Source organism: Dipodomys spectabilis, unplaced genomic scaffold (genome assembly GCF_019054845.1).
Source record: "Dipodomys spectabilis isolate Male_0828 unplaced genomic scaffold, ASM1905484v1 ptg000116l, whole genome shotgun sequence".
Classification (NCBI taxonomy): domain Eukaryota; kingdom Metazoa; phylum Chordata; class Mammalia; order Rodentia; family Heteromyidae; genus Dipodomys; species Dipodomys spectabilis.
In genome coordinates this window covers 2,615,785-2,759,963 of record NW_024870793.1, presented here as the reverse complement: position 1 = coordinate 2,759,963, position 144,179 = coordinate 2,615,785, and the positions used below count along the sequence as shown (strand labels likewise).

The following is a 144,179-nucleotide window of genomic DNA, read 5'->3' as shown; positions in this document are numbered from 1 at the left end:
TCTGCGAACATATAAAAACTAGAACAAGAAAACAAATATAGTCTTAGAGTGAGCCAGCCTTGCAATCATTTTCTTCATTGTTTTGAAATTACAAAACATTGATACTCCTTTGCATTGGAAATCATTTAAAAACATTTATCACTTATTATAATTCAAGTAACAAGCAAGAGTAATTTTATATAATCATTAAAATATCATTTTATTACTATTGTAAAATAGAATTAAAGACCAGTCCCAATATTTTACCTACCCATCATTATTCTTAATTCTTAATCATTACCTAAATATCTTAATCTAAATAGTCATGTCTTTAGCATAGACATAAATATTGTATACATTTTAACTTAACATTTTCCAAGGGCATGTATTCATGTTTCTAAGAAATGTTCACAGCAGTTAAAAGATGCTTTTGTAAAATTAATGTGATACATTTTCTTGTTGTGGTTATTGTTTGCAAGGCCTGGGCATTGTCCCTAAGCCTTTTTATGCTCAAGGAAAGCATTCTACAACTTGAGGCACAGAACTAATTTCTGTTTTTAGTGGTTAATTGGAAATAAGAATCTAAAAATTAATTTTCTGTCTGGACTAATTTCGAATATAATTCTAAGATCTCAGCACAAGAATAGCTTGAATTAGGGGCTGGGAAGGTGGCTCAGTGGTAGAGCGCTTGCCTTGCATTCCTGAGGCCCTGGGTTCGATTCCTCAGCACCACATAAGCAAAAAGAAAAAAGCCGGAAGTGGTGCTGTGGCTCAAGTGGTAGAGTGCTGGCCTTGAGCTGAAGAGATGAGGGACAGCGCCCAGGCCCAGAGTTCAGGCCCCACGACCAGACCAAAAAAAAAAAGAATAGCTTGAATTATAAGCGTGAGTTACCGGCACTTGGTTTGATGAATTAAAAAATTTGATTATGTTTAATATTTTTTTCACTTAATGTATATCATTCTACACATAAATTTAGATATATGTATATATTTCTGACAAATAATCTCTAAAAATGTATCTTTCTACACATAACATATATATATATATATATATATATATATATATATACAGAGAGAGAGACAAAGAGAGAGACAGAGAGAGACAGAGAGAGAGAGAGAGAGAGGACAGACTCCCTCTAAAACTTTTATGCTACTATTTTGACCTTTTTCATTTCAAAGATATATAGTCTATTTTTCTAAAAGTTTCTTAGAATAAAATAACTAATATTTCAATAGAAATTAGAGTTTATTACTTTCAAGGAAATTTTAGATATGCATTTGATATAGTAGTAACATTTACAGTATATCACTTGAAAAATTTATGTTGAAACTCTTAAATATTTGTGTGTAGTGATGGGGAGAGAGGAAGTTAATTAATATTGTTTAGGAATTTGCAATGCTTCGAAAATCTATTCCATAATTTGTTATAAGTACATAGTCAAGCTATCTGATGTGGTTTAGTTTTTTGTTTCTTTATTTGTTCAAAATTTTAATATGGATGCATTCACTGTGGTGATATTAAACTTGTTAATGAAAAGACAAATAATAACAAAATCATAGACACAAAACAGACTTTCAATAATTAGCACTTCTGATGCTAATAATAATTTTGATGAAGATGATGATGATGACCACAGTGTATCATGATAACGACAATGTTTTGATTGAAAAGGAAGAAACTTTAGACATCTTTAAAGCTAGATTCCCACATTGAATTCATAGTAATAAATGACGTTGGATTACATACAATAAGAATAACAAGAGGAGAGATTCAATATCAGAAAATACAGTCACATAAACAGGTAGAGACAGTAAAATTCCTAATGTTATTCCTGCATACTCCTGTATACTCACTTTTCTTGGTAGTATTTTTTTTTTGTTTTTCTGGGTTTTTTTGGTCGGTTGTGGTGCTTGAACTCTAGGCCTAGGCGCTGTCCCTCAGCTTTTCAGCTTAAGGTGAGCGCTCTGCCAGTTGAACTACAGCGCCACTTCCGGTTTTCTGGTAGTTTATTGGAGATAGAAGTGTCACGGTCTTTCCTGCCCAGCTTGGCTTTGAATAGTGATCCTCAGATCTCAAGCTCCTGAGTAGCTAGGATTAAACGTGTGTGAAGAGCTAAAGTAACTCCATTTTAATATGAAGCCCCTTCAGCTGTCCTGCCCTCAGAGTAACCCCCAAAGAGAGCTGTGCTGCCAAAGAGAAAAAATAGTTCTCAGAAAAACCCCAGGTTGCCGCCAACCCTGCCCACCCTTAAGGAACAGAACAGTTGCCCAGGTGTTCCAGCAGAAAAAGGGAAGTGTGATCAGGGAGGACTTAAACCCCCTAACTTGTGAACTTACTTGTGTGGAAACCCCCTGAACTTGTGAACTTGGTTGTGTGGAAACCCCCTACACTTGTTTGTTTGATACTATAAAAGCTGTGCTAATTTTGAATTTTGAGCTTGGGGCCTCTTAGCATCACTGGTTATCAAGTGCGCAGAAGACCAAGCTCGAGCTTGCAATAAATGACTCGTTGATGTTTGCATTGATCATAGTCTCTGGTGGGGCATGCGAAATCTGGGCACTTCACTGTGAGCCAGCAGCGCCTGTCTTGGTGGTATTGTTTTTTAATAAATCAAATAATTTATTTCCACATTTTGATGGACTAAGATATAGTTTTCAACTTATGGTGATTAGTTCAAATAACATTCTCATATAGATACTATTCAAAAACCAATGATATGTTAAGACTATGATCTTCAATACAGCTGTGAACACATGACACAATTTACATAATAGCACTTACATGTTGTCTTAAAAGGACACAGGCCGTAGAGTCAGGAGGTAAAATTTATTTTTATTTCTGCATGAAACAATTTGTAACTTTATACCAACAAACTGAATTTGACTCTTTCCTTATTTGTAAGCTAAGGTGGAAAATGTAAGGACTCTTCACTTTTCCTTTTTCCTGGTCTACAAGTCAACAGTATTTCTGGTAAATTACATTCATTTACAGATGAGAAATGTAAGGCCAACAGTCAATGTAGTGAGTAAATAATGATACTAGAATTTGTGTCTGAGCTCTTCACTCTGTGTGCTTACAAGGAGAGTAATTTAGTGATAGAGAGGACCAATATGAAAAGACTATGGGGAAAAAGCATACTTTCGAAATGGTTGTTTTAGGACTAGGTGACCAGTGATGAGTATTTGAAATAGGCTAGTGTTAGGGGCATAAAAAGGAGTACATAGAAATCATATTAGTGACAGAAACTGAGAACATCTTGATCATTCATCTTATCTAGTGGGCGAGAGTAGAAGGATAAGAAGAAATCTGAAGTGCTTCCACTTCTCTGGCTGGCAACTGTGTTAGTGATATTCTTGTGATAACGACTACAGGTGAAAAAGATGGATTTAGAGGTAAAAATTCTCTGATAGTTCTAAAATTTATGTTAAAAAGATGCAAAGATATGTCTGTTTAGATATCATCAATATATCCACGACCATTAATGTGAAAAAGAATAATAAAATTGGGAGAATTATTGGAGGGAAGAGGAAAAGGAAAGTTCTGACACAAATGTGAGCAATGTGCGCACCAGTGTGGACAAGATTGGAAGAAAGGGATAAATAAGGGGAAAAAAAGTAATAAACACAGATTTACAGAAGTAAAGGAAGGAAAGTATTTTCAGGAAGATATTGTAGGAAATATATTATCTGGATTTGAAAACTAAAAGGACATAGACAAGCAAGTTGAATAAGAACAGTGTTTTGGTGAAAGTCATATTAGTAAAATTTTGAGATATGAATGTGAAGCCATAAAATTGTGGATTCATGAATTCAACAGATCCTGTTGATTTTAAATGTTGGGACAAAATGCTTTTATCCTAACCTTAGAACAATTATACAGATATAACTGTCATGAACTTTACTTAGAGGTATTCTGTGAATATTTTTGAAGATTTGTTTAGCCAAGAGACTATAGATTGAATTACAGCACAAACAAGCCTTATGTATCCTACAGTTCCGATGAGTGACCAATGAATCTATATCAGGTTGGGATTTTATTGAAATATCTTTAGATATGTTTGTATATTTTATCACCTACTCATTATAAATGTAGGATAAGTAACACTAGGTATTAGGTTGAACATAGAGCTTTTTGGATGTAACTGAAGACTCCTCAATTGATTCTTCTTTAGAATAGAAAATGCTTCAATAGGCATTGACACATCATAACTGCCACATATTCTTTTTAAGTGTAGTTCTTTTTAGGGATATCTCCATGCTGAAATAGCTCTATCAATCAACCTGCCACAAATTCTTATATGTAGGAAGTGCTCTAATAAACTTCAAGCTTTTATTGAATGGAAGAGTTCAGACATTACCCTCACCACCTGGATTAAATGCTTAAAAAGATAATATATTGTGTTTAATGCCTTTCTTTCATTTTCTCATACATATTGTGAAGTAGTGAAGCATTCTGATGTAACAATAATACAGTGGTGACTTGTATTAACACAACATCTAGTTTTCATTCAGATACTTAACTAATTAGCTCCAAATTTTGTGGATATTTATATTTCTCCTGGGAAAGCTAATGAGCTCCAAGGAAATGTCCCTAAGGACATTCTTTCAATTCTAATATCACTGTTTGTCTCAAAATGCTTTAAATTCTACACACTCTAATGTGGGCATAGGGTTAAATTGTGGAACTTTTCTCCTCAGAGAGTGAGTACTACCCTATTGCTTAACATGGACAATGTACCTTCATACATAGACTGGGCGTGTGCAAAGAAGAAGTGGAAGTTGAACACTTTTCTTAGCAGTATTTACAGATAAAATGGAAATAGAGCAACTATGAACTCAAAAGGAATGTGCAAAGAAGACAAAGGCCCAAAGTAGAATGTGCCAAGAATTGCTGAAGTATAATTTATTAATGATGACTTGAGTTTCTTACTATCTCTTTTCCCACCTATGTAATATTCTCAAGCTTTTTGGGGGAAATTTCACTTGACGACTTTCTAATATTAAAAATTATCACTTGATTCTTTTCTTACTCAGGAACTATTTTCTATTATTTTCTAACTTTTCTACACAATCTGAGAATTGTTTCCTATGTGTGTTTGAACATATAAGTGCCTATGTGTGTATGTGCATGTTTGTATGTATATATGTGTGCAAAAACCTCAAACTCTTATTCAGCAATCTTGCTCATAACTAGTATTCCATCACTTGAGTCATTTTTCCAATGCATTTTTTGGCTGGTTAATTATACATAGTGTCTCAAAGACTGTTCTGCCCAAGCTGGATGCAAACTGAACTTCCCAGACTCCTTTATATTCTTAGGTTATATTTCTCCAGGAGTATCAACTTTTGAACTGCAAACATTTTTGTGAGTGTAAAATCTAGCTGTAGCCCAGATTTTTAAATCGAGTTCATATAAAGATAGATGAACATACACATTATATATGCTGAGTGTACACTGTTAGAAATGTAATCCTAAGCAGGGTGCCAGTGGGTCATGCCTATTATCCTAGCTAATCAGGAGGCTGAGATCTGAAGATTGCAGTTCAAATCCAGCATGAGTAGGCAAGTTTCTGAGGCACTTATCTCTAATTCACCAGGAAAGTGGAAGTGGTACTGTGGCTCAAGAGGTAGACACAAGCTTTGAGCTGAAGAGTAGAGGGATAGTGCCCAGGCCGAGAGTTCAGGCCCCACTACCAACAAAAAGAAAAAGAAATGTGATCTTAGACACCAGTTCATTGCTATTATAATTCCTGCTCTCTCAACATGGCCTTTTTTCCAGTTAAATCCATGCTCTTATATCTGACTTGCTTGGAACCGGAATTATTCTTCCATTCTCCTTTTTACAAATTTGAATGATTAGCTACCATGATTTAGAGCTAGTAGAAGAAAGACAGTGGCCTCATCCTTCATGTTCCACTTAGGAGTAATGCTTTCTCTATATTACTCCCATAAGTCTACATACTGGCCTTGGCTTTATTGTTTCCAAGTTGTCTTATTTGCAGAGTCTTCTATAATGTATTGAACCATTATACTTAAACACAAAACTTCTATTTCTCTTATTCCTATTATTTCACCTTCTTTTAACTTATGTACACTTGGGTAATAATGTACAACACAAACACTGACAAAAAATGTTTCTGAAAACCTTTTTTCCCAGAGCACTTAGGAAATTTGAACTTAATATACTCCAGGATAATGTTTTTATCATGTTTTTTATTGTGAAAATGGTGGACAAAGGGGTTAGAGTTACAGAAGTAAGTTAATGAGTACATTATCTAACGAGCATTGTTACTTCCTCTTTTGTTTTTCCCCTGTCATCCCTTTTCTCCCCACCACCCCAATTCTCTCCTCCCATCCCCAAGATGTAAAGTTCGTTTTCAACATAGTGTCTTGTTCTTCTCATTTTAACAACGGGTCATAGTGTATACTTCTTTCAGCATTTTATTTCCCTTCTTCTCCCCACATTAGAAAAATGTGTATGCAAGATGCAGGTCACTGACATCAAATACAATGGAAAAAGATTATAGCATTGAGGAAGAAAATAGAAGAGAAACAAAAAAACACATAGTACATGTTAGATACATTAAAAACAATAGTAAGAAATTAAAAAACAAGATGTTTCCCTATTTGACGGTTCATTTCACTTAACATTGTCTTATATGGCCATATGTACATGGATAATGTTTTATAAGCCATGTAAATTCCATATTTTCTCGTTACGAAGTTGTCTCTGAAACACGTGCTACCTCATGTCCAAAGTTGTCTTTGGGCTATTTCAATGAAGCCAGAAAACACTCATTTTAAGGAACTTTTACTGGAAGTAGAAACTGAATCCAGGAAAGAAATTGACCACAAAGAAATGACAAAGTTCAAGTTAATTTGTGCTCTCGTTTTTACTGTACAAGAAAATAATCCAAGGCTTGAAGGAAACTCTGTCCCTGACTTTTTTTTAGTGTGCTCTTTACTCATAAAACTTTTCTGTAAACTTCTACTTGAGAATATTACAAAAGGAAAAAAAATATGCCATTTGAAGGTCAGCATAGAAAGAAAGAAATAACATTGTTTTACAGTGTTCTACTTCAAAGACACAAAGACATGGAGTTTTAAAATGTCTTATGCATGGATATTTAACTCCTGAGATGATTCTCTAGTTGCAAAAGTCTGGTGTCCATTCCTTTATTCTGGTCCTGAGTTCGACATAGCAATAAGGATTACAAAAAGCAGGATCCAGTAAGTATGATCAGCAAAAGGAGCCTCTTTTCAAACCAGTGTTTTAAAGATAGTCCGAAAGAAATATATGAGATTTTTTGTTTGCTTGTTTGTTTATTTAGTTTGTGCCGCTTCTGGGGCTTGAACTCAAAGTCTGGAACCTGTCCCTGAACAGGTGTCTTTCCTGCCCACATGCCCCCAAAGCTAGTACACTACTGCTTGAGCCAAAACTCCACTTCTGGATTTTTGGTGTTTAATTAGAGATAAGAATTTGACAGATGCTCCTGCCTGGGTTGGCTTTGAACTGAGATAGTAAGAAAGCTAAGTGACATCAACTGTATGGACTTCTCTTTTGAACCAAGACATATTAGGTGAAGTTTATTATAAAGGTAATATGTGAAAATTTTTAAAAGAAGAGAATATGTCCAGCAAAGAAGCCATAACATAAATAACTCAGCAAAAGTAGGTACACTGAATCATGTTGGAAATTTTTTTTCTGCTTGTGAAGATTACTATTGACTTCGTCATTCCTTTTGGGGAAAATTAAAGTCATATTTGTCCTTTTTCTGTTGGTATTGGGGCTTGAACTCTGATCTTGGGCACTGTCCCTCACCTCTTCAGATCAAGTTGAGTGCTCTCCCAGTTTAGTTACAGCATCACTTCCGGGTTTCAGGTGTCTAATTGAAGATAAATGTCTCATGGACTTTCCTGACCAGGCTAGGTTCGAAATACAATCGTCTGGTCTCAACCTCCTGAGTAGCTAAGATTACAGGTGGGAACCACCAGCACCTGGCTCATATTTGCATTTATGTGGACTTAATGACACTGTACACAAAATTTGAATCAAATTTGAATCAAATGATGACATTGCAGCTTTTCAGAAAATTTGAGGTAGCAATAAATATGTCATCCTTTTCCATGTTGTTTCATTAATGACTCATGTGCTATTGGACTCTTACTTTAGCATCCTCTGATGTCTGCGTAGGTGGATTTAGTATAAATAATTGTTAATAGAGAAATAGAGAAAAACTGAGATTTTTAGAAAACAAAGGATATCAGATATGAAATAACAACATAGAATGAGATACAACTTATCACACAGAGATTAAGATCTAACCTAAGTGACTTAGAATGCTAAAGGCAATGAGGAATAAGCCTAGTTGATAAATAGTTCTTCAATAATCAAATATGGTTACCTAGAAGAGTTTCTGGTATAATTTAGTAATTATTATTATTTATTTCTTCCTTCTGGATATATTCCTTCACTTCTATCACAACTATTAATTAGCTGGTGCCTTTTTGGTGCCACAACTGACCAAAAAGATTTCCAAATCTCACTTAGACTACTCTTCTCATTGTGATTGGCAGTGACCACTCAAAAGCCTGACATTTTTGAATTTCCAGGATTAATTTTCACCTGATATCTAAGCACATTCCTGACTTTAATTTACTAACAAAATGTTTTATTTTTCCTCAAAACAATCTTCTAATATAGGTAAAGTACATGAATTAAGAACTATTGTTAGGTCATAGTTGGAAGGAACAATTGTATATTCCAAGTGTAGGTTCTTTATTTCACATTTACTAGCTAAATGAATTTTTTGCCAGTCCTGGGGCTTGAACTCAGGGCCAGGGAATTCTTCCTGAGATTTTTTTTTTTTTTTTTTTGCTTAAGGCTAGCACTCTACCACTTGAGGCACAGCACAAATTCTTTTCCTGTTTATGTGGTACTGAGTAATTGAACCCAGGGTTTTATGCATGCTAAGCAATCACTGTACCATGAAGCCACATTCCCAGAACCCTAAATGACTTTCTTAAGATGGCATTAATTTTTCATTCCATTACTAGGTATTATAATTTAGGCTAGGTGGTAGAAATGGAAATGGAAAACAATACTAAGTCCTGTAAGGCTGACATTCCTATCACATCACTAAGGAAGTACAATGCTAAGTTCTGCAGGACTCATAGGGCTGTTGCATGTGACATTATTATGTAAAAAACCATGAACAGTCATCTCTGATGTCCATAACATTCTGCTTCCACTTTCAAGTTCAAGAGCCAAAAATCTAAGCCTTTTTATTGATTGGGTTGTTTCCTAGGAAGGAAGAAAGAGGATGTGGAAGGTGATGTTGGAAAAAAATTCATATTGGCTCCCAGTGCACATTTTTTGCATTTTTAAAAAGTGCTACTGATGAACTCCCACATCTGCTTGACTATGCTGCCTGTACAAGATGCGGATAAATGAAGACATTTATTCTGGTGGATAGTCACATATATTAGCAAAATCCAGTTCTGGAAAATTTACTAGTATAAAGTATTGTATATAAAATCATTTCATGTCCTAGTAGAACAAGATGTAATATTGAAATTATTTCTCCAGATTTCTTTGAGATTTTATGCTGTCTCAGTATTAAAATGTTCTCTAATTCCAGTAATATACAAGCATTAAAGACATGATTTGAAGATCTCAGTAGTTTTAGAAACAAAATACATGCAGAGACATGTGATGGCAAGTATGACTGATTGTATTATAGTTGTCTTCTTTTTCCTCTTCATCTCAAGTGTTGCATATATTGACATATTAGTCTGTCCTGCATCAGTTTCCTGTAGGTGAGATTTACCTCTACTCTGCAATGTCAAGATGGGTCATGTGACCTACTTCAGCTTACAAAAGTGAACCAGAAGTGGTCAAAGGCTATTTCTAGGGGAAGATGCTTATCCCATTGTCTGTGCAGTTCAAAGGGACATGATTAAGTAAGAACCATCAGAAAGATGTAAAGATGCTACATTAGAAGATAAAGGAAAAGACAACAATCTAGATTCTGAAGTTTCTGGAAAGCGGAACAGGAAGTAAATGCCTTTTCCACTAGAATCATCTGAAAAATATTTTAGCTCTGTAGGTGGCTCAATTTTAATCTACTGAGACTTCTTTTAAATTTCTGTCTTTTAGAACTGTAAAATGATAAATACAGATTATTCAAGCCAGTTAACTTGTAGAAATATTTTACATCAGATTTGTTTAATAAACTAACTCAGCTACAGCCATTTCCTGATGCAGCTACAAAAATACCACATGTCCTAGTTTCTGAGAATAAGAAAAATTTGCCACCAGCTTTGTACACATGGATGATGTGCATAATACTAAGGACCTTGCATTAATGAAGTCTTGAAATTCTGAATAATATTTAAATAAGAAGCTCCCTATCTCCATTTTCACATTTGGGGATCACTAAGTACCAAAGTTATGTAGAAGGTTAGGGTAAGAATGTAGAAATGAAATCTGTCTCCTAATATTATAAACATAGTTTATGTTATTTTGATTTACAGTTTCTAAGGTAATAAAAAAAAAGGTAAAACGGAAACAGTCACCCAATTTTCTATCGTTCCTAACTTTCCAACAGAAATTAGAGAATCCAGTAAAGATACAGCAATCCCAGGACAGTATAGGATGTTATAGGATCACTAGATGGTGAAAAAGAAGTTAACAAAAATGTGTCCCATGGAACAGTGGGAAACAAAATCTACATCTAAAGATTGTGATAGTGCTAGAAAATAGTTTCTACTATGCTAATTCTTTGATAATTGGACATAGAGAAATGACAAAGTTCAAGTTAATTTTTGCTCTCGTTTTTACTGTACATAAAAAGAATCTAAGGCTTGAAGGAAACTCTGTCCCTGAATTTTTCAAGTGTGTTCTTCAATTATATAAAACTTGTCTGTAAACTTCTAGTTGAGAGCATTACAAAAGGAAACAATATGCCATTTGAAGGCCAGCATAGATGAAAAGGAAATAACGTTGTTTTATTTTTTTCTTTTCTTTTTTATTTTTATTGTGAGAATACCGTATAGAGGATTTACAATTACATGAGCAAGATAGTGAGTATATTTCTTGTCAAGCATTGTTGCCTCCTCTTTGTTTCCCCTTCCCATCCCTTCCTATACTCCCTCCCCTCACCCCCACACCAAAGTCGTAAAGTTCGTTTTTCCACATAACGCCTTGTACATCTCATTGTTGCAATGGGTCCACCTGCATCCCTAGTTAAACGATTTATTTCTGCCCTTCCCCTCCACAAATTATACCAATATCAAATACAGTGAAAGAAGTGGTTATACTGTGGGGGAGGAACATACAAAGCAACAAAGAAATCATCTTAGAAATATGTTAGAAACAATTGCATGAAAGGAAAAAGAAAACATTTGAATACTTATCTTGGGGTTCATTCCCCTCACATCAAGAAAATGTGGTATATATACACAATGGAAGTCTATGCCTCCATCAGAAAGAATGGCATTTGTTAGGAAATGGAAAGTATTGGAAGAAATTATGTTAAGTGAAGTAAGCCAGGCCCAAAGAAACATAGGTCCCATGGTTTCCCATATTTGCAACAACTAGTATATGTCTGAGTCAAGCAGAAAAGGTCAGATAAGGTGATGTTAGGGGAATAACATTGTTTTAAAAGTGTTTTTCAGCAAAGAAACAAAGACATGGTGCTTTAAAAGTGCCTTATTCATAGATATTTCACTCCTGACATGATTCTTTTGTTGCAGGAGTCAGTTATCTATTCCTTTAATCTGCTCCTGAGTTCTCCATAGCTACAAGGATTGCAAAAAGCAAGATACAGTGAGTATGATCAGCAAAAGGAGCCTCTTTTAAAACCAGTGCTTTAAGGATGGTCCCAAAGAAATATATGTGGGTTTTTTATTGTTTGCTTTTTTGTTTGTTTAGTTTGTGCTGGTTCTGGTGCTTGATTTCAGAGGCTGGACCCTGTCCCTGAGCAGTCTTTCCTACCCACCTGCCCTCAAAGCTAGTACTCTACTGCTTTAGCCAAAACTCCACTTCTGTCTTTTTTGGTGTTTAATTACAGATAAGAGTTTGACAGACTCTCCTGTCTCTGTTGGCTTTGTGATATTTTTAAATCCAAGTTACATAAACTGTGTGGACTTCTCTTTTGAACCAAGAAAGTTTTGGTGAAGTTTATTATAAAGCTAATATTAGACAATTTTTAAAAGAAGAGAATATGTCCAGCAAAGAAGCCATAACTTAACTCAGCAAAAGGTGGACTGAACTATTTAGGGATTATTTTCTCTGCTTGTGAAGATTTCTATTGACTTTGTCATTCTTCCTAGGGAAAATTAAAGTCATATTTGTCCTTTTTCTGTTGGTATTGGGGCTTGAACTCTGATCCTGAGCACTGTCCCTCAGCTCTTCAGCTCATGTTGAGTGCTCTCCCAGTTTAGTTACAGCACCTCTTTCTGGGTTTCAGGAAAGTCTCATGGACTTTCCTGACCAGGCTAGGTTCGAAATACAATCGTCTTGTCTCAACCTCCTGAGTAGCTAATATTACATGGGTGAACCACCAACACCCGACTCATATTTGCATTTATGTGCACTTAATGACACTGTACACAAATAATGGAAATTTGAATCAAATGACATTGCAGCTTTTCAGAAAATTTGAGGTAGCACTATATATGTCTCTTTTTCTATGTTGTTACATTATGACTCATAAGCTATGGGACTCTTACATTAGCATCCTCTGCTGTCTCCATATGTGGACTTAGTATCAGAAATTGTTCATTGAGAAATAGAGAAAGTCTGAGATTTTTAGAAAAGGAGATTAGGTATGAAAGAGCAGCATAGAAGGATAAACAACTTACCACACAGAGATTAAGAACTGGCATATGTGATTAGATTGCAATGGCAATGAGAAATAATCCTAGTTAATAACTAGTTGTTCAATAACCAAAAATGGTTCTCTAGAACAGTTTGTGGTATAAGTTAATTATTATTATCATTTATTCCTTCCATCTAGAGTTATTCCTTCTCTTCTGTCAAAACGATTAATGAACCTCTGCCTTTTTGGTACCATTACTTACCAAAAAGATTTCCAAATCTCACTTATACTACCCTTCTCATTGTGATTAGCAGTGACCACTCAAAAGTCTGGCATCTTTGAATTTCCTGGATTAATCTTCACTTGATATCTAAGCTCATTCCTGGTATTAATTACAATGACCTATTAAAAAAACGTGTTTTGTTGTTGTTGTTGTTGTTGTTCAACACAGTATTTTAATATAGCTAAAGTCCATGCATGATATAAGGACTATTTTTAGGTATCAGTTGGAAGAAGCAATTATATGTTCCAATTATGGTTTTTTTTTATTTTGCATTTACTAGCTAAATGACTGTTTTGCCAGACCTGGGGTTTGAACTCAGGGCTAGGGAACTGTTCCTGAGCTCTTTTTATAATTTGATCAAAGCTAGCACATTATCACTTGAGACAAAGCACCCCTTCCAGTGTTTCTTTTTCTGGTTATGTGGTACTGAGGAATTGAACCCAGGTTCATGCATGCTAGGAAATAGCTGTTCCATGAAGCCACATCCCCAGAGTCCTAAATGACATTCTTTTTTAATATTAACAAGTTTTTTTGTGAAAATACATTACAGAGAGGTTACAATTACATGAGCAAGGTAGTGAATACATTTCCTATCAAGCATTGTTGCCTCCCCCTTTGTTTCTCCTTATCACCCCTGCCCACCAATCGCTCCCTGGCCCCCCACCCCCGCCAAAGTTGTAAAGTTCGTTTTTTGACATAACATCTTGTTGCAATGGGACTTTCTTAAGATGGCATTACTTTTTCATTCCGTTAATATGTATTATAATTTAGGACAAGTGGTATAAAAGGAATTGGAAAAGAATACTAAGTCCAGTAAGGCTGACATACCTACAGATTGTGAAATAGCTAGAAAATAGTATCCACTATGCTGTCTTCAATATTTTAGGTTTGATTACACAAAAACTTTCTTCTCTTAGGAAATGATCCTTTATTAATACTCAAGATTTGTAGCTTACAACCCAGAAACAAACAATGCTTCTAAATGTAAACAAGCATGATACTATTTGCAACCAAGCCTACTTCCATCACTATAGCATATAAATAAGAATGATCTTGGAGAATAGTTAAACAGTCTTGAACTTTTTCATACCTTTCCTCTTCTCCAAAACGAGAAGCCCTAGTCAAGATATGATGAACATTAATAAAGTATTTTTATATTTTTTCTTGTTCACACCAAAGCAAATATAATTTCCTCTTTGCAAGCCTGACTTTGAAAGAATCAGACCCTCAAAATTATTTTATAGATAAAACTTACTGCTTTGGCTTAGATGTTTTCCTGCCTTTTGTGGTTGCTTTCAATTATTTTGGCAAATACATAGAAAAACAAGTTAAATCCATTATGCTTATGTTGGATTGTTCAAAGTCAAGCTGTCTTCAAAGAAAGTTTTCTGTTTCCTTTTTCATGGACAATAAAAGTTTATTACTCTTTAAATGCAACAAAAACGTGATACTTAAATGTATATTCTCATTGAAATCGGTGAAAACAGGAGTATTTGTGATTGCTTTTTTAATTGTTTTCAAGTATTTTCATTGGCTATATTCATTATTACCTTTGTTCCTGTCTTCTAATCAAGAACACAGGATTACCCAAAAATCTTCCTAAGATATAACCTGTTTGACAGAAAAAAAATCGATGTATAATTAAAGATTTTCATCTCTTAAGAGACGGAAAAGCTCAGAAGACATTTTGCTGTTACTGACATGGTTAAGATGAATTGAATATTTTGGTTCTTAAAATAAGTGAAATACATGTAAAATGTTACAGTTGTTCCAAACAATGGTTTTGGCTTACACGTTTCTGCTCCAATGAGATGAAACCTCTGACAATGTTGGAGGGCATATCGATGTTAGGGTAGAAGGGTTAATGTTAGAAAGCCAAGATAGATTCCTAAAACAGAATTGCCTATCACGTATCAGTTAATTATAGTTAAGGTATATAAGTATATAAACATACAAATATGAATTGAGTGAGAAATGTGTGAGTTACAAAATTGATTCAATGACAACTAAATCCAGAACACACTTCTCTATATTTATATACACTAGTATATCTATTGAGGATTTAAAAAATTTAGAATATATATTTTAACATTTATGGCAAAATATGTGTTTATTTGTAACTGTTTATTTTTAACTTTTGTCAGTCATGGGGCTTGAAATCTGGGCCTGGACACTGTCCCTCAGCTTTTCATCTCAAGACTAGTGCTTTACCACTTGAGCCACTGCCAGTTTTCTTGTGGCTCATTGTAGATAAGAGTCTCACGGACTCTCCTGCCTAGGCTAGCTTTGAACCATGATTCTCAGCTCTCAGCTTCCTTAGTAGCTAAGGTTACAAGCATGAGCCACTGGCATTTAGCTACATAATTATTTTTACATATTTATGAAGTATTGAGTGCTAATCTCATTCATTTATATGTTGTGTAATGATCAAGCTACATCATATCCATTAATTTCTGCATGTAACATTTCTTTTTCATGAGAATGCTCAAAAACTTATCTTCTGGCTGTGAGAAAATATCTATCCTTAATGTAATCACTTTGCTTCTTGTGGTATACAATTAATATATTTACTTTGGTCATGTAAGTCTGCTAATTAAAGTTATATAAAACATGAATTGTAAAGAGAAAGAAATTCATGTTTCCATTACTTGTTTTAAGAAAATAGTTATGCCTTTTGTTTTCAATTGTATTTCTGTGGGAATGTGTAATAGTCATTGACTTAACTGTTAAAATTGATAACAGTTACATTATATCAAGTTGATACAAACTTGTATTTGAAAATTGCACACTTAACACAAATATACTTCCACTTTCCTCTACCACATAATTAAAATAACAGTAAAGCAAAGATTGGTGTTAGCCAGTCACGTGTACAATCTTAGAACTCAGGAAGCTGAGACCTGAATATTATAGTTCAACGTCAGTCCAAACAGACAAAAATGTGAAAACTTATCTCCAATTATCCAGCAAGAAGCAGCAGGTGAGGATGTGGCTCAAGGATAGAGTGTCATCAGGCATGAGCAAAAAATACAATGGAGATCATTAAACACAGAGTTCAAGCCTTAAAAATGAGATATACACACAAGACAACAGCAAAAATGTACTGTGAACATCAGTAATGAAGACAAAATATTAGAAAAGATCATGAGAAATGTGTAAATATCTGGAAGACAGAAATCATTTGACAGAATTCTGATTCATGAGAGGGAAAAGTCTCAATCTCTTTTGCACAATCACATTGTAGTCATTTGTGTTGAAACATGACTCTTGGGTAACATGTGAAAGAGTAGTCACAGTGCCTGTGACTATGCGCTGCCCCACTCAGAATCCAGTTTCTCTGTTTCTTGATAGCATTTAGTATGGTCATTATTGTATTACATGAAGTAATTCTCATACATGTTTTACGATGTCATTTTAGTTTTAATGTTCATTTATTTGATGACTGATGATGCTTTTCTTGTGCTAATTTTTCACAAGATGTATTTTGCTAGTTTCTAATTGATGTTCTTTTAAACATTAGGTTTTGAAAGTTCTATGTAGAATCTATATTTAAAGCATTCTTCAGGTATAGGATTTGCAAATATTTTATCCTGGACTATGGGTACCCTTCATCATCATTATCATCATCAACAGCAGCATCGTCATCATATTAGTATTACTATTATAACTTCTGTACCTGTACGTATGTTTCTGGGGCTTGAACTTAGGGTCCCTGGGATTTGTTGCAATTTGTTAACAATTTACCATTTGAGTCGTGCCACACTTCTGGCTTTTTGCTGATTAAAAAAATAAGATTCCCAGGGCTTTTATTTTGTGGGTTGCCTTCAAACAGCAATACTAAAATCACACATCCTCCCAAGTAGCTAGGATGAGATAAATGAGCCATCTGCTAACAACATCTATTCACTACTTGTATTTGAGCTTTCACAGACTAAATTGTTCTATACTTTTATTGAGTTCAACTATATCGTTTTCCTTTTGTATAATATTTTTTCATTTTATTTTATTTCATTTTTTTGTGAACATACTGTACAGAGGGCTTACAATTACAAGGGCAGAATAATGCGCATGTTTCTTATCAATCATTGAAGCCTCCTCCTTTGTGTACCTTTCACACCACTCCCAGCCTCCCACACCACCCCTCATCTAATCCTCCAATCCTCCACCTTCCCTCCCCACCCCCCACCAACGAGGTAAACCTCGTTTTCGACATGACAACTTGTACTTCTCATTGATGCAACAGGTCCACCTGTACCCTTCAACGACTTATTTTTCGCCATCTCCTCCACAAGTTATACTGACATCAAATATAGTGAAAGCATGGGTTATACTGTGGGGGAGGGACATACAAAGCAAAAAAGAGATAATCTTATAAATGCGTTAGAAACAAATGCATGAAATAAAAAAGCATTAAAATACATATCTAAGGGTTCATTTTACTAACATCGCATTATCTGACCGTTTCCGCTTGACTCATACATATACTAGATATTGCAAATAAGGGAAAACATGGGACCTATGTTTCTTTGGGGCTAGCTTACTTCATTTAATATAATTTTTTCCAAGTTTTTCCATTTCCTAACAAATGGGGCAGTGTCATTCTTTCTGATGGAGGCATAGAATTCCATTGTGTATATATACTACATTTTCTTGATCCATTCATCTACTGAGGGGCATCTGGGTTGGTTCCATATCTTAGCTATGGTAAATAATGCTGCAATAAACATAGTTGTGCTGGAGGCTTTAGTGTGGTCTTGTTTGTAAAGATTTGGGTAAAAACCCAAAAGTGGGACTGCTGGGTCATAGGGGAGCTCTATGTGAAATCTTTTAAGGAACCTCCATACTGCTTTCCAAAGTGGTTGAACAAGTTTACACTCCCACCAACAATGAAGAAAGGGTCACTTCTGTCCACATCCCCTCCAGCATCTGTTGTTGTTAGAGTTCTTGATTATAGCCATTCTAACTGGGGTGAGGTTTTATCACAATGTTGTTTTGACTTGGATTTGTTTTATGACTAGGGAGGTTGAGCATTTCTTCATGTGTCTATTGGCCATCCTTCTTTCTTCTTCAGAGAAGTTTCTCTTAAAGACGTTAGCCCAGTTATTTATTGGGCAGATGTTTCTTTGAGGATTTGATGTTGGGGGATTTAATTTTTTGAGTTCCAAGTATATTTTACATATGACACCCTTGTCTGTTGTATGGCTAGTGAAGATCTTCTCCCAGTCTGTGGGCTTTCTATTGATCTTGCTAGCTATGTCCTTTGCCATGCAGAAGCTCTGCCACTTCAGGCAATCCCATTTGTCCAACCTTTCTTTGATTTGTTGTGTTTCTGGGTCTCTATTCAGAAAATTTCGGCCTGAGCCAAGGAGACCTAGGGTTTCTGCTATTCCATCCTGTAATGTTTTCAGAGTGTCTGCTTTGACTTCGAGGTCTTTGATCCATTTGGAGTTGATTCTGGTGCAGGGTGATATATAAGGTTCTAGCTTTAGTTTTCAACAAGTAGTTAATCAATTTTGCTAGCACCATTTACTGAAGAGGCTGTCTTTCTTCCATTCTATTGTTTTAGCTCCCTTATGGAAGTTTAGATGGCTATAGATCTGTGGGTTCATTTCTGGATTTTCAATTCTATTCCATTGGTCCTGAGGTCTGTTCTTATGCCAATACCAAGCTGTTTTGATTACTATGGCTTTATAGTAGAGTGTGAAATTTGGTATTAATATTCCTCCAGCAGTGTTCTTTCCATTAAGAGCGTTTTTGCTATTCAGGGTCTTTTATTGTTCCATATGAATTTTTGGATTCCCTCTTCTATTTCCTTCAGGAATGAGGATGGAATTTTGATAGGTATCGCTTTGAATTTGTAGATAGCCTTGGGAAGTATTGCCATTTTCACGATGTTAATCTTTCCAATCCAGGAGCATGGGAGGTTTTGCCATTTTCTAAGTTCTGTTTTGATTTCCTTTTTTAAGATTTTAAAGTTTTCATCATAGAGGTCCTTCACTTCTTTTTTTAAGTTAATTCCTAGATATTTTATTTTTTGTGGGGCTATTACAAATGGAGTTGCTTTCCTGATTTCAGCCACACTTTTCTCATTGTTGGCATACAGAAAAGCCATTGATTTTGGGGTGTTAATTTTATACCCTGCTACTTTGCCAAAGTTTTGGATCAGCTTGAGTAATTTGGGACTGGAGTCTGTGGGATTCTTTAAATATAAGATCATATCATCTGCAAAGAGGGAGAGTTTTATTTCTTCTTTCCTTATTTGGATCCCCTTTATGTGTGCATCTTGTCTTATTGCTGTAGTTAGGCATTCTAATACTAGATTGAAGAGAAGTGGAGAGATTGGACATCCTTGATTTGTTCCTGAGTTAAGAGGAAATTGCTTTAGTTTATCAATATTAATTATAATGCTGGCTGTAGGTTTGTCATATACAGCCTTTATTATATTGAGGAATGTTCCATGGGTTCCTAATTTTTCCAAAACCTTCATCATAAAGGGCTGTTGGATCTTATCGAATGCTTTCTCTGCATCTATTGAGATAAAGATTTAGTTCTTATTCTTGCTCCTGTTGATGTGATGAATAATATTAATTTATTTGTGTATATTGAACCAGCTTTGCATCCCTGAAATGAATCCTGTTTGATCGTGGTGTATGATTTTTTGGATGAATTGTTGAAGTCGATTGGCCAAAATTTTGTTGAGAAGCTTTGCATCAATTTTCATCAAGAAATGGGTCTATAGTTCTCTTTCTTTGATGAGTCCCTGCATGGTTTTGGGATGAGGGTTATGCTGGCTTCATAGAATGTGCTCAGTAGTGAACTTTCTCATTCAATTTCATTGTAGAGTTGGAGGAGTATTGGTGTGAACTCTGCTTTGAAGGCCTTGTAAAATTCCGCTGTGAAACCATCTGGTCCTGGACTTTCCTTAGCTGGGAAGACTCTTATTGCTGTTTCTATTTCAATGCTTGATATTGGCCTGTTAAGGTGGTTTAACTCATCTTTGTTTAGTTTTGACATGTCAACATTTGCTAGGAAAAGGTCCATTTCTGTCAAGTTCTCAAACTTATTAGCATAAAGTTTTGAGAAGTATTCCCTTATAATGTTCTGAATCTTGGTTGTTTCCGTGGTGATGTTTCCATTCTCATCTCTCAGTTTATTTATTTGAGTGTGTTCTCTTCTTTTTCTGATAAGATTTGCTAAGGTTCTGTCAATTTTGTTAATTTTTTCGAGGAACCATCACTTTGTTTTGTTGATTCTTTCTATAGTTTTTTTTGGATTCTAATTCATTTAATTCTGATTTAATTTTAATTATTTCTTTCCGTCTACTGGATTGGAGTTTATCTTGCTGCACTTTTTCAAGGAGGTTTAGCTGTGTCATTAAATTGTTGGTTTCAGATCTCTCCAATTTGTTGATGTAGGAGCTCAGAGCCATAAACTTGCCTCTGAGTACTGCCTTTGCTGTTTCCCAGAGGAGCTGATAATTTTTGTGTTCATTTTTGTTGAATAGCATGAACATTTGAATTTCCTTTCTAATCTCATCCATGACCAACTCGTGATTCAGCAGTGTGTTGTTTAGACTCCATGTGATACCGGACTTTCTTTGGTGGCTTTTGGTGTTGAGTTCTAATTTTATTCCCTTGTGTTCAGAGAGAATGCAAGGTATAACTTCAATGTTTCTGAATTTATACAAGTTTGTTTTTTGGCCTAAAATCTGGTCTATTTTAGTAAATGTTCCATGTGCTGCTGAGAAAAACGTGTATTCCGATGCTGCTGGGTGAAATGTTTGGTAGATGTCTGTAAAATCTAGTTGATCTATGCAGCTGTTTAGATCTGCGGTTTCTCTGTTGAGTTTTTGCCAGGTTGTTCTATCTAGTGGGGAGAGTGGTGTGTCAAAATCCCCAACAATTAATGTCTTTGGATCTAAGTGGGATTTGAGGGAAACTAATGTTTTTTGGATAAATTTGGGTCCTCCATTGTTTGTCAAATAGATACTTAGAATTGTATTATCCTCCTGAAGGAGAGATCCCTTAATTAGTATGTAGCGACCTTCTTTATCTCTTCTCACAAAATTTAATTTGAAGTCTATTTTATCTGATATTAGGATTGCAACTCCCACCTGTTTATGGGGGCCGTTTGCTTGGTAGATTTTGCTCCAGCCTTTCATTTTGAAAATGTGTTTGTTTTTAGGGGCAAGATATGACTCCTGAAGGCAGCAGATAGAAGGGTCTTGTTTTTTAATCCAACTAGACAGTCTATGTCGCTTAATTGGAGAGTTAAGTCCGTTATTGTTAAGAGATATTACTGAGAGTTATTTGGGAGTTCTTGCCATTTTATCCACCTTCTTGGGGGCTGCGGTAATGGAGGTTCTTCCGATGGTTCTTGGATTCTCAGTTTGGGTGCTGTATCTTTGCATTTATTGTGGTCTTGTTGGTTTTCTCTATGTAGGACTTCTTTAAGAATCTTTTGTAGGGCTGGTTTGGTGGAGATGTATTGTTTCAATTATTCTTTGCTATGGATGGTTTTTATTTGTTTGTTTTTAGGGCAGGGCATACATCATTCCAGGCTCTTCTTGCTTTGATTGTCTCTGTTGAGAATTCTGATTTGATTCTAATTGGTTTCCCTTTATAGGTGATTAATCTTTTCTCCTTGACAGCTTTAAGGATCTTTTCCTTGGTCTGAGTTGATCCAGTTTGGATTATAACGTGCTGGTGGGATGTCTTATTCTGGTCTGGTCTATTTGGGGTTCTAAAAGCTTCTTGTATCTGAATGGGCCTATCTTTTTGCATGTTTGGGAAGTTCTCTGCTAGGATCCTGTTGAACAAATTTCCTAGAAGATTAACTTCTGTTTCTAGGTGCTTTTCTACACCCATTATCCTTAGATTAGGCCTTCTGATGGTGTCTTCCAAGTGTTGGATAGATCTATCATATTTCTTGGACTTGTCTTGGATGGTTGTATGTTCTTTCTCTATAATATCTAGGCTGTCTTCAATTCCTGAGATTCCATCTTCTGCATGGTATAACCTGCTGTCAAGACTTTCTACTTTGTTTTTTTTTATCTCTTTTCCTACTAATTGGTCAGCTTTGATGGCTTCAAATTCTTTGTTGAAGCTTTGTTTTAGATCTTTTAGGAACTTCTTTACTTCCTTAATTTGGTGTTCAGTGTTTATTCTCAAATCACTTAGTTGATTGGTTATGGTTTCTTTGGACTCCCATTCCTTCTGTTGGGTTCTTTCAGCATTCCCTTTGTGGTCTCCCTGACTTCCTTCAGCTCTTTTTTAATGGATTCCATGAATGCCTTTAGTGATCTTTGTGTATTCTCTTCATGCTCTCTCAATTCCTGTGTTACTCTTTGATTAGCTTCCTCCCGTTCATGGTATTCCTGTAGTTCTCTTTGAGTGTTCTCAGCCTGCTCATGCCATTCCTGCCTTTCTCTTTGAGTATTCTCAAGCTGCTCACGCAAATCCTGAATCAGTTTTTGAGTAGCTTCCTCACGCTTATGATATTCCTGTATTAACTTTTAGATTGCCTCCTCTCTCTCCCTATCACGCTCATACAGAGTCCTTTGTATGTTTTCCATCTTTTCATTTATCATGTTTGCCAGCAGTGTTTGTAGAGCTATTTGGAAACTCTCCTCTGCATTATTCATTATCTGTTCTGTCCCCTGATTATCAAGATTGGGAATTGAGATACCCGGGTTTGCCATTTTTCTAGTGTTTTTCCGGGTTACTCTGCCCATTTGACATGAAAATAGCACCAGTTTTGTGATAGAACACTATCTTAAGACAAGCATCAACCAAAGTCTGGATTTGCACAGTCTATAGTCTACAGATACAATCTAGTTCAACAGATACATCTATTCAACATCAAACAACTATATGTTAATGGGTACGAACCGCAAAGAAGAATTTGGAAAACCAGAAATTATTAGGGTTAGGGAGAGATGTGGGTAAAAAATAGGAATAGATTGGTGTGGGGAGGTACAGGGAGAGTTAACTAAGTCCTAATCTTAATGCATGAAATAGGTTGGGTAGGATGAAAATAGAGGGAGAGAAAAAATGAAGAAAGGGAAAGGGAAAAGAAAAGAGACCAGGAAAAATAGAAAAGTAAAAATTAATAATATTATATAGAATAAGAACAATCTATTTAGTGAAGAACGTCAATATACTGAGAGAAGGGGAGGGATATAAAGGAGATGTGAAAAATTTAAAAATAAAAATGCTTAAAATATTATATAGGTATAAAGAGGTATTACTGCTAGTAAGGAATTTAAGTCTCAGAGGTTTTGAATTGAGTAATATATTTGTGGATTAAGTGTGTACCCAATGGGGGATAGGGTCTAATAGTCAACTGCAGGTTTATCTGAGGATGTACATTACAAGAATTAAGTCACATAAAGAAGAACAAAAGAGAGGAAAAGCTGAAAAGGATAAGAAAGGAAGAAAAAAAGATCAGACGTTCAGTAGAGCTAAACAAAAAACAAAAAGATAATTAAAAAAGAAAAAAAAGAGAAAGAAAACAGAAAAAGAAAGAAAAATGCACACTCACATATCCCTAAAATAAAAATTATAAGAGGAAAAAAAAGTTACTGGAAAACAATTTTTTTCAAAACAGGCAAAAATTAAAGATTAAAAAAAGTTTTAGAAAAGAAAAAAATTTTTTTTATATAAGGTACCAAAAAAAAAGAAGAAGAAGAAGAAGAAAAAGAAAAAAGAAGTTCTTTGATTATTTTGGGAGGGGTGGGAAAAATCTTGTATCTCCCTTGTGTCCGTAACCAGTCTCTTGTTGGAGTCTCTGGTCTGCTTGTGGTCCTGTGGCTTGGTTGGTTTCTTAAGACAGTTTGTTTGAACAGGCAGAAAAATGCTCTGCTTTACCCAGGATTTTGCGATCCTCCTCCCAGGCTAGTTCAATGGGAGGCAGATCTGCTTTGAGTATCACCAAAGAGGGGGATGCAGTGATGAGGCTAGATTCTGGGTAGAGTTGAGGCCTTTCAATAAACAGTAGGTTTCCCGGAGGCTAGTTTGTGAAAAACGCACAGAGCCCAGCCTGGAGCCATTCTCAGAGTTTTCGTTTACTGAATTTCAATTGATTGTCAAGGCTGCTAGAGGGAGGGGCAGCCTCTGGCTCTGCTTACCCAGTGAAGAAAGCCACTCCTAAGGCTGGTGCCTGAGCTGGGTGACTTTTCCCTGGGTGGATCTGAGTCTGGCAGTTCACGCCGCCATTAAGTTCTTGTGACCTTCTAAATGACTCTAGTTTTATTCCAAGGCCTGAGTTGGAGCTAGCAGCTCCGCCGAGCTTTGTCGGTATCCAAGATGGAGATCTCCATTACTGGGGGGGAGGGGTGGCCTTTCCTCCTCTGCTCCCTGAGAAGGAGTGAGGACCTCAGGCTTCTACTCACGCCGAGTCTTGGTTCCTGGGTCGTCTCTGGTCTGCGAATTGCAGGAAGAAGATGTCAGCTCCTTGTCGGTTCTTGCTGGTGTTGAGTAGAATCTGCTCGCCTGCTGCGTCTGGCTCCTTCATCCCGGATTCTCTGTGGCTCAGGTATGGCTGCGGCCACCACCGCCACAGCCACCGCATCGGCCGCCGCTGCTACAAGAGCTCAGATGTGTCTCCTTGCCTGGATTTTCCCTCTCTGGCCTGACTCTCTGTCCTGTGATGGCAATCTTGGTGTGATTCTCTGGCTTAGGACTGTTCACTGGACTCTAAAACTGCTTTCTATGTGATAGCTTGTTTAGATTCCAGCTTCTCCTCCGCCATCTTCCCGGAACTCCTTAATATTATTTCTAAGTGTTTCATTTTCCTTAAGAATGGTGCAATATTATTCTTTCTGATGGATGAACAGAATTCTATTATGTATGTCTATATATATTTGTATATATATGTATATATGTATACATACATATATACATACATACATATGTACATACATTATATACATACATATATACTTGTAAATTGGGATCAATAAAATTTTATGTATATATAATTTGTATATACATATAAAATTCTTGATCTCTTTTTACAATGATAGGCATCTGTGCTGATTCTGTATTTTGGTTACAGAAAACAATATAATAATGAACATGATTGGGCTAGTAGCTTCAGTGTGTCCTTGTTTCTGCTCTATTGGATAAATGCCCATAAGTGGAATTGCTGGATCATAGGTAGTTCACAATTCAGTTCTGTGAGCAATTTCCATGGTGTTTTCCAAAGTGGTTGAACAAGATTATATTCCCACCAACAGTGCAATACAGTTTCCTTTGGGTCACATCCCTATCAGTATCTGTGATTCATTGTTTTTTCATTATATTGCAACAGGGGTGAGATGAATCTCACTGTTGTTTGGATTTGCATTTCTTTAATGGAGAGAGTTTTGTCTATTTCTCATTCTTACTTATTCTTCTAAGAGGTTAAGCCTTTATCCCATATATTAATTGGGTTCTTGTTTATTTGAGGGTTTATTTTGTTGGATTTAACTTTTTGATCTCTAAATATGGGTTAGTTATGAAAACTCTTTTCTGATCCTTAGGTAGAAAAATCTTCTTCCATTCTGTTCTGTTCTATATATCCTGCTAACTTTTTCCTTTGCTATGAAGAAACTCTTCAGTATGATACAATTCCATTGATCAAGAAAGAATGATATTAGACCACTCATAAGGAAATGGAAAGGCTTGGAACCAACTTATATTAAGTGTAGAAAGACAAACTCAAAGAAATATAAGTTGCCTGATTTCCCTAATTTGTTGTATTAGAATGTACCTCTAATTCTACAAGTAAACACACTTGGATAGTAAAAGAGAAAACATTACACATTGACATGATAAATTATATGGGATTCTAAACATTTATACAGTGAGATCAAAGGAGGATGCCCTTTGGAGAGGATCACAAAGGCTCAATGGCTGTATGAATATTATCATATAAAATGATCTCCAAGAAATGATAATGAGAGTTTTTCTATTATTTTGCTTTTTCCTTCTGTGTTCTGATGCTGGTTTTTTTTTTTTTATTAATTTGTGCACTTTGGTCTTATGTGCAAGTCTGGAAAGGGCAAAGGGGAACACAGAAATGTTGGGACAAAGGGTTAACAAAAGCAGCACTGCTACTCAATAGATTCTACATTGTAAATGAACTATATAACTTATAGGAGAGATAGGTTAAAGGGAAAAACTTGGAGAACATGAGGGAACAGGTGGCACTGTTCAAAAAGAATTGTGCTCATTATCTGCCTTATGTAATTGTAACCCTTTTGTACATCATCTTTAAAAAATAAAAATGGACCTCATAATCGTGCGAGAGTAGCTAAAATAATATTAGATAAAATAGGCTTTAAATTGAAAGTGGCGTGAAAGTAAAAAGAGACAAAGAAGGGCATGAAATATTGATAAAGAAATCTCTCCATCAGAGGGATATAACAATTCTAAATATCAATGCCTTGAATCCTAGAGCTCCCAAATTCATCAGACAAACATTACTTACCCTACAAATTGGTATACATACAAATACATTATTGGATACATGGACATATCATTCTTACCTCTGGACAGAACATCCAGGTAAAAACATAGAAAAAAAACTTCAAAGCTAAATAACTGCATTGACAATCTATGCCTAACAGGTATCTACAGAATATTTCACTAGACAATGTCACAATATATATTCCTCTCAGCTGCCCATGGAATGTTCTCCAAAGTAGATGACATCTTAGATCACAAGGAAAATCTGTCAAAATTGAAAAATAAAAATGAAATTACTCCTGTATCTTGTAAGACCACGATGGGATGAAATTAGATCTCGACATCAAAAGACATCACAGAAAATTCTGAAACTCACAGACTGAATAACACATTGCTAAATAATCAGTGAGTCACTGTAGAGATATGGAGGGAAATTCCAACATATATGAAATTCAGTGGAAGTGAACACACAAAATACTACCACATCTGGGACACAACAGCACAGGCAATACACAGAGGAAAATTTATATCTTTGAGTATGTACAACAACAAATTAGAACAATCTTGAATCAGCACTAATGATGCATCATTACGTCCTTGAAAAACAGGATCAAGCCAAACCAAAAACCGGTAGACAGAAATAATACAAATTAGATTAAAGAAATAAATGAATCAGAGTCTGAAAAGCCCATACAGATAATCATAATTGACTTTTATCTACTAGTAGCTCACAAATTTGTCCAATGAATGTCAACATAGCTGTTTTCAGAGAGAGACTCAACCAACTTCTATGATTCTAAGAAACAACATTTTGTTTGCCTTTTTAAAATAAATTTATTCTGTTGTTCTTATTAAGTTGATTTTTGGCTGGATTACAATTACATGAGTCAGGTAATGAGTACATTTCCTTTGTGAAATGTCTTCAGTTCCCTCACTTGTTCCCAGTCCCACCCTCCTGTCCCCACCCATGTGTTAAATCGTTCACTTTCATGAATGTTCAATGAAATCCACTGCTGCAATTTTTTACTCTTTTCCCTAAAACTCTGTACCCACCCTTCACCTTCTTCAAGACAACAATGAATTTACCAGGCATAAGGTAAAAAAGACTGAATCAGCACAAACTATAAACAACAACAAACACAAAACAAAAAAGGAGTTTTCTGTTTCCATATCTCATGGCTTATTTGGTTATGTAAATCTCGTTATATAAATATAATTGTTTTTATCATAAAGCCAATACAAGGATTAAGGTGTGATAATATAATTTTGCTTTCCATTTAATAATGCTTTTTATTTTAATATGAAAGTTATAAGTAACACAATTCAAGTCCTAGTGAAATTTGAAGGCTCAGACTTAAAGTTAAATTTACAGAATGTCTCATAGTTCCATTTTGGCAACCAAATTGAAAAACAAGCATGTTTTATCCTAAAGAATATTATTTCATGTGTAAAAAAAGTAAAATAAATATAATATTAATTTAGTGGAAATAACGAATAAAAAACTTATGCAATACATCAATTCCATAGATGATGAGATCTGTAGATAAAATTAATAAAACTTGTTTTGAGTAGATTACTTAAGACATGAAGCAAGTGATAATTTTCTTTTTTAGGTGAAATTGATATAGAAATCAAAGCCCAAAGATTCCAGAGTTCTGTGTGCTTGATACGTGTCAATTTACACATGTGCTTCACTCATCTCAACATTATTTGAATATAACTGAGAACTGGACTAGAATAAAAAAATCATGCAAATGTTTAGCTGTATTTTGTGACTAAATATTTCTCTTTCATATTTTTTATTTTATTTGAAAAATCTGGTAAATTTAAGTCACATCAACAATAATGTGAAATAAACAGTCCCTAGTGCCTTAAAAGACAACCAAAAAGAAAAAAATTAAACAACAAAGAAAAATGTTGAACCTCATTTTGCACATGGTCTTTGTATATTGTGGTGCTTTGCAGTTGTGGATTATGTGACTATCCCATGAATCTGGGCTCTAATCACTAGGGCTACTGGAAGAAAATTTCAAAATCTAGATCAGCTAACAGAGCTGTACAGTTGTTCGTAGGTTTCACTATAGTCGCAACTGGACATCAACTGTACAAAGGAAATAATTCTACTGCTTTGCAGGCAAGAATGTGATGAAAAGCGTACTTTTATCTTCTTAGATGAAATAAGAAGACCACACTTTAAAAGCTGACTGAAAGATCAGCCCTTTGAATAACAGTGCCATTTTTAAGGCCCTCTAGATAAATCAAGGCCTTCATTCCTCCACAACCATAAATGCCATTCACAAATCATTGCCAAGGGGAATTTCAAGTTCTATTTGATATTTCAAATGGCTTAGGAGTAACATAAACAATAATTCAAGTTGTTGAGAAAATTTGATTTAGAATCAGCAAACAAATCAGATTCAACTCCATAGTTTAGGAAAAATGAATTAAGAAATATGGCATGTTCTTTGTAATTTAATATTAGAATTTAGAGCAAAATGCCAGAAACAGATTCTTTAAGAAGGAAACAGAAGTCTTTGATAAGATATAGTAAAGCTTACCAAGGGACAAGTAATTTTATCTACCTTTTCTATTATATGATAGCATTTTTGTCTGCTAATCTCAGAGACTCAAGAAGATTTTTAATTATTATATGAAAATTGCATCATCATGATTGAATGAAATCAAGGAATAGATGGCTCAATAGCTGGTTGGTTCTGTTAAATATTCCCATTATTTTGAATGATGTGGTGTTTTCGTATGTGTGGAATTATGAATGTATTTTTTGACTGGGCAGGAATGTTTGATTATTAGATCATTGTCTGATACCCAATGTCAGGAACCTAACCTGAGTCAGAGTGGTAATCATGTGTGTGTGTGCCCGCCAGTCTGTATTTAGAAGGAAGTATCTTATTTCCCTCACGGTATATACTTAACTCTATTAGTTATACTACATTATTGACAGCAGATAAAGGTAAATACCATTTTGAAAGATATGTTCATGTTCCTATGATTGCATTAACAAGCTAAAAAGTTATGTTTGTCTTATGAGTTTTGTGGAAGGTCAGCTGAAAGTATAACCATTTGGAATCTTCATAAAGATATCATTGGCAATCATTTCAGTGTACACCAATTTTAGACAACACTTGCAAGGGTATGTAATCCTATATGTAAATGCAATATTTATTGATTTTCCAAAGCAACACTATTATAGAAATTTGTAGGAAAACAAGTTAAATTATGGAAACACAAAAGTCATGTGACTATTTATTGCATAGTTTTACATTTTAGTTTCATCAAGTAAAAATACCATTTATTTCTACTGTATAGGAAGGAAAAACCTAAATATTACAGTTTGTGGCATATTTCACATTGGGAAGCTTTGTCTATATCAATAAGTTTATTTCTGTTTTTTCTGCTTTCCTATTCATAATGCTTCTTCTCATAGTATTCTTCTAAGGACTTTTTCTTTCTCCCAGTTTGGGGCTTAAACATACCTCATGATCTCAGTTTGTTTGCTAACGATAGTCAGTCTACCATTTGAACCATGCCTCCAGCCCAGAAATTTTTGTAGTTAATTGGAGATAGAACCTCATGAACTTTCCTACCAGGTGGAAAACCATTATCCCCCAAGTCTCATCCTTCTTAATAACTAGGATTATAGAGATGAGTCTTGAAACCCAAGAATCAACGACTTTTCATGTCCTATGGATTCCACATGTTTACTAGTAATTGTAATCATAAATTACCACAAATTGGGTAGCATTAATACGGTAAATACATTGCCTCTGAGTTGGTGGAACTAGAACTCCAAGATCATTGTTGGCTTCTTCTGAGTCCTATTTCCTTGGCATATTCAAGGCCTTCTGCGTCTCTTGGAGGAGACTTCAACTTAAATGCTACCTTTGAGATTCTGTTTTCATATGCAGTCACTTTGTAAGACAATGAGTTTTTATCTTTAGTATGATTTCAGTGGGACAGTATCCAACACATAGCATATTACTTAATCGGTAGAAGAAAATTTCTAATAGAAAATTATTGGTTTGGGGCATGGAATTATGGTTATACTTAAAAAATAGCAAAAGAGGTAAAGGTTTTAATAGAGCTTGTAAAACGAGTATGAAGTCTTGACCTTAGACATGCGAAATTCTTATCCTGGCACATGCTTAAATTCCTAGCGGTACTGGAGGATTGAACCCAAAACCCTATACTTGTGAAATAGCATCTCTACTACTACAATATCTGCAGATTATAATTGGATTGGTTATTTTGAGGTAGTATCATTATGCCTGGGCCTTCTTGGACTGCGGTCCTCCTAACACAAGCATAAAACATTGCACCCAGCAAATGGTTAGAGTCTCTGAAACTTCTTTTTGTGTCTGGGCTTGCATGGAACTGGAATTCTCCAATTTTTGATACCCAAGTATATAAGATTACAGAGTTGAGTCACTTTATCTGGTAAAAGTGTACAATTTCAAAATATCTTGATATTGCCTATATTTGTGGGTAACATATATAGCTAACCTTAATTTTTCCCCTCTTTTGTTTAGTACACTGAGTTGAAAATATTGGCTTTCTTGATAAACATGGCTTTGTTTTGGATGGAATCCCATCACAATAAAAAAATCTCCCAAAAGTTTATGTCAAAAATCATGGAAAACAAGACTTCAGGTTGAAAAGAAAACTCTGTTCCTTAAGTATAAATGCAGTATGTTTATAGTGTTAGTCAATGCTTAATTATGAGGAGGAAGGCAGAAATGTGAAAGATGTCAAGTCTCTATAGAAATTCTGTAGTTGTCACTTTATGTTATCTTCCTTCCTTAAAGCTTGTTTTATTAAAACCCTCTTGGTGTATATTCGTTGGACTGATTGGTAATCTTTTCTAGAAAATGAAGCTGATTTTAGAAGGCTGATGGTGTGGTAAATAAAGGAATAATAAGAATGTGCACAGAGGGGGCTGTGGAGGTGGCTCAGTGGTAGAGCGCTTGCCTTGCATGCCTGAGGCCCTGGGTTTGATTCCTCAGCACCATATAAGCAAAAAAAAATGATGACAAAGAAAAAAGAATGTGCACAGATATTGTCACAGAATGACCCAACCAGGTTAACTACTCAGCAGCAAAACAAAGCAAAGTTTCAAGTCTGATGATCTACTTTGGAATATAGATAGATAGATACACATACATATACATATATACACATACATACATGAAAAATTAAATCTCCAGTAGAGTATAGAGAAACTTCGCATGACAAGTGTTAAACTATATCAAACTGGTTGCAGGAACGTTACAGTAAAATATCAATAGATTAGCAGTGATTTTGCATAGATTTTGTAAAGGATAAAAATTTTTCTTTCATTATATACTTTACAAATATTCTTAGTATGTTTTAAGTTTTTTGTGTATGTGTGTGAAAATACCATACAAATTGGTTACAATTACATTGGCAAGGTAATGAGTACATTTCTCATCAAGCATTGTTACCTCCTCCTTTGTTTCCCCTTACCATCCCTCCCATCTCCCCCTGTGGACCCTCCCCCCCACTCAGAGCCAAAGTTGTAAACTTCATTTTTCTACATAACATCTTATACATCTCATTGTTGCAATGAGTTCCAATGTATCCCTTTTTAAACAATTTGGTTTTTCCCTTCCCCTCCACAAATTATACCAACATCAAATACAGTGAAAACAGGGTTAAGTTTTTTTATATATATTATAGTAGGAGCATCTATACAATCTTGAAAGGTGGAATTACACAAAATATGCAACGTGGCTAGACACTGGTGGTTCAAGGATGTAATCTTAGCTAGTTAAAAAGCTGAGATCTGCAGATCCCAGTTCAAAGCCAGCTTGAGTTGGAAAGTTCATTAGATTCTTATCTCCAATTAACCACCAAGGCAAACGGAGTTCCAATTTAGATTGTATGTCGAGCACTGGCCTAGAACACAACCCAGACCCTGAGTTTAATCCCTGGGATCAACAGAAACTAAAACATAAATTAAAAAATGGAGTTAGATATTTTAGAATGAAGCACAATTTAATATACTCTACATTGTTAGGAAGACTAGACTTCTGTGTTAGCTTCATAACCTTCCATAGTAAGTGATACTGTCCATTTATTAAACAGAAAGGCTTACTAAGATTAACAAGTTTGAAGGTTTCAGTGTATGTTCAGTTGGTTTTATTGCTTTGGGGGCCTATGACAAGACATGGGGAGGATGTCAGAGAAAAGTTTGGACTTAATGATTAAAAGATAAAAGAAGAATGTAGATGAGTATCTATGGTCTCATAGGTTTCATGCGGAAGAACTTAATATCCATAAGAACTACTCAGGTACTCTCCACAGTCTGGTAGGAAATAGAAAGTCATTTTTCTTTAACACATAGGTCTTTCTGGGGCATTTTAAATTCAAATGGCAACATCTTCACCAATGATAATGACTTGTCCAGGGGTGGAAGCAACTGAATATTTCTATAAATTCTAATCAGTGCCCAGCAGACTAAATATTTTATGGAATTCCTATTAAAATAATTTTTTGCAAACTGACTGGGTCTTTATACTACATATGTGTAGATCTGTGTGTTTGTATGTGTGTATTTTGTGTTTGAATAAATTAATAAACAATGTAGCAGATAAAAATATTAGTATGTCCTTTCGTTTTTCTTCCCATACCATGAAAGTCTGCCACAATTCCCAATCAAATCCTATCCAACATTCAAACATTAATGCTATCCCAAAAGTTTTGCATGCCAACCCAAGTACGTCTACCTCATTTAAGATGGCCATGGCATTGGAAAATTTTAAGTCTTCAATTACGTTGTCACCAAGGAAACAACATACAATATTTCTTTTAAAAATTCCTAGATTTTTGAACACTTTAGCCAGAAAATTGAAAGAATATACTTTATTGGATTTAATTTAAATATTTAGTTACTTAAATGTATGTTCTATATCTACAACTTAGAGCCCTATTAAACTACATAATTGCAAAACTCATCTATTACCATCTTCCATGAAGACAGTCCTTGCTGAAAACAAATCAGATGTGGTAAACAAATTAATATGTACGCCATTGTCAAATGCTGCTGTTCTAAAGCATGGAAGTGACAGAGCAATTAATGCCTGTGAACAGCTAGTTCTTAGGAGTATGGAAAGTGATTACTTTGCGCCCTAAGTGGAAAAACCCACAGATGTTTCAGGTTGTGCTTCATTGTTGGCATTTGTGAGATATATTTTGGAAAGCACTATGAATGAAAGCATGCTATTTCATAAAACTTTTCTGAAGGAAAACTTATAGAAGCAAACCAAAGAATGGGATTTTTTTCCTTAACAAATGCTTTCTGGGTATATTGTGCTATACAATATAATGATGAAATGATCATTTCTTTGGAAAAGTAATGAAAAACACTGTCACCTGTTGAATTTCTTTTTAAAGTATCTTAAATGACAAGGATGAGGAAATTTAAATGGGTTCATATTATCCAGTATTACTTTAATCTTATATTAAATGTTAAAACAAACTGACAGAGTATTAGTCCATCAAGATTTACAGAGTAAGTTTCTGGCATATATTTTCTTTTGTTCCTCTTTTTTATTGGGGGGGGGGTGTTATAAATATATTTTTTCAAAAAGGCAACTTGGACTTGCCATTACCCACAAAATTCATGCTGTTATAGAATCAGAGTTTTTTTTTATTAATTTAAGACAATACTAGGTTCATTTTATGTCAACATAAAATATAAAAACCAATGACATTTTCACTGAACATCCACTAATAAAAAATCATGAATTAATAAAGTAAAACTCTATGTCAATTTTTTGTCAGTTGTGGGCCTTGAACTCTGGGCCTGGGCACTCTGCCTCACCTCTTCAGCTCACAGCTGCCACTGTACCACGTGAACACAGTGCAGTTTCTGGTTTTAGGTGGTGTGTTGGAGATAAGAGTCTCACAGACTTTTCTGCCCAGGCTGGCTTTGAAAAACTATCCTCAGATCTCAGACTCCAGAGTCCCGAGGATTACAGGAATGAGACAACAAAGCCCAGATCCAAGTCAATTTTTAAAAAGCAAGCTTTGAAATTTCTGGTTTTTCCAATAAACAATTTTATTTTTTCAGCATTACTTTATAAAACTATGAGTTATTTTTAGACGTAACTGGGATTTTTTAAACTATTCAAATATAATTTTTACTATTACTCAGTATCTCACAAAAATCCACTATCATTGACTTTGTACAAAGTCAATTATTACATACTATCTTACACACTATTATTATTACATTCAATATTGCATATAGTGTAAAGTGAAAATAGTTTGCACCATTTTATATAAATTACTAGGTATTATTTTAACTTTATAAACTCACATGTGTGGTTTTACACTAAGGCAAAGAAAGATTTTAGAGTTAAAATAAAATATGAATGTGTAGTGTTTCCCAATTGTGTCCCAATTAAAACAAAAATTCTGAGTTCCTACAGACAAAATTATTTTCCTTTCACTAAAGCCTTTGAAGTAATATCTTTGGAACTAGTGAGGAAAAGGAAGCAGAATTCAACTCACATCAATCAATGTCTCTGTTATTTTTCTACCCCCTTCACTAAGACCTGCCCGCTCCCACTTGTCAGTGTCTCTCTTAGAATTCTATTTGGGAAAGTTCTAAATCACGGATTTTTTTGTACTTCCTGTTATATGAAACAAAATATATACACAAAACTCTTGAAATAAAATGCACATATATGTTAAAGTCACCACAGCTAGAAAAACAACCAAGAAAGTGGAACTCCCCCAGGAACAAAAACATGTTGGGCCCAGTTTTTTTTAAGTACAAAACCTCAAATACATGTTAATTTGAGTAGAGCTATAATTATAACTGTGTCTCAGAAATAAGGTTGTGTTCATTTGTAATTAAATTCATCTGGATGAACCTAATATAGCAAATTCTTTGGATCAAATTGATTAAAACAAATGTAACTGTATATTAAGAAAGATCTGCACATGTTTAAAAGGAAAAATGCTATAGTAATAAATCACAAAAATCATGACATACTATAAAAATTCAGAAATGCAATGAATAAGTCCAATAGTAAATACCACTGATTTAACAAGAACAAAATATGCAAATAATAGAATCTGAGCAGTGTACATGAGTGTACATAATTTTAAACTACTCCAAATTACACTGTTTGTAGATTACTGAATGTGGGTTATCTAAAGGAAAACATCAGCACATTACATAAATGAAATTAAAAATCTCATGAAAAGAGAATAGTAGTTTCTGGAAAATACTATTTTAATAATTGGTGGTCAAAATGTTTCTAGTACTGACAAAATTGCATACCTATTTAGTTAGATCCGAAAAAGACCCAAGCTACTCGAGCTGATTTGAAACTTTGGCAAAGTATACAACTGTAGCATTATAATGCATGTTGATTCTGGCATGGAATTCATTTCCTCTTTGATCTAACAAAGGAATACATGAAAGAACATAGCTTCTCCAACTAAATTTCAAGACCTAACTAAGCATAAAATCAGAAAAGTCATCATGCAAGCCGTATTTCAACTGGGGTAAAAGAAAAATCAGTCATACTGATTCTGTATTTATTTTAATTTTTGATTTTTCATAAAGTATTTCCTTTAGCTTGCATTTTTCAAACATTGTGTTACATGATGTATATCTTGGTAACTAATTTTGGGTGCCTCCTTAAATTTTGTTCTGAGTATAATATCTCACTTCAGTTCCTAACCCATGAAATGATGTTGTTTACAAAACAAATGCTAATAACCACTGTTTATAATACGCAAAATCACATAACATGACACCAGTAAGTATAGGTTAACATTTTGATATCATGGTCTCATGACTTATGAGGCCTATCTGCATGAGTATAGTTGTACCTAAATTTAACCACTGTTAAAAAATGTTTATATATTTATCTGTCTCCAATCAGCAATTAAACCTGAGTATAAAGCCTAAGGAAAATGATAAGGTAAGAAATTAGCTATTCTGTATATAAAGTAAACAAAACGCAGCATAGAGTAACTCACTGGTTTAAAGTCAAGCTATTTCTCCAAAACATTCTAAGCATTTCCTTACAATGTGTATTATTCTCAAGAGGGGAATGGGGAATGTGAGGACTAACCAAGTACTTGTCTTCAAATATACATAATTTGGATTTAGCCCTTTATTTCACAATAATCATTTTTGATTAAAAAAAAACCTGTTTGAATAATTGATTTTCTGGTCAGGTATAATATATCCTAGTTGCGTAAGCCAAACTCCATTCAGAAAATGGTATATAGCAATTAAGTAAACAAAACATATTCAATAAATAGCAAAAATACATACCTATAGAGAATATTTTGAAGAATGCATTAGAAATATTCTAATATAATACTTAATTTGATTGAACAATTTCACATTGACAGTAATTAGCTAGAATACTTTAATGCTAATTGGACAAGATTGTCTTTCTAAATGAGCAAAGCCTATTTCTCCTTTTAGTTTGTCAGGGAAATAACTGACAAAAAAGGAAATTAACATATGAATCTATAACAACTGGAATGAATTTTTCTTCTTATTACCAAATATTAATTTCACAAAGTAATTTTATTGTTTTATACACATATGTCCACATAATGTTGCGTATTAAATTTTATTCTTTATATTAATTAATTATCCTATTTTTATAACTGAAATTTTATTATGTGATCATACTAACTTATGAAGTAATTGAACATATTTACTCCACACTATTTCTCTTCATCTCCTTATTCACTTTTTTCCAAACTCAATCAGTTCCATCTTTTATACGTGGGTTATTCATTTTATTTTCTGGATCTAGAGTCTATATGTGAGAAATCTAGTATTTGTTTACACAGTATGGCTTATTGCTTTAATATGAAGGTTTCCATTTCTATCTATTTTCCTGAAGATGAAGGTATTCCATTACAATGACTGGCTAAATAATATATCATTGTGTATATATGCATAAATATATATATATATATATATATATTACAATTTCTTTATTCAATCAATGATTAAGAAACATGTAGGTGAATTCTGTAATCATTTTTTTAATGGGAGAAAGAAGGATGGAAATAATGGTGTTTGGATTGAGAAACGTGATCTTTAGGTTGGCACTCTATGTGAAACATCCTCCCAGCTGCACTTTCATCAGTATTTCAATAATGCATTATATTAAAAAAATGATATTTAATTACATTTGTGAAGGTGTTCTTTTTCAGTAATTAAGTTATTTTTTATTACAGTGTTACATTTAGTATGTCATGTGAGTATGGGGATGTATGTGAACATGAATATGCATGCATGTTTGTAGGGAAGCTGAATGTATATGACATACAGAATTCAAATAAAAGTTTGAGACCTATAAGTTGCTAAATTGATGTATATGTCCAGTTTGTGGAGTGTGATTTCAAGATCACATTTTGGTAGGTTTCATACCAAATAAGTAGATGTTTCTAATCCAAAATCTTAAGGAATAAAACAACTGCTCTGTTCCATAATCATTCAGTCTTAGTACTGCAGACATTGTAATAAGTGGAAAAAATGATTGAAAGTATGATGGGTCAGTGGTAATCCTTTAGAAACTAAAATTTCCCCAAAATCTTCAGATGTATTCTTTGGATATAAATTACAAATATATTTATAAACATACAGATAAAATATGAACATGTTATATATATAAATATACGAATATACTATAAATAAATCATATATTTAGTTTAAATATGTATCATATATATTTATACATATTTAAATGTAATTCATCTCATCATATATATATATATATATATATATATATATATATATATATATATATATATATATATATATATATACTTTTCTTTCTTTTTTATTTGGTCAGTCATGGGGCTCAAGGCCAGCACTCGATCACTTCAGACTTAGTGCCACTTACGGATTTCTGATGGTTTATTGGAGATAAGAATCACATAGTCTTTCCTACTCGGGCTGGCAATGAACTGTGATCCTCAAAAATACCTTAAGTTCCTAGCAAGACAGCACTTTTTCGAGATGCTATATGTGCTGTGAGAGATTTGCAACCTAAGCAACTGTGGAAAATATTGTAACCAAAACATAACTGACATTTGCATGAACCCAGTCGTCTATGACGGAATTATCAAAGCCAATCTTGGAGATTCTTGTTAGGGACATGATGAAAAATTTTTAGTTTAACTTATCTGACCTTTTCTTCTTGACTCAGACATATACTAGATATTGCAAATAAGGGAAACCATGGGACCTATGTTTCTTTGGGTCTGGATTACTTCACTTAATATAATATTTACCAAGTCTTTCCATTTCCTAACAAATGGTTCTTATTTCCAATAAAGTAAATCAAGCAGAGAAATCAGGTTAAGAACTTAGAGAGCCTTTGAAAAACTCTTTTACCTTGAAAATTGTCCTGGGTATGAATTTTTGGAGAAATATCCCCATTCAAAATAGAAGGACACATTTTTTAATATTATGTTGGTACTGGGTTTTGAACTACTGGCCTTGAGCTCTATATGGGCATTAATTCTCAATGTTTGGACTATACCACCTGAGTCACACCTTCATTTCTTCCTTTTACTACAAGTGGAGAAAAGAATCTTTTAAATTTATTCGTTTGGAATAGCTTGGAATTGCAATTGTCAAATTTGAACCTACCTAGTAGCTAGGTGGAAGCCACTGGTGCTCTACTAAAACTCACTTCTTTTAAGAATAAATAATCACAAAAAGGAGAAAAAATATTTGTTCAATGATTTATGTGTTGTCTGATAAACCAAATCACTTGCTACTGGAAGATAGAAAGTGAGAAGTTAGAGATGATTACGAAGGACAGAGAAAAAAGGAATGAAGAAGGGAAGGGAGAGTAAATGAGGGGAAGAGAAGGGAGGATAGGAGAGGAGGAGAGAGCTGAGTAGAATTGCCTATAAGGTATTATTGGACAATCAGTGCCTTTGCATTTATATAGCCAAAGCTTTATATTTTTGGTAGTAGTAAGTTAAGATATAGAATACCAATTTACAGCTAAAAACCTGTTAGTGTGCTTCCCTCTGCACCAAGGGTGCCAGAGTGAGGTTACTGTTACAGAAAAGGAAAGAGTAATCAGTTCAAGTGATTCTGAGAAACAATAATTGACATGCCAGGAATGCTCCCTTGTATGGTGAAATCAAGCATTACTATTGTTCCCTGATCTAGTATTCCTCTCAACAAGAATAGCAAAACCAGAAGAGGAAGGAGATATCTGAGTAATAATCATCTTTCTGTTTACCCTCTTCCCTTGGCCTCTCAAACAATAAAGCCAAAGGAGACTTAACCTGAGCTAGTGGGGCAAATGGGAAAAAAATGTTCAGCCTAGCTTAATGAGAAAGTTTTAAAATAATTAGGGCAGCGTTTCAAATACTGAAATAAAACGTTTGTAATTATTAATAAAAAATAACTCTAAATTTATCGAAAAGTTAGAAGACTAAAGGGCTCACTCCATATTGGAATCTGCATAATTAAACTGACTCTTGCTACTATCAGAAAAAGAAGACCGCTCCTAAACTTCCAATATTAGGTAAATTACCTTCGATATTCACTTAAAATATGTGAAAATGATGCAGAAGACATTACTCATATAACTGTAACCCCTCTGTACACGATTTTTACTATATAATGTATAAAAATTCGGAAAGTGGAATGATTGACAATGATCCAGATGTATTGTACATTGAAATGCACATACACATTATTCAACACTGACAATATGAAGTGAAACCCCTTTGCATGACTGCTAAAGATTAAATTTTTTTGAAGTTTTAATATTAAATAACCAGAACATAAACCTTTAGAGATAAATAAGAGGATAGCGTTGACATATTGTTGAGTCTTGTGCTCCTTTCAATACACAAAAATTAATGTGTCAAGTATGCTGCAAATGTAAATTGTAATTTGCCAATTCTTTTTGCAAATTGCTCAAATTATAGAAAACCAAATTCTGCTATCCCTTCAGTCCCACCAAAAATTCTCAGTTGTTTCTAAATATCTTAATGTAATGCATTGGAACCAACACTAAATTCTTTTAAAATCCTCTCACTCGGACATAGGTATGGATAGATAATTGATGTGTGCAGAATCAGAAATATTCAGAAAGCTGTAAATGAATGCTTAGTAATTTTCTCTCTTCTGCGTCATAGAATACAGCCTGTCCTTGTTAGGAAAATTTAGGAGAATGGAAAAGGAATAGGACGGAATTCATCATCAAGAGAAGAGGACTGTTTATTGACAAAAGCAGGTTTGGAGGTTGTGTGAGGGAGCTGAAACAGGATCTGAGTTTTTATAGGAGGACTGAGCAAGGAGGTAGAGGTTAATGAAAACCCCCTAGGTCAAGGAAAGTGGAGACCTTTCAGTTTGGCCCATAGTGGGATGTTTACAACTGGATTATATGGATTGCCCTGCCTGCACATAAAAGGAGTTCACACATACCTGGGATTTTGCCTGTATTGTGTATGAGCCTGGGACAGCAGGGTGGGGGTCAATCCTTCATATTCCATCTTTAGATACATAAAATGATAGGGCCAAGTGGGGAGAAGCAAGTTCTTCATATAGGATCTTTGGATACATAAAAAGAATTGGGCTGAGAGAGGAGAATCATGCAGTTATGAAAACAAAGCAGATTCCATCATTTTGAACCCTGGAGTATAAAAGGTGGAGGGTCATCATGGTCTTTTCTGTCATAAGTGTGTCCAGGAGTCACTGGGGCTGGCGTCTTCAGGTCCAGGTCTGTGCTTGGTCCAGAGCAGTGTAAGCAAAGCCTCTGGCTGCCTGCAGTAATCGGATGTCCTTGACTTGGTCCCAGGTTTGAGTGAGGGCTGTTATCCTGTTAGAAACTTGAAAATACTGAGATCAGGCAAAAGGCTGACAAGGTGGCAGGACTAGTTGATATGAGTGACATCAGAAAACACAACCAGGGAATAAACCAGAAAAGTTCCATTTGGATCATGAGCCTAAAACCAGTCAGAAACTAGGGCTGGATTTGAGTAGTTAAGGGCCTGGTGAGAGACCTTGATCATTTCCTATAAATAGCAGGTAACAAAGGCAAGAATGTAAATTCCTGTGCATTTATGAGTTAGACAGATATGGACATTAGATGGACAAGATTCTCAACTTGTTTCTATTGACCTCCTGGATCTGGTTAATTTTGAAAGGGCAGGCACAAAGTGGCTGATGTAACATCTTTTCCTCTTATTCTTTTCCACCTTGTCCTGGGATCTAGGTACTTGTGGCTGAGATATGAGCTTTGAACTCAAGGCCTGAGCAATTTCCCTGAGCAATTCTGCTCGAGGCTAGCATTCTACCACTTTGAGTCACAGGGCCACATTAGCATTTGGCTGGTTAATTTTTGAGCCAGCATCTACCCTGGCTTTTTGATGGTTAGTTGGGAGATAGAGTCTCAGGGATTTGTCTCCCTGGGCTGGCTTTGAACTACAATCTTTGCCACAAAAACCCTTTATCATTTCCAATTAAAGCAACAAGGGGATCAGTGAGAACAAGTAGAGTTTATGTGCACCCTGCCAAGAATTGATCAACAAATACTTGCCAGAACTCTGCAATGACAAAATTCAATAGATGGGATGAGAGTTTGAGCATAGCTTGTATGCCTGGAAAACCTGATAACTAAATTGTATGAGAGGCTCTCCTGGCCTATACATGTTTCAATAGTATAACAACATAGCTGGCTTTTTCATATCAGGATGAGTATGGTTTGCAGAGAGTGTCCCATAAGAGTCTTAGTGTTTGTAAATCTAAATCAGTATTTTACCAAGAATCAGCTGTGTGTGATGAAGTCAGGCAGGAGTCCAGTGTACCATGGTGGAGGTAGGATGGTCCAGGCAGGATCTGGGCAAAACCACCTCCCTCAGATGAATTGTCAAAACTCCTGTTTAGTTACTTACAAAATTATACACATACGTTAAAGAAACGCCTTTAGATGGACATAGAGAATGACATGCTAGTTTTAATGTTAAATCACAGCCAAGAATTACCAACTTTATTCACTAGCTGTCTTTTAAGGCATACTCATACCATCTCCTATACTCGAAGTTTCTGGGGACATAAACAGATATGTGGAACAAACATTTTAAGATAATTCTTACCTCCTTACTGGTTTGTTTTTCATCACAGCTTGCTAGGAGCTGAGCTGGGTCTCATTCCTTTTACTACTACCCTTGAAAAAAGGTTTTCTTTTAACAAACAGCAAATTTGATAGGAAGTATCACTATCAAGACATAGAAGAAGATAACTTGCTACACAGTTTTTATAATGAGATTATGTTGAACATGTTTTCACACACACACTTTTAAACTAAAGTTTTAAGATGCACTTGGGTTTTTAAAAAATGAAAATCAGCCATACGTTTTTTTGGAATTCCAGTGACAAAGTGATATTTTTTTCCCAATATGATAAAACCACGTGGTCAATGTCAGAATAGTAGGCAATACCAAACAAAATGCAAGACAAATTTTGACAAACAGAATTTCAACCCTTAAACAAACATTGATAACAAGAGCAGAAATCCTTTAAATCAAATTTGGTGATGAGGTGGATTAGTATATGAATTAAATATTTTAACCCTTAGAAGAGTGAAGAGGAGAGGGGAGTAAAGTTAGTGGAATAATGGGGGTTGTAGAAAAACCCATCATGTGGTCTTAATATCCCCAGATAGAGTGTCTTGTACATCTCATTGCTACAATGGGTCAACCTGTATACTTTCCTTGTATCTTAAATGAAGAAATGCTGGCTTGATTTATGTTGATTCTACTTGTGTAGACACACCAAAAATCACTCGCCAAGTCCAAAAGCACACAAATGAAATGCATCTTTTGTCAGTTGGTATAATTGTATTCTACACATTTATTGACATGGTACCAATTATTCTCAAATTTTAATACATTACAAATACTTTTCTTATTTTCGTGGCCAGGAAATGCAAGACCTAGGTCAGCATTTTTCACTTTAGACTTATCACATGGGTTGGTTAAATGTTGACCTGAGCTCCAGTCTTCTGTGGATTCACTCATTCCTTAGGAATTGATGCTGGCTGTTGGAAAAGAGCTCAAGGAAAGATGCCGTGTAACTTTATTCATTACCAGGATATTCTCCTACTGTTTTGGTTGTTGAGAGTGTCTACAAGAGCAAGGATTCCGTGGGAAGGAAGGAGACACCATATAACCTATACTTACTGAGATTTCTCGGTGATTTACTATCACTTGTACTGCATTTGCAAGTCGAATCTGTCAAAACCTACCAGTTTTAAGAGATAAGAGAAGTGCTAAAAGTACTCTTAGAGACAAATATATCTTCAACATATTTGGTTCCAAGCATTCCGTCTAGGGCATATTCAACAAGTAGTGAAACTTGTGTTGGCTGTATCTATGCGTCTTTCTCCATGTGTGCATGTATACATGTGTATATGTATGTGTGTATTTGTATGTAGAGCAATATTCATGTGTACATATATAAGGGCATATACACACATATATGCATTTATAAATAAATATACATATATAAATATATGTATATATATTTATATATTTCAGGTGTTTAGTGATTTAATCTAGACTTCCCAGCACATTGTCATCCTCACAAAGTGTACATGATAAACTGCTATGAGGATCTTTGCTCATTTCCCCCACTTCCTTGTTTTTCATCCCTGTGAACAACTTCAGCCTACTTTCCATAGGATAGCTTTGTTTTTGTTACTTACTGATAATAAAAGAAAAGGGTTGCTTGTAAAAGGAAAAGATCTTTAGGACACAGGTTAAAAGTATCTTATCCATCCCAATGATTCCTATGAGGAAAATTTGTAATAGTACTAAAAGTCAACAGGAATTCCTAGATCTGTTGTTTTGCCATTTAGAATGGCAATGGATAATATCACGTCACTCTTATAACTCTTAAAGAATGCAAGGGTAACTGATGGTCCCTATCATGTTCCCAAAATCCCAGTGGGTCCTGAAGGATAATAGTAGCCCAGCAGAAATTCTAAGTAGCAGACATGGAGCATGAAAGAGAAAGAGAGGAAATAAGAGAGAATGAAAGAGAGAAATATCATAATACTGAAAGTGCATAACAGATAAACAAGAGCTGTATGAGAATATTCATACTGCTATCTTTAGACTCTACATGTACATTTGAAGGTATTTGATGTATGATAACCCATCAACACCACATTCCTCAGCACCACATAAGCAGAAGAAGATGGAAGTGGTGCTGTGTCTCAAGTGGTAGCAATAACCTTGAGATGAAGAGCTGAGGAGCAGTACACAGGACCCAGAGTTCAAGCCCCACAACCAACAGAAACTAAAACAAAAAACTAAACACAAAAACCGTCTCTCAATTTTGTGGCCTCAACTTTGTAAAACCACTGCTTCAGCCTGGGGCTAAGATTTATGTGTGGTCATTTATCAACACTCCTGATTCAAACTCTACTTGAGAAAATTTTAATCAATATTTTGTTCTTAATTTTGCTCTTTGTAAATTCACATGCACCTATAAAAAATGGTATGGCCAGGCGCTGGTGGCTCAAGACTGTAATCCTAGCTACTCAGGAGGCTGAGGTCTGAGGATCGTGGTTCAAAGCCAGCCTGGGCAGGAAAGACCGTGAGACTCCTATCTCCAATAAACCACCAGAAAACCGGAAGTGGCGCTGTAGCTCAAGTGGTAGAGCGCTCGCCTTGAGCTGAAGAGCTGAGGGACAGCGCCCAGGCCCAGAGTTCAACCTCCACGACCAACAAAAAATAAAAATAAAAAATAAAAAATAAAAAATGGTATAGCCATCCCAGTAACATTCTCAAAGTATCTCGTAATGATGACTTACAAAAAGTTATATTATATTACAACAAGGAAAACAATGCTACAAATAAAGAAAACCAATAATTAAATATTAATGATTAATAAAATAAAAACCAAATACCACTGTTTCCAATATTTGAAGTGTACTACATATTAGATTTTACTATTTTCTCATATTCCAGTACAATTAAAACTGGCTAAGTTTATGATGTTCAACAAGAGTTTTATAGGCTATGAGTAGTCTTTAAATTTACCCTCTAAGATTACTATTTATGTCTCATCGCATCATCTCTATATGGTTTATATAATCATTTTTGTTCCTGACTAACATATAAAGTAAGGAAGCCCTAAAATTTTAACAGAAACTGTGTAGTTAACAAAGTATTGTTTGTAAACATTTGGGTAAATGCCCAAAAGTGGGATTGCTGGGTCATAGGGGAGTTCTATGTGAAGTTTTTTTGAGGAACCTCCATATTGCTTTCCAAAGTGGTTGAACAAGTTTACATTTGCACCAACAATGAAGTAAGGTTCCCTTCTGTCCACATCCCCTCCAGCATCTGTTGTTGATTGAGTTCTTGATTTTTGCCATTCTAACTCGAGTGAGGTGGTATCTCAATGTTGTTTTGATTTGCATTTCTTTTATGGCTAGGGATGTTGAGCGTTTCTTCATGTGTCTATTGGCCATCCTTCTTTCTTCTACAGAGAAGTTTCTCTTTAAGTCTTTCGCCCACTTGTTTATTGGGCAGTTGTTTGAGGATTTGTTGTTGGGGGATTTAATTTTTTGAGTTCCAAGTATATTTTAGACATGACACCCTTGTCCACTGTATGGCTAGTAAAGATCTTCTCCCAATCCGTGGGCTTTCTATTGATCTTGCTAGCTATGTCCTTTGCCATGCAGAAGCTCTGCAATTTTATGCAATCCCATTTGTCCAAACTTTCTTTGATTTGTTGTGTTTCCGGATCTCTATTCAGAAAATTTCGGCCTGAGCCAAGGAGACCTAGGGTTTCAGCTATTCCATCCTGTAATGCTTTCAGAGTGTCTGCTTTGACTTCGAGGTCTTTGATCCATTTGGAGTTGATTCTGGTGCAGGGTGATATATAAGGATCTAGCATTAGTTTTCTACAAGTACTTAACCAATTTTGCCAGCACCATTTACTGAAGAGGCTGTCTTTCTTCCATTCTATTGTTTTAGCTCCCTTATCGAAGATTAGATGGCTATAGGTCTGCAGGTTCATTTCTGGGTTTTCAATTCTATTCCATTGGTCCTGAGGTCTGTTCTTATGCCAATACCAAGCTGTTTTGATTACCATGGCTTTATAGTAAAGTTTGAAATTTGGTATTGATATTCCTCCAGCAGTGTTCTTTATTCAAATATTTACAAACAAGATCTCACTAAAGCTACCAGCAAATCTATGTTTATTGCAGCATTATTTACCATAGCTAAGATATGGAACCAACCCAGATGCCCCTCAGTAGATGAATTGATCAAGAAAATGTGGTATATATACACAATGGAATTCTATGCCTCCATCAGAAAGAATGACATTGCCCCATTTGTTAGGAAATGGAAAGACTTGGAAAAAATTATATCAAGCGAAGTAAGCCAGGCCCAAAGAAACATAGGCCCCATGGTTTCCCTTATTTGCAATATCTAGTATATGTATGAGTCAAGCAGGAAAGGTCAGATAATGTGATGTTAGGAAAATGAACCCTTAGATATGTATTTTAATGTTTTTTTCTTTCATGCATGTGTTTCTAACGCATTTATAAGATTATTTCGTTGTTGCTTTGTATGACCCTCCCTCACAGTATAATCTCTGCTTTCACTTTATTTGATGTCAGTATAACTTGTGGAGGAGATGGGGAAAAACAAGTCGTTTTAGTATACAGGTGGACTTGTTGCAACAATGAGAAGTACAAGTTGTCATGTCGAAAACGATCTTTACAACGTAGGTGCGGGGGGGGCGGGGTACGGGGGGAGGGAGAAGGATTGGGACTGGGGGGGGAGGGGTAGGCTGGGAAGGGACGTGAAGGGTAAACAAAGGAGGAGGCTGCAATGCTTGGTAAGAAATGTACGCATTATCCTGCCCATGTAATTGTAACCCTTCTGTACAGTATGTTCACAAATAAAATAAAATAAATTAATTAATTAAAAAAAAACAAAGCTTTAACTCTTCACTGTTTCTTCATACAAAGACTTTGCAGCTTCTCATTAGTAAGGTTTCTATAAACTCTGAAATGTACATACTTAGTAGTATATGTATGCCACCATAAATCTTAAATACTTTATAGAAAAGTTATATGACCTACCAAACAATTTTAATTTTGGTATATAAGCAAATTCCCAAAATTAAACATATTTAAAACATTAAAACTTAAAAAAAAAAACTTAACACTTGCTGCAGTGTTCATTATGATAGGTGCCTTGTATGGAATAATTGAATTCCTCCTCCTACACATCTGTTGAACAACAAATATGTGGAATTATTTTGTTTTTGACATATCAATCTTGACTTTAGTCTTAAATGTGTGCTTATGTAAGAAATACATGGTTCTAAAATTTCACAACAATTCTTTTGAACTTATTTTTTGTTGAATTGTCTAGTTTAAGAAAATCAATTCCACTTTATATATAAAAAATATTCTGTGCTCAATTCAACAGCACATACATTAAAATTGGAACAATACAGAGAAGATTAGCATGGTCCCTGTGCAAGTATGACACACAAATTGGAGAAGCGCTCCACATTTTTACAATAACAGATGCTGGAGGGGATGTGGCCAGAAAGGAACCCTACTTCATTCTTGGTGGGAGTGTAAACTTGTTCAACCACTTGGAAAGCAGTATGGAGGTTCCTTAAAAGATTCCACGTAGAGCTCCCGTATGACCCAGCAATCCCACTTTTGGGCATTCACCTAAATAGTCAACAAAAAGACCATATTAAAATTATCAATACTATTGTGTTTATTGCAGCAGTATTTCCCATAGCTAAGATATGGAACCAACCCCAATGTCCCTCAGTAGATGACTGGATCAAGAAAACATTGTGAGTTTGTGTGTGTGTGTGTGTGTGTGTGTGTGTATGGGAATTCTATCATCCATCAGAAAGAATGACATCGCCTAATTTGTTACGGAATGGAAAGACTTGGAAAAATTATATTAACTAAAATAATCCAAGTCCAAAGAAACATCAGTCACGTGGTATCCCTTATTGGCAATAATTAATATATGTTGTGGATAAGCAGAAAAGGTCAAAACCTATGTGCATATGAATAGATAAGGTGATGTTAAGCTAAATGAACCCCAAGATAGGGACACAAGTGGGTTTTTTTTCTTGCTGTTGTTTCTAAAGTATTTATAATGTACGATGTGATTTTTTTTATATGGTCCTCCCACACAGAAATAAACAGTTTTTACAGTCAACCTTGAAAAGCCATTGATAAGCATTGATAGACCATTTCTGTAAGTGGTAGCAGAATATGATTAATGGCTTTGCAAGGATGCCAGATTGCCTCATTTTGAGACAATTAAAACAGGAATTTAGTCAGCTGTTTTTGTATCATTAGGACAAAAACCCATTGACGCTAGTCCAGGTGATCACTGAGGCCCAGAGAAGTTAATACATTGACTAGTAATCCTAGACCTCTAAAAACAAAACAAACAAGTAAAAAACTCCAGTAAGCAAGGCCGGTCAAGGCTCCTATCACAGCCTACATGAAGTCAGGCAAAAAACTGAAGCTGGGAATCATTTAGCTGATAACTAATACATTTTTTATGAGGCAGGCTGAAATTAAAGACTCCTGAGAGAAGGTAGGAAAGACTGATCAGAGGGACTAAAATTGGTCACACAAAGATTGGAAAATAGAATTCCTTATAAAACAAATAAATAATAGAAAGCCTGTGTATGTAAGAACAACAGAGAAGACCAATTCCAGAAATGCACATTTTCTTAGAGGTCAGCTTAATGAATTATCAATGGAAATTTTTGAAATCTTAAATATTTGACCCATGTGGAAGAAGGACAATTGCTCAAGAGAAAGAAAAAGTCATCACTCTGTTAGGAGGTCCAATATCACATTAAGAAGTAATCAAGCACATATTTGTAATAAAAAGAGAAAGCAATTATTCGAAATGAGGGTTTCATTTGTTTTGATGTAAATGTTTTTGATTTAGGTACTAGCGATTACCATACAATTGATCCAGTCCCACAGTTGTGTTGACATTAACTGCAGTATTTCCACATGAAGGAAAAGAGAAAATTTACAAATGTCAGATCAAATGAGTTGAGGATGAAGTGTTCTAATAGTAATATCTGAGGTTTAGACACAGGTGAAGAGGTGGATTTTCTTTTATAAAAATCCCCCATTTTTGCCTGGTGACTGTGGCTCACAGCTGTAATCCTAGCTACCCAGGAAGCTAAGATCTGAGGACTGCTGTTTACAGCCAACTTGGGCAGGAAAGTCCCTGAGACTCATCTCCATTTAACCACCAGAAAACCAGAAGTGGCGATGTGGTTCAAAAGGTAAAGCATTCACCTTGAGTTGAAGAGCTCAGGGACAGTGCCCATGCCCAGGCTCCAAGCCCCTCGAACAACAACAACACCACCAACAACAACAACAAAAAGTCTCCCTTTTCTTGGACTGCCTACAGCTTTTCCTAACATTCAACAAAGGAGACATTTTATCACCCACTACAAGTAAGTCCTTTTCTAGCTGTTGCAAATAGAAAGATTTTGTATCTTATGTGAAAAGGTTCATATTTGGGGAAACAAATACCAACAGTGGTAACTTTTTTCCAGTCCTTGAACTCTGGGCCTGGGCCCTGAACATACTTATACTGGTAGCTTTAATGTGAGCTTGTTTGTTATTTATTGGATTACTGCCCATGAGAGGAATTACTGTGTCATAGGGAGATTTGTTTAGTCTTTTGCAGAAAGTCTGTACTGCAATTCAGAATGGTTGAACAAATTTAATTTCCCACCAACAGTGTAATAAAGTTCCCATTTGGCTATATCCACGTTAGCATTTGCTACTGACAGTTTTCTTGATAATGGCAATTCAAACTGGAGGAAGAATCTCTCTCTTTTTTTAATTTTTATTTTTTTATTGTGAAAATACTGTACAGAGGGGTTACAATTACATGGGCAAGATAGTGAGTAAATTTGTTATCAAGCATTGTAGCCTCTTCCTTTGTTTACCCTTCCCATCCCTTCCATCCTTCTTCCCCCCTCACCTAATCCTCCCCCCCCCCCGACAAATTGTAAAGTTTGCTTTCGACATGACAACTTGTACTTCTCATTGTTGCAACAGGTCCACCTGTATCCTTAAACGACTTGTTTTTCCCCTTCACCTCCACAAATTATACCGAGATCAAATACAGTGAAAGAAGGGGTTATACTGTGGGGGAGGGACATACGAAACAACAAAGAAATAATCTTATAATTGCGTTAGAAACAAATGCAAGAAAGAAAAAAAAACATTTAAATACATATCTTAGGGTTCATTTTCCTAACATCACCTTATCTGACCTTTTCTGCTTGACTCATACATATACTAGATATTGCAAATAAGAGAAATCATGGGACCTATGTTTCTTTGGGCTTGGCTTACTTCACTTAATATAATTTTTTCCAAGTCTTTCCATTTCCTAACAAATGGGGCAATGTCATTCTTTCTGATGGAGGCATAGAATTCCATTGTGTATATATACCATATTTTCTTGATCCATTCATTTACTGAGGGGCATCTGGGTTGGTTCCAGATCTTAGCTATGGTAAATAATGCTGCAATAAACATAGTTGTGCTGGTAGCTTTAGTGTGGTCTTGTTTGTAAACATTTGGGTAAATGCCCAAAAGTGGGACTGCTGGGTAATAGGGGAGCTTTATGTGAATTCTTTTGAGGAACCTCCACACTGCTTTCCAAAGTGGTTGAACAAGTTTACACTCCCACCAACAATGAAGTAAGGTTCCCTTCTGTCCACATCCCCTCCAGCATCTGTTGTTATTAGAGTTCTAGATTTTTGCCATTCTAACTAGGGAGAGGTAGTATCTCAATGCTGTTTTGATTTGTATTTCTTTTATGGTTAGGGCAACGGACAAGGGTCTCATATCTAAAATATACTTGGAATTCAAAAAATTAAATCCCCCAACAACAAATCCTCAAAGAAACAACTGCTAATGACTTAAAGAGAAACTTCTCTGAAGAAGAAAGAAGGATGGCCAATAGACACATGAAGAAATGCTCAACCTCCCTAGCCATAGAAGAATCTCTCTTGTAGATTTGTAGGTACCTTCTAACTACCATGAATGAATGAATATATGAAACCTATATTGCTCTAGTCTGCATTCCTTTCTCTTAGTATAATTTTCCCAAGGCTTTGATGTTCCTTAAGACTGGTGAACAGTCATCCTTTCTGATGGGTGAATAGAATTCCAGTGTGTGTGTGTGTGTGTGTGTGTGTGTGTGTGTGTAAGATGACTATAGGCCTATGCGTTCATTTCTAAGCCTTCTCTTTCAACTGTGATTTTGTAATTCAATAATACATTTGGATTGCTTTCTCTATTGCATTGAATAATATTGTAGGGATGTTTATGGGTATTGCATTGCCAATTGTTTGGGGGCAGTATTGCAGTTTTCACAATGTTAATTCTTCCGACCAGGAGCATTGAAAGACTTTCCATTTCCTTGAATCTCCTTCAATTTCGCTTTTAGGCTTTTAAAGTTTTCACAATAGAAGTCTTTCACAATTTTGTTAAATTAATTAATTCCTAGTTTTATTGTTGTTTTGTTTTGCTTAGATTTGATTTGCTTTTGAGGCTAATACATATGAGGTTGTTTTTTTGATTTCAGCCTGGATCTTCCCATTGTTGGTAACACAGAAAAACTACTGATTCTTGTAGGTTTTATACCCTGCTACATTGCTGAAGATTAGCATCACTTTTACTAACTTTGGGGGGGGGGAAGCTATAGGGTCCTTTATATAAAGTATCATTTCATCTGTGAAAGGGGATAGTTTTATTTCTTTTATATTTGGATCCCTTTTATATTTTTCTCTTGCCTATTGTCCTTGCTAGAAAGTCCACTACTATATTGAAGAGTAGTAGAGAGTGTGGACATCCTTTTCTCATTCCTGATTTTAATGTCTTCATGCCTCCATCGTTAGGTACATGCTTATTTTCTCTTTGTCCTATACATACTCTGTATTATATTGAGGAAAGTTCCATGTGTTCCTGTCAATCATAGAGGGGTATTGGAGTTTGTTAAAATCTATTTCTACAACCATATAAACAATCATATGGTTCTTGTCTCTGCTTCTTCTGATGGTGTGTGCTATGTTTATTGACAATTATATTGAATCCAGCCATATCCTAGGATGAATACTATTTGATCACAGCATGTTTTTTTTTGTTAATTGTTGAAGTTGGTTGGTGAGAATTGTATTGAGAAGTTATGCATCAATGCTTATCAAAAGCTGGGTTCATAGTTCTCTTTCCTTGATGAGTCCCTAGCTGATTTGGGGAAGAGTCTAATTCTAGCTTCATAGATTGTGTTTGATAATTCCATTTCCCTTTCTATTCCATTGAAGTGTTAGAGCTGAGTATTGTAAGTTCTTTGCAGGCCTTAATTTCACAGTAAATCTATTGAGTCCTAGATTTTTCTGTTATGGGAAATTGTTTATTGACATTTCATTTTCATTACTTCTTATGTATCACTTCTTGGTTCAGTTCGATTATAGGAAAGCATCAATTACTCCAGGATTCTCCAGGTGATTGGTATATGGTTTTCAAAGTACTCTCATAACATTCACAATTTTGCTAATTTATGTTATGATGTCTCATTTTTTTCTCTAATTTTATCTATTTGGGTGAATTCTCTTAGGAGCTCTTAGGAGCTGTGCCTTATCTACTCTTAATATATTTACCTAGTTCTCATCTTATATAACCAGTTCCTGTTCTTCTTGATCTTCTCTCTGTAGGATATATTTGATTAACTTCTATCCTGCTGATGTGTTGGAGAGTTTGGCTTGGGACGATATTCACTGTTGATAGTTGTTTGCCTTTAATGTTTGTTATATATCATGCCAGGCTCTTCTTTTTATCATATCAACTAAGAAATCTGTGTTTATTCTGACTGTATATATTTTATAAATAATCAATCTTTTCTCTATGACAGCTTTACGAATCGTTTCCTTGATCATTAATGATCCTCTAATGGATTATGATGTGGTGGTGGGTTGTTCTCTTCTAAAATTCTGTTTGGTGTTCTAAAGCCTTCTCTTTTCTGAATGTGCCTATCTCTTTGGATGTTTGGAATGTTCTCTGCTAGAATTCTGTAATATGTTTCTCATCCATTTAGTTTCCTGCTCTTCTCCTTCTTGAGACCAATCTCCCCCAAATTTGATCTTCTAACTGAGTCATGAAGTTCTGGCAAGATCATTTCTTATTTCTTGGATTTGTTCTAAATGATTATTTCCTCTTTCCTATTGGACCTACTTGGTCTTTTACCCCTGAGATTGTCTTCTATGTCATCTATTTGCTGTGGAGATATTCTACTTTGTTTTTGATTTCCCTGTTTTATAATTGGTCATTTTTTAGGGCTTCTATCTCTTTATAAAGCTTTGTTTTAGGCCTTGTATGGACTTTCTTTACTTATTTTCTTTGGGTGAGGGGGTTGGTAGGGTTGTTTATTTAGCTGTATCTTCTCTCATATCTTTTTAACTAGGCATCCATTTTTTCCTTGGACTCCCTTGCCTTTTCAGAATTTATTTTTCTATTTGTAGTCTCCATGAGTTATTTTGCTAATCTTTGGTTGTTCGCATCTTGTTCAATAAATTTCCTTGTAGAGGTTTTGTATCTTTTCATTAATCATATTTTCAGCAGTAATTGTAATGTATTTTGAAAACTTTCTTCTAGGTCCCTAATTGTCTGTTCTAATGCCTGCTTATTTACTGTGTGAATTATACTACCTTGACATCACTTTTCTTGTATTTTTCTGATTTGCCGTGTTCACTTGGAGGATTTCTTTTGGGGGCTCTATAATCTTAATAGGTGACTCTTTATGTTCTTGGTTGATTTGCCATATGTTGTTTGGATCTTCTGTTGTGATTTGTTTTTGTGGAATTAGTTTTTTGTCTAGACCATTAAGTGTAGGAGTAGAAATCAATTGTGGTGAGATGTTGTGATGTTAATACTTGTGGTTCCAGTGACAGTTCGGGCTGCCCAATGGTATCTCTAATTGTCTCTGAGTATGGATGTGGCTGGCTCCGATGTACACTTCTGTTCCTGCTTTTTTTCCCATGTGGACCTTTTATTTCCACACTGCAGCTGTGCTTTTAAATATGTTGGCCAACACAGTCACAGCAGTCACGTGCCTGGCTGGGCACCTTTTCATATATTTCTCTTTTCTTGTGAAGACAGTATAAAATCTTCTTTTGAATTGTATATCTATATATAGTTATTACTGACTGGATGTGACTTTTTAGAAGTGGAGTACCTGCTAGGACTCTAATTCTCTGTTTCATTAGAGAGAGCTAGGGGAATTTTCTGTTGTTATTTTGCCATTGATTTTCCTATTCCTCAGATATATTTTATATATTGTTGATTTTTTTCACATAATTTAGGATTTGTGGTGGTTGTATCAGGTTATTTTTGTTTTTTGTTTGTGTTAGTTTGAAATAGTGATTTCAGGCTTGTATGAAGAGACATTAATAATATGAAATGTATGTTATTACATTGAAAGAAAGAGGAGACATTTTAACCTACTTGCTACAAGTAAATTAATATTAAGCAAAGTTAATTAAAATAATTACTTACTCTTCAGAAGATGAGCATAGTACTCTTGAATATCTTGGAGAAAAAGACTTTAGACTCATTACAACTGAAGACTTACATTGAAATTACTGGCTAAACTTTCTTCTTCAGAAAGGCAAAAGTTCCATTTCTTTCATATTAGTATTATAAAATCATAATATCTGCATGTTGAATTGTTTTCCTCTGCTATTTTCAATTCCATTCCTCATCCATCAGGTATCTAGTGCTTTGAATGACCAATTCCTTAAAGTACCTATTTTGCTTATATTGTGATGTAAATCTCAGTAATTTGTGAATTTATCCCTGATTCTCATCTGGAGCTACATTCATATGAAATTTATCCAGTTTCAACCAAGAAACATGACTATTTCAAAGTTTTCTGTTTTAATCAATAAACCCATTTTCTTTAGAAATATGTTCTCATCTTTTATATTGCTCCAGCATACATCATGTATTATTAGTACTTTTACTGAAATAAATATAAACTATGGAACATGAAGACAACCGCCTCCCCCTTATCACTTTAAAGTAAATCCTTGGGGACTATTTTATATATAAAAATAAAAAAGTGCAATGCACCTGTTTATACATTAATAATCTAATGGTTAAGTCAATTAGACACAAGAACTACCATACCACATCAAGTCTCAATTTACTTAAAGGCACCAAAACATTAGTGTTCATGAATATCAGTTTTAGAAAATGACTAGTCACAACGAAGTTTATATTATGTTTCAAATTTAAAAAATGAAAATTGAACCCAGATTTGTTGTCAATATCTTGTTTTCAGTAATACATTTATTCAGCAAACAGAGAAACCAAAAATAAGGGTACGTCACATAGACGAAAGATGTAGAAGCAGACTGTTTTTCCTTAAGATGATAAGATGCAAACTATGTGATTTATTCAAAGATACTATAAAAATTCATAAGAGGATTTGTGATCAGAAGTGATGGGTAAACAAATAGCTGGTAAACTGTATATGTAAATTGAGCTTTCAATATAGGATAAGTTTACACTAAGTGATCCAACAGACGATGATTTTATATCTCTAACAAACATCCAGTATTCTACATTTTCCCACTTACTCCTGTCCTCTTACCTCAGTTCCTGATCAATAGTATTCTACTTTCACGATGTCAATTCCTATTAATATAACAAAATGGTGTTTTTTTGTGTTTCTAGATCCAATAAATTTTAGTATGTCGAAATAATAGTATGAATTCATGGAGTTTGACTTGAATGTCAAGTTTGAGGATACTCTATTCAGGGTATTATTAATTGGCATGAAGGAGCCAGGTACATACTATGAATACATAAACACAGTATACTATGAGCAGGGGACTTGATTTCAGAGAAAGATGTAGGTCCAGGCAAGATCCTGAAAAAAAGAAAAACCAACGGAGCAAACATCAATCAACTATCATTACCAAGGAATTGAACTGATCTCTTATGTGTCTGGGTGGCAGCTGTGTGTGTGTGTGTGTGTGTCTGTGTGTCTGTGTCTGTGTCTCTGTGTCTGTATGTTTGTGTCTGTGTCTGTGTGAGTGTTTGTAAAGAGAGAGAATTTAAGTGTGACTTCCATATTTACAGCCCATAGAGCATTGCTTGTTAGGGAGAAGTTACTCATATCAGAGTTCTGATACTACTGTCATCATTTTTTACTGTGAAAAACACTTGCTTAATCCTACTTAAAAAGAGAAAAGTAAACTAACATCTTACATGATTGTTTTGACAATTAATTGGTTTATTGAAGGCCAAAGGGAGGAATTGGAGAGTAATATAATCTTTTTCCTCTCTCCTGAATATTACCCAGCAATAGCAGTGATTTCAGGAGTCTCCTGCTATGTACTCACAGCTGAATTACTAATATGCTTAATAATATGAAACATATGATAGAGAAATAGATCAGCCAGCAAACACAAAGAACTAGTGATGAGACAAAACTTTTGAGCAGGGTTGCCACATCTTTTAGGAATGTAATTCCTTCATATGAACTTCAAATTTTGTGGATTTCCCTGTGTGATTAAAAGTTTAGAAAGTGCTGTAAAAAGAGAACTCCTGTTAAGCCAAGTAGAAATTGCTCATGATCCCATCCTCTCGTTACAAATTTCCATTTCATAAAGACTCTCTTTTAGAGTGCTTTCATTTAATATACTTCAACACCTCACCCTTCCCAGTGGGAGATAGGAAGAAAGATAATTTTGTTTGAATATTATCTTATGTAAGTTAGTGTGCATGGGCATGATTTGTATCAAGTTAGTATTAAGTATAAATAGGAATCATGTCACAACAAAAATATAATTAAAATCACGTAACAAGATAAGAAGTCATAGCATTTTGTTCATGAAAACATACATTAGATTAGTTGCAGAATTTCTATTTTGAGATAAACTTTATATGAAAGCATAATGCACTTTAACTAAGGGTTGAAACATTTTATTAAAAAATATATTTCTTAGAGAAACTTTTGCTGCATAATTTTAAGAAGAAAATGGTCCCAAATTAATCATTTTTCTTAGTATGTTCCTGTTTCCATATGATTAAACTCCAAATTAGAAATCCAGATATATGATTTGATTTAATTTAACAACAAGTATTATTGAGTATAAGGACCCTCTACTCTCGATATACTTCACACTATGATCATTAAATATGGAGAGTTTGAAATAATTAGTCTCTGTGTGAACTATGTTAATATTATTTACAATATGAGTGAAATGTTTAAAAAGTAGTATTTATTTTAGTTTAATTGCTCTGAAGAGAAAATGAATGATATTATCAAAGGCTAAAAAGGATTAGATTTAATATTTAGAATTCAGGAAATGTTTTTGATTATACTGCTTACTGGAGCCTTCACAACAACCAGAGATAATTTATATTAATGAAACAAAAATCCCACAGGTTAGATATTTGTGAATAGAAAAACCATGTAATTCTGAATATGTAGATCTACATAACAAACATAGAAAATTTAGCGTATAAATACCTGAATATACTAATAGATCTAATTGCAGAGAAAGTACTTGTTCTGAAAGGAGATAAAATTGCATTTATTTTGAAAATGTAGACCTAAATATTCATTTGAATAAAAGATAATGTTTCAAACATCAGTCATTCAAGAAATAATATGTACAGATACTTGTTTTTCATGCCAATTATGATCTCTAAACTTAGTAAAAATATTAGATTTGTAAATCGAAAGCAGTGCTTTGTAGGGAAATAGACATTTAGTTTCTTAAAAGTCATGACTATTTTTTCACAAACAATTGCTAAGTAACTTATTTACATTTTTATCATGGAATCTTATTTGATATATTTTTATTGATTAAATTAAATAATTCGCCAATAATAAAATAAATTATGCATGAACATAGTTTATCTAACATAAGCATTTTATTCACAAGACATATTATGGCTCTCTTAAAGAACACTAGAAGGCAGTATATTATTTACTTATTAATTTTTAGTTATTTTGTTAATGGTTAGTAATTGTTAGAAGTGGCAGTTTCGTTATGCTCTTTCCAAAATATATTTAAAGCATTTGATTGTACTCCCTGTATTTCTTTTTCATTACTCCTTCCTCCAAAATCTTCTGTTTTTCACATCAAATTACATCTTTTTATATGCACATATAAGCTAATTTGGAAGATTTAAGGTGACCTGCAACTTAATTCAAGATGTACAGTGGATTAACGATGAATAAAAACTTCAATATTTTTGTTAATTTCTGAATTACTATATAATATATATATACATAAATATATATACATACATATATATATATATATATATACATATATATATATATATAATATAATTACTATTATGGTTAGGTTTAGGATCCCAGACAGAATTAGAATTAGGGTTAGAGAAAAGAAAATTTAGGTTCAACACAAGATGACCTATTGCAACAATGATACTCACAGCACACTATATTGAAAATGAAATTTACACCATGGGGAGGGTGGAGTTAGAGAGATGGGTGAGGGAAGGGATGGTGGGAGAATAACAAAGAACAGGGCAACAATGTTCAACAAGAAATGAACTCATTACCTTACACATGTAACTGTAATCTCTCTGTAAGCCTCTTTACAATAAAATAAAATTTTAAAAAATAATGTAAAACAACACTTGACAGGAAATAGAGAAACTCTTTAAAATTTTTAGTTTCAAAGTGCAAGTAAAATTTAGGCCTACATGCTTAGCAAGAGTTAGGATAAATGTGAAATAGTGGCTTGCTATTAACATTATAATTCAATTATCTGTAGGTTTAGGATTAGGCAAGGTGTTCCAGTTAGAGCTGGGAGTAGGATGAGAAAAATATGTAAGATACTGTGTAAAATTGCAACATATTTTAAGAAGAATGAATGTCATCAAGGTTAGAATGAATGAAAACCAATGTCTATGTTACTTTAAACATTCAGATATGATTTGGTTTTAATTGTGAGATGCTATTTTAGTTCTTGTTAGGATTAGGGAAGGATACACTTTAAGGTAAAATTTAGTTTTCCACTAAGAAGTAGAAGCAAAAAATTGACTAATTGAATAGAATCCAGACAATTTTCCTTACATTAACCATTTGGTGTTAATTCAGATTGTGATTAGGATTAGGTTTCTGGTTAAAGGGGGTTGACGAAAGAGTAAAGAAATTGGTTAAACTGGTGGCTTTTGTCTATTATCCTAGCTACTCAGGAAGCTGATTTCTGAGGATTGCAGTTCAAAGCCAGCCCAGGCAGGAAAGTCTGTGAGAATTTTATCTCCAATTAACCACCAGAAAAAATGAAAGTGGTGCTGAGGCTCATGTGGCAAATTGCACAACTCGAGCTAAAGAACTAAAGGATCATGCCCATGCCTACTTCTCAGGGATCCTGCCCAGACACAGAGACGAAATCCCACGACCATCAAAAAGAAAAAAAGGAATGGTTTAAATGTTAAGTAAATCTGAACTTATTTTAAGTTCTAGGAATTCAGGAAAAGCAGGGATAATGGAAGTACAGTGTATTTCATAATATCAAGATTTGAGATCAATCGGTATAATGATTCCTGTTATGGAACAAGATAGATTCAGAGTTAAGAGTGAGAAAATCTGTAGGGTTTAGGAAAACTTGCAATTTATTTGAAGAATTACAAGTGGAATTTCAGCTAGGATGACACAGCGAGCATTTTACATAAATTTTAGAATTGGGATACTATTAGTCTCAAGGTTATCATTAAGATTCTAGACATGGTTAGGGTTAGAGTGTAGGAGAAAAAAATGATGCTCAAATTGTAGGTAAATTTTAGAATAAGCATGGTAAGAATTAGAATGAATGTGAACTAGAGTATTGCTATTAATATTAGAATCGACTTGCAATTAGGTGTATAGTTATTCTCAATGTTCCAGTTAAGAAAGATAAAGTTTAGGGTTAGAAAATGACTAAGATATTGGGAAAAAAATTGAAGCTTATGTTTAGAAGGCTTATTTGAATGAAGTTAGGATGAGTGAAAACTAGTTTACTTGTGTTAATGTCAGTATTGACATATAATTTTACTAAAATTAGGGTCAGTATTTTGTTCTGATTATGATTAGTTTTATGAATAGGAAAGACTTTACTATAAAATTTAGTTTCCAAGCCCGGCACCCTTGGCTCTCGCCTGTAAGAGGCTGAGATCTGAGGATCAAAGTTCAAAGCCAGCCCTGGCAAGGAAAATCCGTGAGATTCTTATCTTCAATAAACCACTAGAAAACCGGAAGTGGTGCTGTGACTCAAGTGGTAGAGCGCTTGCCTTGAGCTGAAGAGCTGAAGGATAGCACCAAAGCCCAGAGTACAAGCTCCATGACCGACCAAAAAAAAGAAAATTCAGTTTTCACTAACAAGTAGAAGCAAAAATGTGGGACTGATTAGTAACTAGAGCATTATCATTATATTTATTTCTCAGTGATCGTTCTTGTAATGATTAATGAGAGTTTTCCAGCCAAGTTTAGGTTGAGAATTAGCATTAAATAATGGACAAGATGGTAAGTAAATCTGAAACTGTTTTAGGGAACAGAAGTTTTGGAAAAGGTAGAATCAATGGAAACTACAGTGTCTTTTCTGATAAGAAAATGTGAGGAAAAGTAATATAATGGATCATGTTAGGGAACAAGATCGCTTCAGCAGTAGAGTCAGGAAACTTTTGGGAATAAGGGCAAACTGAAACTCATTTCCAGAGGGCAAACTGGAGTATTCATTAGAATGAATAAAAACTAGAGTCTTTTTCTTAAACATTAGGGTGAAAGTTAGGTTGCAGTTCCAGCTGGGGTTAGTGTTAGTATTAGGGAAATGGAAAATTTAGGGTCCAACTGAAAGTAAATCTTCAAATAATACATCAAGTTAGAATTTGGATGAATGTGAAATAGGAAACTGCTAATAATGTTAGGATTAGGGTATGATTAGTGTGAGGTTATCCTGAATGTTCCAGTTAGGGTTCGGGTTAGAAAAATGGCAAGATATTGAGTAAAACTATGAATTACTTTAAGAAAGATGAGCTGAATCAAAGATAGGATGAATAAAAACTTACGTATTTGTGTGGCTTTTAGAATCCAAAAGCAATTGGTTCTAGAGTTAGGGTTACTTTTCTAATTTATGAACTAATGAAGTAAAAGCACAATTATTTCTTATAAACCAGGACAGTCACGATTTTGGGGAACAAACTCAAATTTCTACATGAAAATATGTCTTAAAATATTTTTCAACCAGGATTAAATAATAGTGAACAAGATGTCATTTGTTAAAATTAGGTAAGTTAATAATACAACTTTCAAAAATGTCCAAACACATAGGCTAAAAACTCAGACATGTTATTGGGAAAAGAGCTATTTTTACTTCCTCTAGCAGGGAAATTCTGTGTGTGTGTGTGTGTGTGTGTGTGTGTGTGTGTGTGTGTGTGTGTGTATGTGTGTGTGTGTGTGTGTGTGTGTGTGCACCTACCACAGGTCTTCAACTCAGGCCTGCGTCCTGTCATCAGCTTATTCTGTGCAAGGATGGCACTAAACCACGTAGCCACAGGTCTTCTTATGGCTTTTTAGTAGTTAATTTGAGATACATATCTTATGGATTTTCCTGTCTGGACTTAATCTTCTGATCCCCAGCAATCCTTGCGTTAGTGTTACTGTGGTGCTACCACAAAGTGACAGCTCACTAAACTGGGAGCAATATAGAAGTACTTGTGCAAGATACAAAGTAACCAGTTCATTAATTTGGTAGCAACAGAGGATCACATTAGATTGCCTTCAAACACATTGTTTCTGATGAGTTTATTTGAAGCCCAAAGCATAATTAAACCTATTAGCCTCACTGTATGAAGTAGCACATATTTATGGTGTAAAATATGTACAATGAATTAAATTCTGAAACAAAAGTATTTGCTGGGTTTGCTTTTTAAAAGAAAATCAGAAATAGAGTGTCATTGAAGTGAAGTCCAGACTGGAGGAATGTAGCGAACAGCGTAGCATCTGCTTAGTGTGAGTCCAACCCACAGGACCATAAAGAAGAAGAAAGTCAAAGTGTAGGAGAAAGAGGAAAGGAAAGGAGGAGGAAGGGATAATAGCAGAGGAAGTGCATAGCAGGAGAGAGAAGAGGAGGGGACAGGGAAAATGTAGAGGGGAGGAGAGAAGGAAGAAGGAAACAGGACCCTGGGGAAGAGCCGCAAGAGGGGAGACAGGAGGAGGAAAATAAATGCAATATAACAACAAGAATTGTTGGAAAACATTTTGCATAAGTCATCTGCATGTGCCCTGGCAGGATTATTTTCTAATCAGAGAGAGAGCTAGCAGATTGACAATATGGGTGATACCTATTGCTTGGTCATTGTATTCTCTTTCTTCAGAGAGTTCAGAAGAAATCCTGAGTTTGGTGTTTTATAGATATACTTCAGGATTTCTTTTTCATGAATCTAACATGAGAAAGAACTAAATGTAACTTCCCTTAATTAAAAAAAGAGTAGAAGCTATTTTTATTTGTATTACTGTGCATGAAGAAATCCTGGAGATTTCTGGTTAACACAGAGGCCCTCATGCAAAAATATAGGACAAGAGGAAAGTAAAACTGTTTTTAAAGTATAATAGGTTATCATTGATGAAAAGTTTTTTTTGCCAGTTGTTCAGTACTGCAGCAAAGCTGTGCCCTAGAGCCCTTTCCAAATCACCACGTTAACCACCATTTCTGTAGTCCCTGTGGGTGTGAGTGCCTCCTCAGGTCACCCATTGAGAAGTGGGGCCCCCTCCCTTGTGGCGGATGTGCAGTGAGGAGATGTGTGTGCATGCTCCCCAGCATTGCCAGATGAGCATTGCTCACCTTACCGACCTCTCATCCCACTCTCAATTGCTCCATTTCACCCAGGAGCTGGAATCCATGGAGCTAGAATTGAGTCCACTGCTTCCCTCTCCTCCTCCAGCTCTGCTGGTACTGGTCTGCAGTGGTGCTGGGTGCAAGTGCAATCCCATAGAGACGCCGTTCTAGGGTTACTGCCTGCCCCCATGGGTGTGGGGTTGGGGGGACACCATGTTTCTACAGAGCACAGCCCATGGGAGAAGTAAGGCTAGGCATGTAGTCCGCCCCCTTGGGGGCAGGCAGCCCAGCCTTGGTTCACCTCATCAGTCTTTAAGGTGGTCTGGGGACTGGAGCCATGTGCTGTCCCCTCTGCCAGAGGGCTTGTGACAGCTGCAGAAGCTCAGCAACCTGGAGCCCCTTCAGCATCCCCGTGGACCTCCATTTTCTTATCTCTGTCGACTCAGGTACAGGGCCATCCGTGCATATGCCCATCAGTGCCAGAGGAGCCTGGACTTGCAATGCTCCAGCTTCTGCACCAGGAGCCCGAAGCCCCTTTGGCTTCGCTCTGTAGCCTCCTCTGTCATCCTTCTGGTTGACATGGGCCCAGCTCTGGGTGCCATTCTGGGGATGCTCCGTTTGGAGGCAATGGGCACACTTCCTACCCATGTTGGGCTCCAAATCAGTGCAATGGGTCTGGAATTGGCAGTGTAGGCTCCACAGATTGAAGGTAGGGTTTGGGGTCTCCCCTGCCTTCCCTCCTGGCTTTGGCACCTGAGGCTGGGTAGATTGGTTTGGTCACTGATGGAGCTTTGTTGTCTGCAGCCCACCACAACAAGTGCTGCCCCTTTTGCAGCAGCAATGTCCTGTCCTCGACCCCCTCAGGGTCACCACACGGACCTCTGGTTGTTCTACATGGACTGGGTGTGGGTGTCACCCCAAGACTCCCATTATGTTTTGCCAGTCCCCTTCATGGTACTGGAAACAAGAGGTGCCATGTATAATTTCTACTTCCTTACATTTTCCTTCTCTGAGATAAACAGAACTGGGTGATATAAATAAGTTTTATTAAAAAAATATATAACTTATATCACTTCAACCTGTTAAACCACTGTAATATTTTTATCCAGTAGGAATTCTTTTTGTAATTACTTATTTTACTTTTGAGTGTAACTAATGTAATATATTTTGTGTGTAATTTACTATTCTAGTATAACTTCATTTGCACTGCTTACATACTTTTTTTAATTCTGAGATTTAATCATGTGTTTTTTGGATAAGAGTTTTGTTGTACTTTTATTTCAGATTGCCATAATGGCCTTGTAAATACAAACAATAAAATCCATTCTTGCTATTATCAAGTCCAATGATTTTGGAGACTACAGACTCTAGAATATAGCATTATATATCATACATTAATGTGTATCACTTTGCTTAAAACTGCTCCATAATATAATAAGTAATTTAGGTTGAAGCCACTTCATCTTGCATGCTGGTCCTTCTGGTGAAGTAGGACCCTAGTGTCAGCTTACCCAACTCGGGCCCTTGTGGGCACCTCTCCTGGGACTGTGGGAGAAGATCAGGATGTAACTACTGTTGGGCTAGGGCAGCTACCCGGCAGCGGCTGCATGAATGACACAGTGCCACTGACTCACATGTAGCACCCATGTGCCCCTTGGGCCTGGGCCCTGAGAATCCGCCGCTGGGAGCACACACACACCATGGGGCGGTGACTGCCTACCTAGGAAAGAGTGAAGACCAAACAGAAGCCACATTACAGATCGGCTTGTACAGTATTTATTCTCCATAGAGCAGGGGACAATTCTGCTCCGCTGTGGGGAGAAAACAAGAAAGACAGGCCCAGGCAGACTGAAGCTAACTTTTGTACTCAGGCTGACAAGGAAACTTTCCTCCATGCACTCTCCAGCAGGAAGCCCTTCCATGCTCCTTGTCCATGTAGTAGATGTCAGGGACACTCACGTCTAGTACACCTGGCTGCTCTTTTGGGTTTGTTTGTTAATTAATATAGAGTTATTAATATATATTAATATATAGAGTTATATTCTGGGTTTTTGTAAAATGTCCTGTATCTAACCATTTGCCATGTTTGGTTTTTATATTTTTTCTTGTAAATGCATTGTGAAATTTGTGTTTTAGGAGTTGAGATTCAAGAGAAGTTGAAGAGGAGTAGAGAGAGCAGACATTTTTATCTCATTCCTGAATTTATAAGAAATGGCTTTAACTTTTCACCAGGAAGTATAATGCTGGCTGCAGGTTTGTCAATCCTCAGCAGAAAGAACAGCACTGGAGCAATATCAGTTCCAAATTTAAAACACTACTAAAAAGCCATAGTAATAGTAATAAGAACAGCTTGGTACTGGCACAAGAACAGACCTGAGGACCAATGGAATAGGATTGAAGACTCAGAAATGAACCCACTGATTTATAGCTAGCTAATTTTTGACAAGGGAGCTAAAAAACCTAGAATGGAAGAAAGACAGCCTTTTGAGTAAATAGTGTTGGCAAAATTGGTTAAACACCTGTAGAAAACTAAAGCTAGATCCATATATATCATCCAACAAAAGAATCAACTCCAATTGGATCAGAGACCTCAAAATAAAAGCAGACACCGTGAAAACATTACATGAAGGAATAGGAGAAACTCTAGGGCTCTTTTGCACAGGCCAAAATATTATTAATAGAGAACCAGAAACAAAAGAAATCAAAGAAAGGTTGGACAAATGGGATTGCATGAAACAGCAGAGCTTCTGCAAGGCAAAGGTCATAGCTCGCAAGATCAATAGAAAGCCCACTTACAGGGAGAAGAGCTTCATGAGTCATAAAACAGACAAGTCTCATATCTAAAATATACTTAGGACTCAAAAACTTAAATCCCCAACAACAAATCATCAGAGGAAAAACTGCCCAAAAACTACACGTGCTAAAGGCTTAAAAAGAAACTTCTTTGAAGAGGAAATAAAAATGTCCATTAGACACATGAAGAAATGCTGAACTTTTCTAGTCACAAAAGAAATGCAAATCAAAACTGAGATTGCACCTCACTCCAGTTAGAATAGCTATAATCAAGAAATGTCATAATGACAGATGCTGGAGGGGATGTGGCTAAAAGGAAACCCTACTCCATTGTTGGTGGGAGTGTAAACTTGTTTAACCACTTTGGAAAGCAGTGTGGAAGTTCTTCAAAAGACTCCACGTAGAGCTCACCCATGACACAGCAATTCCACTTCTGGGCATTTACCCAAATGATCACAAACAAGGTCATACCAAAGCTACCAGCACAACCATATTTATTGCTGTATTATTCACCATAGCTATGATATGGAACCAACTCCCATGCCCTTAAGTATATGAATGGATCAAGGAAATGTGGTATACACACACACACACACAAACACACACCCGTAATGGAATTCTATGCCTCCATCAGAAAGAATGACATTGTCCCATTTGTTAGGAAATGGTAAGACTTGGTAAAAATTATATTAAGTGAAGTAAGCCAGACCCAAAGAAACATAGGTCCCATGATTTACCTTGTTTTTCCCATGATTGCAAGGACTAGTACATGTCTAGAACAAGCAGAGAAGATCAAAGGCTAGATACATATGACCATATACGAGGTGTTAGGCGAAATGTACCCCAAGTCAAAGAACAAGCGGTTTTTAATTTCTTGCTTTTGTTTTTAATATACTAATAATGAACTATGTGATTCTTTTGTAGGTTCATCCCCCCACATATAATCCCTGTTTTCACTGTATTTGTTTCCAGTGTTCTGCATCTTATATACATTTTTTGTAATTGGAGAGTAGAAGGGATATAGCAGAATGCTTAAATGGGGATGCAGGGTGACCCAATGTGACGATGAGATGTACAGGACACTATGTGGAACATGAATTTACAATGTCAGGATAGGGTGGAGGAGGAAGGAGTTGGACATGTGGGGAGGGAAAAAATGGTAGGGGAAAAACAAAGGAGGAGGTAACAATGTTCGATAGGAAATGTACTCATTACCTAGTCATGTAACTGTAAGCCCTCTGTACAGTATTTTTACAATAAAAATATATTTAAAAATCTCTGCCTGGTGTAGATTTCCAGTGCTGCCCTCGGCATTGCATTTTGCCTTTTCTGGCTGCGTTTAGGTCCACATGCCCAGTGGATCAGTAGTCTTCAAGGAATCTTGGTCCTGAAGTGGGACTTGGATTGTCCAGTGGTGTTTGGAACCAGACCAAGGACAAATCAAAACCACTTCCATGGCATGGCCTCTTCATTCCTCATGCAACTAGGATTGCAAGCAGAATTTCTCTGAATTTGACTCCAGAAAACAATCACTGAACCAAAAGGCAAAGCCACCAAACACCTCTCTCCTCCCCCCATTCCTTACTTTCTCCCTCCTTGGGAAAGTAGAAAATAATTTTGCAGGTTTTGGCAAACACACAAATTGCCCACCACCTGCCCTGGTAAACTAGATTACAAGTCACTAAGTCATGTAAACGGATAATGCCACATTCATTATTCTGGACAACATCCTCAGGTTGTTTGATGCTTTAATTTTTTATTATTGTTGTTGTTGTTGGAAGGGGGCCTGAACTCTGGGTCTGGGCTCTGTCCTTGAGCTGTTCAGCTCAAGGCTAGAGCACTACCACTTGAGCCACAGCGCCACTTCCACATTTTTCTGCTTATGTGGTGCTGAGGAATTGAACCCAGGACCTCATGCATACAAGACAATCACTCTACCACTGAGTCCCCTTCCCAGCCCTAATGCTTTAATTCTTTAAATTTTTTTGTCAGTCATAGGGCTTGAACTCAGGGCCTGGGTATTAACATATCCCTTAGTTCTTGAGCTCAAGGGGAGCCCCCTACCAATTGAGCCACAGTGCCACTTCCTGTTTGGAAATAAATGTCTCACAGACTTTTCTGCCAGGGTTTGCTTTGAACGGTGAATTTTTAAATTATATTTCTTCAAGTTGTTTATTGGTGCATTACAGTTTTCCTAAAATTTAAAGTTTGCTGTAAACCTTTGTCTTCAAGTAATCCAACAACATTAAATATTACATTTAGAAGCTATCCTCTAGTACATCCATTTTGAAATTATTATGTTAAGATGAAATCCTTATTCTTTGTAGAAACAACCCATTAAAGTCCAAATGGGAAATATGATAATTTCAGCAGCCTTGAGTCTTCTTCCTCTTTTTTTTTTCTCCAGTATCTTTTCTTGTTTTGGAACAAGTGTCATGGACTGTCCAACCATTCAAAATGAAGCTCATTCCATTAATTTAATAGAAAAAGAATCCAGGATGCCTGCATCTCAAGGCTACTTTGAGTAAAATGTTAATCTGATAATTCACGCCAGTGAATTTTCAAAGTCATTTTGATAATTTTTTTTTACACCACTCATTAAAGAAGTTCCAAAAAGCAAGAATCAAGAATCATGTTCTGCTTTCTAACGTTTAAAAAGCTAGTAATTCAACAAAATGCATTCTATTCTTCCAAGATTCCATGGTGAAGAATTTCTCTTTTATCATAGCCCTTACCACTGATCCCTTCCCTTCAAACTTGTAGCTTTATTCAGTTTTCTTGTTCCAGCCTTCATTTTGTTACTAGCCTCAGTAATCTCCTTATAGTATTTGACAATGAAATTCCATTTGTTGTGAGAGTTCAATTCATATTGCCAAAGGCAGATTTATGAGCATATCATAGAGCATAAAATATTGAATATCATTAATCTGATCATTTGCAAATATTCCATAAATCAATATAAGTACCACATAAATGTGCATCTTCATATGCTTTTTAAAATGGAAAGGAGTTACATATCTATATCATAAAATAATTCAGCTCACTAGTAGAAGAGACTAAGCTAAACCTTTTTTATCATCCCCAATATTCTTTGTAAAATTTTCTTTTCTCATTAACTATCACCTTAGGGCCTGCTTTTCCTAGCAACAAGATATAAGTTGATGTCCTTGGATTTTAGTCAACTCTTAGTAACTTTCCTTCCACCACAAGTTATTCCCTCCTGTAAAATACTTGAGGAATAACTTGTCATATTGTGCCTGCAAGAGGTTTACCCAAGTCGACTGTCTGTGCCCACTCTTGCTTTACTTTGGGAATGGAGTGGCAGAGACAGGGGTGTCAGGTAGCAGGGCGCTGGATCCATGGTGTTAAGAATTGTGGGAAGCAGAAAAGAGTAGCAGAGAGTAGGATACTAGGGAAAGGGTAATTGTGATTATAATTGCTGAGTTGCAGTGGCATAAATTGGGTAGCAGCAACAGCTTTGCAGGGGTTGGCGTAGCAAATACAGGCATCCAGAACAGATTATCAGGGACAAAGAATCATAGACAAAATGAAAGATAAAAGTTGTGAGGGATTGTGGGGAACAACAGGGTAACAAGGTCATGGTTGTGCAAACTGGGTACCCAGTAATAGGGTAGAAGCAATGGGCATGGTGGACTGATGTGGTGCAGAGCTCCGGGTTTGCCTCTCCACTTTTGGCTGTTAGATCTTTAGGGAACTAACTCTATCAGCTCATTATCAGTTGTTGTGTTCAGGTACATACCATCTTATAAATGTCTACTCCAAGTAGATTGCATTCTTTGGCACCAGCTCTAGGATCTTTGCCCTAAGCATCCTGAGAGGCCACACTTCACAATGCTGCAGAACAAGCTCCACAAAGTGAGCTGCTATCACTTCATACAACTCTTGCTGCTCCTCTCCAGTGTCAATTATCATGGTAAGGAGGGATCTGAGTTGTGCTCAGCAGCAATGCTCTGGGAAGCTATCAATTCTTACCCTGGCATTCTGGGAGCTCCCTAGAATTGGTCAAGAGCACTTGCTGGTGCTCTTCCAACTTCTCTCTGTGACTTTGAATACCCAGACTATTGTACCTCAGATGGGTTACTTTGATGTCCAGGTGGCCTCAAACTTGCTCTATCTTCTCTCTGTAGGTGTTCATTAGTTTCAGCTGCCTTTCCTTTTCCCTCCAAGTAGTTTGCTTCATCTCCACATCCTTTGAATTCTGCTTCATATCAACCTGTGGCTTTCACACCAAGTCCTTCCACTTTCTCATCTACCTCTCTAGCTGTGAATCTGGCAAAACATCTACATGTAACTTCTGTATCTGTTTATCAAGATTTGAGCTGGAATCCCAGGTTTTACTAGCAAACTGAGAACATGGAGAGCATCTTAAATACGCCCCTGCCATTCACTGCTCATTGAGAAAGATGTAAATGTGTTGTGGTCAGTCTCTCCTTTTCCATTTCTGGTTCAACAGAATAAAGTGAAGTCACAATGGATCTACCAGGCAGCTGCTATGTCAGCAAGTGAACCAACCAAAGATAATTTAATGAGGGGATACTTATCAAATGTAGTAGGGTAAATGCACATATTTGATGGACACTACTAAGGGCTTTCATCAAACTAGTTAATTTCCAAAATGGTAGACCAATCTTAGTCTCTCCCCCTAGATCTTCGTCTTCTGAAGTCCCTGAGGACTTTTGCATACAACTCAGACCTAGTAACATGGGTGAATAGAAAAGTGAGTATGGATTAGTATTCTGAAGATGTGCTAAGGTGTTGTCTTGTCATGACTACCATGAAACCAATGTCCTTTCTCTAACCTTCACAACATCTCTTTATTTGGCATAACTGGCAGATTTCTTAGTATGTTGTTTTTTCCTGGTAGTTCAGTGCATAGGTTAAAACATTAAGCATGCCAAACCATGAGTTTCCATTGTCCTAGTAGACATTTTGCATCCTAGGTCCTCCCTTCCAGGTAACTCTCTTCTTGGGCCCTCATATGCATATGCTCACAGAAGTGAATATCTCACAAACCACGGAACATACTTGCTCAATGATGATTAGCTCACACAGAGACTCAAGCAGTTTGGGTCTGGAGCCTTTCTGAGAGGCCTTGGACTAGGTACTGTGGTCAACATTGACAGTAATTCCTCAGAGCAATACCACTGACAGCAAGTGAGTCCTGACTACTACTTAGACCTTACGAGTCCTACCTAGGGTATGAACACATGAACAAACCCTGTTTAGCCTATTGAACAGTGTCCCCATCAATGAAATCATTTTGAGTGTAGGAGAAAATCTCCATTTGTAAAGCAGCACACATAAGAAGCACATGATACCCCACACTCAAAAGCTCCAGTAGAACAGAGTGTAAGGCTGTGTACACAGGTGGGAAATAGGATTCTAAGGAGTGGGAAGGAATGATTTTAGATAGCAAACTTAGAAGTAATTATAAGTTTCTGAATAATCTTACCCAACTTTCTTCTGCCCCTAAGATCCAATTCAAGAAGTGATGGAGGGTTTATGATCACAAAATGGAGTTTTTATTCCCAGGGCCAAACTCTAGGTGTTCTTGTTAGATCTTCCCACCTGCCCCTGATGTAAAGGGTCAGAAAGGGCGCCCCATGCTCAGGAATATAAATGGAGCTAACAAGCCACTGCAGTCTCTGATTTTCTTTCTTTTACTTTATAGTGAAAATAGTGTACAGAGAGGTTACAATTACATGGGCAAGATAGTGAGTACATTTGTTATCAAGCATTGTAGCCTCCTCCTTTGTTTACCCTTCCCATTCCTTCCCAGCCTCCCTTCATCTCCCCATCCACTCTCCTGCCCAAAGTTGTAAAGTTCGTTTTCGACATAACAACTTGTAATTCTAATTGCTGCAACGAGTCCACCTGTATCCTTACTTAAACAACTTGTTTTTCCCCTTCCCGTCCAAAAATTACACCGACATCAAATAGAGCGAAAGCAGAGCCTATACAGTCCAGGAGGGACATACAAAGCAACAAAGAAATAATCTTATAATTGTGTTAGAAACAAATGCAAGAAAGAAAAAAAAACATTTAAATACATATCTTAGGGTTCATTTTCCTAACATCACCTTATCTGACCTTTTCTGCTTGACTCATATATATACTAGATATTGCAAATAAGGGAAACCATGGGACCTATGTGTCTTTGGGCTTGGCTAACTTCACTTAATATAATTTTTTCCAAGTCTTTCCATTTCCTAACAAATGGGGCAATGTCATTCTTTCTGATGGAGGCATAGAATTTCATTGTGTATATATACCACATTTTCTTGATGAATTCATCTACTGAGGGGCATCTGGGTTGGTTCCATATCTTAGCTATGGTAAATAATGCTGCAATAAACATAGTTGTGCTGGTAGCTTTAGTGTGGTCTTGTTTGTAAACACTTGGGTAAATGCCCAAATGTGGAATTACTGGGTCTTACGGGAGCTCTATGTGGAGTCTTTTGAGGAACCTCCATACTGCTTTCCAAAGTGGTTGAACAAGTTTAAACTCCCACCAACAATGAAGTAAGGTCCCCTTCTGTCCACATCCCCTCCAGCATCTGTTGTTATTAGAGTTCTTGATTTTTGCCATTCTAACAGGGCTGAGGTGGTATCTCAATGTTGTTTTGATTTCCATTTCTTTTATGGCTAGGGAGGTTGAGCATTTATTCATGTTTCTATTGGCCATCCTTCTTTCTTCTTCAGAGAAGATTCTCTTTAACTCTTTAGCCCACTTATTTATTGGGCAGTTGTTTGAGGATTTCTTGTTGGGGGATTTAATTTTTTGAGTTCCAAGTATATTATTGATATGAGACCTTTGTCTGTTGTATGGCTAGTGAAGCTCTTCTCCCAATCTGTGGGCTTTCTATTGATCTTGCTAGCTATGTCCTTTGCCATGCAGAAGCTCTGCAACTTCATGCAATCCCATTTGTCCAAACTTTCTTTGATTTATTGTGTTTCCCAGTCTCTATTAAGAAAATTTTGGCCTGCGCTAAGGAGACCTAGGGTTTCTCCTATTTCATCCTATAAGGTTTTCAGAGTGTCTGCTTTGACTTCGAGGTCTTTAATCCATTTGGAGGTGATTCTGGTGCAGGGTGATATATAAGGATCTAGCATTAGTTTTCTACAAGTAGTTAACCAATTTTGCAATCACCATTTACTGAAGAGGCCGTCTTTCTTCCATTCTATTTTTTTAGCTCTCTTATCAAAGATTAGATGGCCATAGGTCTGTAGGCTCATTTCTGGGTTTTCAGTTCTATTCCTTTGGTCCTGAGGTCTGTTCATGTGTCAGTACCAAGCTGTTTTGATTACTATGGCTTTATAGTAGAGTTTGAAATTTGGTATTGATATTCCTCCAGCAGTGTTCTTTCCGTTGAGGAGCGTTTTTGCTATTCGGGGTCTTTTATTGTTCCATATGAATTTTTGAATTACTTCTTGTATTTCCTTCAAGAATGAGGTTGGAATTTTGATAGGGATCACATAGAATTTGTAGATAGCCTTTGGAAGTATGGCCATTTTCACGATGTTAATTTTTCCAATCCAGGAGCAGGGGTGTTTTTGGCATTTTGAAAGTTCTGTTTTAATTTCCTTTTTCACGTTTTTATTTTTTATTTTTTGTGGACATACTGTACAGAGGGGTTACAATTACATGGGCAGGATAATGTGTATATTTCTTATCAAGCATTGGAGCCTCCTCCTTTGTTTACCCTTCACATCCCTTCCCAGCCTCCTGCCCACTCCCACCCAATGCTCCCCCCTCCCCCCCACTCACCAACGTTGTGAAGCTCGTTTTCGATATGACAACTTGTACTTCTCATTGTTGCAACAGGTCCACCTGTATTCTCAAAGGACTTGTTTTTCCCCATCTCCTCCACAAGTTATACTGACATCAAATATAGTGAAATTAGGGGTTATACTGTGGGAAAGGACATACAAAGCAATAAAGAGATAATCTTATAAATGGGATAGAAACAAATGCTTGAAAGAAAAAAAACATTAAAATACATATCTAACGGTTCCTTTTCCTAATATCACGTTATCTGGCCTTTCGTGCTTGACTAATAGATATACTAGATATTACAAATAAGGGAAACCATGGGACCTATGTTTCTTTGGGCCTGGCTTACTTCACTTAATAAAATTTTTTCCAAGTTTTTCCATTTCCTAACAAATGGGGCAATGTCATTTTTTCTGATGGAGACATAGAATTCCATTGTGTATATATACCACATTTTCTTGATCCATTCATCTACTGAGGGGCATCTGAGTTGGTTCCATATCTTAGCTATGGTAAATAGTGCTGTAATATACATAGTTGTGCTGGTAGCTTTAGTGTGGTCTTCTTTGGAAACATTTCGGTAAATGCCCAAAAGTGGGATTGCTGGGTCATAGGGGAGCTATATGTGAATTCTTTTGAGGAACCTCTATACTGCTTTCCAAAGTGGTTGAACAAGTTTACATTCCCACCAACAATGAAGTAAGGTCCCTTTCTGTCCACATCCCCTCCAGCATCTGTTGTTGTTAGAGTTCTTGATTTTTGCCATTCTAACTGGAGTGAGGTGGTATCTCAATGTTGTTTTGATTTGCATTTCTTTTATGTTGAGCATTTATTCATGTGTCTATTGGCCATCCTTCTTTCTTCTTCAGAGAACTTTCTCTTTAACTCTTTAGCCCACTTATTTATTGGGCAGTTGTTTCTTTGAGAATTTGTTGTTGGGGGATTTAATTTTCTGAGTTCCAAGTATATTTTAGATATGAGACCCTTGTCTGTTGTATGGCAAGTGAAGTTCTTATCCCAATCCGTGGGCATTCTATTGATCTTGCTAGCTATGTCCTTTGCCATGCAGAAACTCTGCAACTTCATGCAATCCCATTTGTCTAACCTTTCTTTGATTTGTTGTGATTCCGGTCTCTATTCAGAAAATTTCGGCCTGAGCCAAGGAGACCTAGGGTTTCTCCTGTTCCATCCTATAATGTTTTCAGAGTGTCTGTTTTGACTCCGAGTTCTTTGATCCATTTGGAGTTGATTCTGGTGCAGGATAATATACTAGGATCTAGCTTTATTTTTCTACAAGTAGTTAACCAATTTTGCCATCACCATTTACTGAAGAGGCTTTCTTTCTTCCTTTCTATTGTTTTAGCTTCTTTTTCAAAGATTAAATGGCTATAGGTCTGTAGTTTCATTTCTGGGTTTTCAATTCTATTCCATTTGTCCTGAGGTCTGTTGTTATTTCAATACCATACTATTTTGATTACTATAACTTTATAATAGAGTTTGAAATTTGGTATTGATATTCCTCCAGCAGTGTTCTTTCTGTTGAGGAGAGTTTTTGCTATTCAGAGTCTTTTTATTGTTCCATATGAATTTTTGGATTGCCTCTTCTATTTCCTTGAAGAGTAAGGTTGGAATTTTGATAGGTATCACATTGAATTTGTAGATAGCCTTGGGAAGTATGGCCATTTTCATGATGTTAATCTTTCCAATCCAGGAGCATGGGAGGTTTTGCCATTTTCTAAATTCTCTTTTGATTTCCTTTTTCAAGTCTCTAAAGTTTTCATCATAGAGGTCCTTCACTTCTTTGGTTAAGTTTATTCCTACGTATTTTATTTTTTGTGGGAATATTACAAATGTAGTTGCTTTCCTAATTTCAGCCACACTTTTCTCATTGTTGGCATACAGAAAAGCCACTGATTTGTGGGGGTTAATTTTATACCCTGCTACTTTGCCAAAGTTTTGGATCAGCTTGAGTAATTTGGGAGTGGAGTCTGTGGGATTCTTTAAATATATGATAATGTCATCTGCAAAGAGGGAGAATTTTATTTCTTCTTTCCCTAATTGGATCTACTTTATGTTTGCATCTTTTCTTATTGCTGTAGCTAGGCATTGTAATACTAGATTGAACAGAAGTGGAGAGAGTTGACATCTTTCTCTTGTTCCTGAGTTATGAGGGAATGGCTTTTGTTTTTCAACATTAATTATAATGCTGGCTGTAGGTTTGTCATATACAGTCTTTTTTGTATTGAGGAATGTTCCATGGATTCCTAATTTTTCCAGAACCTTCATCATAAAGGGGTGTTGGATCTTGTCAAATGCTTTTTCTGCATCTATTGAGATAACCATGTAGTTCTTATCCTTGCTCCTGTTGATGTGATGAATAATATTAATTGATTTGCATATATTGAACCAGCTTTGCTTCCCTGAAATGAATCCTGTTTGATCGTGGTGTATGATTTTTTTGGATGAATTGTTGAAGTCGATTGGCCAAAATTTTGTTGAGAAGTTTGCATCAATATTCATCAAAGAAGTGGGTCTATAGTTCTCTTTCTTTGATGAGTCCTTGCCTGTTTTGGGATAAGGGTTATGATGACTTCATAGAATGTGTTTACTAGTGAACTTTCTCTTTCAGTTTCATTGAGGATTTAGAGTAGTGTTGGTGTGAGCTCTGCTATGAAGGCCTTATAGAATTCCACAGTAAAACCATCTGGTCCTTGACTTTTCTTAGCTGGGAGGTCTCTTATTTCTGTTTGTATTTCAATGCTTGATATGGGCCTGTTAAGATGGTTTAACTCATCTTGGTTTAGTTTTGGCATGTCAATATTTGCTAGGAAAAAGTCTATTACTGCTAAGTTCTCAAACTTATTAGCATAAAGTTTTCAGAATTATTCCCTTAAAATGTTCTGAATCTTGGTTGGTTCCGTGGTTATGTTTCCATTCTCATCTCTCAGTTTATTTATTTGGGTGTGTTCTCTTCTTTTTCTGAAAAGATTTGCTAAGGGTTTGTCAATTTTGTGTAACTTCAATGTTTCTGAATTTGGAAAAGTTTTCTTTGTGGCCTAAAATGTGGTCTATTTGAGAAAATGTTCCATGTGCTGGTGAGAAAAACGTGTATTCAGAGGCTGCTGGATGAAATATTCGATAGATGTCTATTAAATATATTTGACCTATGCAGCTGTTTAGGTATGCGGTTTTCTCTGTTGAGTTTTTGCAGAATTAATCTATCCAGTGAGGAGAGTGGTGTGTTAAAATCCCCTACAATTAAAGTCTTTGGATCCTGTGGGATTTGAGGGAAAGTAGTGTTTCTTGGATAAATTTTGGTGCTCCATTGTTTGGCGAATAGATATTTAGAATTGTAATATCCTCCTGAAGGAGAGATCCCTTAATTAGTATATAGCAACCTTCTTTATCTCTTCTCATGAATTTTAATTTGAAGTCTATTTTATCTGATATTAGGATTGCAACTCCTGCCTGTTTATGGGGGCCGTTTGCTTGGTAGGTTTTGTTCAAGCCTTTAATATTGAAAATATGTTTTTTTTTTTTTTTTTACGGGCAAAATGTGACTTCTGAAGGAAGTAGGTAGAAGGATCTTGTTTTTTAATCCAACTAGACAGTCTATGTCGCTTAATGGGAGAGATAAGTCCGTTAATATTGAGAGATAGACCTGAGAGGTATTTGGGAGTTATTGCCATATTATCCACCTTTTTTGGGCTGTAAAAACTGGGTTCTTCCTACGGTTCTTGGATTCTCAGTTTGGTTGCAGTTTCTGGCCTTTATTGTGGTCTTGTTGGTTTTCTACTGTAGGACATCTTTAAGAATCTTTTGTAGGGCTGGTTTGGTGGAGATGTATTGTTTCAATGTTTCATTGCTATTGAAGGTTTTTATTTGGCCTTCAGTTATGAAGGAGAGTTTAGCTGGGTACAGTATTCTTGGTTGATAGTTGCTTGTTTTTAGAGCACGGCATACATCATTGCAGGCTCTTCTTGCTTTGATTGTCTCTGCTGAGAAATCTGAGGTGATTCTAATGGGTTTCCTTTTATAGGTGATTGATCTTTTCTCCTTGACAGGTTTAAGGATCTTTTCCTGTGTCTGAATTGATCCTGTGTGGATTACAATGTGACAGTGGATGTCCTATTCTGGACCGGTCTATTTGCAGTTCAAATAGCTTCTTGTATCTGAATAGGCCTATCTTTTTGCATATTTGGGAAGTTCTCTGCTAGGATCCTATTCAACAATTTTCCTAGTCCATTAACTTCTGTTTCTAGGTGCTCCTCTACACCCATTATCCTTAGATTAGGCCTTCTGTTGGTGTCTTCCAAGTGTTGGATAGATCTATTATATTTCTTGGACTTGTTTTCAGTGGTTGTATGTTCTTTCTCTATCAAATCTAGGCTGTGTTCAATCCCCGAGATTCGATCTTGTGCATGGTCTAACCTGCTATCAAGATTTTCTACTTTGTTTTTTATTTCTTTTCATTCTAATTCATCAGCTTTGATTACTTCAAATTCTTTGTTGAAGCTTTGTTTTAGATCTTGTATGTACTTCTTTACTTCCTTAATTTGGTGTTCAATATTTATTCTCAAATCATTTAATTGATTGGTTATGGTTTCCTTGGACGCCCATTCCTTCTGTTGGGTTCCATTCAGCATTCCCTTTGTTGTCTCCCTGACTTCCCTCAGCTCTTTGTTAATGGATTCCATGAATGCCGTTAGTGATCTTTGTGTATTCTCATCCTGCTCTCTCAATTCCTCTATTACTCTTTGCTTAGCTTCCTCCCGTTCATGCCATTCCTGTAGTTCTTTTTGAGTGTTTTCAGCCTGTTCAGGCCATTCCTGCCTTTCTCTTTGAGTATTTCAAGCTTCTCACACAAATCCTGTATCAGTTCTTGAGTAGCTTCCCCACACTCATGATATTCCTGTATAAACCTTTGAGTTGCCTCCTCTCTCTGCCTATGATGCTCATAGAGAGTCCTTTGTAGGTTTTCAATCTTTTCCTGCATTGACCTTTGTGTTTGCCTCCTCTCTCTCCTTATCATGCTCAATCAGAGTCCTTTGTATATTTTCAATCTCTTCATTTATCATGTTTGCCAGCAGTGTTTGCAGAGCAATTGGGAACTATCCTCTGGATTATTCATTATCTGTTCTGTCCCCTGATTATCATGAGTGGGAGTTGAGATACCCTTACTTGCCATTTTTCTTGTGTTTTTCCAGATTACTCTGCCCATTTGGGATGAAAATAACACCAGTTTTGTGCTAGAACACTAACTTAATGTAAGCATCAACCAAAGTCTGTATTTGAACAGACAAAAGTCTGCAGATACAATCTAGTTCAACAGATACATCTATTCAACATCAAACAACTATATATTAATGAGCTACGAACCGCAAAGAAGAATTTGGAAAACCAGAAATAATTAGGGTTAGGGAGAGATGTGGGTAAAAAAATAGGAATAGAGGGATGTGGGAAGGCACAGGGAGAGTTAACTTTGCTTAGTCCTAATCTCAAAGCAAGAAAAAGGTTGGACAGGATGAAAGTAGAGAGAGAGAAAAAAAAGAAGAAAGAGAACGAGAGAAAAAGACACCAGAAAAAATAGAAAAGTAAAAATTAATATATTATACAGAATTGAAAAACATCTATAGAGAGAAGAACGTGAATATAATGAGAGTAAAGGAGGGATATAGAGGAGATGTGAAAAAACTTAAAAATAATAATACTTAAAATATTATATAGGTATAAAGAGGTAGTACTGCTATTAAGGAATTTAAGTCTCAGAGGTTTTGAACTGAGTAATAAATTTGTGGATTAACTGTGTACACAATGGGAGATAGGGTCTAATAGTCAACTACGGGTTTATGTAAGGATGTTCAGAGCAACAATTAAGTCATATAAAGAAGAACAAAAGAGAAGAAAAGGTGAAAAGGATAAGAAAGAAAGAAAAAAAACATCAGAAGTTCAGTAGAGCTAAACAAAAAACAAAAAGAATTTTTTTTAAAAAGAAAGAAAAACGAAAGAAAAACGCACACACATGTACCCCTAAAATAAAAATTATAAGAGGAAAAAAGTTACTAGGAAACAATATTTTTCAAAAAAGGTAAAAATTAAAAATTAATAAAAGTTTTAGAAAAGAAAAAAATTTTTTATAAAAGGTAAAAAGAAAAAGAAGAAGAAGAAGAAATTTTTTTTTTTTTTTGGGAGGGGTGGGAAAAATCCTGTATCTCCCTTGTGTGCTTAACCAGCCTCTTGTTGGAGTCTCTGCTCTGCTTGTGGTCCTGTGGCTTGGTTAGTTTCTTATGTCAGTTTGTTTGAATAGGCAGAAAAATGCTCTGCTTTACCCAGAATTTTGCGATCCTCCTCACAGGTTAGTTCAATGGGAGGGAGATCTGCTTTGAGTATCACAGAATAGGGAGATGGCTTTTTCCTCAAGTTTGGAGATGCTGTGATGAGGCTAGGTTCTGGGTAGAGTTGAGGCCTTTCAGCAAACAGTAGCTTTTCCCGGGGACTAGTTTGTGAGAAACTCACGGAGCCCAGCCTGGAGCCACTCTCAGGGTTTATGTTTACTGAATTTCAATTGATTGTCAAGGCTGCTAAAGGGAGGGGCAGCCTCTGGCTCTGATTACCCAGTGAAGAAAGCCACTCCTGGAGCTGGCGCCTGAGCTGGGTGACTTTTCCCTGGGTGGAGCTGAGTCTAGCAGGTCACGCCATTAAGTTCTTGTGACCTGCTAAATGAATCCAGTTTTCTTCTAAGGCCTGAGTTGGAGCTAGCACTCTACCAAGCTTTGTCAGTATCCAAGATGGAGATTTCTGGTACTGGGGGGGAGGGTTTTCCTTCCTTCCTCTGCTCCCTGAGAAGATTTGAGGACATCAGGCTTCTACTCACACCAAGTCTTGGTTCCTGGGTCGTCTCTGATCTGCCAACTGCAGGATGAAGATATCTGCTCCTTGTCAGTTTTTGCTGGTGTTGAGTAGAATCTGCTCTCCCACCACGTCTGGCTCCTTCGTCCCCGACTCTCTGTGATTCAGGTATGGCGGGTTCAGCCATGGCCACAATTGCTGCCGCCCCGGCGGCAGCGGCTGCTGGCAAGAGCTCAGATCTGTCTCCTTGACTGGATTTTCCCTCTCTAGGCTAACTCTCTGTCCTGTGAAGGCACACTTGGTATGATTCTCTGGCTTAGGATTGTTCACTGGAACTCTAAAACTGCTTCCTATGGGAGAGCTTATTTAGCCTCCAGCTTTTCCTCCGCCATCTTCCTGGAACGCCCCTTCTGATTTTCTTTATTTTTTTTTAATTTAATTTAATTTTATTGTGAACATACTGTACAGAGGGGTTACAATTACATGGGTAGGATAATGCGTACATTTCTTACCAAGCATTGCAGCCTCCTCCTTTGTTTATCCTTCACCTCCCTTCCCAGCCTCCCCCCTCTCTCCCCAATCCCAATCCTTCTCCTTCCCCCCCTTCCCCCCCTCCTGCACTGACGTTGTAAAGCTTGTTTTGGACATGACAACTTTTACTTCTCATTGTTGCAACAGGTCTTTATTGAAGATAACATTAAAGGCAGCTTGAGTTTCTAAAAACACAGTGTATATGCTATATGGCTCCTTCAGAGCTTCTTTCCCTCCTAGTGTGTTTTGAGAGCAACAGTTAGTACAGTGCTTCTGTCTCTTAGGGGTAATCTTTCTCTTCACAAATTGCTTAAAGTAGACAATAGGTGGAAGTTGCCATTACATCTAAAAAAGTATGAAATAGCACAGAGTGAGTGCTTGCCCTGAATTCCTGGACCTAACAAGTTCCCAATTCTGAAGACAAAGTGATTATGGGTGAGTACTAATAACTTCCACTGAATGGTGAACTTAGAACACTTTTCCCAAGGCAGGTTCTGTACAGTACAGTAGTTGCCACCAATAATCCTGGTTATTAGGATTGTTGAGATCTATGGATCAATGAACTTACAGACCATGCAAGACAGAAAAGTCTAACATATTGGGTCCCAAAAGAAGAAACTGGGACAAGAAGAGAAAACTTATCATTGCTGGAAAAGGAGGAAGACTTAACTAGGAGACTGTTACTCTGAATACGGACATGGGTAGAATTATAAAAAAGTGCTAAGTTGGGGCTCATCTGTAGAAATTATCATGTCAAACCTCACTAAAGCTAAAAATAAAACTTATAAAAATAAAAAAAAACTATTTGGATTTCAGTACTAATATCGTTTTTAAGGATTGTGTTTGTGTGTGTGTGTGTGTGTGTGTGTGTGTGTGTGTGTGAGTGAGTGTGTGTGTGATGTCTGAAATTATCTATGGGCGAGATTTGGTTCTTAAAAACCATCATATTGACACTATCCTTTTGGTTTCCCATTCACTTCTGGTGGCATTCCAGCTCTAGTACATGATACAGTCAATTCTTCCTTTCTTCTGGTTAACAGGAGATAAATATGTAATAGCTATGTCAACCTGAGTTGGTTTCAAACTATGATCTTCAGATCTGAGCCATTATGCAAGTTACTTAACCTTTCTGACTCTCAGCTTCTTCCTGTGTGGAAAGTGAAAAAAATTACGTTGTGGCCTTAGAATCCGGTGGAAATTATGACTGGGTGCAGAAAGTATAAGTGTTCAGAATGTGTGGACAGAGTCTGACACTCTCATAAAACTACTGATGTTTATATTGAAATGAATTCCAGGAATTGGATTTTTCTGTTCTTGTTTATCCATTTATGGGCATTGAGGGAACCACAGAAATTCAAGAACAGGGAAACAAATGCAGCAGTTGTACTTTTTAGATATTGTATTCACAATGAGCTATATCTCTTGTGGATAGGGACAGGAGCGAAAATCAGGGAGAGAGCAATGGAAGTGATTGTCAAAGAAGAAACGAACTCATTACCGACTTACAAAATGGTGACCTGTATGTACACTACCTTAACAATACCAATTTTAATAATCAGGGTTACGGATTCTCTCCTCCAGTTTTTGTAGGAGGCCTTAAGACTCAGGCTGACCTATGGAGTTTTTGAAGTTCACATTATACAATAATTAGTATAGAGCCAGAATCACTTAAGAAACGTTATAAAAAGTATTTTATTCTTAGCATTGGTTTCTCTTTGAGTGGCGATTCTATATGTTGTTGGCAGAGCTAATATTATACTTCTGTTTTTTAGTACTTCTCAGGTGTTGAAATCCTTCTTAAAACTTTGTGAAAGAGGTCTGCTATATCTTGGCATCCTGCCCCTAACTAAAATGGTAATCAACCTTTGAAATTAATGTACTTGAGTGTGAGTTTTATTTATTGATTTACCTTTTGGTGGTGGTGAACTCTGGTCATGGTTGCCATCCCTCAGCTCTTCAGCTCAAGAATAGTGCTCTACCACTTGGGCCACAGTACCACTTCTAGCTTTTTCTGCTTAGGTGGTGCTGAGGAATCATACCCAGGGTCTCATGCATTCAAGGTAAGCTGATTACCACTTATCCACCTTCTCAGGACCTATGAGTGATATTTTTGTGCACGGTCTATCAAGCAAATCTATTGAGCAAATGTATTCACTTGCCACTAGACATATTCAAAATTATGAATTATCTGATATTTTAATGAATAAAATTGTTATCATTGTTTGTCTTCCCATGCTAAAAATATGAAGGAGGTATTTTAAACTAAAACTACAAAAGGAATTTTTAGATCTTGGTGCTAACAAATCAAAGGTCTTTTAATACTTATTTTTAAATGCAAATTAAAGGGGAAAATCAGTCAGTAGGTAAAATTTATGTTGAATGTTAATTTTTAAAGAGGAAAATAAGAGCCTAGGTGGCAGACAAAAGACAAAGCAATATCAGAGCACGATATGCTCAATAATCAATAAGAATCTTTAATTGAAAAACTGAGCTGGAATGTGCATATTAGGCAAAGGCAAGCAGTCAGAGCCTGCCACAACAAAGTAATACCATAATGAATATCTCAGAAAAAGGAAACAAATTCATTATCCTTGTTTGCAATGATACACATAACGCCCCCTACACACACACACACACACACACACACAATTGAATGTATGCAACAGCTCAATCTACTCACATCCATTCAACATGATTCAAAGATCTTCCTGTAATATTTGAAACATTAAAAATTTCAAGCCTTGTAAATAATTGATAACAGATGCATAAGCAAGCATTTTCTGAATAGCACTCTGCTATGGAAATGAGAGTTCATGGTAGTTATAACTACTTAAAACATCTCTGAATCTCGAAAGAATAAAACAAGAGACAATCCGAATTTTGGGACTATATTTCTACCAGCTATTCTGCAAAGGATTAATAAGAAGTTACAAGATCAAATATTAAATACCAAATTAATACATTAATACGTGTAAGTGAAGTGAAAGACAGTGATCAGAAACTTATGCGGCCTCCAATTCTCAGCTGGCTACACACTGTGTTGATTCTGCTGTACCAGGCCCACAATTGTCTTCCTCAGAGCAGTGGCCCTGCTGGGGTTAGTGATGTGAGCTATGTGGACAGGGGGGAGGCCACAGGGGAAGCTCAACTGGGGAGAGGATGGTAGGCCCTGGCAGAGGCTGTGAAGGGAGGAAGGAGATCGTAGGCCAGCAGCTCAGGCAGCAGCAACCCCAAAGGCAGCTGGGTTCTGGGTAGTGTTTGTGAGGTGCGGAATTTGGGGTGGATCCCCTGAGGCCTGTTTGCTTGGTGAGGAGAGGAAGGAGTCTCAAGTCCCACCCAAACAAACAATGAGAAATGAGACAACCAATGGCTACAGAATTTCAAGAACACAGGCAGGGACTTATAGGTAAACTCTGGGGGCAAGGAGGGCAGCAGAGCTGGGGCTGTGATTGTCATGCATCTCTGGATGCCATTGGAAGTTAGTGAGGGCCAGCTACGCTATGGGCTAGGCCTTGCTCTCACCTTGAAGCAGGCACCAGGAATTTCCAGCACAGCCTCAGCCTGCCCCATGGAGCTGGCCTGTTGTGGGTGCTGAAGACCAGGCATGTGCTAGGAGGCTATGCACAGCAAGGCGGAGGAAGCATGTCTAGTAGGCGCTGCTCTAGCCCAGCCAGGCCCAGGACCACTGGGGAAGTTGTGCCTCTGGATCAGGACCAGGCTCTGCTCTCCAAACAAGTAGAGTCTCTGGGGACCTGCTAGGTGACTGCCACATGCATGTTGTGAACTTCCTTAGCATGGCCAAGGAGTCTCCATGGAGAGACACATTTGCTCCTGTGCCTCTCCCATCTTCTGGATTCCTGCTCTCCTCCTGCCTCCTGCCATGTCCAACTACAGGAGTCAACTTCTCCAAGCTGCTGAGAGGCCATCCTGGAGATGCTCACAGGGTTTTCCAGGCTGGTTCACCATGCATGCAGGGCTCACAGGGTACCTTCCTCCAGGCAATGTGTACCCATTTCAGCTTGGCCACCCCTGCCTAGGGAACTATGAACTGCAATCTTACACAGAAAGCCAGTTGTACACAAGGCCATCCTGCAGTCTAAGGCATCTTTTCCTCCCTCTTGCTCAGGGGCAAGAGGCCCAGGGGCAGCTATGGAGACAACTGCAACATCATGTTTGATTATCTAAAAGGAAGAGGAAGAAATCTTCATTGTCCCAGATACAGCTGCCCCTGGGGTTCTCTGTGTACAGTGGTCTTGTGCTGAGATAAGGATCCCCAAAGACCACCAAGGACCCAGTTCCCATGTGAGCACATGAGACTCATTTATTGCAAGCTGGAGCCTGGACTCATAACTGTCTCCATTGCAGTGGATCAGAGTTGAGAGCCCCAATCCTTCAGTTAACAGGGTTTTTATTGGGTATGGGTTTGAGGTAAGGGAGTTCCTACCTTGGCAGTTACATGATTAGTTGACATTTAGTGACTGAATCTTGTAACAATTTTATTGGCTAACATGTGCAGGCTAAGCAGTAAGCAGCAAACTGTTAACTAGCTATCTTAAGAAACATCTGTAGCTTTAGGTACCTTCCTGTCATCCGCTGATGGCTATTGCTAGGGGAGTTACGGGCAGAACGTTATTAGGACATTTCAAAGTTTTTCCAGGAACTTGAGTTCTAAATTTCTGTAAAAGTCTTTACAATGGGTACTTTCAGTAAAGATCTTCACCATGCATACTTTCGGTAAAGGCCTTCAAAATGGAGTCTAAGTCCACAATTCCTGTACTTTGGCTAAGGCCTCTTACAAGGGGTATGTGTGTGTGTGTGTGTGTGTGTGTGTGTGTGTGTGTGTGTTTGGTTTGAGAGAGTCAGACACAGCTAAGGTTTGGGGTAAAACCCTTCTTCCCTTCAGCATTGAGTTTTGGTATCTAGTGATTGTCCCCCCTCCCCAATTCTGAGTTCTAAAGTTGTTGTTCTAAATACTTTTATCCTTTGATCTTGATATTCAGATTTCGAAGGTCTGCTTGTGAACTTCCACATTTGCTTCATGAAGGTGGTGCCTTTCTTCTAACTTTCTTCTAACTTCTAACCTTTTCTCTCTCTAAATGCAGTTTGTGCTGTTAGTGGTTTTAATTAGCCAAGACTGTTGTGTCCCAGGCTGTGACTATTAATTCTGAGATTAGTTTAAGCCAATATGATATTATCCTATTAGTCTATCTAGTGAAAGAAGTTCAGCATATTTATTGAAATAATTTCCTGGTTGTAAATAGAAGCACAAGCATCCAATAGTATAAATATACAATCGGTTGTTTTTAGTAAATTGTACACCAGTGTAATGAAAAAAAATCTTTTTAGTAAAGTGAGCATATGGAATGGGAAAAAGTCAAATATTATAAAACTTAAAAATTGATCAAATACCAAAAGAAAAAGAAAGACACTGATTGGGAATTAAGTACACATGTAAGTGTTAATAAATAAATGAAATGTTTGAGATTCGTAACCACATAGAAAATACATAAGAAAATAAAGACGAAAGTCACTGAGATCCCATCTTATACTCCAGAATAGCTATCACCACTCAAATAAGTAAACTGCTGGAGAGGTTGAAATAAATCAGGAACTGTATTTGGTTTTGTGGCATTGTAAACTAGTGCAACCCATATGGAGATCATAATGGAAGTTTACACAATACCAAAAAGACATATATGTTGATGAACTTTATCACAACTGGATACATATTGAAGGAATATAAATCAACATGAACATCCATGTTCACGGATAGCAACCAAGCAACCATTTAATTCTGATTTAATTTTAATTATTTCTTTCCGTTTACTAGATTTGGGTTTGTCTTGCTGCTCTTTTTCAAGGAGGCTCATATGTCTCATTAAATTGTGGTTTCAGATATCTCCAATTTATTAATGTAGGTATTCAGAATACTGCCTTTGCTGTGTCCCAGAGGAGCTGGTAGTTTTTTTTTTTCGTCATGGGGCTTGAACTCTGGGCCTGGGTGCTGTTTCTCAGCTCTTCAGCTCAAGGCTAGCGCTCTACCACTTGAGGCACAGTGCCACTTCTGAGCTGGTACTTTTTGTGCTCATTTTTGTTGAATATCATGAACCCTTGAATTTCTTTTCTAATGTCTTCCATGGCTCACTGTTGGTTCAACAGTGTGTTTTTCAGTCTCCATGAGTTACAAGACATTCTTTGGTGGCTTTTGGTGTTGAGTTGTAACTTTATTCCCTTGTGGTATGAGAGAATGCAAGGTATAACTTCAATGTTTCTGAATTTGGACAAGTTTGCTTTGTGACCTAAAATGTGGTCTATTTTGGAAAATGTTCCATGTGCTGCTGAGAAGAACATGTATTCTGATACTGCTGAGTGAAATATTCAGTAGATGTCTGTTAAATCTAGTTATCTATGCAGTTGTTTAGGTCTGCGGTTTCTCTGTTAGTTTTTGCCGAGTTGATCTATGAAGTAGGGATAGTGGTGTGTTAAAATCCCCAACAATTAATGTCTTTGGATCTATATGAGATTTGAGAGAAAGTAGTGTTTCTGGGATAAATTTGGGTGCTTCGTTGTTTGGCGAATAGATATTTAGAATTATAATATCCACCTGAATAGGATATGTAGTATTTAGCGACCTTTTATATCTGTTCTAATCAATTTTAATTTGAAGTCTATTTTATCTGATACTAGTATTGCAACTCCTGCCTGTTTACCAGGGGCGTTTGCTTGGTAGATTTTGTTCCAGCCTTTCACATTCAAACTGTGTTTGTTTTGGGGGGAAAGTTGTGACTCCTGTAGGCAGCAGATAGAAAGATCTTGCTTTTTAATCCAACTAGACAGTCTATGTCGCTTAATTGGAGAGTTAAGGCCGTTAATGTTAAGAGATAGGACTGAGAGTTATTTGAGAGTTCTTGCCATTTTATCCACCTTCTTGGGGGCTGCGATAACGGAGGTTCTTCCTATGGTTCTTGGATTCTCAGTTTGGGTGCTGTTTCATGGCCTTTATTGTGGTCTTGTTGGTTTTCTATGTGTAGGACATCTTTAAGAATCTTTTGTAGGGCTTGTTTGGTGGAGATATATTATTTCCATTTTTCTTTGCTATGGAAGTTTTTTTATTTGACGTTCAGTAATGAAGGAGAGTTTAGCTGGGTACAGTATTCTTGGCTGATAGTTGTTTGTCTTTACACCATGGCATACATCATTCGAGGCTCTTCTTGCTTTAATTGTCTCTGCTGATAAATCTGAGATGATTCTAATTGGTTTCCCTTTATAGGTCATTGGTCTGTCCTCTTTGACAGCTTTAAGGATATTTTCCTTGGTTTGAATTGATCCAGTGCAGATTTTAATGTGATGGTGGCATGTCCTATTCTGGTCTCGTCTATTTGGTGTTCTAAAAGCTTCTTGTATCTGAATAGGCCTATCTTTTTGCATGTTTGAGAAGTTTTCTGCTAGGATCCTGTGAAACAAATTTCCTAGACCATTAACTTCTGTCTCTAGGTGTTCCTCTACACCCATTATCCTCAAATTAGGCCTCCTGATGATGTCTTCCAAGTGTTGAATAGATCTATCATATTTCTTGGTTTTGTCTTGGATAGTTGTATATTCTTTCTCTATAATATCTAGGCTGTATTCAATCCCCGAGATTTGATCTTCTGCATGGTCTAACCTACTGCCAAGACTTTCTACTTTGTTTTTTTATTTCTTTTTCTTCTAGTTGGTCGGCTTTGATGGCCTCAAATTCTTTGTTGGAGCTTTGTTTTAGATCTTGCATGAACTTCTTTAATTCCTTAATTTGGTGTTCAGTGTTTATTCTCAAATCACTTACTTGATCGGTTATGGTTTCCTTGGACGCCCATTCCTTCTGTTGGGTTCCATTCAGCATTCCATTTGTAGTCTCCCTGATTTCTTTCAGCTTTCTGTTTATGGATTCCATGAATGCCTCCATTGATCTTTGTCTATTCTCATCCGGTTTTCTGTTTCTGTATTTCTCTTTGATTAGCTTCCTCATGTTCACGGATTTTCTGTAGTTCTTTTTGAGTATTCTCAGCCTGTTCACGCCATTCCTGACTTTCTCTTTGTCTGTTCTCAGCCAGCTCACTCAAATCCTATCTATGTCTTTGACTGATCTCAACCTGTTTATTCAATTCCTTTATTTCTCTTTGAGTGTTCTCAATCTGCTCACAAAATTCCTGTATCAATTTTTGAGTAGCTTCCTCAGGCTCATGAGTCTCCTGTATTGATCTTTGGTATATCTCCTCTCTCTATCTCCTCTCTCTACCTATCATGCTCACACTGATACCTTTGCAAATTTTCACTCTTTTCATTTACCCTGTTTATCTGTAGTGTTTGCAGAGCTTTTTGGGAATGTCCTCTGGATTATTCATTATCTGTTCTGTCCCCTGATTGACATGAGTGGGAGCTGAGATCCCCACACTTGCTATTTTTATTTTTTCTGGCTTGTTCTTCCCATTTGGGATGAATGTTACACCAGTTTTGTGCTCGAACACTATTTTAAGGTAAGCATCAACCAAAGTCTGTAGTTACACAGTCAAAAGTCTGCAGATACAATCTAGTTCAAGAGATAGAATCTACTCAACATCAAACAAATATGTCTTAGTGGCCAAAGATCAGTAAAGGAGAACTTGGCAACCAGAAATTATTAGGTTTAGGGAGAATGTGGGGAAAAATAGGATTAGTGGGATGTGGGAAGGTGAGGGAGAGTGGAATTAACCAAGTTCTGATCTCAAATAGGAAAATGGTTTGGACAGAATGAAAGCAGATAGAGAAAAAAGAAAAAGAAAAAAATAATAAGAGAAAAAAGAAGAAAACGAAAAAAAGAGACAAAAAATGGGAAAACAAGAATTTACAATTAAAATGTGAAACGCTTAAAAACTGCAAGTTTGAAGAACTAATATTCAGAAAAGAATGGGATGGGATGAGAGGAGGGGAGGGGCCAAAAGGAGACATGAAAAACTAGAAAAATAAAAAAAATTTTAAAATATTATATGGGGGGCTGGGAAGGTGGCTCAGTGGTAGAGCGCTTGCCTTGCATGCTCAAGGCCCTGGGTTCAATTCCTCAACAGCACATAAGCAAAAAGAAAAAAGCTGGAAGTCACGCTGTGGCTCAAGTGGTGGAGCTCTTGCCTTGAGCTGAAGAGCTGAGGGACAGCGCCCAGGCCCAGTGTTCAGGCCCCACGACCGGACCCTAAAACAATAAAAAACAATAAAAAAAAATAAAAAATAAAATATTATATGGGTATAAATAGGTAATACTGCTATTAACGAGTTTAAGTGTAAGGTTTTGAGTTGAGTAATAAATGTCTGGATTAAGTGTGTACACGTTGGGGGACAAGATCTAATAATTGACAACAGTGTATCTGAAGATGAGCAGAACAGCAATTAAGTCACACAGAAAAGAATGAAAGAAAAGAATTGAAAAGAATGAGAAAAGAAAAAGATAAAAAAATGTTCAAAATGTCAGTAGAAATTTTGAAAAACATACACACATAAACACCTAAAATTAAATTTATACCAGGAAGAAAAGAAAAAATAATAGAAAAAAAATTTTTAAAAATTAGAAATTTAAAAAATATTTAAAAATAAGATACAAAAAAAGAAAGTTCTTTTTTTTGGGGGGGGGCGATGGGAAGATTCTGTATCTCCCTTTTGTTCATAACCAGTCTCTTGGTGTAGTGTCTGGTCTGCTTGTGGTGTTTGGTTTTCCTGTGGCTTGATTTGTTACTTAAGTCAGTTTGTTTGGGCAAGCAGAAAAATGCTCTGCTTTTCCCAGGATTTTGTGATCCTCCTCCCAGGCTAGTTCAATGGGATATAGATCTGCTTTGAGTATCACAAAACAGGGAGATGGCTGTTATGTCTTGTTTGGAGATGCTGTGATGAGGCTAGGTTCTGTGTAGAGTTGAGGCCTTTCAGCAAACAGTAGCTTTTCCCTGAGGGGCTAGCTTCTGAGACACTCACAGAGCCCAGCCTGGAGCCAGTCTCAGGGTTTATGTTTAATGAATTTCAATTGATTGTCAAGACTGCTGTAGGGAGGGGCAGCCTCTGGCTCTGTTTATGCAGTAAAGAGAGCAACTCCTGGGGACAGATTTTCCTCTGCCTGTGGTGGGTGACTGTTTCTTGTGTGGAGTTGAGCCTGGCAGGTCTGGGCAGGTTCCTGTGACCTGCTAAATGACTCTCTGTTTTTCTCTCAAGGCCTTAGTTGGCGCTAGCAGCTCAGCTGGGCCTTTGTCAGTATCAAAGATGGAGATCTCAGGTAGTAGGGTGGGGGATGAGTGGCCTTCCCTCCTCTGCTCCCTGAGAAGGAGTGAGGACATCAGGCTTCTACTAACACCGCCGGAGTGTTGGTTCCAGGGTCATCTCTGGTCTGCAATCTGCAGGGTCAGTTCTTGCTGGTGTTGAGTAGAATCCGCTTACCTGCTGCTTCTGACATTTTTGTCCGGGACTGTGTTGCAGGTATGGCAGCTATGGCCCCTGCCGTGTTGGCGGCAGGCGGCAAGTACTCAGATCTGTTTCGTTGCCTGGATTTTCTCTCTCTGACCACACTCTCTGTATAGTGATGGCATACTTGGTGTAATTCTCTGGCCTAGGACTGTTCACTGGAACACTAAAACTGCTTTCTATGCAAGAGCTTGTTTCACCTCCATCTTCTCCTCCACCATCTTAGTTCTTCACATTCTTAGATATGTTTTAACATCGATGTATCCAATGACAAAGACACATTGCTTAAGTCACCATTTTGATGACTGAAAAGAAACCATGCTGCAATCTCATTATATGGCAATTTTCTGGTTTAAAATTCTTTTAGATTAAAAATTGATGGGGGAGAATGAACATTCTATATTCAATTTTATATTTTTATAATTATTTTAATATACTTTCCAATATTATATAATTTTAAAACATTACTACTTACTTAGTTTTAGGATTTCTAAATTGGCCAGAGTAAAAGTTCTATTCATTCACAATATTAAGACCATAGAGGGTCCATTATGTTCAAGTGAGACATTTTAAGCTTTTTATTTGTGGTCCTTAAAGGTTGTGCTGGGGAATCAAGTCCAGTGCTTTATGTGCCTTAGTCTACTGCGTGCCTGAGCCTGATGTGACCTGTGGTTTTACTTTCACTCAACTGGAATAGAGAAAAATTTCACTAAGAAGGAAAAATTACTTGGTTACTTTCTCCAATATCTCTCGCATACATAAAGTAATATAATTTTATAGTGACAGAAAATGGTGTTCCTATCAGCAGTAACTGTTTATTTTTTTAGCCCCACTCTTCACTAAGTCTTGCGCCTTTCCAATTCCCTCTTCCCATAAAACATGATTAGATCCACTGGAAAACCACTTCCAGTCAGCCTCCTCCTTAAAAAGTCAAAACTTAACTAACATACCACCTGGTAGTCTCGCTATAAATTTTCAAAGGCCTGACTGCAATCAGACTCCTTCCTGAAAGCCCTCCTTTGCTACAAGGAAAGCCTTCTTCCACTCCACCCCGTCCTGCAATCCCTGCTCTGCACCACCAGAAACCAAGATACAGCCATATCTCCTCCTTCTATATCCTGCTTTGCTGCACCAAGAACCCCGCCTACATCAGGCTCCTCCTTCGAATCCTCAATTCATCCATCAGATAACGGGCCCATAACTACTCTAGTCCTTCATAGTCCCATTGCTCCCATATCCTAGTACCTCCAAGCTCCTCCTTTCCCTTTCATACCCCACCCACAACTAGCCTTCTCCCACAAGCTCCTCCTCGTTTCATCAGAAACTTCACCCATAACTAGCCTACTTCTAAATGGCTTAACCTCGCAAACACAGCCTTGAACCTACTTCTTCCCACAAAGCCCATAATGATATACCAAAAAACCTTCACTTCCCTATAACTGCCCTTGAAGCCACACCTTGCTTGGCTAGAAGCTTCTCACATAGCCCATCTCCTGCCTGGAAAGCCAGCCCTGCTCCAACACAAGCCTCTGAAAAGATGACTTTCAACTCATCTCTCTAATGAATAATTTTGGAGTTGCTTGCCTTACTATGTATCAGAGATTTTTGTAACAGAAATTCTCTACCAGAATCCATTTTGAATTTCCTTCTTCCACTAAAGTGACCTTTGGAAAAGATTGAAGTAAGATTACACAGGTGAGATGCCAGAAATAAAAACGTATTTGAGAACATAACAAAATAATGATGAAGATCCCATTCAATGTGCTTGAAATTTTCTAACAAAAGGAACTTAAGAATATTTAACTGCAGACTTTGTGAAGACTAGAAGACAAAAATACAATAAATGTCCTGTTATACCATGGTTCTGAAAACAAAACAAAACCAAGGAAAGACAACATAATGAGACAGAAGGGAATGAGGAACTTGTACATAGAATGAAAAACATACACAGAATCAGGTAAAAATAATTTTGGTCGCAAAATTTTGTGACCAAAATTATTTTTATTATATATATATATATATTTCATTGTAAATTATATACATATATATATAATATATATATATATCATTGTAAATATTGTACTTTCCTAACCTGTGACTTAATATAGGTCTCAGCAGGGATCTGCCCAGGTAATTGTGTAGTTAGTCAATTTCATCATTGCAAGATCATCAGGATGGTAAACTCCCACACACCTTAACATACCTGCAGCAACACTAGACATACACTCCTATTGGTCCAACAGAATAAGCCAGACATGTATTTTACCAAAGCTTTGTAAGTGGTATTTTACCGAAGCTTTGTATGCTATGGTTTATTCAGGCGTGATACAAAATGTCTCTGCCCAGAATTAAATGATGGCAGTTATAGCTAAAATGATTTAGGGTCATTATTAACATCTAATGCATGCTGAGGTTTTTATTTATACCTCTCCTTTTCCCTTTCTTTTTTCCTCCCTTCTTTCTTTTCTTTTTCTTTCTTTCTTTCTATTTTTTTGGCCGGGGGAGTCTGGTCGTGAGGACTGAACTCTGGGCTTGGGTGCTGTCCCTCAGCTCTACAGCTCAAAGCTAGTGCTCTCCCAATTGAGCCACAGAGCCACTTCCGGCTTTTTTTTTTTTTTTTTTTTTGCTTATGTTGTGCTGAGGAATCGAAACCAAGACCTCATGCATGCAAGGCAAGCATTCTACCACTAAGCCACCTTCCCAGCCCCTTTTCCTTTCTGTTTTCTTTCTTTCTTTCTTTCTTTCTTTCTTTCTTTCTTTCTTTCTTTCTTTCTTTCTTTCTTTCTTTCTTTCGTCCTTTCTTTTTTTCTTTCGTCCTTTCTTTCGTCCTTTCTTTCTTTCTTTCGTCCTTTCTTTCTTTCTTTCGTCCTTTCTTTCTTTCTTACATTATTTCTTCCCTTTTATTTCCTCTTTTAGGAAATGAGTATGAATTTAGATATTTTGTTTGTTGAACAAGTATTCTACCATTAGAACATCCTTTTTCGATTAATTTACTTTGCTCATAGGTTTTCAATTTTGCTGAGGGCTTAACAGAGGCTAAGTTCCTCAATTCTGTCTGCCAAGTAGCTGGGATCACAAATGCATTCCAACATGCCAGACTTTAGGATGATATGAGACTCTTAGTACTTTCCTTGCATATTGGTCCTGAAATGTGATCTTCTCAAATTTTACCTCAATTAGTGATGTGAGTTCCAGTAGGCTTCTCTGTCAATATATATCATCTAAATGAATTATTGAAGGCAATTTCATTTTAATCTCTTTTTCTTTGCCAGTCCAGGGACTGTTACAGTTTTATTTATATACAGTTTTTGTGTATATGTGCACATTAGCTTTAAAATATTACATTTTGACTGGTTTTTATTTTTTTAATTTTTCTTGGTTATGGGGCTTGAATTCTGGATCTAGGCGTTGTTCCTGAGCTCTTCAGATCAAGGCTATCACTTTACCACTTGAGCCACAGTGCCACTTCCTGTTTTCTGGTGGTTAATTGGAGGTAAGAATGTCATGGATTTCCTGTAAGGGCTAGCTATGAACTACCATCCTTAGATCTCAGCTACTGAGTAGCTAGGGTTAGAGGCATGAGCCACTGGCACACAGCTAAATTGTTACTTATTTTAAGTTCTATGATATAGTTGAGGGAGTATAATTAGTGTGTAGAAAGGTAACTTTCAAGTGATCTCTCTAAATAATTTCAGAGTTTCATTTTCATAATATTTATTTCAGTGATTAATGATAGAAGCTCCCAAAGTAACAAAATGATCCTTCATATTCTCCTTCCCATGGGTACTATTGGAAGAGAATGAGTGAGATCTCAGTCTAAGATAATGTGTACTTGAAATTATAAAAAATTAGTTTGATGATACATAAAGAGCCAGTTAACACAACATGCTTTTCATTTTCTAAAGAAAGGAATGTCATACAAGTATGTTTATTGCCAGGCTTTTTCATCTGAAAAACAAAGAAAAAACAATATCATAAAAAAGCTGAAAGGGATCAGCAACCATGTAAGAGTCATATAACATTGGAGACTTTAAGACATGAATTGGTTCAGGTAAAATAATACTCTGGGAAAGGTATATGTGAACTAAATTTATTCATTGTAATTTTTTATTTTTAATTATTATGTTGCTTGATATATAAATACATACATGTATATATATGTATGTATACATGTATATATATATATATATATATATATGCATGTATATTTATATATATCAACCCTGCAACACCACTGCACGTGCAAACTTATGTGTTCATCATTGTAAGCTAGAACTGTGTTTTACCAAGGCTTTATATATAGTGTGTTATTTTTTCATTTAGGCTTGACACAAAATGTGTTTGCCCCTAGAAATAAGTGATGACATTTATAACTACAATAATTTAGTGTAAATGTTTACATTAAACACATGCTCAGTATGAGTTGTTCTTTGTTTCTTTTCTTATTTTATCTTTAGGAAGTTGATTTGAGTTTAGATTTTGTGTTTGCCAGACAGGTATTCCACCACTGGAGTCATTCCAGCAATCCTTTCTTGTTTTTAAGTTACTGTACTCATAGAGTAGCAATTTTTGCACCCATCCCAAAAAGCAGGGATCATGATTGCATTCCAATATCCCTACCTTGTAGGTTGATATGGGTGATACTTTCCTTCCTAGAAGGATTCAGAACAGTGATCCTCTCAAATTCTATCACTTTAGTTAATGGTGTGAGCTCCAGTTCTGCCTAACTCTAGATGATATTATGGAAATAAATGATTACAGATAATTTGATTTAATCATTGGCTAATATAGGTGATTTGATATTAAAATATATGGTAAGTTTGAAAGTAAGAAAAAGAAAAAAGAAAGAAAAAAAGAAAGTGAAAGATAGAAAGAAAGAAAATTATTGAGAATGAATTTTTTTGGAGTCAGGAATCACATGGCAGAGGTACTACCTGTATTGTGTATTAGGTTTGCCCCAGGCCATGCAGACCCTTTGCACACCCCTTCCCACTTCTTGACTAAGTTTCCACCCTTTGTTATCTAGGTATTTGGCACACCTGGAGGCAGCCACCTCTCCCTCCTGCTAAGTCACAACCAGGTCAGCCTCTTGTCACACTTTCCATCAAACCAGAGGTGAGTCCCAGGTCTTAAAGTCACATCTAGATCCAGTGTGGCCAGAATTTTCCCCCACCTGGCCACACCTCATCCCTAGATACGTCCTCGCCCAAGGTTGGGTCACCCCATTTTTTGTACATGCCTTTCTACCATGTATGGCATGGGCAGCAGTTCAGTAAATAAACTACTTACCTGACTGAATACCGTGTGGTGTTCTCTTCATTGACTACTTAATGAAACTCGCCTAATTAACATGCTTTACACTTAAGAATTTCTAGTATGAATCTATGGATACTTTTGTGACACATGTGAGTTCTGTATCTACAAAACATATGTACATACTCATCATTTAACAATATAATTGTGCCTGGAATCTTTAATAGCACTTTAATTAAGCATAAAGTCTATTTTGTTTGCTTTCCTTTGTTTTGTTTGTTTTTTGCTTAAAGTAATAAAAGAGTTAGTGGGACAATCTGAAAGGATCTCTGGCTTCATATTTTCTCATCACCCTGGGCTACAACCTGTGTGCTACCAGCTCAGACGATGGGACTTTGAAATTCTGGAAAGTAGATGCACATCCTAATGACCCATGGCTTCGGGATTTCTGATTCTTTTTTAAATGTAATTGTTACTTATGTATGTACAGTGAGGTTACCATTTCACAAGAAATTCAGACATTTACATGTTTATTTATATTTTTTGTCAGTTGTGAGGCTTGAATTCAAGGCCTGGGCACTGTCCCTGAGACTCTGGGCTCAAGTTATGTAGCACTCTACCAATTGAGCCACAGAGCCACTTCTGGCTTTTGAGTTGTTAATTGGAGGTAAGAGTCTTATGGGGACTTTTATTCCTGGGCTGGCTTTGAACTTCAATCCTCAGATCTCAGCCTATGAGTAGCTGGGATTACAGGTATGAACCACTGGCACCTGGCTTGAAATGGTCTTGTGTGTGTGTGTGTGTGTGTGTGTGTGTGTGTGTGTGTGTGTGTGTGTGAAAATAACATGGAGAGGGGTTATAATTATATGGGCAAAGTAATGAGCACATTTCTTATCAAGCATTGTTGCCCCATCCTTTGACTCCCCTTCCCATCCCTTCTTATCTCACACACACACACCTCCCCACTCCCCCGACCCACACTCACTCCCCTCCTCCAGGCAAGTTTTAATGTTCTTTTTCCAACATAACATCTTGTATATATCATTGTTGCAATGGGTCCAACTGTATCCCTATTTAAACAATATGTTTTTTCCCTTCCCTTCCACAAATTATACCAATATCAAATACAATGAAATCAGGGGTTATACCGTGGGGGAAGGACATACAAAGCAACAAAGAAATCATCTTATAAATATGTTAGAAACAATGGCATGAAAGAAAAAAAATACATTTGAATCCTTATCTTGGTGTTCATTTCACCTAACATCAACTTATCTGACTTTTTCTGCTTGTCTCAGACATTTACTAGTTATTGAAAATAAAGGAAACCATGGGACCTGTTACTTTGGGCCTGGCTTACTTCATTTAATATAATTTTTTCCAAGGCTTTCCATTTCCTAACAAGTGGGGCAAAATGTTATTCTTTCTGATGGAGGCAGAGAATTTCATTGTGTATATAGACTATATTTTCTTGATCCATTCATCTATTGAGGGGTATCTGAGTTGGTTCTATATCTTAGCTATGGTAAATAATGCTGCAATAAACATAGTTTCGCTGGTAACATTAGTATTGTCTTGTTTGTGATCATTTGGGTAAATGCCCAAAAGTGAGATTGCTGGGTGATAGTAGAACTTTGTGTGGAGTCTTTTGAGGAACCTGCATACAGCTTTCCAAGGTTTTTGAACAAGTTTACACTTCCAACAATGCAATAAGGTTCCCTTTTTGCCACATCCCCTACAGCATCTATTGTTATTAGAGTTCTTGATTATACCCATTCTAACTGGGGTGAGGTGTTTGTTGTTTGATGTTGTTTTGATTTGTATTTCTTTTATGGGTATGGAGGTTGAACATATCTTCATGTGTCTGTTGGCCATCCTTCTTTCCTCTTCAGAGAAGAATCTCTTTAAGTCTTAGGCTCCTTATTTATTGGATAGTTGTTTCTTTGATTATTTTTTTGGGGGGGATTTGATTTTTTGGGTTCCAGGTATATTTTAGATATGAGACACTTGTCCGTTGTATGGCTAGTGAAGATCTTCTCCCAGTATGTGGGCTTTCTATTGATCTTGCTAACTCTTTCCTTTGCCTTTCAGAAGCTCTGCAATTTCATGCAATCCCATTTCTCCAAACATTTTTTTATTTGTTGTCCTTCTGGGTCTCTTTTACAAAAATATTGGTCTGTGCCAAGCTGACCTAGTGTTTCTCTTATTCACGGACTCCACTCCCAAATTAATCAAACTGATTCAAAACTTTGGCAAAGTAGCAGGGTATAAATTTAACCCTCAAAAATCAATGGCTTTTCTGCATGCCAACAATGAGAAAAGCGTCGCTGAAATCAGGAAAACAACTCCATTCGTAATAGCCCCACCAAAAAAAAAAAAAATACCTAGGAATTAACTTAACCAAAGACGTGAAGGACCTCTATGATGAAAACTTAAAAAAAAACATGAAAAAGGAAATCAAAACAGAACTTAGAAAGTGGAAAAACCTCCTATGCTCCAAGATTGGAAGGATCAATATCGTGAAAATGGCAGTACTTCCCAATGCTATCTACAAATTCAATGCAATAACTATCAATATTCCAACCTAATTCGTCAAGAAAATAGAAGAGGCAATCCAAAAATACATATGGAACAACTAAATACCCCAAAAACCAAAAACAATCCTTAACAGAAAGAACAGCGCTGGAGAAATATCAACACCAAATTTCAAACTCTACTAAAAAGCCATAGTCATCAAAATAGCTTGGTAGTGACACAAGAACCTCCCTCAGGACCAATGGAATAGAATTGAAATCCCAGAAATGAACCTACAGGCATACACCTATCTAATCTTTGATAAGGGAGCTAAAAAAATAGAATGGAAGAATGACCGCCTCTTTAGTTAATGGTGCTGGCAAAATTGGTTATTCACTTGTAGAAAACTAAAGTTAGATCCTAATCTAAAACTCGTGTTACTTCAGGTCCAAAGGTGTCCTTGTGTTATTTCAGTGAAGCCAGAAATCATTCACTATACTTCAAGCAGCACCATAGATTGTTCCTGGAAGTAACTGTTACTGGATGTGGAAACTGATCCCAGGAGAGGAATGGAACATAGAGGATTGACAAAGCTCAAGTTAACTTGTGCTCTCCTTTTTACTGTAAAAGAAGAGAATCCGAAGGCTTGAAGAAAACTCTGTCCTTAACTTTTTCTACTGTGTTTTTACTCATATATAATTTTTCTGTAAACTTCTAGTTGAGAGAATTCCAAAAAGAAATAATGTGCCATTTGGTGGCCAGCATAGAACAGAAGGAAATAACGTTGTTTTAAATATTTTCTACTGCAGGGGCTGGGAAGGTGGCTCAGTGGTAGAGAACTTACCTTGCATGCCTGAGGCCCTAGGTTCGATTCCTCAGCACCACATGAGCATAAATAAGCCAGAAGTGGTGCTGTGGCTCAAGTGGTAGAGCGCTAGCCTTGAGTTGAAGACCTGAGGTAAAGCGCCGAGTCCCCGAGTTCAGGCCCACGACTGGACCCCCAAAAAAATTCTACTCCAAAGAAACAAAGACATGGAGGTTTTAAAGTGTTTTATGGATGGATATTTCACTCCTGACATGATTCTCTTACTGCAGGAGTCAGTTATCAATTCCTTCATTTTGGTCATGAGTTTTCTAGAGCAATAAAGATTCCAAAAGAGCATCCAGTGCGTATGATCAGCAAAAGGAGCCACTTCTCAGACCAGTACTCCTTTAAGGAGGGTCCCAATGAAATAATCTGGTTTTTTTGTTTGCTTTTTTGCTTAGTTTATGTTGGTTCTGGGGCTTGAATCCAGAGGCTGGACCCTGTCCCTGAACAGTTTTTGTTCCTGCCCACTAGCCCCCAAAGCTAGTACTCTACTGCTTGAACCAAAATTCCACTTCTTGATTTTTTGCTGTGTAATTACAGATAGGAGTTTGACAGATTCTCCTGCCTGGGTTGGATTTGAACTAAGATAGTAAGAAAGCCAAGAGACATCAACTATACAGTCTTCTCTTTTCAAATGAGAAATATTAGATGAAGTTTATTGTAAAGCTAATATTTGAACATTTTTTCTAACTTTTTTGTGAGTTACAATTACATGGACAAGATAACGAGTACATTTCTTATCAATCATTGTTGCCTCCTCTTTGTTTCCCCTTCCCTCCTCCCCCATCTGATCCTCCCCCTCCACCAAAGTTGTAAAATTCGTTTTTCGACATAACGACTTGTACATCTCATTGTTGCAATGGGTCCACCTGTATCCCTAATTAAACGATTTGTTTTTAGAGAATATGTCCAGCAAACAATCCATAACATAACTCAGCAAAAGTAGGTGCACTGAATCATTTTGGAATTTTTTTTGATTGGGAAGATTATTGATCTTGTCGTTCCTTTTAGGGAAACTTTAAGTCGTATTTAACCACTTTTGTTCTTGTGGGGCTTGAACACTGATCCTGGGTGATTAGCTACAGCACCACCTCCTGGTTTCTGGTGGTTAAGTGAAGGTTAGGGTCTCTTGGACTTTCCTGAGCAGGCTGACTTTGAACCACAATCCTTTTTTCACAACCTCCTTAGTAGCTAGTATTATAGGTGTAGACCACCAGCATCTGGCTCATATTTGCATTTATGTGCACTGAATGACACTGTGTAGACAAAGAATGGAAATTTTAACCAAATAATGACATTGCAGCATTTCAGAAAAATTGAAGTAGCAATAAATAATTCCTCCTTTTCCATTTTGTTACATTAATGACTGATGAGCTTTGGGACCGTTACATTAGCATCCTCTGCCATCTGTATAGGTCTATTTAGTATCAGGAAATGTTCATAGAGAAATATGGAAAGAATGAGATTTTTAGAAAACAAAGGAGATAAGGTATGAAAGAATAGCAAAGAAGGAGATACATTTATCACACAGAGACTAAGAGCTAGCCTAAGAGATTTAGAATGCTAAAAGCAATGAGGAAAAGCCTAGCTGACAACAAGTTCTACAATAATCAAAAATGGTTCTCTAGAACAGTTTCTGGTATACCTTAATTACTATCATTTTTTCCTTCTATCTGGAGTTATTCCTTATTTTCTTTCACAAATATTAATTAGCCTCTGCCTTTTTGGTGCTATACCTCACCAAAAAGGTTTCAAAATCACACTTAGCCTACCCTTCTCTTTGTGATTAGCAGTGACAACACAAATCCTGGAATCATTGAATTTCCAGAATTAAACTTTACCTGACATCTAAGCACATTCCTGGCATTAATTGCTGTGACTTAATGAACAAAACTTTTTCAACACAGTATCCTAACATAAATAAAGTACATAAATTAGGGACTGTTGTCAGGTGTCAGTATGGAAGAAGCAATTCTATATTCCAAATGTGGGTTCATTATTTTGTATTTACTAACTAAATGTTTTTGTTTTTTTTCTTTTTGCCAGTCGAAGGGCTTAAACTCAGGGGTAGGGAATTTTCCTGAGGTTTTCTTTCTAGCTCAAGGCTAGCACTCTACCACTTGAGGCACAGCAACACTTCCAGTGTTGTTTTTTTTTAATGTGTTACTAAGGAATGAACCCAGGGTTTCACGGTTGCTAGGCAATCACCGTACCATGAAGCCAAATTCCCAGAGCCCTAAATAACTTTCTTAAGATGGCCTTACATTTTCATTCCGTAGGTATATATCATAATTTTAGCCAGGTGCTAGAAAATGATGTAGAAAGCAATACAATACAAAAAGTCTAGTAAGGCTGGATGGACAATGAATAACTGTCATGGTCTAGCCAGGGAACAGAAGGGCTTATCTCATGAATCTGTTTCAACAAGCTAGCGAGACAGCTAATGACCCACAGCCCACCTCCAGAATGAGAGGGCCACCTTGGGTTCCATCCGCATGGGGATGCTTGGGCCCCTCTTCCAGCACCCATTCAACCAGGTCTTAGGAAAGAGAGAGAAAAAAGTCAGAATTACAAATAAGTCTGGTGCCGGTAACTCAGAATTCTAATCCTAACTACACAGGAGGCTGAGATATGAGGATCATGGTTCATAACCAGCCCAGGCAGGAACGTCTGTGAGACTCTTTTCTCCAAAGAACCACCAGAAAATCAGAAGTAGTGCTGTGGGTTCAAGTGGTAGAGCACTAGCCTTTTGCTGATGCTCTCAGGAACAGCACCCAGGCCTAGAGTTCCAGGCCCACGACTGACAAGAAGTGAACTTCCTAACACAAGAAGTGGACTGAATAGTACCCATTGTCCTAGGGAGCATGGTAGCGAAGTCAGACAGAGCTTCCTGTAAAGTTGACGTCATAAGTAGGTCACCTGGCTTCTCTGTGCCTTGGCTTCGCCAGCTGTAAAACTCAACACAGTGAAGGATCCTCTTCCTCATGGGGATAGGGTAATGATGAAAGACAGCCATGTTTTGTTTGATAATACCACATCTGTTGCACGATTAATAACAGGGTCCACCTGAGCCCTTTCTGGGTATCTTCCTGTCATTTGCTCACAGAATTGCAGAGAACCTTCTCTGAAGGCCACTCCCTCTGTGCCTAGCCATGCTCCAGAGATCCCTCTGTATAAATCCCTTTTTTCCTCACAACTGTCCTGTGAGGAGAATGAGGTTCGATGGTTGCAACCCTACCCAGAGCTTCACCTGTGGTCAAGAATCGTCTGCTGTGATTTTTCTGCCTGCTCAAACTGACAAGAAACCATTCAAGCCACAGGAAAATAAAAAACCACAAGCAGACCAGAGACTCCAACAAGAGACAGGTTAAGGACACAGTGAGATACAGGATCTTCCTATCTCCCCCCCCCATAAATAATCTAAGAAATCTTTTTAATATCTTTTATAAAAAATTTTTTCTAAAAGTTTTTTTTTTTTAATTTTTAACTTTTAAATTTGTTTTCTATTAACTTTTTTTCTTCTTATTATAATTTTTATTTTAGGGGTATATGTGTGTGTACATTTTTTTTTAAATTTTTGTTTAGCTCTACTGACCATTTGATCATTTTTTTCTTTCCTTCTCATTCTTTTCACTATTTCTTCTTTTTCATTCTTCTTTGCATGACATAATTGCTGTTCTGCTCATCCTCAGATATGCCAATAGTTGATTATTAGACCTTAGCCCCATTGTGTACAAGCTTAATCCACAAATTTATTACTCAATTTAAAACCTATTAGACTTAAATTCCTTAATAGCAGTACTACCTCTTTATACATATATAATATTTTAAGCAATTTTATTTTAAAGTTTTTCACATCTCCTTTTTATCCCCCCTTCTCTTATTCTATCCACGTTCTTCTCTGAATACTACATTTTCAATTTGCATAATTTTAAGTGTTACACTTCTTAATTTTTAATTTTTGTTTTTCTATTTTTTCTTGTTTTTTTTTCTTTCTGTTTCTTCTTATTTATTGTCTCTCCACTATCATTCTATCCAACCTATTTCCCGCTTTGAGATTAGGATTGAATTTAGTTAATTCTCCCACAGCCTTTCCACGTCCCTATATGCTATTTTTACCCATATCTCTCCTCAAACTTAATAATTTCTGTTTGCCAAATTCTTCTTTGCGGTTCGTTACCCATTAATACATAGTTTTTTGATGTTGAATAGGTATATCTGTTGAAGTAGACTTTTGCAGATTTTTGAGTTTGCAACTACAGACTTTGGTTGATCCTTGCCTTAAAATAGTGTGCTAGCACAAAACTGGCGCTACTTTCATCTCAAATGGGCAGAGCAACCGGGAAAAACACAAGAAAAATGGCAAGTCCGGGTATCTCAACTCCCACTCATGATAATCAGGGGACAGAAAAGATAATGAATAATCCAGAGGAGAGTTCCCAAAAAGCTCTACAAACACTACTGGTAAACATGTTAAATGAAAATATTGAAAAACTGCAAAGGACTCTGAATGAGCATGATAGGGAGAGAGAGGAGGCAAAACAAAGGTTAGTACAAGAATATCATGAGCATGAGGAAGCTACTCAATGATTGATACAGGAATTGCATGAGCAGCTTGAGAACACTCAAAGAGAAATAAAGGAATGTCGTGAGAAGACTGAGATCAATCAATGAGAACTACAGGAACTGCATGAACGTGAAGAAGCTAAGCAAAGAGTAATACAGGAATTGAGAGAGTTGGATTAGGATGTAGAAAGATCACTAAAGGCATTCATGGAACCCATAAACAGAGAACTGGAAGAAATTAGGGAGACCACACAGGGAATGCTGAATGGAACCCAACAGAAGGAATGGGAATAACCAATCAACAGAGTGATTTGAGAATAAACACTGAAAATCAAATTAAGGAAGTAAAGAAGTTCATACAAGATCTAAAACAATGCTCCAACAAAGAATTTGAAGCCATCAAAGCCGACCAACTAGAAGAAAAAGAAATAAAAAATCAAAGTATGAAGTCTCCACAGCAGGTTAGACCATGCAGAAGATCGAATTTTGGGGATTGAAGACACCCTAGACATTAGAGAGAAAGAACATACAACCATCAAAGACAAATCCAAGATATATGAGAGATCTATCCAACATTGGAAGACACCATCAGAAGGCCTAATCTAAGGATAATGGGTGTAGAGGAGCACCTAGAAACAGAATTTAATGGTTTAGGAAATTTGTTTACCAGGATCCTCGCAGAGAACTTCCCAAACATGCAAAAAGATAGGCCTATTCAGATAAAAGAAGCTATTTGAACTGCAAATAGACCGGTCCAGAATAGGACATCCACTGTCACATTGTAATCCACACAAGATCAATTCAGACCAAGGAAAAGATCCTTAAAGCTGTCAAGGAGAAAAGATCAATCACCTATAAAGCGAAACCAATTAGAATCACCTCAGATTTCTCAGCAGAGACAATCATAGCAAAAAAGAGCATAGAATGATGTATGCCATGCCCTAAAAACAAACAACTATCGACCAAGAATTATGTACCCACATAAACTCTCCATAACTGAAGGTCAAATAAAAAGCTTCCATAGCAAAGAAAAATTGAAATATATCTCCACCAAACCAGCCCTACACAACATTCTTAAAGATGTCCTACACATAGAAAATCAACAAGACCACAATAAAGGCCAAGAAATTGTACCCAAACTGAGAATCCAATAACCTCAGGAAGAACCCAGTTGCCTCAGCCCCCAAGAAGGTGGATAAAATGGCAGGTACTCCCAAATACCTCTGAGTCCTATCTCTCAACATTAATGGACTTAACTCTCCAATTAAGTGAAATAGACCATCTAGTTGGATTAAAAAGCAAGATCCTTCTATCTGTTGCCTCAGGAATCACATCTTGCCCATAAAAACAAACACATTTTCAATGTGAAAGGCTAGAACAAAATCTACCAAGCAAAATGCCCCAGTAAACAGGTGGGAGTTGCAATCCTATTATTAGATAAAATAGACTTCAAATTAAAATTCGTGAGAAGAGGTAAAGAAGGTTGCTCCATACTAATTAAGGGATCTCTCCTTCAGGAGTATATTACAATTCTAAATATCTATTCACCAAATAACGGAGGACCCAAATTTATCCAAGAAACGCTACTTTCCCTCAAATCCCACAGAGATCCAAAGACAATAATTACTGAGGCATTTAACACACCATTTTCCACACTAGATATATCAACTAGTCAAAAACTCAACAGAGAAAGGGCAGATCTAAACAACTGCATAGATCAAATAGATTTCACAGACATCTACCAATATTTCAGCCATTAGCATCAGAATACATGTTCTTGTCAGCAGAACATGGAATGTTTTCTGAAATAGACCACATTATAGGCCACATAGCAAACTTGTCCAAATTCAGAATCATTGAAGTTATACCTTCCATTCTCTCATACCACAAGGGAATAAAATTAGATCTCAACACCAAAAGCCACCAAAGAAAGTCCTGTAACTCATGGAGGAAATTCAAATGTCATGATATTCAACAAAAATGAACACAGAAATTACTCGCTCCTCTGGACACAGCAAAGCCAGAACTCAGGGGCAAGTTTACAGCTCTGAGTTCCTACATCAACAAATTGGAGAGATTTGAAACCAACCATTTGATAAGACATCTGAGCCTCCTCGAAAAAAAGCATCAAGATAATCCTCAATCCAGTAGACAGTAAGAAATAATTAAAAATATATCAGAATTAAATGAATTAGAATCCAAAAAATATATAGAAAAAAATCAACAAAACAAAGAGTTGTTACTTCGAAAAAATTAACAAAATTGACAATCTTAGCAAATCTTATCAGGAAAAGAAGAGAACACACCCAAATAAATAAACTGAGAGGTGAGAATGGCAACATCACCACAGAAACAGCCAAGATTCAGAACATTATAAGGGAACACTTCTCAAAACTTTATGCTAATATGTTTGAGAATTTAGCAGAAATAGACCTTTTCTTAGCAAATATTGACATGCTGCAACTAAACCAGGATGAGTTAAAACATCTTAACAGGCCCATATCTAGCATTGAAATAAAAGCAGCAATAACACACCTCCCATCTAAGAAAAGCCCAGGACCAGATGGCTTTATAGCAGAATTCTATAAGGCCTTCAAAACACAGCTCACACCAATACTACTTCAACTCTTCAATGAAATTAAAAGAGAAAGTTCACTACCGAATTCATTCTATGAAGCCATAATAACCCTCATCCCCAAACCAGACAGGGAACTATAAACCCATTTCTTTGATGAACATTGATGCAAAACTTCTCAACAAAATTTTGGCCAATCGACTTCAACAATTCATTCAAACAATACATCATCTAACAGGATTCATTTCAGGGATGCAAAGCTGGTTCAATATACCGAAATCAATTCATATAATTCATCACATCAACAAGAGCAAGGGTAAGAACCACATGGTTATCTCAATAGATGCCGAAAAGGCATGTGACAAGATCCAATGCCCCTTTATAATGAAGGTTCTGGAAAAATTAGGAATCCATGGAACTTTCCTCAATACAATAAAGCCTGTATATGATAAACCTACAGCCACACTATACTTAATGGTGAAAAACTAAAGCCACTTCCTCTTAACTCAGGAATGATACATGAATGTCGAAGCTCTTTACCTCTCTTCAATCTAGTATTAGAATGCCTAGCTACAGGAATAAGACAAGATGCAAACCTAAAGGGGATACAAATAGGGAAAGAAGAAGTAAAACTCTCCCTCTTTGCAGATGTCATGATCTTGTAGTTAGAGAATCCCATAGAGTTCACTCACAAATTACTCAAGGTGATTCAAAAATTTGGCAAAGTAGCAGGGTATAAAATTAACCCTCAAAAATCAATGGCTTTTCCGTATACCAACATTGAGGAAAGTGTGGCTGAAATTAGGAAAGCAACTCCATTCGTAACAGCCCTACAAAAAATAAAATACCTAGGAATTAACTTAACCAAAGAACTGAAGGATCTCTATGATGAAAACTTTAAAAACCTGAAAAATGAAATCAAAATAGATCTTAGAAAATAGCAAAAGCTGCCATGTTCCTGGAATGGAAAAATCAACATCGTGAAAATGGCAATATTTCTCAAAGCTATCTACAAATTCAATGCGATACCTATCAATATTCCAACTTCATTCTTCAAGGAAATAGAAGAGGCAATCCAATAATTCATAGGGAACAATAAAATACCCCAAATAGCAAAAACAATCCTCAACAGAAAGAACAGTGCTGGGTTAGGGTTACCAAATTTCAAACTCTACTACAAAGCAATAGTAATCAAAATGGCTTGGTACTGGCACAAGAACAGACCTCAGGACCAATGGAACAGAGTTGAAAACCCAGAAATGAAGCTACAGACCTATAACCTTCTAATATTCGATAAGGGAGCTAACAAAATACAATGGAAGAAAGACAGCTTCTTCAGTAAATGGTGCTGGCAAAATTGGTTAACTACTTGTAGAAAACTAAAGCTAGATCCTTATATATCACACTGAACCTGAATCAACTCCAAATGGATCAAAGACCTCGATGACAAAGCAGATATACTGAAAACATTACAGAACGGAAGAGGAGAAATCCTAGGTCTCTTTGGCACAGGCTGAAATTTTCTTAATAGAGACTCAGAAACACAACAAATCAAAGAAAGTTTGGACAAATGTCATTGCATTAAATTGCAGAGCTTCTGTATGGCAAAGGACATAGCTAGCCAGATCAATAGAAAGCCTACGGATTGGGTGAAAATCTTCATTAGCCATACAACATACAAGGATCTCACATCTACAGTGTACCTGGAACGCAAATAAATCCCCCAACAACAAATCTTCAAAGAAACAACTGCCCAATAAATAAATGTGCTAAAAGCTTAAAGAGAAACTTCTCTAAAGAGGAAAGAAAGATGACCAATAGACACATGAAGAGATGCTCAACCTCTCTAGCCATAAAAGAAATGCAAATCAAAACAACATTGAGATACCACCTCACCCCAGTTAGAATGGCTATAATCAAGAACTCTAATAACAGCAGATTCTAGAGGGGATGTGGACAGAAGGGAACCTTACTGCATTGTTGTTGGGAGTATAAACTTGTTCAAACACTTTGGAAAGCAGTATGGTGGTTTCTCAAAAGACTCCACATAGAACTCCCCTATGACCTAGCAATCCCACTCTTGGACATTTACCCAAATGTTCACAAACAAGACCACACTAAAGCTACCAGCACAACTATGTTTATTGTAGCCTTTTTTTTTTATCATAACTAAGATATGGAACCAACCCAGATACCCCTCAGTAGAAGAATGGATCAAGAAAATGTGGTATATATACACAATGGAATTCTATGCCTCCATCAGAAAGAATGACATTGCCTCATTTGTTAGCAAATGGAAAGACTTGGAAAAAATTATATTAAGTGAAGTAAGCCAGGCCCAAAGAAACATAGGTCCCATGGTTTACCTTATTTGCAATAACTAGTATATGTCTGACTCAAGCAGAAAAGTTCAGATAAGTTGGTGTTAGGGAAATGAACCCTAAGATATGTATTCAAAAATTTTTACTTTCATTCCATTTTTTCTAGTACATTTATAAGTTTATTTCTTTGTTGCTTTTTATGTCCCTCCCCCACGGTAAAATCCTTGCTTTCACTGTATTTTATGTTGTTATAATTTATGGAGTGGAAGGAAAAGAAAATCATTTAAATAGGGATTACAGGTGGACCCATTGCAACAATGAGACGTACAAGTCCTAAGTCGAAAATGAACTTTACAACTTTGTTAGGGGGAGGTGGAGAGTCGGATAGGGAGATGGGGAAAGGATGGGATGGGAAGGGGAATCAAAGTAGGAGGCTACAATGCTTGATAAGATATGTACTCATTATCTTGCCCATGTAATTTTAACCCCTCTGTACAGTATTTTCACTATAAAAATATGAAGAAAAAAAGAATCATCTGCTGTGGACTAAACGTTTGCGATAATCCATCTAAATCGATGACTGGGCAGGTTGTTACACGTCTACCATCCCAACTCCAGAGGACCAGGTCTGGTGAAGCATACCTGTCTTAGATAGGAGGACCTCGATCCAGCCCAGCCAGAGCATATCTTGAGTCTCTGTTTCAGAAATGCCCAAGACAGAAAGGTGGCTACTCAGAGCCAGGGAGAGGACACAAGTAGGGGGTCATGGTGCCCCCAGAGGGGTGTCTGACCCGGGGTAGGGGTGGTTTGGGGGCAGCCACTCACCTGTGCTGCTGGGAGAAGTTGCTTGAGGCTGCTCCAGATGGGGCGAGCAGCGATGGCAGTGGCATTGCAGACACATGGCCTCAGAGCAAAAAACCAGGGCCAGGGATCATGTTGGGGCTTTACAAGGCCTGGCAGGGTGCCATTGCCTGATGTTTGAAATTCCGCACCTTGTGAAGGAGGGAAGGAAGCCTGGGTGTGGGCAGGCATCTCAATTTCCTTCTATATTCCAAAGTTACCTGGAGTCTCTTCCTCACCACTCAACATCTCTACCTTCCTCAATTGCTGGTAGTGGTATAAACTAACAGAGGGAATCCTGGTGCTACCAGGCAGCATGGAATGTGGGCGTGGCCACCATTCTTGCATCTCATTGGTCAGAAAGAACTATGAAAGAATGGGGGTGTGGCCAGAATCCTGTGATGCAAGCAGCATGGGCGGAGTCAAGAAGATAGCAGCTCCCCCAGCCCTTTTCCCAGGGAACAATGTCCAATTCAGTTGGAGACAAAAGAATGACCTCATTTAGCTGGATAGCTTCACAGATTGTTGTGTATGTCTGTTTGCTCCCAGTCCCAGACCTTGTACTCAGGATAGGAGCACAGTCTGTGAGCTGCTTTTGATCAAGGCTGGCCTTCCACACTAGAGCCACAGGGATTCTGGCTTTGTTGGCACTGAAGTTGGGCTTTCTTGCCTAGGGTGACTTTGACAAGGATCCTCCCATCACAGCCTTGTAAGTATCAAGGAGGACTGATGAGAGCCACTGGTGCCTGCCTAATCATTGGTCTTGATGTTCTTGGACAGACTGTTGAGTTCCCTATCCTCCAGTTTAAGTGGTGGGAGCTGTAGTCCACAGTTGGAATCTTGGTCCTGCCACCTCCAAATGGAAGGAGATCCTAAAAAACTTATTCCTGTCCAAATGATTACCGATGGAATATGATGTATGTCATGATTGAAAGAGCAGTTCTTGAATGATTCTAGGATAAAATTATACACAATTATGTTATAGGACACTGATCGATGTTAGTTAATATTTTATGAGGCATTTAAACAATCACATTAATACAATGGAGGTATAATGAAATACCTTATAATTACTATACTATTACATACTATAAAGGTACCATTTTTCTGCCAAGACTGGGATTGAAACCCGTGGTCTTGTTAACTCTGTTGCACTGTGTGGGAAGGGGAAACTGGCCTCCTAGAAGTCATGTCTATTCCTTAGGCTTGAAATAGAAAACATCCTATTCATGTACAATTTACATATATGATTTATATTTATATATATATATATGTTGACTCCATATTGCATTCAGTGAAGTTATTTTATTTTTTGTTTTATTCATGTATTGACCATTTATTTTGACTATTATGGCACATAAAACATTGATTACATTGATTACATAAGATAGAGGCCTGCATATGTATTCCATTTCATACCTGACACCCAGGACTTTCACAGAAAAGGAAAACATCTGTCACCATCAACTTCTTACTCCACAATTCATTTTTGGGGAGTGCTGGCATCTGAACTCACAGCCTACAAGTCTACAAGGCCCAATTCATGAATGGTGAGTGTCAGCACGCCATCCTGGGGCAAATTGAGCTGACAGGCTGTTCCCAGGACCTGAGCTCAAGCCCCAGGAGTTAACAAAATAAGAACAGATTGACATGCAGATGGAAGTATGCTAATAAATATGTGTTTTTAGAGAGTATCAGAGATGTCTATACATTATTCAGTTATGTAGACTACATTCCTACCAATTCCTGGGTAATAATCATGCGTCCTTGTAATTAATGTTATTGTTTTCAACCTTATACTATTAATGAAATCAATCAGTGTCCTGAAATTATTGCATTCCTGTAAGTAATAATATTCTTTTTATGCTTCATAAATATTAAATAAAATCAATTAGCTTCCTGAAATGCTGCTGTCTAATTTTAAAGGAGCATCATTCATGATCAACTCATTGAACCTTAACATTGATAATATTCCATTGTTCTTCCTATGGATGGGAACCATTTTTTAGTATCTCCTGCCATTGGTTGGTGTTAAGAGGGGGATTCGAAATTAGGGCCTATGTTGCCATGTGGGCCTATGGCTTCCCAGATAGTCTGCCAGCCTTCAGCATTGCAAGGTGAAGTACCCTTTGCAACAGTGTCATTCAGACCCATGAGGGTCACTGAGCAAAGGAAGAAAACATAAAAAGGCCACATTTTTTCTGTGAATTGCTTTCCCTGCAAGACCTGGGGGTCTAGGATCCCAGAAGCACCTGTAGATCTAGTGGCTGCACTCTGCCTAGGGTGATCGAAGCTGAGGCAGAGTTGCCACAATCTGACTTCAAGCCCCGTACTGAGAAAAGTAAAATGAAAAATTTAGCTCCCTGGCTTGCAATTCACACAGTTTTTTCTTACAGGCTTTGGATTTGAACTCAGGATCTGGGTAAATCTGCAGCAATGTGGATGAAGGGGAGGATCATTGTACTTGAAGATAAGAAAGTCAGGCCTGTTCACTAGTCCTGAATTGAAGCCCCAGCCCTGGAAACATACTATTTATACATATTGTAAAACTGGCTTCTGACATCAGGATGAAATTTTTGTCAGTGCTGGGATTTGAACTCAGGTCTGGGTATCTCTGTTGCACTGTGGGGGATGGGGAAGCTCACCATACTTGAAGACTAGAATTTCAGGCCTGGTGTAGGGCCTGATTTGAAGCCCCAGCACTGGACAAAATAGCAAGCCCACCTTTTTTAAACATAGGATCTCTCTTTACCTACAGGAGTGGTATGCATCTTGCATTCAGTGTAGTTATTATTTTTATTTTGTGTCTTATTCATTGATGTATTGTGCATTTTATTGAATATGGTGACAGATATAACTGTGCTGACATGGATGACAACCTATTCCCATGGCTATAGATTTGCATATATAGCATTCTCCATCCTCGATGAGACCCAGGATATTCACAGAACAGGAAAACATATGCAACCTTGCTTTTAACACATCAGAATGAATCTTTTGGCAGTGCTGGAATTTGAACTCAAGGCCTATCAGGCCCAATTGCTGAATGGGTCATGTTAAGCACAGCAGCCTGTGAGCCTCTAAGGAGCCAGGCCATTCCTAGGACCTGAGATTGAGCCCTGGTGGGAGTCCAATATAGTCAAAAATTCATAATTAAACAAAGGATCTGTATTTCCAAACATTGGTGGGCTGCATCTTGTATTTGGTGTAGTCATCCTGGCTGAGATCCAGAATTTGCACAGCAAAGGAAAACAGGTGCAACGACTGGATTCTCACATCAGGGTGAATTTTTGGCAGTGCTGGGATTCGAACTCGGGGCCTGGGAGGCCCAACTGTCCAATCGGTCGACGTGATCACACCAGACTGTGAGCCACTAAGGAGATGGGCTCTTCCCAGGAACTGAGATAAAGACACAGGGAGGCCAAAATAGTGCTTAATGCATCATTGAAACATGGGATGTGTATTCACATCTGTGTGTGGACTGCTTCATGCATTGAGTGTACTTATTGTGTTTATATTGTATGATATTCATGGATGTATTGTGTATTTTCTTATGTATATGATGACAGGTATAACTGGGTTGACATGGATAACAACTTATTCCCATGACCATACGGTGGCCCATGCATTCTGCATCCTAGCTGAGACCCAAGACTTGCACAGGAAAGGAAAATAGATGCAACAATTGGCTTCTGACATCAAGATGAATATTTTGGCAGGGCTGGGATCTGAACTAGGGGCCTAGCAGGCACAATTGGTGAATGGGTCCACATGAGCACACAAGCCTGTGAGCAACAAAGTAGCTAGGAGTTCCCAGTACCTGAGTTTGAGCCTCCTTGGGGGGAGAGTGGGGAGTACAATAGTCATCTTTTCATAAGCTGAAGGTAGAATGCAAATATTTTTATAAAGTAAGATTGTGGTGACCTGCGATGGAATCCAATCTGTGAGTACCTATATTTGGATCTTTTCTGATGCATCCATTTCATGTATATGATGATTGTTGCACTGCTTCATCAACTCTTCTTTACAAATAATCTATAGTCCATGAGTCTTATGTATCATTTCCTACTCACTTCATGCACGAACTACTCATTCAAGGATGAGATCAATCGCATGCCATTCCTAGGTCCAGAAACGAGTGTCTCACGATCTCCCGCCATTCCCTTCTCCTAGGGGGACTGAATTCAAGCCTTAGTCCTGGAAAAGATACTTCTTATATATATTTTAATGATAGGATTTATACTTCCGTTCAGATGTTCAGTCCATATTGGGTTTGGTGCGTTTATAAATTTTATTTCTCGTTTTATTCATTTATTTACCATTTATGTTATTGACTCTGATGACACTTCTACCATTTATTACATTGTTTACCTCCTATCACATAGAATCTAGATTTTAGATGTGTTCTCCATCATGCCTGGCAATGTAAGGATCTGAATTCAGTGCCTAGCAGGCCCAATTCATGAATGGGTGAGTTTGAGCATGGAAGCCTCAAGCCAATGAAGCGGTCAAGTGGTTCCCAGGCACTGAGATCGACCCCCATGGTTAGCCAAAACAGCGATACATGGATAGGCAGACGGTGGTATACAAATAAATATATATTGTTACAGAGTGCCAGAGCCGTCTATCTAAGATTGAATGACACCTACTACATTCCTACCAACTCTTAGGTATTTATTATACCACCATTGAAGGAATATTTTTTTTTTAATTTAATTTTATTTGTGAACATACTGTACAGAGGAGTTACAGTTACATGGGCAGGATAATGCGTACATTTCTTACCAAGCATTGCAGCCTCCTCCTTTGTTTACCCTTCACATCCCTTCCCAGCCTCCCCCCTCCCCCCCTAATCCCAATCCTTCTCCTTACCCCCCCCCGCACCCCCCACCCTCCGCACCAACATTGTAAAGCTCATTTTGGACATGACAACTTGTACTTCTCATTGTTGCAACAGGTCCACCTGTATCCTTAAACAACTGTTTTTTCCCCATCTCCTCCACAAGTTATACTGACATCAAATATAGTGAAAGCAGGGGTTATACTGTGGGGGGGGGGACATACAAAGCAACAAAGAGATAATCTTATAAATGTGTTAGAAACACATGAATGAAAGAAAAAAACATTAAAATACACATCTAAGGGTTCATTTTCCTGACATCACATTATCTGACCTTTTCCGTTTGACCCATACATATACTAGATATTACAAATAAGGGAAACCATGGGACCTACGTTTCTTTGGGCCTGGCTTACTTCACTTAATATAATTTTTTCCAAGTTTTTCCATTTCCTAACAAATGGGGCAATGTCATTCTTTCTGATGGAGGCATAGAATTCCATTGTGTATATATACCACATTTTCTTGATCCATTCATCTACTGAGGGGCATCTGGGTTGGTTCCATATCTTAGCTATGGTAAATAATGCTGCAATAAACATAGTTGTGCTGGTAGCTTTAGTGTGGTCTTGTTTGTAAACATTAGGGTAAATGCCCAAAAGTGGGATTGCTGGGTCATAGGGGAGCTCTATGTGAAGTCTTTTGAGGAACCTCCATACTGCTTTCCAAAGTGGTTGAACAAGTTTACATTCCCACCAACAATGAAGTAAGGTTCCTTTCTGTCCACATCCCCTCCAGCATGTGTTGTTGCTAGAGTTCTTGATTTTTGTCATTCTAACTGGAGTGAGGTGATATCTCAATGTTGTTTTGATTTGCATTTCTTTTATGGCTAGGGATGTTGAACATTTCTTCATGTGTCTATTGGCCATCCTTCTTTCTTCTTCAGAAAAGTTTCTCTTTAAGTCTTTCGCCCACTTATTTATTGGGCAGTTGTTTCTTTGAGGATTTGTTGTTGGGGGGTTTAATTGTTTGAGTTCCAAGTATATTTTAGATATGAGACCCTTGTCTGTTGTATGGCTAGTAAAGATCTTCTCCCAATCCGTGGGCTTTCTATTGATCTTGCTAGCTATGTCATTTGCCCTGCAGAAGCTCTGCAGCTTTATGCAATCCCATTTGTCCAGCCTTTCTTTGATTTGTTGTGTTTCCGGGTCTCTATTCAGAAAATTTCGGCCTGAGCCAAGGAGACCTAGGGTTTCTCCTATTCCATCTTGTAATGTTTTCAGAGTGTCTGCTTTGAGTTCAGGGTCTTTGATCCATTTGGAGTTGATTCTGGTGCAGGGTGATATATAAGGACCTAGCTTAAGTTTTCTACATGTAGTTAACCAATTTTGCCAGCACCATTTACTGAAGAGGTTGTCTTTCTTCCATTCTATTGTTTTAGTTCCCTTATCGAAGATTAGATGGCTATAGGTCTGTAGGTTCATTTCTGGGTTTTCAATTCTATTCCATTGGTCCTGAGGTCTGTTCTTATACCAATACCAAGCTGTTTTGATTACTCTGGCTTTATAGTAGAGTTTGAAGTTTGGTATTGATATTACTCCAGCAGTGTTCTTTCTATTCAGGAGCGTTTTTGCTATTCGGGGTCTTTTATTGTTCCATATGAATTTTTGGATTGCCTCTTCTATTTCCTTGAAGAATGAAGTTGGAATTTGGATAGGTATTGCGTTGAATTTGTAGATAGCCTTGGGAAGTATTGCCATTTTCACGATGTTAATCTTTCCAATCCAGGAGCATGGGAGGTTTTGCCATTTTTTAAGTTCTGTGTTGATTTCCTTTTTCAAGATTTAAAAGTTTTCATCATATAGGTCCTTCACTTCTTTAGTTAAGTTAATTCCTAGGTATTTTATTTTTTGTGGGGCTATTACAAATGGAGTTTCTCTCCTAATTTCAGCCACACTTTTCTCATTGTTGGCATACAGAAAAGCCATTGATTTTTGGGGGTTAATTTTATAACCTGCTACTTTGCCAAAGTTTTGAATCAGCTTGAGTAATTTGGGAGTGGAGTCTATTGGATTCTTTAAATACAAGATCATGTCATCTGCAAAGAGGGAGAGTTTTATTTCTTCTTTCCCTATTTGGATCCCCTTTATGTCTGCATCTTGTCTTAATGCTGTAGCTAGGCATTCTAATACTAGATTGAAGAGAAGTGGAGAGAGTGGGCATCCTTGTCTTGTTCCTGAGTTAAGAGGAAATGGCTTTAGTTTTTCACCATTGAGTATAATGCTGGGTGTACGTTTGTCGTATACAGCCTTTATTGTATTGAGGAATGTTCCATGGATTCCTAATTTTTCCAAAACCTTCATCATAAAGGGGTGTTGGATCTTGTCGAATGCTTTTTCTTCGTCTATTGATATAACCATGTGGTTCTTATTATTGCTCCTGTTGATGTGATGAATAATATTAATTGATTTGCATATATTGAACCAGCTTTGCATCCCTGAAATGAATCCTGTTTGATCGTGGTGTATGATTTTTTGGATGAATTGTTGAAGTCGATTGGCCAAAATTTTGTTGAGAAGTTTTGCATCAATGTTCATCAAAGAAATGGGTCTATAGTTCTCTTTCTTTGATGAGTCCCTGCCTGGTTTTGGGATGAGGGTTATGATGGCTTCATAGAATGTGTTCGGTAGTGAGCTTTCTCTTTCAATTTCATTGAAGAGTTGGAGGAGTATTGGTGTGAGCTCTGCTTTGAAGGCCTTGTAAAATTCCGCTGTAAAACCATCTGGACCTGGACTTTTTTTAGCTGGGAGGTCTCTTATATGAATATTATTCTTTTCATGCTTAATAAACTATACGTTAAGATCAATCAGCATTCTAGGACTATTGCATCCAATTTTAGACTCGACGGATGCATGAACTACTCATTCAAATGGTATTCCCATGCATAGGAATGAGTCTCTTGTGATCTCTTGCCATTAGTGTCAGGACTGGGATTTGAACCCAGGGCTTATGTTGACAGGTTGACCTATGGCTTCACTGATAGCTCACCAGAATCAGCAATGGCAGGTCAGGTTCACTTTGCAGCCATGTCATTCAGACCCAGGATGGTCACCATGCCCCCCAAAATCGTAAAATGCCAGCCCTCTGCCGCTCACCATGTTTTGTGCTTTCCAGCTTTTTTTTTTTCCTGCAAGCCCTCTGGCCTAGGATCTCAGGATTGGCTATGGGTCTGGAGACTGCACCCCATCCTAGGGAGATGCAAACTGAGGAAGTGTTTCCACGACCTGAATTCAAGTCTCATGGGTGGCTAAAAAACAAATAAATAAATAAAAATATTAATTATTTAACTAAATAAAAAATAAAGCTCCTTGTTTTGGAATTTCTGCCAGTTTTCTTTCCTAGCCTGGGATTTGAACTCAGGGTGTTGGTAAATTTGTAGCAATGTGAGGGAAGTGTTGCCACTACTTGAGTTCAAACCCCCTGCCAACCACAAAAGAAAAACTAAGTCACTGACCTCGGCAGGGTGAAGTAGATGTGGAGATGGGAGGGAAAGGATGGTAGGGGGAAAACAAAGAAGGAGTCAACAATGCTCAATAGAAAATGTACTCATTACCTTGCTCCTGTAACTGTAACCCCTCTGTAAAACACTTTTGCAATAAAAAAGTCAAAAAAAGAGAAACCATGTCGTTCTCAGAGAAGCACTTTAGAGGTAAGGAAAGGATGTCAGAATAGGTGTACAAATTCTACACTGCTTTTTTTAATGTTCAGTATGGAACTGAGTAAACATAACTGCTTCCAATAAAAAAAAGTAGTCACTCTCTTGGAACTGGGGCCAGTATTTCTGCCATTGCTAGGATTTGTGATCACTGTCCAGGTAACTCTTTTATGCTATGAGTAAAGGCGAAGCTCACTGTCCTTGAGGAAAAAAATTCAGGCTAGAGTTCCCAGGGCCTGAATGAAGGCTCTGCAATGGAAAAAAATGTGTCTATACATGTTTAATATATAATATACACTTACATATGTATGTTAATTTCATATTATGATTTTTATTATTGATTTTGTATTTTGTTTTTCTTTTATTCATTTATTGATTGATTATTGTATTTAGTATTATTATACACATAATATTTATTACAATTTACACATCTATAATAAAATTCTATACAATAATTTAGGATTTTGACTCATTTTTATTAATATTTTATTAAGTGTTGAAACATAATACATAATTAAATGGAAGCATTTGTCACAGTCTTCACATGTTTAGAGTCTCTCCCAAGTATGAGCTTTATACAATCTTTGGACATCTTCCTATTGTGATTTCGTTAAATGATTTATAGTCAGAAATCTTTTCTTGAGGATAGGCAAGTGAGGGATAAATTGTAAGAGTGGGGCTAGAAACGTGGCTTAGTGGTAAAGAGATCGCTTAGCATGCATGAATGCCAGGGTTTAATCCTCAGTGCCACATACTCAGAAAAATCCAGAAGCTGTGGAGTCGCCCAAGTGGCTAACCTTGAGAAAAAGGAGCTCAGAGACAGTACTCAGGCCCTAAAATCAATCCCAAGGACTGCCAAAAACAATAGATGAAATGTCAATGTCTCACACATGGAACTCTAGCTTCTCAGGAGGCTGAGACCTGAAGACCAAAGTTCAAAGACAGCCAATCAGGGAAAGCCTGTTAGACACTTATCTCCTGTGAACCACGAATAGACCCCATGTGGCACTGCGGCTCAAGTGGTTGAGTGTTAGCCTTGACTTGAGGTTCTAAAGGACAGTGCCCAGGCTTGAGTTCAAAACACACAATTGGGAAAAAAAGTGAGGGTTAATCAAGGTACTTTTCCTATTTGCTAATTATGAGAGCATCCTTTGGAAAATGAACACTAATGTGTACCAGAATTGGAGTCAGAGCTTAAGGTTCAAGTGTAACACATCCATATGCCCAGCCTCTCCGACTCTATCATTTTAATCTTGTGTCCTACAGGGTTCTTATCTCATTATAGAATGAGATAGATGTCCATACATTATTAAATTATGCATCATGTGTTACTACCAATTATTAGGTATTTATATTTCCATGACATTTTTATTCTGGTAATACTTAATAAAATATTAAACTTAACCCACATCCTATAGTTTTTGTTTCTAATTTTATCCTAGAATGATTCACTACTATTTCAATCTGTTTTTCAATTATTGTAGTGACAACTCTTCCACCTATGACATTTTTTACATTTATGACATCCTATTACATAACATATAGATTTGCATCTGAATTATACATCCTACCTGTCACCGAGCACTTTCAAAGGAAAAGAAAACATGTGTCACGCTCGGCTTCTCACTCTAAGATTACATTTTTTGGCAGTGGTGGGATCTAACTCAGGGTCTAGAAGGCTCGATTCATGAATGGCTGACTGTCAGCACAGCAGCCTCTAGACAATTCAGCTTCCAGGCACTTCCCAGGCCCTGAAATAGAATCCCGTATGTTGACCCCATATTGTGCTTAGTGTACTTATTCATTTTATTTTTTGTTTTATTCATTTATTTACCATTTATTTTATTGACTGTTATTACACATGAAATATTTATTACATTTATTACATAGGATATATATTTGCCTATGTATGAAACTTCACACCTGATTCACAGGACTTTCACAGAAAAGGGAAACATGTGTCGCCATGGGCTTCTTACTGCATGATTCAATTTTTTTGAGTTCTGGCATCTGAAGTCACAGCCTACAAGGCCCAATTCATGAATGGATGAGTGTCAGCATGCCAGCCTGAGGCATATTGAGATGACAAGAATTCCCAGAACTTGAGATCCAGCTATAGGAGTTGACAAAGTTAGAACAGATTGACATGCAGATGGTAGTACAAAAATAATTATTGATTTTTATAGAGTGCCATAGATGTCTATACATTATTCAGTTATATAGGCTACATTCCCATCAATTCTTGGGTATTTAGTATACCTCCATGTAATTAATATTATTGTTTTCATCCTTAATTATTAATTAAATCAACCACTGTCCTGAAATTATTGTGTCCATGTAATTAATAGTATTCTTTGAATGTGTCAAAAATATTCATTAAAATCCATTTGCCTCCAAAAATCACTCTATTTATATAGTAGTATTCAGAAACAACTAATTCAACCTTGCCATTCATAATTTTCCATCGGTATTCCTATGAATAGGAAGGAGACTCTTAGGATCTCCCTCCATTGGTAGGGGTCAGGACCTGGCTTCAAACACAGGGCCTATATTGCCATGTTGGCCTATGGCTTCCCCGGTAGTCTGCCAACCTTCAGCAATGCCAAGTCACCAACATTCGTCAACCGTGTCATTCAGACGCAGGATGGTCACCTTGCAAAGAAGACAAATGTAAAACCAGTAGCCATCTGCAAGTTGCCAGTTTTTTTTTTTTTCTGTCACATTAATTATTTCTTTTTCTTGTCAGCCTTTCGGTCCCAGGAACCCAAAATCCCCTGCCCATAATAACTAGGGGGTCAGGTCCTCTCCATTGTTGTGTCAGGGGGTCCTTCCACCTGACTTTCACTTGGGGCTTAGGGTTTAGTTGTCCCCAGTGCTTCTGAAATCTGGATTCAGTTGCCCCTTTTGACAAATTTAAAATGTTAATGGTAAATAAAGCTATCTGTAACTGTATATGGAGGCTAACTCCCTCTTTTTTTGTTTTAATAATTGCTCCTTAAGACATTGATGATTTCTTTCTATAATTTCTTGGCCTTGGGGATTATAGGGAATTCCTGTAGTATGATTAATATGCCATCTGTCAAAAAACTCTGACATTGCTTTACTAACAAAACAGGGTCCATTATCGGTTTTAACTTGTGCTGGTAGACCCAAGGTGGCAAAGCAATGAAGAAAATGTGCTTGTGAATGTTTAGTCCTTTCTCCTGTATGTGTTGTGGCCCAGCATGCTCCTGAGTAGGTATCTATAGAGACAAAGATGTATTTAAACTTACCAAAGGCTAGGAAATGAGTAATATCTGTTTTCCAGAGGACATTAGGTTTAAGGCCTCTGGGATTTACCCCTGGTGGTTGTAAAGGGGGTACTTTTAAGAAGGGCTGGCATGTTTTACAGGTATGTACCACCCTTTTGAGGTCCTTTACAGGAATCTGAGGAAATCTATGCTGAAGACCTCTCCAATAAATGTGGGTTAAGTCATGCAAACAGGTAGCCTCTTGTAACATTAATGCTTGCGGGCCAGTAGCTAACTGGTCCACACACTTATTGCCTAGGGAAACAAATCTAGGAAGTTTTTAATACCCTCTCAAATGTTGAATATGAATAGGGGCTCCCCGCCCTTCTAATAGGCCCTTAAGGGTAACCATAAGAGGGGAAATAGGGTTTTCATCCAGCTTGATATGTGCCTGGGGAATATGAGGGAGCACGTTAATCATATATAGGCTATCCGAATACAAATTAAAGGGTTTTTGAATGTCCTGAAGGACCATAATTACGGCCAGCATTTCTTTATATTGTGCTGACCCTTGACAAGGTTGAAATCTTTGTTGGCTTGGGGTCTTTTGTTGCTCCTCAAAGGCTGCATACGCAGAGCCTGCTTTACTTCCATCAGTGAAAACATGGAGGGCATCAGGAATAGGTGTAGAAGAAAATAGAGATGGCATTTTGAAGGAAAGTCGCCATAACATGACAGTCCATTTGGATTGCCCATAATGGCATTCAATTTGGCCTAGAAACCCCTCCAAGGAGAGAGCAAGACGAGCGTTGGCTGAGAGAGCCACTTAACATCTGCCATCCGAAAAGGAAAAACAATGGAGTGAGGGTCAAGGCCATAAAACCTTTGGGCTTGGGTCCTTCCCTTGACAATAACATCCGTGAGTTGGTCTGCTTCAGAGTACGCCCGAGGCATGCCACTCAGCGGAGTGTGAACCCACTCTAATGGCTCTCCATTTTGAGTTAAAACTGCAGAAATTAACTTGACACCTGCAAACAACCAAAGAGAAATGGGCTCACAAATAGAATACCTCTTTAGAGAAACTTCATCCAGGGCTTTTTGGAACTGCAAAAATATTGCCCTATGGCTGTCTGTAATTGTAATAACTTCTTGTGGTGTCCTGTCTTTTAGCAGGGCAAATAAGGGCACAAGACTATCTTTAGGGACAGAAACCCATGGCAACAGCCAATTGATTTCCCCTAAAAGACTCTGAAGTTGGGTTAAGGTTAGAGAGCCTGGAATATCCAGCAAAGGCTTAAGGGGGCTGGCCTGAGTCAAGGTAAGGTGGGTCCTGAGAACCTTAAAAGGGGCTACCTTTTGAATTTTATTAAGCGCTATGGTAACCCCCCTTTTTTTTAATATGCCGAGAACCTGGGCCAGAAGGCCCTCCAGGCAGCTTGGGTCTTGGTGCCCCAGAATTATATCATCCATGTAGACATAGGCAAGGGTGGTATCTGAACCCAGCACAGGCCCTAAAAGTGTGGCCAGGTATTGTTGGCAAAAGGACGGGCTATTGGCCATTCCCTGTGGCAGCACCATCCATTCAAACCTCCGATCAGGCTGGGAAAAATTAAGAGAAGGTATACAGAAAGCAAACTTCTCGCAGTCATCTAGATGCAGGGGGATAGAAAAAAAAACAGTCTTTAATATCAATCACAACCAAGGTATATTCTGAAGGTATAGCAGGAGTCCAGGCCATGCCTCTTAGGGGCGTTCCTACTAGCTCCATCCTTTCATATACCTTACATAGGAGCATATGCCAGGTCCCAGAGGTTTTTTGAATAACAAATACGGGTGTGTTCCAAGGACTTATAGAAGGGCGAATATGCCCAAGGTTTATCTGTTCCTCCACCAGAAGGTGGAAGGCTACAAGTTTAGGTTTGGTCAATGGCCACTGCTCTACCCAGATTGGACTTCCCGGCTTCCACCAAATGGGAGGTACTTGGGGGGCAGTGGCCTTTAAGATTGGGGGTGCACCTGAGCGGGTCCCTTTTGTTCTTCTCTGTGATTATGAAAGTTAAAAAAATCCCTTTCCTTAACTCCCTCTGGATCCTGATTACGCCTTTGTGCTTCTTCCCCATCCAGGATATCATCATAGGATGCTCGATGGTCTGTAGTGACCACAGCATCCATTTGTCTTAGCATGTCTTGCACTAGTAAATTGGCAGTGAGGTTCTTTGCCACTAAAGGGAATATCTTTCCCTGTTCTCCATCTGGGCTAGTCCATGTCATAAGGGTAGCCGTTTCTTTGGACGGGGAGTTACCCCCTACCCCCAATATCGGGGGCCCAGGTGCACGCTTCCAGTCCAAGGGTACTTCCTCCTCACTGAGTATGCTTTGGTCTGCCCCGATGTCAATTAAGCAGTGAAACCTCTTTCCGCCTATGAGGATACTCATTTTAGGGTGGAGTCCTTCCACCAGGGGGACTGTCCAATGGACCTGGGCTGTCCTGCCACGAGGCTGCCTGGGCCTCACAGCAGAGGAGGTTCCTCCTTGAGTTAACGGGGCTGGAGGACGCCCCTCTCCTAGTTTAAAGGTTTCCCATCTAAATCAAACTTGGATCGGCAATCCTTTTTCCAATGATATCCCTTCCTGCACCTGGGGCAGGGTGTAGGGGGCAGTTTGGCCCCCCAGGGCCAGTTGGCGGGGGATTGTCGTGTAGAGTCCCTCTTAAAGTGCCCCTCCTGCCCTCATTTAAAACAAGTCCCTCTCCCCATTGGAGTTCCTTAGCCCTGGGCTGCCAGCGCCTCAGTAATAACCTCAGTCAATGTAGATGTCTGAGACTGTAAAGCTAAAGCTAGTGATTGGGACTGGAGCTGTTGTGTTCCCACATCCTATGAGGCCACCACCCATCTGCTCAGGGAATTCTCTCTCAGTCCCGCGCAGGCCATGTGGTGGTCTGCATTCATCCCTTCCCAGAGCAGCAGCTTTACAAACTGATCTCAGAGGTTCCCTGCCGGCAGCTTGCAGTGAACACTCTGTTGGACTCGGTCTATGAAATCAGGTAGAGGCTCACCCAGTTTTTGTCTCACTCCTGCCATGGGAGTCTCAGTAGGCCCATCATCTAGTTTGTACCATGCAGCAAGTCCTGCCTGCCTTACCTGGTCACAGTACGGGCCAGGTATTGTGGCCTGTTGGACGCCGGTGGAATAGGCTTCTCCCGTCCCTGCTAACATGGTATAAGTAATAGGTATTGCGGATTGAGCCTGCCGCTTACTCTCCGCTTGCACTCTGCATTCCTCCTTAAAGAAGACACACCATTTAATAAACTGAGCACTAGTAAGAACAGCTTTGGCCACATCCATCCAGTCCTTAGGGACACACGGATGATAGGCAATGTCCTGTAATAGGGTCTGGGCCCAGGGAGAGTTTGGGCCATCCTCCGCCACCGCCTGGCGGAGCTCTTTAAGATCCTTAGCCTCCCATGGATACCATTCCAAGGGCCTGTTAGCCCCTGGTGCAAAAGTGACTGGATACGCTTGGGGAAGCAGATCATGTGGCCTAGAATCTGGGCTCTTGGGTGGTCCTTCCTTTCCAGAGGAGGTCTCCGAGTAGGTTACTTCCCCAACCCTCGGCCTCTCCAGTTGGTAGGGGTCTGGGACTTGGAAGTCCCTCTCGCAGGTCTCATAGGACGTCGTACCTCCCTTCCAATCAGGGGAATCGGGAGGGGGCCTAGGACTGTCCGGGGCACCTCAGTAGCTGCCTCTGCCCCTGCATGCACAGATAGTGCGTTCCCGGTTGAGTTTGACCTTTTCCTTTTCCTTTTCACTTTCCAAGTCTTCTTGTACTCTTTCTAGGCCTAAAGTTGCCTCCTCCTCCTATCTTCTTCTGTGATATAACATTACCCATATTTAGGGTTTCACTTACCCCGAAAGACCTCTTAGCCTTGGCCGGTATCTTTTCCTTTCGTGCCCCACGTTGGGCACCAGATGTTGGGTCTTCGTCTGTCTTTGGACGGATGGGGTCCGAGGAGAGGTAAGTGTGAAGTGCGGCTGCTTGCCAGTTCCCCAGCCTTCCTTAGTCCAGGAGATAATCAGACGCAGTGGGGAGTCAAACCAAGCAGGAACTCATTTATTAACAGGGACCATCCCCTTTTTAAAGCAAAAGACTGCGTGGGAGGAGAGGAAATGGGATCAACCAATCACTGAAAGGCCACACCTTAATATGCACCTAAGCTTCCATGAGTTGTTTACACACTGAACCTGAATAAATCCGGCTCTGCCCACTCAACTTCCTCTCAGGGCCATCTTTGCTACCCCTCACAACTAGGTAGGGCATTGATACATAAACCTGGTATTCTCATTTGAATATTTTTGTGGCCATCCCAACCTCAGAGCCCGATGTATTCCTGAGCTATTTTGCTCAAGGGTGAGGCTCTACCATCACCACAGCTCCACTTACAGCCATCTGGTCATTAATTGGACAAGAGCAACTCCCAGGCTTTCCTGACTGGTGTGGCTTGGATCTCCTGCTCAGCTTTCTCTCTCAAAGCTGGAGCTCTACCCTCTTGGCCACTGCTCCTCTTCTGGTTCTCTGGTGGTTTATTGGAGATAAGAGTCTCACAGACTTTCCTGCTTGGCTGGCTTTGAATGGCGATCTCCTGCGAAGGGTTCAAGTGGCATTCCTCAGGTATTCCCCGAGGAGCCGCTCCACACAAACCCTTAGTCTAAATCTCTACAGGTACTAGAGAAAAATGGAAACATGAAGATGCTACTAATGTGTTCTAGATACTTAATGTTGGAGACACAAAACACTCATAATTATTAGATCAGTTTATAGGCAAAAGGAGAAATGCAGACAGTATGAGGATCGTTTCAGATTTTGGTCCTCTCATCCTGAGACAGTAAATTAACTGCAGCTCAATGCTAAGTGACAGAACTGGCATGTCCTGTGGATATTTGCTCCCAAATCATCTGACACTCATTTCTCACTTTTGGCTTCAAACCTGTGACCAATCCCAGGGTAAGATAAGGAGAGAAAATCCTTCTCAAAAAAGCAGCTATAACAAACATTGGGTAGTTTACTTATAAATTCAAACCATTGGAATGACCCTGTTAAGAAGTCATATTGTCCAGATTAACAAATGAAGAAGAAAAGAAAATGAAGAAGAAAAGAAAGAAGGTGTCAGTGGATGGTGACTGTAATCCCTGCTCCTCAGGAGGCTGAGATGTAGAGAATCTGAGTTTGAATCCAGTCAGTGTAGGAAAGTCCATGACACTGTTATTTCTAAGAGAAATGAGGCTGTGAATCAAGACTAATGTACTACCTTTGAGCAAAAGGAGCTCAGGGACAACGTCTAGGCTCATAGTTCAACCTCAGGACCTGCCCACTCAAAAAGAGCCTGTATCTCCATGTCCTTGTGTATATATGGATGTATTCCTATAGGTGAAGCTCCCAAGTAGCTCTGATGAGTGGCAACAAGGTAGGAAATTTGTATTCAATACAATGATTTCATAACAGAGAGTGTTTTGATTGCAGTGCATGTTCTGGGGCTCCTCTCACTGTTCCCAGTGTAATCTAAGGGTTTCTCTGCATCCCAGGACTACTGGAAGAAGTCTGTCTCACTGTCTGGTCAGTCAGACAAAAGGCCTCAGTACAGTACAGCTGGGTAACAAACAACTCCATCCAGGCCAGTTAGTGAGGATGAGTGTGAATGAGCTCTGAAGGTCAGGAGAAAAAGGCTTGTTTTTACACCAAGCTAACTCTGACCCCATTGCTCTGTTTTAAGAGGAAAGCTTCATTTGTGCAACTCCCATGGCAGACCAAGTTCTGGGCACTTATCCTGGCTTTGTGAGACTATATTCCGGTGTTCAGGTACAGTGCTCAATATTATTCAGGAGTCCTTCTGGCAGACAACTAGGGAACTCAACCTAATGAAATGTTTCATTGCCTGCAATGATGGGATTATGATGCCTCTCCTAGGTTTCTGCCAGCTTGGGAAATCCAAGCACATATCTGATATTACAAAACTTCCTGTCATCTAGGGCTGGTGAAGCTCATCAGGTTTTGGAAACTTTGACCTTTCCTATTTAGGGTCTGGATGGCTAGGTTTTGGAGTTGAACACAGGGTCTGGGTACTGACCAGGAGCTCAGTGCAGAAGCATAGTGCTGTATTATTTTGTGTAACAACTTCTGATGTGTGTGTGTGTGTGTGTGCGCACACACACATGCATGTGCGCACACACATGCATGAGTCCTGGAGCTTGAACTCAGGACCTGAGCACTGTTCCTAGTTTCTCTTGTGGAAGGATAGCTCTCTCCAACTTGAGCCACAGAGCCACTTCAGGCTTTTTTCTAGTGATGTGGTCCTGAGAAATCAAGCCCAGGGTTTCATAGATGCACAGCACTCTACCCCTAAGGCACATTCCCAGCCCTCTACATCAGGTTTGTTAGCTCATTTCTGTCTTTTTTTATTGTTGTTGTTGTCGGTTGTAGGAGTTGAAGTCTGGGCCTGTGTGCTGTCCCTGAGCTCTTCAGCTCAAGTCTTGTGCTCGCCACTTGAGCCACAGTGCCACTTCAGGTTTTCTGGTGGTCTATTAGAGCTAAGTGTCTCAAGGACTTCCCTGCCCAGGGTACCTTTGAACCATGATTCTCAGATCTCATCCTCCTGAGTAGCCAGGATGACCAGCATGAGCCACAAGCACCAAACTTCTACCTCAGGTTCTTGGTGGTTTATTGGAGATAATAGTCTCATGGGACCTTTTGTGTCTGGGATAGTTTGGAACACAGATCCTCAGATCTCAGCATCCTGAAAAGGCAGGATGACAGACCTCAACTACCAACCCCTTGGTCATGGCCTCAGCTGCAAGGGCGTCCATGGCTCCACATGATTGAGTGCTAGCCATGAGCCCAAGAGGTAAGGTCAGAGCCTAGGCCTCGAGTTCAAGGTTGATTACTGAGAAAAAACAAAACAAAACAATTGTCTACAGGAGACAACTCACTAGTTTTCAGTAATACATAATTTCATCCCTGCTATGGGGACCTATCTGAGCCTCAATATTCTTTTTGTTGTTGTTGTTGTTGTTTAATTTTTATTTTTTGTGAACATACTGTACAGAGGGGTTACATTTACATAGGCAAGATAATGAGTACATTTCTTATCAAGCATTGCAGCCTCTTCCTTTGTTTACCCTTCACATCCCTTCCCAGCCTGCCCCCGCTCCCCCACCCAGTCCCCCCTCCGTCCCCCCCCCCCCGCACCAAAGTTGTAAAGTTCATTTTCGACATGACAACTTGTACTTCTCATAGTTGCAACGGGTCCACCTGTATCCTTAAACGACTTGTTTTCCCCATCTCCTCCACAAATTATACCGACATCAAATATAGTGAAAGCAGGGATTATACTGTGGGGGAGGGACATACAAAGCAACAAAGAGATAATCTTATAAGTGCATTAGAAACAAATGCATGAAATAAAAAAGCATTAAAATACATATCTAAGGGTTCATTTTCCTAACATTACATTATCTGACCTTTTCTGCTTGATTCATACATATACTAGATATTGCAAATAAGGGAAACCATGGGAACTGTTTCTTTGGGCTTGGCTTACTTCACTTAATATAATTTTTTCCAAGCCTTTCCATTTCCTAACAAATGGGGAAATGTCATTCTTCTGATGGAAGCATAGAATTCCATTGTGTATATATACCACATTTTCTTGATCCTTTCATCTACTGAGGGGCATTTGAGTTGGTTCCATATCTTAGCTATGGTAAATAATGCTGCAATAAACATAGTTGTGCTGGTAGCTTTAGTGTGGTCTTGTTTGTAAACTTTTATGTAAATGCCCAAAAGGCCTCAATATTCTTGTCTGCATAATCATCTCAGTTGTGGAGCTCTTACAAGGACAAGATATAAGAATGCAATCGGTAAGTACACAGCACATGGCACTCTTTACATGACTCAGCACAGAGCATCCTGTGAAAGACTCAACACCCAGCACCCAGTACAGGACTCAGCACACTGCAACCTGTGAAGCACTCAGCACATAGCAACCTTTGCAGTAATCAGAATGGAGGACCCTATGGAGGACTCAGCACATAGCTCTATTCCACAAGCTGTCATTAGAATTAGGGTGCTTTAATCAGTATCATCATTCTTTGAATTAAATTTTACAAACCATTAAAGTTCACATCTAATGGTTTAGTGGGGTTTGTTTTTGGGGAGGAGGGGTTGGCCATGGGGCTTGAACTCAAAGCATGGGGATATTGTTCTAATAACATTTGCTTAAGGCTAGAGCTCTACCATTGGAGCCACATTTCAAAGAGTCTAACAAACTTCCTGCCAGGACTGGGTTTTAAAGCCCCCAAGAAGCTAGGATGCCAGGTGTAAGCCAGGATGACATGCATAACTCGTGGAGCTGGGTTGCAGTAGTTTACATCTGGCTAAGTCTGGTTAGGTGTCAGCTATCAGCATCAGACTCCTAGCTTGCTCTGTAATGAGGTATTTGAAGTTCAGTACTTCTATAATTGCAGTTAGAACATCCTCCCTTTTTTTGGCGGCATTCATGGGGCTTGAGTAAGAGCTTAGACACTGTCCCTAAGTGTTTGTGTTCAAGGCTAACACTCAATTGATTGAAAGACAGCAGAATTTCCGGGTTTTCTGTTTATGTGGCACTAAGATATCTAACCCAGGGTTTCATGCTTACTAGGCGAGCACTCAACCACCGATCCACAGGAGTGAATAAGGTAAAAATAGAGAGAGATTGCTGTATATAAATATTATATACACAAAAAGAGATGTCTGAATATTATTAAAATATAGATAATATTACTACCAACTATAGTTATTAAATTATGTCTCCATTTATTGATGTGTCCCAGTTAACTATTAATAAAGCATTAATAATTACCCAATATCCTGTTATTGTTTATCATATATGTACATATATCCATACATATAATTATATATTTCATAGAATGAGACCAATGTGTATATATTATTAAATTATGCATCATGTGTTACTACCAATTATTAGGTATTTAATTATGTCTCCACGTACTTTTTATTCTCTTAATGCTTAATAAAATATTAATTAAACTTAATGAACATCCTATACTTATTGCATCTAATTTTACCCTAGAATGCTTCACTACTAATTCAATCTGTTTATCATTGATTGTAGTGACAATTCTTCCACCTATTACATTTCTTACCTTTATAAAATCCTATTACATAGCATATAGATTTGCACTTGAATTATATATCCTACCTGACACTGAGCACTTTCACAGAAAAGGAAAACATGTGTCACGCTTGGCTTCTCACTCCACGATTACATTTTTGGCAGTGTTGGGATCTAAACTCAGGGCCTAGAAGGCTCAATTCATGAATGGGTGACAGTCAGCACAGCAGCCTCTAGCCAATTCAGCTGCCACTCAGTGCACAGGCCCTGAGGTTGAGCCCGCCCCGTATGTTGACTTCAAATTGCACTTATTGTAGTTATTCATTTTATTTTTTGTTTTATTCATTTACCATTTATTTTATTGACTGCTATTACACATGGAATATTTACTACATTTATTACATAGGATATAGATTTGCCTATGTATGAAACTTCATACCTGACACCCAGGATATTCACAGAAAAGGAAAACACGTGTTACCATGGGCTTCTTACTGCACGATTCTATTTTTGTGAGTGCTGGCATCTGAACTCACATCTTACAAGGCCCAATTCATGAGTGGGTGAGTGTCAGCATGCCAGCCTGGGGCATATGGAGTTGACAAGCATTTCCCACACCTGAGAACGAGCCATAGGGGTTGACAAAACAAGAACAGATTGACACGCAGATGGTAGTACACAAATAAATACAGATCTTTATAGAGTGCCAGAGATATCTATACATTATGCACTTATATAGGCTACATTCCTAAAAACTCTTCGGTATTTATTCTGCTTCTTCCATGTAATTAACATTATTGTTTTCATCCTTAATGAATTATTAATTAAATCAACCACTGTCCAAACTATTGTGTCCATGTAATTAATATTTGTTTATTGTGTCCAAAAATATTCATTAAAATCCATCGGCCTCCTAAAATCAATCTCTAATTTTATAGTAGAATCACTCAGGAACAACTAATTCAACCTTGATATTCATATACTTCTATCCTTATTCCTATGAATAGGAACGAGACTCTTAGCATCTCCCTCCATTGGTAGGGGTCAGGACTGGGCTTTGAACACAGGGCCTAGGTTGCCGTTTTGGCCTGTGGCTTCCCTGGAAGACATCAGCCTTCACTATTGCCAGGTTACCAACAGTTTTCAGTTGTGTCATTCAGACCAAGGATGGTCACCTTGAAAAGAAAACAAATGTAAAACCGACATCCATCTGCAGGTAGCCAGATTTTTTATCTGTGTCTTTTTATTTATTTTTATTCTGGTCAGTCTTTGGGGCCAAGGAACCCAGGTTCAGCTGTGGGCTCAGTGGCTGCACCACAGCCTAGCATGATCAAAACTGAAGCAGAGTTGCAATGACCTGAGCTCAAGCCCTGTTCTTGACAAAATAAAAATAAATTCATACATACATACATACATACATACATACTTACTTACATTCAAAATGTTTAAAAACGAATGAGGCTCCTTGGCTTGGAATTCACGCCATTTTTTCTACCAGGCCTGGTATTTGAACTCAGGGTCCGGGTAAAACTGCAGCACTATGGGGGAAGGGGAAGCTCACCATGCTGGAAGACAAGAAAATCAGGCTTTTTCCCAGGGGCTGAATTCAAGCTTAGCACTCAAAAAAATAATATTCGTATACATTTTAAATACATGATTTATATTTATATACACATGATTACTGCATATTGCAGTTACTGTAGTTATTCATTTTATTTTGTGTTTCATTTATTGATTATATAGAGAGTATGATTACATGTATAACTTTTTTTTACATTCTATTACGTAGGATATAGATTTGCCTACGTATTATACATCAATTCTGTGACCCAGGACTTTCACTGATAAGGAAAAGAAGTGGGACAATTGGCTTCTTCCACCAGGATTAAGATTTTGGCAGTTCTGTGATTTGAACTCCAGGCCTAGAAGGCCCACTTCATGAATAGGTCAATGTTAGCAAACCAATCCGATGCAAATTAAGTTGTCGGGCAAATGTGGGGGACTTGTGTTTGAGGACTTGAGATCAAGGCATAGGTGTGGCCAATATATAAACATATGACTATGCATCTATGAATAAATTTATAGAGACTGATAGACGTTCATGTAGATTCTACTATATAACTCTATATAAAGAGTGATGTCTATATCTTATTTTTATATATTCTATTACTACCAATTATTTGGTCTAAAATTATGCATCTATTAATTAATCACGGTACAAGACTTAATAAAGTATTCATCAATGACCTATATTTATTGCATACAATCTTATACTAGAATGACTAGCTAATTAGTAATTCAGTTGGTACGTGTCAAACATTCTATTAGTGTTCCTATAGATAGGAACGAGTTCTCTAGAATCTTCAGCCGTGTGTAGGTGGCAGTAGCAGCATCGAACTCAGGGCCTAGGTGTCTGGGTTGGGCTCAGGCTTCACTGATGGCCCGAGAGCCTTCGGCTATGAAAGGTCACGTACAATTTTCAAGCCGAGTCATTGAGACCCAGTATGGTCACAGTACAAAGCAAACAAATGTAAAACAGTTGTGTAAAACTTCCAGGTTTTTCCTCCACCATCTTGGTTGGTTTGTTTTTTTTTGCCAGAGCTGGGAGTTGAAATTGTGTACTAGGATAGCTGGATCATCTGTGCGTGTAAAAGCTGCACCCCAGCCTAGGGTAATCAAGGCTGAAACAAAGTTGTGATGACCTGAGTTCAAGCCCCGTGCCTGCCCGCCAAAAAGTTAAGATACTGGCTAGGAATTTGGGCCATTTTTTCTGCCATACCTGGTATTTGAACTCATGAATTGGGTAACTCTATTTGCTCTGGGTGAAGTGGAAGCTAACCTCCTGGAAGAAAAGAATTCAGGAGCATTTCCCAGGGTGTGAACTCTAGCCCCAGAACTGGCAAAAATAATATTTATATACATGTATAATGTATATAATATATGTATTTGCATAGATATTACATATTGTACCTAGGACACAATATTTCCACAGAGAGGAAAACAGGTCAACATTGGTTTCTTTCCTCATGTATTGCCTTCAGCAATGCTGGGATTTGAACTCAGGGCCTGGAATGCCCAATTCACCAAGGGGTCAGTGTAAGCAGAGCAGCCTCAAACAAATTCATTGCCAAGCAGTTCCCAGGACTGAGTTCTAGCCCCAGGAGTGGCCAATATATAAATACATGTATAAATTGTTGCAAATATATATATATATATATATATATAGAGAGAGAGAGAGAGAGAGAGAGAGAGAGATGTATATCCCCTGTATATTTAAATATATAAATGCATTTATAGAATGTGAGATGTCTATACATTATTAAATTACATCTAATATATTCCTGATAATTATTAGGTATTAAATTATGCCTCCATTTAATGATGTATCATGGATTAAGGCATAATAAAGTGCTTCCTTGTGCAAAAGGAGCTCAAGGACAATGTCTAGATTCATAGTTCAAACCTCAGGGTCTGCACCAAAAAAAAAAGAGCTAGTAACCCCATGTGTCTGTGTATGTATGTACGTATTTCTATCAGTGAACATCCAGAGTCGTTATGAAGAAAGACACCCTGCTAAGAAATTTGCTTTGAATAGAATGATGTCATAGCACAGAGCATGCTTTCAAGACAGTGCATGTTCCTGGTTTAAAAAAAAATTAAGACCCTGGCTTGGAATTTGCACCATTTTTCTGGCAGCTTGGGATTTGAACTCAGGGTCTGGGTAATTCTGTGGAACTGTGGGGGAGGGGAAACACCATCTTTGAAGACAAGAATTCCAGACCAGTTTCCTGAATTCAAGCCCCAGAACTGGAAAAATTAATATTCATACATGAGATCTATTTACTTACCTGGGTTTAATCCATATGATATTTATTACCATTATTCATTTATTATTTATTTTATTTAGTATTTTACATATATAATATTTATTTCATTCATCACGTCTTATCACATGGATTTATTTGCATATGGATTCTACATCATACTGAGACCCAGGACTTTCACCAAGAAGGAAAAAAAAAGGGTCAAAATTGGCTTCTGACACCACATATAAACTTTTGACTATGCTGGGATTTGAACTCACAGCCCACAATGCCCAATTCATTAATGGTTCAGTTGTGGAACAAAAGCCTTTGGCAAACTGAGCAGCCAGCCAGTGCTGAGGACCTACAATCTGGCAATAGTAGTGGCAGATAGATAGATAGATAGATAGATAGATAGATAGATAGATAGATAGATAGATAGATAGATAGATAGATGTGTAGTTTGCTATATATGAGAGAGAGACAATGTGAGGATATTAAATTATATATATTATGAATTATTAGTTATTAAATTAGGTCTCCATTTAATGAAGTATCATGGTTTAATACTTATTGAAGCATTGGTGTAAAAAGAGTATTCCTTAATTAGGAGAATCATACCATGGTGCTAGAATGGAAGACATTATCCAATACTTTTTGTGTGGCATTCTATAAGAGAATCATGAACTAACTGCAAATTTAATTGTTACATTTATAACATTCCATTAAGCATTCCCATGGATAGGAATGATTTTCTCATGATCTCTCTCCATTTGTAGGTGGTAGTCCTGGCATTTGAACTCCAGGCCTTGCAAACCATTAGAATGACACTGTGAAGATTTCAGTTTGCCACATTGAAAAAAGAACAAGAAGAAAAGAAAGCCAGATGTCAGTGGATCCTGCCTGTAATCTTAGCTCTTTAGGAGGTTGATAGGTAGAGAATGCCAGTTTGAATTCAGCCAGGACAGGAAAGTCCACCACACTCTTATTTCTGAGGGATCACAGGAATACAAAATCCCCATGAGTGGGGCTATTGCTCAAGGGCAGAGTGCTACCCTTGAGGTATCTCCCTAGGTTTCTGGAAGCTTGCTAAATCTAAGCACATGTGTAATATTACAATGCTTCCTGCCATCTAGGGCTGGTGAAATTCATCAGGTTTTGAACTTTTGACCTCTCCTAGTTGGGCCCTGGGTGGCTAGGATTCGGGGTTGAACACAGGACCTGGCTGCTGACCATGAGCTCAGAGTACAAGCTCAGTTTTGTACCATTTGCTGTTACAGCTTCATTTCTGGTATCTCTTTTGTGTGTGTGTGTGTGTGTGTGTGTGTGTGTGTGTTTATGTGTATGTGTGTATGCACATGTATTTGTTTTTATACACTTGTCCTGTAGCTTGAATCCAGGACCTGAGCACTGTACCTGAGATTTTCCTATACAAGGATAGTCCTCTACCACTTAAGCCACACAGCCACTTCAGGCTTTTTTCTAGTGATGTGTTACTAAGGAATCAAACCCAGGGATTCATACATGCAAAGTATTCTACCCCTAAGACACATTCCCAGCACTCCACTTCAGGTTTCTTTCTTTCTTTTCTTGGAAGTTGGAAGAATTGAAGTCTAGTCTTGGGCGCTGTCCTTGAGCTCTTCAGCTAAAGCCAACCGCTCTACCACTTGAGCCACAGCACACTTTGAGTTTTTTAGTGGGCCACTGAACAGAAGCATCTCAAGAAATTTCCTGCCCAGGCTGGCTTTGGACCGTGATCCTCAGCTCTCAGCATCCTGAGTACTTAGGATGAAAGGTGTGAGTCAGCAGTACCCAGCTTATACTTCTATTTTCTAAGTGGTGAATAGGAGATAAAAGTCTCATGAGACCATTTGTGTCTGGGATGGTTTTGAACCCATATTGTCAGATCTCAGCTTCTTGAGTAGACATGACAGACCTCAGCTACTACACCACTATACCGTAACAAGCAAGTGCATGGGGTCAGCGGCAATGTTGGCTAACCACCTGAACCATCCTTAAACATGGACCAAGGAGTCTAACCCATGCGCTCAAGTCAGGGGTTTGCGCCAAAGCCGTCATGGCACAATGAAAGTGAAGGCCGGCAGGGTCACTTGGGTGCAGGGTGGGCAGTCACCTGTAAGGATTTCCCTGCTGCGTGTTGCACTCTCCCCCATGCCCTTGTCTCCTGCTTCTCCTCCCCTCCCTTCCCCCGCTGGCCAAGGTGGGATCCTAAGCACTCTGCACCTCAGAGAACAGACCAACCAGGAGTGTTCTGGGAGCACCTCAAGAAGGCAGAGCAAGGTGTGGCTTTTCACACTGATCTCCCTTTCCGTGGAGAGAGCCAACCCCTGTGCTGATAACAAGTCATGGGAAGAGAGGGGCAAGATCAGGGCACCCCCCTACTCCAGCATGTACAAGTCCCCGACCTCATGGCAAGGGCGGGGAGAGACCAGACAGACCCGGTTGCTGCACCCCTGCCTCCTGCACACGACAGGCATGGTGGGAGGGTGAGGGCAGGGGCCCGCGGCAGAACGAGAAGAGTGGTCGCATTCGCAATGAATGTCCGTCCCTCACCTGGCACAGCCTATGCCTGGGCCTGAAGGAGATCGCAACATCTCCACATTAATTACACCAAGGATATGGAGAAGACAGCCACATGGCACTTGGGAGGCAGTGGCCCAGGAACGCAGCTTCTGAGAGGGCCAGCCTGGGATAAACGTAGCCAGGACAGACACCGTTCATGAGTAATGAACGAAGCAAAATAAATTAAAAAATAAAAATAAAAAAGTAAAACCAAGATGGAATTTGCACGAACAAAGCAGTCTGAACCTGAGAAAACTGCCGATAAACTGGTAACCCGGGATAGGTCCCAAGCAGACAGGGGCGGCAAAGTAGGCCAGCCTGCCCTCATGACCTCTGCCACACATGGCGCCTCTCCCCTCCCCAACCCCAACATTTCCAGAAAAGCGCAAGTGAGAGCTTGTCCCACTGTCTGCCTACCCGTTCTTTTTTTTTTTTTTTTTGGTTGTTTGTTTGTTTTGTTTTCTTTTTCCCCCAGATGGAAATGAGAAAACACTGCCAAAGATGGGTCAGGTCCAGGAAGAGACAAGCTGGGAGGAACCCCGCTCACTTGTGAAATTCATGAGCCAGGAGCTCAAACACAGCTAGTCCAGAGGAGGCTGCATGCCTCACCGGCCTGCACAACACACTGTCCCAACTCCACCCCTCACAGGGAAAGGGGAGGGGGAAGGCCAGAGAGAGGTTTCTTCTAACACAGAGAGGTTAGGTACGTCACACACACAGGTCTGGAAAACTATGGTGACAGTGCAATGGGAAGTGTGAGTCCACTCACGCATCAATAAATGACAGGAAAGTCAAACAAGAGCCCCTGGGTGAGGAAGGAAGGGGAGGTGGCACCCGTGGGACACTTATCCCGGGCACCAGACGGACCTTCTGATCTTTCCTCCTCAAATCTGTCCAGACAGCTAGCCTTTTCTAATAGGCTTTTCCACTCTCTCTGGAGCAGTTCAGGGCATGAGGTGAGGAATCTAAACCCTAGACACGTGTGTTGGAGGGTAGAGGCATCATCACTCACATGACTGTGGTGGACCTGGACCTGAGCAGGGTAGTGCACAGTGTGTGTGGAGGGGGGGCAGGTAGGAAACCCCAGGAGGAAAGACAGGGAAAGAATAGGGCCCTGTTCCAAACATAGTGGAGGGGTCAGAGCAGCGATCCTATCTCCCTGTGGTGATGCATGGTTAGAACCCACAGACCAGGCATACTTCTCTTTGGGGTTTGCAATGGGAACATATGCAGGCAGAAGTGTGCCAGGACACACATCTCTTCACAGACAGGTAGACAGGCAAAGCCAGGGGGTCAGGCATGGCAAACACCCTATTCCATCAACACACACACACAAACACACACACACGTTACTGTGTGTGTATAATATCCACAACGTAAAAGTTTATTCATCCATTCTCAAAAGAATAGGAGTAAGATTATGTCAGTTGCAGGGAAATAGACCTATGGACTACGAGCCGGGCAGGGTTTGGGGGGTTGTGGAGGCCAGAAGAACCAAGAACAGGTGATGCCAGAGGAAGACAGACTGGCAGAAAGACAAACAGACCAACTGACTGACCAACAGCACGTGTTTTTTCTCCTATGTGGATACTAGACCTAAACTATAACTGGACATAGTAACCTACACAGCACTCTGGGCAAACAGAGTGTGTGTTTCCCCGTGTGTGTGTGACACATATACTCTCCTTTTGTCAGAAGGTGTAATTTCTCTGAACATTTAAGATATTGCAGATAAGACATAAGACGTAATATCTATAAGTAGCACAACTGTGAATGTACTATAATAACTAGACATGTTAGGATTAAAGTTGGAATTAGGAGGATAGAAATGTATCTGTAAAAATGCTATTGGTCGTTATTACAAGTACGTTTGGTTTAGGATATTTCTGAAAACATTGATTTATCCTTCTTGGGATGATGGTCTATGATCACACTAATAACCACTTGAAAGCCAGATCATCTGTTGGATACATTTCAATTGGTTTATATTGCATCCTCAAATATTTTTCTCTTCTTTTTATTCTATCTTCTCAATAAAGATCCAGTGGTATAAAGCTACTTTTATGCCCTTAATATTACATAACTGAAGTGATCTGCTTTGTTTTGCAGCTTTCTCAGCTTAATTCACTGAGGCTTATTTAGTCACACATGATGAGAGGTCCAGAAACATCTTTGGGGACACGGATGGCTTTTGTGTAGTAGGAAGACCCTTACTCACGCAGGCAGCCCACCTAGTCGTCCGGAGTGACAGAGCCCACCGCAACAAAGTTGTTAATAAAGAAGCAACTTTATTGAGAAGGTTCCTACACTGACTAGCCAGGGCTGCAGCACAGGCTCGGGTGCTGATACTGCGACCCTGAGTAGCCCACGTACTTAGGTTTTTAAAGGCAAAATTCATAAGTTCAAGCCTGTTCATGCAGGTGACCAATGAGGTTGTCACACACCAAAAAGATTATACTAGACCACATGCAGGTGGCCAATGAGGTCACACTTTGTCACATAATGGCTGTTTAAACTTTTGGTTTAAATGACTCACGAATTCAACGGTAAGTTGGAGCTTACAGTAACCATACACAAAGGAGTTTAGTGGAGTTTCACATAAACAGGTGAAAAAGGTGGAGTTTATGATAAGCTCAGAATGTTGCCAGTATGAGCCAGATTACTGGCTATCTGTTTAATCATTCAGACCTTAACAGAACAATGAAGGTGGGTTAAGTTGTTAAGGGGAGGGGAACCTAGAGGCATTCTTTCCATTCCAAGAACTGGTCTGGATGGAACCAAGGTCGAGTTAACCTTGTTTAGTTTGTTTTTCTTCCTAAAACCGCTAAAACAAAGGCAAAGCCTGCAAAGAACCTGTACCAGGCTCCTCTCATGGCCTACTTCATTTTGTAAAGTCTATTTGGGGAAATAGCAAATATAATCTACCATGTCCTGAAATGTAACAGATTATCTCTATGGGACCGATAGAAATATCTAGATGTACCCTGTCACCAGCCAGTTATTTTAATTTACTTAAGGGAAATCAAGTGAATAAAAGACTATTGGTAAGTTTATAAAAAGAGGTAGCCGATAAGGGAAACCATGGGACCTATGTTTCTTTATAACATGTGGAGGAGATGGGGACAAACAAGTCGTTTAAGGATTCAGGTTGGACCTGTTGCAACAATGAGAAGTACAAAATGTCATGTCAAAACCAGCTTTACAATGTCGGTGTGTGTGGGGGGAGGGGGGGTATGATTGGGTGGGGGGAGGGGGGAGGCTGGGAAGGGAGGTGAAGGGTAAACAAAGGAGGAGGCTGCAATGCTTGGTAAGAAATGTATGCATTATCCTGCCCATGTAATTGTAACCCCTCTGTACAGTATGTTCTCAAATAAAATAAAATAAAATTTAAAAAAAAAGAATAGCTCTGGAAAAAAAAAAAAAAAAAAAAGAGGTAGCCGAGTAAAACAGCACCATGTGAAGAACGTAAAAATATATAGACAGCCCCTAACATCCATTGTCACTTCTGTACCTTTGCTTGCTAAAAAATCTGCTAAAACCTTGAGGAGTGGAGTGAAAGAGGCAGAAAACTGGACTGCCCTCATCAAAGTAGGCAAGTACCACCTGAATGAATTTATTAAAAGGCATGGAGTAAGATTAATGCTTAATGTAATAGAAATTAGAAGTTATGATTACTAACTGCTCATTTTTGCTTCTGTATGAATTGCTTTGAGCTAGATGATTTTATGGTTTTTGTATGATTTTAACTGTGACTGGTTTGAGTTAATCAGTACTGGAATGTCAGCCTGGGAGCCTAGAGATGCTTGGTAAAAGCCTTGACCAAGGGCGCAATATCCTCAGAATTCTCCCCACAGCTGCAATGCCCTTCCTGGAGGCCAGGGCAGTAAGGCCCTAGGGAAGAAATATAATGTTTTAAGAAACCTAAGCAACTCCATTTTTGTTTAACACTCCATCTCAGTTCTGTGACTTGACTTGTGATCCACTTTAGTCCCAATGCTAGGATTTTATGACAGAAAGCCAAGCACAATTCTTGGAGCCATAGATGGCGTTTGCTTAAGGCAAGGTGTTAGCCCCCAAGTGGTGTTGCCCCCCAGCCACCTAGGACTAAGAGTTTCTGACCAACCGGTACTTCAGAGCCCAGGGCGAGTCATGCCATGCATTCTGTTGATCCGGGTGTGACTTGTAACCATTTTCGGTCAAGCTATGGATCAAGGACATTTTTCTGTAAAGGTCAACCAATCATATTTGCCCAGATTAGCTTGCTTTAAATGTTAACCAGTTATGTAATTTCTTACGTAAAAGTTCCTTAAAGTTGTTTGTTCAATACTATAAAAACTGTGCTGATTCTATCCTCAGGGCCTCTTAGTGTCACCAGTTACCATGTGCACGGAGGACCAAGCTCGAGCTTGCAATAAACTGGTTCTTTGTTGCTTACATTGATCGTGGTCTCTGGTCTTCTGGGGGTCCCCGAATGCTGGTATAACAAATACATTTGGTATTCAGGTAAGGGGTAGGTTTATTCAGACCACCTGCTGGAACCAGGCAAGGTTGGCACTCCACGTGGCTAGCAAAGACCTGGAAAAGAGAGCTGGGAAAGAGCTGGAAAAGAGAGCTGGCAAAGAGCTGGGAAAGGGAGAGAAAAGAGCTAGAAAAGAAAAGGCATCTGGGCCTTGGTTAGGCCTTATCTAGGGTAAGTGAGGAGAAAGGTGTAACCACATCAAATTCAGATGTGACCTCAGCGGATGAAGATGTGAGGTCTTCCAGCTGTGCCAGTTGCCTAGGTAATGCAAGTACTGGGTGGAGACTTTGTTGTGAAGAGGGTGGAGTCTTCTCGCCATCCAGGAGCAGAACTTACAACTATATAGTTCAACAAATTTTATTCTGATATGTATATAAAAAGTTTACCTCAGTGGATGAAGACATTTGCATGAAATTGCACCTAGTGCAGCAATTGATATTTATAACTCCCCCTAAACTATCGCATTGCATTTTTTCCATTTTCTTGGCACTCCTTCAGAAATGTTCCCAAGTCTCATTTTTTCACCCACTTCAGCCAATGGGACCCTTTTTCATAATACTGATGTAAAGACATTTGTGTTATTGTTTATAAATTACAATCATAAATAAACTGGTAAAGTTTGCTCGTAAGACGTAATATCTAAATGAATTCCAGGATACAGAAGCCTAGGAGGTCTGTTGCTATAGTTGGCTGCCGCAGGGGTGGCGGCAGCGTTTGTTTTGAACTTTGGGTTTTTCTTTTTCTTTTCGGTAGGGTGGGAAAGGGGGGTGGAAATGGAGGGAAGCAGGGCAACCCAAAGCAATATGGTTTTTGACATGCACTGTGTGGAAAAATCACCTATGCAACTGGTGGGCAGGGATGTGAAGGGAGAAACTGGGGGAGCAAGCAAAAGAAGGGGTAACCATGTCTAGAAAATAACAAAAAGACACACCCCCTGTGGTCCCCCCTCCCCCCTCCACTCGGCCCTGCCTTCAAGAAAATTTCCTTGTTTGCTGTTCTTTTTTCTTCTGTTTTATTGTAAATAAAGCCTCAGAAAATAAAGCCTCAGAAGAGAGCTGGCAATACTTCATCACTACTCTCTTCGCCAGCCTCCTCCATCAGCCCCGAATCACTCTCCGTCACTCCATGAAGTGTCCAATAGTTTGCACCCCAGAACAAGGGAAAAAATGTCAGACTCATGATCGATCAAAACAGAACCCACACTTAGGAAGGTCTTGTGAGGAAGGAATACCTCCCCTCCCAGGTACACACACCCATACGCCCCAGAATCACTGCCCACACAGGTCATGAATGGCAAACCCCATCCCACCCTGGCCAGAGATTCCCTATCACACAGAGAGACAGACAGACAAATCATGGGGTGTGGAGAGAGTCGGAAAATTAAAAAAACATTTTCCCTGCTTGACCTATGAATGGGCCTGGGTTGGCATTTTGTCCGCTGGGCCCTACA

At 37.8% G+C, this 144,179-nt stretch overlaps 1 non-coding gene across 1 annotated transcript; it reads left to right on the top strand.

Annotated features, from left to right (window-relative positions):
• Positions 1 to 48,040: 48,040 nt before the first annotated feature.
• Positions 48,041 to 48,147, top strand: LOC122115128. The gene has a single exon (XR_006148722.1). It is a non-coding gene; the product is annotated as a U6 spliceosomal RNA (small nuclear RNA).
• The last annotated feature ends 96,032 nt before the right edge of the window (positions 48,148 to 144,179 follow it).